This window comes from Ursus americanus, chromosome 4 (genome assembly GCF_024610735.1).
Source record: "Ursus americanus isolate L20-20 chromosome 4, mUrsAme1.1.p, whole genome shotgun sequence".
Taxonomy (NCBI): Eukaryota; Metazoa; Chordata; class Mammalia; order Carnivora; family Ursidae; genus Ursus; species Ursus americanus.
Window position 1 is genome coordinate 43,783,460 of NC_142130.1, and position 141,232 is coordinate 43,924,691.

Consider the following 141,232-nt stretch of genomic DNA (forward strand, 5'->3'; position numbering starts at 1 on the left):
TTTACTTCAATTATTTAATCTTCCATTTAGGAGTTATGTTATCTAATTTTGAAATTTTACATTTTTTAAAAAAACATTCTCCAAACTAGATATTACTATAATGGTTTATAAAAGTTTGTTCATGTATTTAACAATTTTGTTTGTTCAGCATTTCTTTCTAAAACTTAGACCTTCTTTTTTTTTTTTTTTTTTAAAGATTTTATTTATTTATTCGACAGAGAGAGAGACAGCCAGCGAGAGAGGGAACACAAGCAGGGGGAGTGGGAGAGGAAGAAGCAGGCTCATAGCGGAGGAGCCTGATGTGGGGCTCGATCCCAGAACGCCGGATCACGCCCTGAGCCGAAGGCAGACGCTCAACCGCTGTGCCACCCAGGCGCCCCTAGACCTTCTTTTTGATACCACTTTCCTTCTTCTCTTCCTTAATTTAAAGTTTTTTCCATTGTCTATGTAGTGAGGTCTGTATTTGTTGGTAATAAGCTGTCAGTTTTTGTTTGTCTAGGGAAGAGGTCTTTATTTTCTCCTCATTTGTAAAAAATATGTTTTTTTGGATAAGTAAATCTAAACAGTTATTTTCCTTCAGCACTTTGAGGACATTCGATGGATTTTGGCCTTCATCACTGTCGTTAAGAATTCCGCTGTCAGTACAAGTGTTATTCTCTGGTAAGTAATCTGTCCTTTCTTCCTGATGGCTTTATGGATCATCCCTTTGTCATCAGTGTTTTGTAGTTTCACTGTTGAGCATCTAAATATGGATTTCATTTTGGGTAGTATTTCATTTTATTTTTATTTCATGGCTTAAGATTTGCTGTGTATCCAAAATTTGAGGATTCTGTTTTAATTTAATACTGCAAAAATTTCAGTTATTATTTCTTTTAAGAGTAGATTTCATCATTTTATCTATTCTATTCTCGCAGAACTATAATGAAGACATCTCTATCTTCCATGACTCAACATATATTTCAGTGTTTTATATCTTTGTCTCTCTGTGTGGTATTTTCTGTGATTTTTTATTTTCACTTAGAGACCACAAGTTTTTCCTCACTTGTGTCTAATCTGTTTGGTCTGTTCATGGCATTTTAACTTTTAACAGTATTAAATTTCATTCTGTAAGCTCTATTCAGTTCCTTTAAATATCTTTTTTGGTTCGAATATCATTTTGAATTTTTATAAACATATAAAAATAATTGTTCTATAAATATGTTAAAATAATTATTCTATAAATATGTCAACTATATATTCTATAAACTTATTTGATTGTTATAACACATATCTTTTTGTAGATCTCTTTACTTTCTTTTTTATGTCATTTCCCACTGTGGATATTTGCCTTGATGTTCTTTTTGTTGTAATTTTGGATTGTGAACTCATATTTAAGTAATCTGTGTCTTTGGGTATCATGTAGAATCTGGATTCTTGAGGGAGGGGTTTCTTCCAAAGATTTGCTGTTCCTAAGATTGCTACTAAGATAAAGGACACTATATTTTAATTTCTGAGATTAGAGTTTCTTAGATAACACAAGCAATATAAATTCAACCCCTAGACCCATGTGAGGGCAGTGTGTTAACCCATTCATGGTGGAAAACTTTCCATTGTTCTTATTAAATAAGAAATAAGGGTATGATAAGTAATTTCCTCTTCTTTGTTTTCAGATAATAATTTATTTAAACTTTATCCTGGCTTTATTCATTGGAGGGGAATCTCAGTTTCTACTTCCTGCTTTGCCAGTGTCCAATATTCTTTTGTTCCCTAAATGGCTCTTAAAACCCCAGCATCTAGGTTCCTAACACCACTCCTAATAGTTTTTGGTTATCCCAATCTTTTCAGGTCATATCTGCAGACTTTCACTTTTGATTCCAGCAGTTCACCTTGATTACTTGTGAGCTCAGTTAAGCATTAAAAATTTATTCATGTTTCAGCCCTAATTTATGGTGTTTTGAACTATAGATTTTTCTCAGAGTACATAATGAACAATATTTCCAGAACTAGAAGTTCTACATAGAGCAAAAATGAGATCCTACAGTAGATCCATTTCCTACATTAGATCTAATTTTTCAGCAATCAGTTATTAGTAATATGAAGATATGTAAAAGTATAAAACGCTTTGGCAATGATAAGTATATAGTCAAATTCAGACTACTCTAACACTGGTGTGTAAATCACTTATTTGTAGTATAAAGATGAACAGAAGAAAGCATTAAAAATAACTATAGCGGGGCGCCTGGGTGGCACAGCGGTTAAGCGTCTGCCTTCGGCTCAGGGTGTGATCCTGGCGTTATGGGATCGAGCCCCACATCAGGCTCCTCTGCTATGAGCCTGCTTCTTCCTCTCCCACTCCCCCTGCTTGTGTTCCCTCTCTCGCTGGCTGTCTCTATCTCTGTCAAATAAATAAATAAAATCTTTAAAAAAAAAATAAAAAAAAATAAAAATAACTATAGCTTTGACAATATGTTAATGGATATTGCAATATAAAAAGATGTAAATTGTGACAAAAACAAAAAAGGGGAGCAGTAAAAGGGTAGAGTTTTAATGTAAATGAGGTTAAGTTGTCATCAGCTTAAAATAGATTGCTATTTATATCACATCTTCTTTATCCATTCCTCTGTCAATGGACATCTGGGCTTTTTCCATATATTGGCTCCTGTAGACATTGCTGCTATAAACATTGGAGTGCATGTGCCCCTTTTTGTGTCTTTTGGATAAATACTTAATAGTGAAATTGCTGGGTTGTAGGGTAGTTCCATTTTTAACTTTTTGAGGAAACTCCACACTGTTTTCCAGAGTGGCTGTACAGTTTCCATTCCCACCAACAGTGTAAGAGAGTTCCCCTTTCTCCTCATCCTCACCAACATCTGTTGTTTCCTTACTTGTTAATTTTAGCCGTTCTGATTGGTGTGAGATGCCATTTGTAGTGACATGGATGGAACTAGAGGGTATTATACTAAGTGAAATAAGTTAGTCACAGAAAGACAAATACCGTATGATTTCATTCATATGTGGAATTTAAGAAGCAAGACAGGTGAACACAGGGGAAGGGAAGGAAAATTAAATAAGACGAAAACAGAGAGAGGCGAAACATAAGAGACTCTTAACTATAGGAAACAAACTGAGGGTTGCTGAAGGGGAGGTGGGGGGATGGGATAATTGAGGGATGGGTATTAAGGAGGGCACTTGATGTAATGAGCACTGGGTGTTATATACAACTGATGAATCACTAAATTGTACCTTTGAAACTAATAATACACTATGTGTTAACTAAATTGACTTTAAATTAAAAAATCTAAAAAAAGGAGACTGCTATAACTATGTGTTATATAAACCTAGTGGTAACCACAAAGGAAAAACCTCTAGTACATATAGAGAAAGTTCACAAAGTATACCATTATGGAAAGTCATCAAATCACAAAGCAAAACTGCAAGAGAAGAAGAAAGATATGAAGGATCTACAAAACAGCTAGAAAACAATAGAAGTACAGTATTAAGTCCTAACTTTTCAATAATTATTTTAAATATAAATGAATCAAGTTCTCCAAACTAAAGATAGAGAGTGGTTGAATGGATAAAAAAACAAAATCTAACTCTCTGCTGCCTACGAGACTCACTTCAGTTTTCAGGATACACATAGATGTGATGAGATGGGAAAAGGTATTCTACACAAATGGAAACCAAAGGAGGGCAAGGGTAACTATGCTTATATCAAACAAAATAGATTTTAAGTCAACCCTTGTCAAGAGCCAAAGGTGGTCATTATATCATGATAAAGGGGTCAGTTCCTCCAGAGAATATAACATTTGTAAATATATATGCCCCCAGTATTGGAAAATCTAAATATATTTAGTCAATAGTAACAGATCTGAAATACAGCAATACAATCATTGTAAGGGACTTTAATACCCTACTTCAGAAATTAAAAAGAAACACTGAATTGTACTAAGGACTGAATGGACCTTACAGAATATACAGAACACTTCATTCAGCAACAGCAGAATACACATTCTTTTCAACTGCACATAGAATATTATCCAGGATAGATCACAAGTTAAAAACAAGTCTTATCAAATTTAAGAGGTTCGTTTATATCAACTATCTTATACCAACTATATTTCCAAACACAGTGATATAAAACTAGAAATTGATAACAAGAGTAAAATTGAAAACTCACAAATATCTGGAAATTAAACACTCCAGAACCACTAACGGGTAAAAGAAGAAATCAAAAGGGAAATCAAAAAGTATCTGAAAGCAAGTGAGAATGGAAACACAACACACCAAAACTCATAAGGTGCAACAAAATAAGTTCCAAGAAGGGAGAGAAAATCAAGAACCATCATATTCTCTGGTGAAAACCTGCAAGCATTCCCCCTAAGATCATGAACAAGACAGGATGTCCACTTTTGCTACTTCTATTCAAAATCGTATCAGAAGTTCTAGCCAGAGCAATTACACAAGGAAAAGAAATGAGAGGTATCCAAATTGCAGAGGAAGACCTAGTACTATCTCTTCACATATGACATGATCTTATATAGAAAATCCTAAGCATACAATCAACTCCCACCCCCAATATAATTAGGGTTAATAAACAAATAGCAAAGTTCTAGGATACAAAATCAAAATCAACATGCAGAAATTAGCAATGAATAACCTGAAAGGGAAATGAAGAAAGCTGTTACATTTACAATAACATCAAAAAGAATAAGATACTGAGGAATAAATTTAACCAAGGAGTAACAAAACATGCACTGAAAACTGTAAAACATTGCTAAAAGAATAAAAAAATATAAATAAATGGAAAGATATCCTATATTCATGAATTAAAGACAGTATTGATAAAATGGCAATATTCCTCAGAGAGATCTCCATATTCAATACAATCCCTATCAAAATCCCAATGGCTTTTTTTGGGGGACCAAAATAGAAAGTCCTCAAATTCATGTGGAATTTTAAGACACCCTGAATAATCAAAACAACATTGAAAAATAAAGATAAAGTTGGAGAACTAACATTTCTAGTTTTAAAACTTCTTACAAAGCTGTAACAACCAAACATATTGGTACTGGCCAAAGCATAGGTATGCAGACCAGTGCAAAAGAATTTGGGGTCCACAAATAAAACCACACATTTATGGCTCATTAATTTTCAGCAAAAGTGCCAAGACCATTCACTGGGGGTAAGAATTGTCTCTTCAACAAGGGAACAAACTAGATCATCACCTGCCAAAGAAGGTGGGTCTTTATCTGACACCATATTCAAAAACTAACCCCAAATAGATCAAAGTCTTAAGTATGATTGGTAAAATGTTCAAACTCTTAGAAATGTCTTCACTGCCATTAGGTTTGGCAATGATTTTTACATATGGCATCAAGAACACAAGCACCAAAGAAAACCTGGAAAAATTAGAGTTCATCAAAATTAACAAATTTTATGTACAAAGTTTTGTGTATCATAGCACATTACCAAGAGTGAAAAACAGCCCATAGAATGTGAAAAAAATAATCACAAATGATATATCTGATAAGATTCAAGTATCTAAAATATATTAAAAAAAATTTACTACCCAAAATCCAACAACCCAATTAAAAATTGGATGATGGGGCCCCTGGGTGGCACAGCGGTTAAGCGTCTGCCTTCGGCTCAGGGCGTGATCCCGGCGTTATGGGATCGAGTCCCACATGGGGCTCCTCCGCTATGAGCCTGCTTCTTCCTCTCCCACTCCCCCTGCTTGTGTTCCCTCTCTCGCTGGCTGTCTCTATCTCTGTCAAATAAATAAATAAAATCTTTAAAAAAAAAAAATTGGATGAAAGACTTGAACAGGCATTTTCACAAGGAAGATTTACAAATACACATGATAAGATGGTCAATGTTATTTGTTATTAGAAAAATGCAAATCAAAACTACGAGATACCACTTCACACTAACTAGGGTGGCTTATAATAATGAAAATAACACTGTGGGCAAGGATGTGGAGGAGTTGGAACTTTCATGTATTGCTAGTAGAAATGTACAATGGCGTAGTCGTGATGAACAACAATTTGGCAAGTGCATAGTAAATTAAATGTAAAATTACACATAGGTCAGCAATTTCACTTGTAGGTACGTAGCCAAGAGAACTGAAAACAGGTGTTCAAACAAACACTTGTATACTAATGTTCATAGCAGCACTATTCACAATGGCTAAAGTAGGAAACAATGCAAAAGCTCACGAGTTGCTGGATGTACACACAAAGGTGGCATATCCATACAATGGACTATTATTGAGCCATGAAAAGAAAAGAAGTACTGATACATGCCACACCGTGGATAAACCTTTACAACACTATGGTACATGAACAAAGCTAGACACAAAGTACCACGTACGGTATGATTCCTTTTATCTGAAGTATCTAGAATAGGCATATACATACAGACAGAAAGCAGATTAGTGATTGCCAGTGGCTATGGGTTGAGTACTTATAGGTACTGAGTTTCCTTTTAGGATGAAAGTCCCCTGGAACTTGGTAGTGGTGATGGCTTCTTTACATTGTTTTTACTGGCACAGTTTTGAAGGCTAGAAGTCCAAGATCATGGGGTCAGCAGGGTTGGTTCTTTCTGAGATCTATTTGATGGAGTTTTTTTAAATGCTGTTTTTATTTAGTTTCAAGGCTTTGGCTAGAAACCAGTTAGTTCCCCTTCTTAAGCACTTGATTAAGCCCACCTCTCAACTACTTCCCTGTTAGGATTCCCACTCTGGGCCACCATGCACCTGCCCTAATTACCCCAGGACCAACACCAGACAACTAGGGACAGCCCCTGTGCCCTGGAGCCCATGAAATTATTCAAATTAGCCAATTCAACAAGATAAAAATCTTTTGCACAGCAAAGGAAACAGTAGACAAAAACAAAAAACAATGTACAGAATAGGAGAAGATATTTGCAAATGTCTTATCAGATAAAGGGCTAGTATCCAAGGTCTATAAAGAACTTATCAAACTCAACACCCAAAAAACAAATAATTCAGTCAAGAAATGGGCAGAAGACATGAACAGATATTTCTCTAAGGAAGACATACAAATGGCCCAAGGACACATGAAAAAATGTTCAACATCACTTGTTATCAAGGAAATACAAATCAAAACCACAAAGAGATACCACCTCACACCAGTCAGGATAGCTAAAATTAGCAAGTCAGGAAATGACAAATGTTGGCCAGGATGTGGCGAAAGGGGAACCCTCTTAGAGTGTTGGAGGGAATGCAAGCTGGTGCAGCCACTGTGGAAAACAGTATGGAGTCTTCTCAAAAAGTTGAAAATAGAGCTACCCCATGACGCAGCAACTGCACTACTAGGGATTTACCCAAAGATACAAATAGTGAACTGAAGGGGCACCTGCACCCCAATGTTTATAGCAGCAATGCCACAATAGCTAAAATATGGAAAGAGCCCTGATGTCCATTGAGAGATGAATGGATAAAGAAAGTGTGGTGTATATATACAATGGAATATTACTCACTCCTCAAAGAAAATGAAATCTGGAACTAGGGGATATTATGCTAAGTGAAATAAGTCAATCGGAGAAAGAAAAATTATCACATGATTTCACTCATATGTGGAATTTAAGAAACAAAACAGATGAACATAGGGAAAGAGAGAAAAAAATAAAATAAGATGAAATCAGAGAGGGAGACAAACCATAATGACTCTTAATCATAAGACACAAACTGAGGGTTGCTGGAGGGGAGGTGGGTGGGGTTGGGATAACTGGGTATGAGCATTAAGGAGGGCACTTGATGTAATGAGCACTGGGTGTTCTATGCAATGGATGAGTAACTGAACTCTACCTTTGAAACTAATGATATACTCTATGTTAATTAATTGAATTTAGATATAATAAAAATTTTTAAAAAGGAGCAAATTTGCCAATGCATGGGAACTCGGGAAATCTAGTGAACTCTGCTCTACCTGCCATACATAAACTTCTCGCTACAGTTCTCACGTTACCCTGAACCCAGTTCATCCTCTGTGTGGCCCTGTGCGGCAGCCTTCTTTCATATGGAATTGTCACAGAGAGTCTGCCTTTCATCTATTCTGAGTGTTATTTGTTGTGTCTCACCACCAAAAAAATCTTTCAATCTTATAAAACGTTCGGCACTGTGAGCAAGAAAGCATGGCCATGACCGCTCACTCTTGCATTGCTTCTTGGGGGTCTGCTCTTGGCTTACTGATCTACTCCAAAGCACCAGGAGAAGAGCTTGGGAAGGAACTGTTGTTGCCTGTTGGGAACCATGAGCTTTAACCTTGCAGCTTGCTGCTGTGTCTGCTGGTGGTTTCCATGTCTCTCCTTACCCAAATGTCCTCGGCGTTGGAAGATTGAGAAAAAATAAACAACAGTCCTAAATGGCTGACCTCCACTGGCTAAATACTAGCCCAAGTGGGAGTCACCTTAGGGCAATGGGAGCGATAGGCCACTTGAGCCACACTTCCCAGGGTCCAGCCTTAAGTTGTGTTTTCAGTCTTTTGTAGACTGCATATTTGTGTCCCCCTCATCCAAATGTATATATTGAAACCAATTTCTCCAAAAGACGGTAATTGGAGGTGTGGCCTTTGGGAGCTGATTAGGTCATAATGACAGAGCCTTCATGCATGGGATGAATGCCCTTAAATAAGAAACCCCAGAGAGCTAGCTGGTCTCTTCTACCTGTGAGGGTGCAATGCAAAACTGGTCTATGAACTAGAAACCGGGTCTTCGGCAGGTACCAAATGTGCTGGTACCTTGTTCTTAGCTTTCCCAGCATACAGAACTATGAGAAATAAATTTCTTTTGTTTATATGTCACCCAGTCTAAGGGGTTTTGTAGTACTAGCTGAACAGACTAAAATAGTAGGCATACGCACTTTGACACAATAAGTAATAAAAAATGAATTTAATGAATAAGTCAATTAATTAATTAATTAATTGTGTCATCAATTAAATTTGGCAAAATGGGACCTGGTGACTTTCAATTAAAATAGTTAATATGGCTCAGTGTAAGTTAAACACTCCTGATAGATTGAAACATTCTTTTTTTTTTTTTTAAAGATTTTATTTATTTATTTAACACAGATAGAGACAGCCAGCGAGAGAGGGAACACAAGCAGGGGGAGTGGGAGAGGAAGAAGCAGGCTCGTAGCAGAGGAGCCTGATGCGGGGCTCGATCCCATAACACCGGGATCACGCCCTGAGCCGAAGGCAGATGCTTAACCGCTGTGCCACCCAGGCGCCCCTAGATTGAAACATTCTATAAGACCTAATTAATAAATAGGTGATTATCCCCACTGCTTCTCCATTGGACAGCTCAATTTGCCTGTTCTTAAACCTGGAAAGACTGAATGGTGCTTCATGGTAGATTATTGCAACCTTAATGCCATTGCTGCATCCATTAAAGCCCACATGCCCAAGAGCCAACATTATTACAATTAGTAATATCATCTAATATGTTTCATGCCCTGCTTATCTCAACAGCCTCCCAGTTTGCCTTCATCTCCAAAGGGACACAGTACCCCTTTACTGGGCTGCCCATGGAATACCGCAGCAGCCCTGCCATCACACACAGGCTTTGCAGGAAGGATTTTTTTTTTAAAGATTTATTTATTAATTTGAGAGAGAGACAGAGTGCAGGAGCAGATGGAGAGGGAGAAGCAGGCTCCCCACTGATCAAGGAGCCCGACATGGGGCTCTACCCCAGGATCTGGGCATCACGACCTGAGCCAAAGGCAGATGCCCAACTAACTGGGCCACCCAGGCGCCCCTGCCGGCAGGATTTTAAGTGCACCCACCTTTCCCCGTGAACACAGGTAGGGCACTACATTAATAACATTCTCATCCAAGGAATTTTGTTTAACATACTTATTAAATGCAGAAGTAGACCAAAAGATATGTACAAAACAGACATGCTCATAGAAGCTTTATTTGTGTTATTCTTGAACTGAAAAATCCAAGTCCACGGCAAAATGGATTAATAAATTATGGCATGGTCAGACCAGAAAACAACTACACAGTGTTACGAAAACGAACTATGTAAACAGTTTCATGTATATGGAGTTCAAAAACTGGCAAACTGGTGATAGACGGCAGAGTAGTGTTTCTCTCCGCAGAAGGGCTATTGATGGAGAACGAGCAAGAAGGAAACTTTTGATTAGTGGAAATGGCCTTACCTTGGTTTTGGAGGTGATTATCTGGATTCATACATACGTAAAAATTCCTCAAGCTGTACACTAAAGATTTGTCCATTTTGCCATATGTAATTTATGTTCCCAAAATGCTTTCTAAATAAATTGCTATATAATTCATTTTGTCACTTCAGCACTATGGGAGAACCAATGAATCATATGTATGAGCTTTTTTGGTTTATCGCTCAACAAAACTCAGTGACATTTCCTGTCCTTGGCTACTCGGTGGCTAACCACTCCAAATGCATACTCTGGGGAGGACTTCAGCTTTGAGGGTACTGATCTCCGTCAATGTCCTGGTGTCTGGTAAGTCTGATGCTGTGACATTTTCAGCAAGACGTAAAGCTGTATTTCAATAGTGCCAAGGTTGTACTTTAGCCACTCATCAAATGTTTTCTAATCTGTTCTAGTGATACATTCGTATATTACCCAGCAAACCTTCATATTTACCTTATGTCAATGGTGCACTGACTAGTTGTCTAGCTGAGTCCAGGGTAATACTGGGGTCTCTGGTATGGAGTGAAACGGAACTTGTGTGACTAGACAAAGCGCAGTGTTTCCTCCAGTTTCTTGGTTTGTATTTTTATTGTCTCCTTGAATTCTTATTTTTTGGACCTTATATTTATTGATGTAAAATTGTTTTTTTCTTCTTTGCCATTTCTAATATTTCTAGCACACAGGCTAAAAAAGAAACCCTAAGTTTCTATTTGGGGTTGTTAAATTTTAAAATAGAGGCAAAAAATGAACCAGTAAAAATTGTTTCAGGAAATGAGGCTAAGAGAACATAAGAATATATAAATGATAAACAATTATTCTAAGTCAAGGATTTCATGCTCACATCAGAACACTTCATACAAATCAATCTTAACCCAAAGCGTGAACAGGTAGAACAAATGAGTGGAGTGACTAAAATTAGAGCAGCCTTAGGCAGGAGAAAGCAAACCTAAATCCATTCTGTGTTTCCTTGCAATCATCCTGAAGAAGTTCCAAAACATTCTGAGAAACACCGGCTTCCACATTTTCATATTATGTGTAGTGAAGGGAGAAGAGAACCAGTTCTTAGGAGAAAGAAAGCTGGGAATCTAGGGTGAGGAAAAGGTGGAAGAAATTGGGAGGGAGGGGGGAACATTTGGGGAGAACTCAAAAGACAGTGAATAGTAATAGATTTGACTCATGAAAAGTACTAGAGAAACATTTAGATGTGGCAGGAAACAGATGGCAACAAAAAGATGTACTTGAAAAGAGTGTAATTAAAACCGGTTAATGTAATTGACTCCATTTCCTGTTTTAAGGAGGAAACCATAAGATTGCATAGTATATTTGATAAAATTAAACATCCATTTAATATAAAAAGTGTGTTTTTTTTTAAATTATTTTAAGACCCCTTTTTAGGGCAGTTTTATGTTTACAGCAAACTTGAGAGGGAAGTACAGAGATTTCCCAAATCCCTCTTAACCCCACCTGTGCACAGCCTGTGTGTCATTATCAGCATCCCCTCCAGACTGTTCCATTTGTTGCAAGTGATGAACCTGCACTGACACATAATTACCACCCAAGTGCATGGTTTACACAGGGTTCAATCTTGGTGTTGCGCATTCTATTGGTTTGAAGGAAAGTATAATGACGTATACCCACCACTACAGTATCCCAGAGCATAGTTCAGTGCCCTCGAAGTCCTCCGTGTTCTGTGCATTCTCCCTGCCTCTAACTCATGACAACCATTTATCTTTTTGTGTCTCCACAGTTTCTGCCTTTTGCAGAATATCACAGTTGGAATTGCACAATATGTAGCCTTTCGAAGGTTTTTTTCACTTTGTAATGTGTATTTCAGTTTCCTCTTTGTCTTTTCATGGCTTGATAGCTCATTCTTTTTAGCTCTGAATAATATTCCATTGTCTGGATGTACCTCAATCTGGCCATTCACCTACTCGAAGGCATCTTGATTGCTTCCAAGTGTTGGCAATTATGAATAAAGTTGTTACAAACACCTGGGTGCAAGTTTTCATGTAGAAAGAAGCTTTCAACCCCAAGCAGTGCTAGTGATAGATCATACTGTAAGACTATGTTTAGTATATTAAGAAACTGCCAGCCTGTCTTACAAAGTTGCTGTAGCGTTTTGCATTCCCACTGCTAATCACTGAGTCCATGTTGCTTCACATCCTTGCCAGTGTTTGATGTTATTAGTGGTCTAGATTTTGGCCATTCCTTGTATTATTGCTGTCACTCATTTCAATTGTATATAAATATACTTCATCCAATTAAACATATATCAATATTTTTCTATTTTGTATATATATTTTATAATATACTCATGTTAAATATTTATAGAATATATAAAATATGTAAATGCATATTGAAAATACATCATTGCTATTATTATTTTGAAGACACTTATCTGTCTTCCTCTCCCACTCCCCCTGCTGTGTTCCCTCTCTCGCTGGCTGTCTCTCTGTCACATAAATAAATAAAATCTTTAAAAAAAAAAAAAAGAATAAGAAAAAGAAAGAAAGTAAGAAGAAAAATAAAAGCTTTTATTTTATCTGCACTTATTCATTCTGTAATGCTCTTCCTTCCTTTATGTAGATCTGAGTTTCTGACTGACATTATTTCTTTCCCTGAAGAAGTGTTCACATTTCTTTCAAGGCAGGTCCACTGGGACCAACTGACCTCAATTTCTGTTTGTTTGAGGAAGACTTTCATTTCTCCATCCCCCTGGAAGGGGAAGGTAATTTTAACAGTACAGAATTCTAGTGTGGTGGGGTCTTTTTCTATTAACACTTCAGATATTTTACTTCATTCTCTTTTTTTCTTGCCTGATTTCCTAGGAGAAGTTGGATATAATTTTCATCTTTTTTTCCTATAAGATGTTTTGTTTTTCTGGCTTTTTTCAGAATTTCTTCTTTATCTTTGATTTTCCGTAGTTTCAACTAATATGATAGGTCTAAGTTTTTTTGGCATTTATTCTGCTTGGTGTTCTCCAAGCTTTCTAGAGCTTTGGTTTGGTATCTGAGAGTGACTTGGGGGAAATTCACAGTTATTGATTCAGATATTTCTTCTGTTCCTTTCTCTCTTTCTTTTCTTTCTGATTTGTCCATTACATGTATTTTCATGTTTTCCTAGTTGTCTGATAGTCCTTGGATATGCTGGTTTTTTTTTTTTTTCTTAAGTGTTTGTTCTCTTTGCTTTTCATTTTTGGAGGTTTCTATTGATATATTCTCTAGCTTAGAGATTCTTTCCCCAGCCATATCCCATCTATTAATAAGCTCATCAAAGACATTCTTCATCTTTGCTCATGTATTTTGAAGCTCTTATTAGGCATATGGGCATATCTTGCTTTATTGTGTTTCACTCTATTGCACTTTACAGATATTGTGGTTTATGGTAAGCGACGGTCTGTGGCAACCTTCCGTGGAGTAAGACTATCAGAACCATTTTTTCAACAGCATTTGCTCACTTTGCAGCTCTGTGCTACAGTTTGGTAATTCTTGCAATATTTGAAACTTTGTAATTATATTATATTTGTTGTGGTGATCTGTGATCAGTGATCTTTGATGTTACTATTGTAATTGTTTCACAGTGTCACTCACCATGCCCATAGAAGATGGTGACTTAAGTCTGTGTGTGTTCTGGTTCTTCCAGTGACTGGCTATTCCCCCACCTCTCTCTCCCTGTCCCCTGGCATCCCTCTTCCCTGGGACGCAACAATTTTGAAATTAGGCCAATTAACAACATAGAAGTACAAGATGAAGCAGCAAATGCCAATGTAGAAGTTATAGCAAGTTATTCAGAAGATCTAGCTAATTCATGAAGGCAACTGCACTAAACAACAGATTTTTTGTGGAGATGAAACAGCTTTATACTGGAAGAAGATGTCATCTAGGACTTTCTGAAATTCTCCCTTTCTCATATCCTGTATGTTTGTGTTTTTCTAGTTTTCCAGGTTGAGTAAGCAGACAATGAGTAAATTGAGTTCTGTTGTGTTCTTCTAATCTGGCTAGGTTTTTTGGGAGGACAGGTGATATATGTATTTTTTAAATTGTCCATTTCCTTAAACATCCACAACACATTTAATTTATACCTTATATTTAATAATTCCAAATTCTGAAGTTCTGAATCTTATTCTTTAGGAATAAGAGAGGGCATCCAGTAAAATGTGCATTATGCAGGGGCATCTGGGTGGCACAGTCAGTTAAGCGTCCGACTCTTGGCTTTGGCTCAGGTTGTGATCTCCCTCTGGTGGATAGAGCCCCATATTGGGATCTGTACTCAGTATGGAGTCTGCTTAGATTCTTTCTCCCTCCTCCTCTGCTCCCCCTCCCCCACTAAGTAAATAAAATCTTTTTAAAAATGCATTATCTGATTTTATGGTTTTTTCCCTTATTTTGTAATTTTGGAATGTAAGCTTATAATTGTGCTGGTTTGAGTCTGAGAACTGGTTTGAGTATAAAAACCTGGATCATCATTTTCCATTATGGCAACTAACCTGAGTCTTCTCACTGCTATGGACTGAATGTGTCCTCCAAAATTCATATGTTGGAACCTAATCTCTAAGGTGATGGTATCTGGAGAGGGAAACTTTGGGAAGTAATTAGGTCATGCTGGTGGAGCTTTCAGATTAGTACCCTTATATGAAGAGACCCAGGAGATCTTGCTTTCTCTCTTTTTCACTCCCTCTGGCCCTCCCATGTGAGAATACAGTGAGAAGGCTGCTCACTGTCTATAAGCCAGGAAGTGGGCTATTACCGGACACCATATCTACCACTGCTTTCATCTTAGACTTCCTAGTCTCTAGAACTGTGAGAAAAAATGTTTGTCATCTAAGCCACTCTATGGTGTTTTTGCTGCAGCAGGCAAAACTGACTAAGACACCCACTTACCCTTGATTTGGTTATATAGGGCAAACTATACCCATAAATGGCAGGATTTCAGAATTCTATCTGTTTTTGTGGAATTGAGAGAAGACACATAATCCTAAGACTTCCACCCTGAAGGACCCAGGGGAATGGAGAAGGTGTGCATCTTTAAGAAAGGTCTGAGAGACCCCCCCGCCCCCCAAATCTCTAGCTGGGTTGACAGGTGAAGGTCTTTTTCTGAAGCAGCCAGTCAGTAAAGACTGGGGAAATGACAGATTCTACAAATGTGAAGACACTAGCAATGCAGAGCTTCCAAAAGATCAAGGAAACATGACACCATTTAAGGAACAAAATAAAGCTGCAGTGCCAGATCTCAAAGAAATGAAGATCTGCATGTCTGACAAAGAATTACAAAATAGATATTTAAAGAAGCTCAGTGAGCTATAAGAAAAAACAGACAATTGAATAAAATCTAGAAAATAATACATGAACAAAAGGAGAGTTCAAGGAAGAGATAGAAATCATGACAAGGGCCCTTTCCTCCGCTTCCGTGACCCTGGCCGTCAGAGCCTCTAGTTTTGCCTGCATTTGGCTCATAGAATTTTTAATTTCTGTCAAATTCGCTCTCATTTCCGCCCTTAGGGATTGTATATTCTCAGTAATATTTTCCTGAATACTTTTTTCAAGTCTACTCATTATCTTGACCATTGTTACTCTGAATTCCATTTCTGATAATTTGGTTACATCCATATCCGTTACTTCTGTGGCAGAGGCCACTGACTCACTGTCTTTTCTTTGCTGGGGGGGGCTTCTCCTTCTTGTCATTCTGATGAAGAGAGGTTGCGGGGTTTCCAGAATATATCCATATATACAATGGAATATTACTCAGCAATCAGAAAGAATGAGTTCTCAACATTTGCTACAACATGGACGGCACTGGAGGAGATAATGCTTAGTGAAATAAGTCAAGCAGAGAAAGACAACTATCATATGATTTCTCTCATCTATGGAACATAAGAACTAGAATGATCAGTAGGGGAAGAAAGGGATAAAGAAAGGGGGGGTAATCAGAAGGGGGAATGAAACATGAGAGACTGTGGACTATGAGAAACAAACTGAGGGCTACAGAGGGGAGGGGGGTGGGGGAATGGGATAGACCGGTGATGGGTAGTGAGGAGGGCACTTATTGCATGGTGCACTGGGTGTTATACACAACTAATGAATCATCGAGCCTTACATCGAAAACCGGGGATGTACTGTATGGTGACTAACATAATATAATAAAAAATCATTATTAATAAAAAAAAAAAAAAAGAAATCATGACAAGGAACCAAACACAAATTCTGGGGCCCAATAATGCAATGACTGCACTGAAAAATTCAATCGAGAGCTTCAACAACAGATTCATCAAGTAGAAGAGAGAATTAGTGAACATAAAGACATAATTTGAGGGCGCCTGGGTGGCTCAGTTGGTTGGCATCTGCCTTCAGCTCAGGTCATGATTCTGGTCCTGGGATTGAGTCCTGCATTGAGTTCCCTGCTCCACAGGAGGCCTGCTTCTTCCATTGCCTCTGCCTCTCTCTCCCTCTCTTTCTCTCATGAATAAATAAATTCTTAAAAAAAGACATAATTTGAAATCATCCAGTAAAAGATGAAAAGCAAACAAACTAAAAGAACAAAAGTGAGTGAAGAAAAGTTTGTGGGTCTTATGAAATAACAACAAACAAAATAAAAAACCATTATGGGGGCCGCAGATAAGCATGAAAGAGAAAGGAGCAGAAAGGTAATTTAAAGTAGTAATGAGAGACAACTTCCCTGTGGGGAATGAACATCCAGATACATGAAGCCCAAAGAACTCGACTGACCATAAAGAAATCTTTACAGAGGGGCACCTGGGTGGCTCAGTCAGTATCTGCCTTTGGTTCAGGTCATGATCCCATGGTCCTGAGATCGAGCTCCACATCTGGCTCTCTGCTCAGCAGGGAGCCTGCTTCTCCTTCTCCCTCTGCTACTCCCCCTGCTTGTGCTCACTCGCTCTCTGTCTCTCAAATAAATAAATAAATAAATAAATAAATAAATAAATCTTACATTACCCCTTTAAAAAAAATCTTCACTGAGACACATTATACTCAAATGGAAAAGAGAGACTTTTGAAAGCAGGCGGGGAAGGGTGACTGGTCACATATAAAGGAGCCCTATAAAACAAGCACATTTCTCAGCAGAGACTTTGCAGACCAGGAGAGTGGGATGGTAAATTCAGAGTGCTGAAAAAAAATCCTGTCATGGAAGAATACTTGGCAAACCAGACACAAAGGTGAGATGAAGACTTTCCTAGAGAAAACAAAGCAGATGGACTTTGTCAGTACTAGACCTGCTTAAAATTAATTCTAAAGGGACCTCTTCGGATTGTTGTGAGAGGATGCTAATCAGCATAGTGAAGACATATGGACAATAAACACACTGATAAAGGCAAATATATAATTGAATTCAGAATAGTCTAATACTGTAATGCTGGTATGTAAATCACTTTCAACTCTAGTACAAATGCTAGAAAGAAAAGTATTAAAAATAATGAGAGCTGTAATACTCTGTTAGTGAATACACAAATTAAAATATGTAAATCATGACATTAATAAAAAATGGGAAAGGAGAAGTAAAAGTATTGAGCATTATATGCCATGCACTAAGTTATAATCTGCTTAAAATAACTCTAAGGTAGGTTTTTAAAAAATTATTTATTTTAGAGAGAGAGAGAGAACATGAGCTGGGGGAGAGGCAGAGGAAGAAGGAGAGAATCTCAAACAGACTCCCCACTTATTGTGGAGCTGGACGCAGGGCTCAATCTCAGGATCCCAAGATCACGACCTGAACTGAATCTAGATGTGGACGCTTGACTGACTGAACCACTCAGGTGACCTAACTCTAAGGTGTCCTGTGTAAGCCTCATAGTAACCACAAAGAAAAACATCTGGTAAATACGCAGAAGATATAGGAAAACGAATCAAAGCATACCACTACAAAAAAATCATCAAATCACAAAGGAACAAGGAGAGACAAAGAAAGGAATAAAGGTACTTCAAATAAAGAAAACAAACACAGAAAACAATGAACAAAATGGCGATAGTAAGTACACGTCTATCAGTTATCTTAATATAAATGGACTAAATTCTCCAAATGCACTGTGTCTGAACAGATGAAATGACAAGATTCGACAATACGCTCCCTATAAGAGACTGACTTTAGCTTTAGGGATACACATAGGCTGAAAGTGAAGGGATGGAAAAAGGTGTTCAATGCAAGTGAAAACCAAAAAAAGGTGGGATAGCTATACTTACATTAGCGAAAAGAGACTTTAAGTAAAAAACTGTAACTTGGGGCGCCTGGGTAGCGCAGTCGTTAAGCGTCTGCCTTCGGCTCAGGGCGTGATCCTGGCGTTCCGGGATCTAGTCCCACATCGGGCTTCTCCGCTGGGAGCCTGCTTCTTCCTCTCCCACTCCCCTGCTTGTGTTCCCTCTCTCGCTGGCTGTCTCTCTGTCACATAAATAAATAAAATCTTAAAAAAAAAACCTGTAACTAACGGCAAAGAATGTCACTATCTAATGGTAAAGGAGTCAATTCATCAAGTGGATATAACACTTGCAAATACTTATGCACCAAATATGCAGAGCAGATATTAACAGAACTGAAGGAGAAATAGAAAACAACACAGCAGTTGTAGGGAACTTTAATACTCCACATTGAAAATGGGTAGAGCATTCTGACATAAAATCAGTAAGGAAACAGTACACTTGAACAACACTGTAGACCAAATGGCCTAACAGACAGGTACAGAATATCTCTTCCATCAACAGCAGAACGCATTCTACTCAAGCACACACAGAATATTCCATAGGATAAATCATAATTTCAAAAAAAAAATGCTTTCACAAAATTACTTCAATGCAGAATTTCTTCAAAACCTGGATTTGAAGTGCATTAGGACTACTTGGATTGTCAGAAATTCTGCAGAACCCGTGAAGGAATGCATGTGCATCTCAGGAACTAGGAAATGAGAAATTTCAGCTAGATGAGGAGTATCTTTCTATATCTCTCTGCTTCTGCTTCGTTCTTCCCAAGATGCGTCTATTTTTTTTTTAAAGATTTTATTTATTTATTCAACAGAGATAGAGACAGCCAGCGAGAGAGGGAACACAAGCAGGGGGAGTGGGAGAGGAAGAAGCAGGCTCACAGCGGAAGAGCCTGATGTGGGGCTCGATCCCACAACACTGGGATCACGCCCCGAGCTGAAGGCAGACACTTAACCGCTGTGCCACCCAGGCGCCCCCCAAGATGCATCTATTAATCAGTTCCTTACAGAAACAGAATAACAGAGAGAGAGAGAGGAAGAGAGAGAGAGAGAAAGAGAGAAAGAAGGAGGAAGGAGGAATTGAGGGAGAGAGAGAGATTTATTTTTAACAATTGGCCAACATGATTGCAGAGCCTTGGCAAGTCCAGAATATGCAGGGTGGGCCAGAGCTAGAGACACGGGAAAGCATTGCAGTTTGAGTCTGAAGGCAGTCTGCTATAGAACTTACTTTCCCAGCAGGTAACTCTTTTTTTTTTTCCCCCACTAGAGACCTTCAACAAGGAGAAGGACAAGGAGTAGGACAAGGACAAGGCCCACCCAATTATGGAGGGGAATTTAGTTTACTGAAAGTCTACTCATTTAAATGTTAATCTTAACTAAAAAAACAAAAACAAAAACAAAAACCTTTACAAAATCATCTGGAATACTGTTTGACTGAATTTCTAGGAAACATGTCCAAGCCAGGTTGACACATAAAATTATCAGTCACAGTAGGAAAAATGGGGGAAAAGAGGGACGAAATATACTTCTCAATTTGGTTCCAAATTCTCCTGAAAGTAAATCATTTGTGTAGCTGGGTGAGGCCCACCACTGGATTAAACAACTTTAATCCTGGGGGGCGGGGGCTGTGGAGAAAGCACTACTCAGCCCAGCTCATGGGAGGTACCCATGATGGACCAGTCCACGGTGGCTGGGAAAGAGGTGGAAGTGGGGTTACCTTGGACCAAATGGTTGTCAATTACAACAAGGTGTCTCATAAATGGGAGATCTTGATTAAGAGCTCAGAATGTAATTTTCAAGTGTTAACATGTATTTCCCCTTGATGGAATAACTTCTAATTTCTGTTTTGCAAAGGTTTTTGTGGACTTTAGTTACAATTCAGATTTTCTATCATGGTGTCTGTTGGATTTGTGGATATGTAGTGGCTTATACTCCATTTAGGCACCTAAAACTGACTTCTTTTACTCTTCTCTGAATATTTTCTAGCTTTACCATATAGTTCACCTGTGGAAGGAAATCAGAGCAGGCTCATACCTCCTGCAGAAGGTAATATGCTTTTTAATGTTTTCTAGAGGCCAGTAGGAAAGGGAGGAAGTGTGGAACTGCCTTAGAAACAGAGCTGAGGGTCTGGTCAGGGGCCAGCCTTGAGGGCAGGTGCAGAGTGTGGTGATCTGAATGCTGTGGTGTGAGGGACCCTGAATGACCCCGGCGCTTCTCCCCCAAGGCAGTTCAATTCCACGTGGAGATTATGGAGCTCTCTCTAGCAGGCTCTGTGCCAGGCTTTGTGGGGACACAGATGAGCGAGGCGAGCTAGACTGCCAGAGCGCCCTCAGGGGCTCAGTTTTGTGGGAGAACCCAGAAATAAGCACGGACCCCACCTACACTAGAGGAGATGAGCCCTCGCATGGAGCATGCCGGGAACGTGGAGGACGGAGAGTGGGCACCAAGGCTCTGGGGAGGCTTCGCGGGGACGCGGCATGTGAATGGCTCTTCAGGGAAGAGGAGCATTTTCATGGACAGAGCGCTGGGCAGGCACCCAGGCTGCAAGAACCGTGCCGGGAGCGCCGAGATAGGCGGTCGTGCCTGCTGGTTCCTTTCTGAAATGTGGGCGCGACAGGGGGTGGTAAGGTTGCCAAGGGGAGTCCATTTGAAAAGGGAGCTTTGGAAGCCAGGACGAAGACATGTCCGCGTTGTCTTCGGGCAGTGAGCGATCTCTGAAGGGGGTCGGAGTGGAGGGGATCACCCCTGTGTGCCAGGCATGCACCCGGCTGCAAGGTAAGGCAGGAACTGAGGAGAGGAGGGTTTTGAGACGGAGCCAGACGGCAGGAGGCTTGTGTAGTAACCCAGGCGTGGTGATGGGTCTCCAACTAGGGTATGGCAGTGAGAGCAGAAGGAAAAGGGGTTTGTCTGTGTGCGCGAGGCTGCAGGAGACCGGAGGGGAGCCAGAGACAGGTGCAGCCGCGCTGGGACGTGACTGCTGGTTCTGGAGCAAACACGGGAATCTACCCGCGCTCCCTCTGTGAAGCAGGAGGGGACATCACCGCAGCTGATCACAGGGGCGCGTGGAGATTGTATGTGGTGGACGGGCGCCAACCCACTGAGGGCTGGGGAGTGACTGGCCGTTGGTAAACGATCGCCACAGGCGTGGGGAGAGAGAGAAGAGGATTAGGGAAGGGTGAGTAACAGTCTTCACATAAGAGGTGTCATCACAGGTGAAGGGGCATCGCTGGAGGGTCAGAGAGCCCAGAGAGGTGAAAGAGCAGAGTCCGCCCTTGGGGCTCGGGAGCCTCCCCTTTGCAGCTACTTCTCTGGAGTCTGTGCCCCTGATACAATGCGTATTTAATTGATCAGCTCATGGGTTCCTTTAAAATAATAGAGTCAGGTCTTGAGAATAAGTATTAGGCAAAATATTAAAGCCTTGGACGGTTCACAAGCTGAGGTACCAACAGAGAGCACACCCCGTGCTCCTCGCCAGCCCCCCCTCTGTCTGGGTTCATCTCAGCACCCCGCCCTTGGGCACCTGTATGCTCGCCCACACCCACCTCCAGCCGTTCTCCGAGCCCCTGTGCTGCCTCAGGCCGCTAAGCGTTGGCCCAGTCGCAGGTTCCCTGTGAGCAAGGTGGGGAGCCACCTGCAGTGGGGGAAGGAGCATGGCTGTAACTGGCCCTCAGAGCTGCTCTAACATCTCCCCCTCCTTGCTTCCTGTAGTTGTGGGATCTTGATTTGGCTGTGACGTGCAAGGGCTTGAGTCCATCCCAGAAGAGGCAAATGAACCAAAAGAGGAGAGGAGAGGAGAGATCTCACATACAGAGTTTTATCACTCAGGAGCTTCACCGGCATAACAACCTAGCCCCACAGCTGGTTCTGCTCAGGTTAAAGTGATGAGCTCCCTGCCACTCACCTGGCTTACAGGTACTGGAGGCCTCTCATTCTCTCTCAGCAGACCTCTCCCAGCCTTGGGTGAATAATATAGGAATGGGCGAGCTGGGGCTTCTCTATTGCTGAGTACTTGTAGGTTCCAGGGATTTTTACTTTAAAAGATGGACAAAAGGAATGAACCTCTTCTGATACTCATATTTACGTAGAACTTACAAAAAAATCTGTGAGCAATGTTCACTGTGGGACTGTTTGGCAGTGTATGTGTGACTCAGTAGGAAGAAAGGAAGACCTGTTGACTTTACAGACTTTATGATTCTCCAAATAAAAAATAGCTAAGAAAGTCCAGTTTATTCAACCTGAATGCCATCTTAGGCTTTCTATTTATGTTTGTCTGAAGCGGCACCCTTCAGGATAGGCATTTCGTTCTGTTAATACTGATTTATTCTCTGTGATCAAAATTAGGAGGAGAAAACCACATCACCCATTTTTCCACTTCCTGTCCTGAGGAGTGAGAGTTACAAGATAAATCTCGTAGTTTCTATGTCCAAAAGATTAGATTTAAATGACTTTCTCCTTTAATTTATATTATGTTTTCTTGTTTGTTGTATACAAGACTTGTGATGCAATTTTAAACCCTTAAAATATTTCTCACACATATAATAAATATAGTTTATCTAATAACACAAGTATAGGAGAAAAATGGGTTCATCTTTGGATTAGGTTTAATGTGTTAAATACATTTTGTGCATGTTTAATTTTTTATGTAAGCCTAGTAGTTTTGGAATAAGATCACCGGCAAAGTCATGTTCTAGTACACCTTATGCAATATGTTGTGCCAAATTAACACATGACGTTCCTTATCAAGCTTTTCTTTCATCGTTCTCCTTGTGTGTGTGTCCAGATAACACTTCTCTGTCTGTACTTGTGGACACAAAGGTTGTGCTCGCTTGTCCTCCTGTCAGCTTGACAAATGTGCTGATAATAAGGTGGGACATAAACCTCAGAGGCAAGCCTTCCTGCACGAGAGCCTACAGGAGAGATAACAATGAGACCAGTGAAAGAAACTGTACCGATGAGAGAATCTCCTGGGAGTCCAGACCTGATCTGAATCCTGCCCTTCAGATTGGTCCCGTGGCCACGACCCATGAAGGATATTACAGGTGTGAAGTGGCCGCACAGGAAGGGAATTTCGGTCTTGGATATCACCTCCAAGTGTCAGGTAAGGAGCATCACATCCTGTGGTATGTCAGGGAAGCAGCTCCGGGACCGAACCAAATGTCTCCCCATATTCCATATCCTGTGGGTAAGACCAAAGCCTTTTCCTGTGCGTCTCTGCAGTGCCCCCTGAGGTGACCCTGTTTCGAGGCAGCAATGGAAGTATCGTGTGCAGGGCAGCTGCAGGGAAGCCAGCTGCCCAGATCTCCTGGACCCCACCGGGAGACTGTCACACTGTGGAACAACAGTTGGGCAATGGCGCCGTGACCGTCCAGAGCACATGCCAGTGGGAGGACGGCCAGGTGTCTAATGTGTCCTGCTCTGTCTCCCATGTGACTGGCAACAAGAGTTTGTCCTTAGAGCTGAAACCAGGTTAGTAATTCCAGTTTTTGCTTGCTATGTTCATTCTTTCAGAGAATTGAAGGAAGAATGAAAAAGGAGTGTGTGGAGATTTTCACTCAAGCATAATCTCCCCACCTTCTTTTTTATGTCCTTCTCCTCCATCGTTAATAGTTATGTCCAGAAGAATAACACCGAAATTTGTTTTCAGAAGCCATATTTTAGAGTGTCGTTTATTATTTAATAATCAAAATGAAAAATACTTTAATAATTTAATGTCCACTTGTATGCAAGTAGTCGTTGGCTCGAGTAATGTACTTTTAATTAATACTTATGGTTTTAGGAGAAGTATAAACATATTTTTAAACAAATGTTCATGTTTTTATAAGAAGGATCAATTTACTCACAAGTTTTCTTCACAAATTTTTAGTTTGGTAGGATTTTCTTCTCCAGGTTCTTCCTAGAATTTTAGATATATTATAGTAACCTCTATGATCGATTTAAACTTTACTCTTTAGTTTCCTTAAAAATATTTGTATTTATTGTTAATTATCACTAAGCTCACTGACAAAAATTTAAAACACTCTTTTTAAAATTTAAATTCAATTTATTAACATATAGTATATTATTAGTTTCAGAGGTAGAGTTCAGTGATTCATCAGTCTTTTAGAACACAAAGTACTCATTATATAACGTGCCCTCCTTAATGCCCATCACCCAGTTACGCCATCCCCCCACCCTCCTCTCCTCCAATAGCCCTCAGTTTGTTTCCTATGATTAAGGGTCCCTTATGGTAGAAAACCCTCTCTTAATCTTACTTTCCATATGGTCAAATTTGTTAAGTCAAATTTATTGGGTAATCAAAGAAGGAAAAGTTTTTTTTTTTTTCTTTTCTTGAAGTTTTACATACTCTTGTTCTAATCTGACCTGGGTAGTCACTAGACCTGCAGCACAGAGATTGTCCTGGACATTCTCTTTCCCACAGTCCTCTGCTTGATTCCATGTTTGTTTAATCTGAGTTCCTTCTACCTTCCAGACATTTGCTAGTTTTAACCTCTTTGCTTTATGTATGAGGCTTTTCTTAACTCTTTGGGAATCCTTAGCTATCCATTCATTTCAAAGTGAGCATTCAAGAATGAACTGATTGGATGCTATGTTTTCTGTGGGTGGGCCTGTCAACTAGTTAGCTTCAAGGAGGTAAATAAAGAAAAAATTTTTAAAGATGAATTCTTTAGTTATCTGAAGGACTGTTCTCTGAGACTGCTTACATTCTGCAGAAAATAACTCCGGTCTATTGTGTTAGAGGGATAACCCTGACTATTAGTGTTACGGGAGCAGGGAAGAAGAGGAGAGCACGTGTGTTTGTATGTGTGTGTGTGTGTGTGTGTGTGTGTGTGTAAGAGAGAGAGAGACTGTTCAGAACTCAGACTTTTCTTTAATAACTCTCTTCAGTCTGACACTTTCTCTCCACCCTCCATTATGTCTGGATCTTGACTCTGGAATCTCTCCAGTTTACCTTTTCTGGATCAACTTTCCTGTTTTCTGCTGTTTGAGGAAGATGCAGTGACCTGGCCGCGAAGGGTGGGAGTGGACTTGGCCGCCTACCTCTTCTTAATACAGACCTTCAAAGAAGCTTCCAACTTTAACTCACACTTCACCCCCCCACACTTGCCCCCTTTTCATATATTTAGCCCTTCCTATTCTAGAGTCTTCTTGGTATTCTGTGGGCGCTAGGATTCATATTATTCTACCCTAAATTATTTGCCTTCTTCTGTTCATTTTTCACCTAAAAACAAGTTGAAAAAAAAATTTTTTTAAAGATTTATTTATTTATTTATTAGACAGAGACAGCCAGCGAGAGAGGGAACACAAGCAGGGGGAGTGGGAGAGGAAGAAGCAGGCTCCCAGTGGAGGAGCCTGATGTGGGGCTCGATCCTGAAATGCCAGGATCACACCCTGAGCCGAAGGCAGACGCTCAACAACTGCGCCACCCAGGCGCCCCCAAGTTGAAAATTTTTATCTACTCATCTCATCCGTGTTCTTTGTCTTTGCAAGTCTATATAGAAAAATTTTTCCTACTGATAATTTAGGAAGGTTTAAGAAGGGAAAAGAGAAAAACCCATGTCTTTAAACCACCATTTTCTAATATCCATTTTTAAAGTGATTTTTTAAAAAAGATTTTAGTATTTACTGAGGAGAGTAATTGTGCCCTGGTTATGTTTGCAATCTGACCACCTGATATTAGAGTATGATGTCATGTTTATGGATGCTCAGACTTGAAGAGACTGTCTCATTCACCTCAGCCAGTGCTGGGTCTCCTCCCTATCTTCCTTGCAGGGCAGATCCTCAGCCTCTGTGGCTATACTTCCAATGAAAGAGAGCGCATTAGTTTGCAAGAGAGGGTTTCAAAATAATGTTGTTGGTTTTAAGTGTAAAAAAATCTTTCTTTTTCCAATAAAAGACAGAAAAATGCAATGTTTAAAAACAAACTGCTGAAGGAATGTGGAGGAACAGGATACCGGCCTGCTTAGCCTCCACTCACCTCCATCTGCAGCCCTCAGCCCCATTCAGAATATAGCAGGAGCAAGGTCTTAGAACCATTGCCTCTCAAAATGGACGAAAGACCTAAGTGTGAGACAGGAATCCATTAAAATCCTAGAGCAGAACACAGATAGGAAACTCTTCGACCTTGGCCACAGCAACTTCTTTCTGGACACGTCTCCAAGGTAAGGGAAACAAAAGCAGATTGAACTATTGGGACTTAATCAGGATAAAATGCTTTTGCACAGCAAAGGAAACAGTCAACAAAACTCGAAGACAACCTATGGAGTGGGAGAAGATATTTGCAAATGATTTATCAGATAAAGGACTGGTATACAAAATCTATAAAGAGCTTATGAATCTCAACACCCAAAAAACAAAAAATCCAGTCAAGAAATGGTTAGAAGACATGAACAAACATTTCCCCAAAAAAGACATACAAATGGCCAACAGACACATGAAAAAATGCTCAACATCACTCGGCATCAGGAAAAACAAATCAAAACTACGAGATACCACCTCATACCAGGTAGAATGGCTAAAATTAACAACACAGGGAACAACAGGTGTTGGTGAGGATGCAGAGAAAGGGGAACCCTCTTACCCTGTTGGTGGGAATGCAAACTGCTGCAGCCACTGTGGAAAACAGTTTGGAGTTTGCTCAAAAAGTTAAAAATACAGCTACTCTATGACCCAGCAATTGCATTACTAGGTATTTATCTAAGGATATAAGCATAGTGATTCAAAAGGACACCTGCATCCCAATGTTTATAGCAGCAATGTCCACAATAGCCAAACTATAGAGGGAGTCCAGATGTCCATTGACATATGAATGGATAAAGAAGCTGTGGTGTGTGTGTGTGTGTGTGTGTGTGTGTGTGTGTGTGTGTGTGTATTGGAATATTACTAAGCCGTCAAAAGAATGAAGTCTTGCCCCTTGCAATGATGTAGATGGAACTAACATAAACTTTGCTTATGCTAAGCGAAGAGTCAGTCAGAGAAAGACAAATACCACATGATTGCATTCACAGTTGGAATTTAAGAAACAAAACAGATGAACACAGGGGAAGGAAAGGAAAAATAAGAAGAAAACAGAGAGGGAGGCAAACCATAAAGACTCTTAATGCTAGGAAACAAACTGAGGGTTCCTGGAGGGGGGGTGGGTGGGCGTATAGGGTATTTGGGTGATGGGCATTAAGGAGAGTACATTCTGTAATGAGCCCTGGGTGTTCATTCAGCATTCATACAGCAACTGATGAATCATTAAATTCTACCCCTGAAACTAATAATATAGTATATGTTAACTAAACTGAATTTAAACAAACAAACAGCGCCTCTCAGGGCTGCAAATCCTTTGCTGACATCTCCTTTTGTCAGACTGACCTTTATATCTCTGCCAGAGTTAAATAACTGAACATTGCTGCCATGCATTCATGTCAGTTTCAAGGACCAGGAAGAAAGGTGACTTCAGGATTATGTTGTTCTTCTAGTTACCTCCTTTACTACTCCCCATTTATTTCTGAATACGGGAGATGAGAAACACCCTGCTATTACTGTAACTGAGAAATCTAGTCTGCACAGGTCTCCTACACAAATTCACCACTCATGAATCCTGAAAGCCACAAAATCTTGATTTAGGATGATGTCTTGTTAGAAACCCTCGAATCAGAATTTTAATAAGTCAATTTTATTATAACAATGATTTGAACTATTAATGAGTCAGAACTGTTTAAAATAAAATCACAGTAGTGAATTTCATGAACCGTGAGACATCCTTGAGCATATATTTTATTTTACAGTTATATACATATTTAATAGACATCCTTGAGCATATATTTTACTTTACAGTTATATATATATTTAACAGACTTGAGTTTTTAGAGCAGTTTTAGGTTCACAGCAAAATTGAGTGGAGAGTGCAGAGAGTTCCCATATTACCCCTGCCCCGACACATGCACAGTCTCCCCCTCTCTCTACCTCACCCATGCCACACTGGTACATTTGTGAGAATTGATGAACCTACATTAACACATTATCACTCAAAGTTTGTAGTTTACATTAGGGTTCACTCTAGGTGTACATTCTATGAGTTTTAGCAAATGTAGGGGTGCATATATCCACCACTGTAGTTTCATACAGAGTCGTTTCACTGTCCCAAAGGTCCTCTGTGCTCCACTTACGTCATCCCTCCGTCCACCCTAATCTCTAGCAACCCCTGATCTTTACACCGTCTCCATAGTTTTGCATAGAATGTCATATATTTGGAATCATACAGAATGTAGCATTGTCAGCTTGGTTTTTTTCACTGAATAATATGCATTTAAATTTCCTCCATGTCTTTTCATGGCTTGGTAGCTCATTTCTTTTTCGTGCTAAATAATATTCCATTGTCTGGATGCAGCACAGATAAACCATATATTTTTGTATCTATGTTTACAGGTGACCAATCACCACTAAACTTTATTATATGTATCATCTCCTCCATTTTGGTTATCTTGGTCATTGTGGGATCCATTTGGCTTTGGAAAATCAGTTGCTGCAGGTACTGAGTGATGCTTTTTCTCTTTCAGCTTTATTGGGCTAGAAGGGGTCAGGTATATGGAATTGACGGGGTAAAATTAATATGTTAACATTAACTCTCCCATGATCAAGAAGTGTGTCCTAAAGCTACTCTAATGTCCTAATGTCTAATGTCCTAAAGTCTACTCTAATGACAAGAGGGATTTTGCTCGGTTACTTAGGCATGCAAGCATAGTGAATTAAGCCATTTAGAACATCTTGGTAGAGTCAGTGTATGCTAATCTGTATTTGAGAAAATAATTACAATACTTCATTTTATGTACCAAAAAGGATGTGTCACATTTATTCCATATATCAGGCCTCTGTTGTATAATTCCACTTCCTTTTCCCAAATCCAGAATTATCTTGTTTAGGTGTATCAATTATAAGCAGCATTCTTATTTCTGGTAGCCCATCTCTGATTTCTTCTGACTCCTATAAAAAAATGAACCACATTTGTGAATAGTATGCTGTTTTCTTTTCCCATTTTTAATTAAATAATGATATTTTCTACATTCACTCAAGCTTATTTTTCTTTTTTGCAGAAAGTGCTAATTAAAAAAAACAGAAGCTACTTCAGTTGTTTTGGAGGTAAGATAACATTAAAAAAGCGTTTTTGCAAACTGTTAAGCCACAAAGTCAAAATATAGCAAAGTGTATGTAATTATAATTTGCATCAATATTAATATTTTAGTTAAAAAGCAAAAATTCTAATTTCATAATGCTAATACTCAAATGTACTTTTTTGTTAATTATCTACCTTATACTATTCATACACATTCCGAACAATATATTCATTTCAAGAACTGTATCTTACAAAACACATATCGTTTGGCAAATTTGAACTGTAATGCTTGGATAAGCTGAATTGGTCTTTTCTCCCTCATGAAACCATCTCCAATTCTTGACTTCTCTTTCTCTACACCATCATCATTACCTGAGCTTAAGTCCTCTCCTGCTCCATAATCTCATAACCAATAGCTTACCAAGTCTTTGACCCTCTCCTTTGAAATACCTCTCATGTTACTTCATTCTTCTCCATTCCAGCTGTCAAACTTTATCATCTCATGCTGGGACACAAATAATCAATAAATTTTTTCACAAAATAATAGAAAAAAGTCTTTCACTTACGTCCATGTAAGGCAAGATACACAAGTATAAGCACTCTTGGTAGATACTAAATCTGTGGGCACGTGTGAGAAAAACATAGGCGGTTAATGACTTCTTGCTGTTTTGAACTGATTTTGACTTTGAATTCTTTTTTAGGATGAAATGCAGCCCTATGCCAGCTACACAGAGAACAATCCCTCTATGATACTGTGAGCAAGATGAAGAGGTCTCAGGTGTTAAAAGTGAAGTTGAAGGGCTGTGTCTCGTCTCCATGCTTCATAAGTTACTGGAATCTAACAGCAGGACAAATGAATAAAGATACAGCACAGCTACTATTTTGATTTTCTTAGAGTTCTAGTAGGAAAACCTATTTTGAGATTAGCTTTTCAAAGATTCTGAGAAGACAGAGACTTTTTAAAGGGTTTGAATTCATATCCTTATACAACTGAAAATTTTTGGAATGTTAGCTAGTTATTGAAATATTGATGTCAGTACAAAGAAAGCAAATGCTCATGGTAAAATATTCAAATTGTTCAGTACAGTAGATAATGAAAACTGAGTTTCCTCAAGAAAGAACTCTGCAGAAGGAACAATCATCAACATATTTTATGTATTGTTCCAGAAAATTTTATGTCCATATATCTGTACACCCAAGATATGTGTGTACATTTCTAGGTATATTTACATATGTATATATATGTGTATCCATATGCTTGTCAGGACAAATAGGAACATACCATGATACTGTTCTGTACTTACATAAAGCTAATAATATGATAAGTCTTGGAGATCTTCTATATCAACACAAACAGAATTATTTCATTTATTTTAATGATTACGAAAAATTCCATTGTATGGTTATATAATTATTAGCTAACCATAGACCTATTGATGGACATTTAGATAATTTATTTGTTTGTTTTGCTCTTATAAACAATATCACATAGAATGTTTCTTGTGGATATATCTCTTTGTATTTGTTTGAATATATTTGTTAAAAAATTCCCCTGAGTGGAATTACCTGGTCAAAAGGGTTTGTGTATTTTTTTAACTGATATTTCAAATGTATCAATTTTCATTTCTTTTTTTTAAATAATAATTTTTTATTATGTTATGTTAGTCACCATACAGTACATCCTTTGTTTTTGATGTAGTGTTCCATGATTCATTAGTTGCGTATAACACCCAGTGCTCCATGCAATATGTGCCCTCCTTAATACCCATCATCAGCCTATCCCAATCCCCCACGCCCCTCCCCTCTGAGTCCCTCAGTTTGTTTCCCAGAGTCCATAGTCTCATGGTTCATTCCCTCTTCTCTTTACCCCCTTCATTCTTCCCTTCCTTCTCCTACCGATCTTCCTGCTGTTTCTTATGTTCCATAAAAGAGTGAAACCATATGATAATCGTCTTTCTCTGCTTGACTTATTTCACTTAACATAATCTCCTCCAGTCCCGTCCATGTTGCTGCACATGTTGGGTCATCATTCTTTCTGATGGCTGAGTAATATTCCATTGTATATATGGACCACATCTTCTTTTTTTTTTTTATGTAAAGTTTGATCATTCATTAGTTGCGTATAACAGCCAGTGCACCACGCAATACGTGCCCTCCTTACTACCCATCACCAGCCTATCCCATTCCCCTAGCCCCCCTCCACATCTTCTTAATCCAGTCATCTGTTGAGGGGCATCTCGGCTCCTTCCACAATTTAGTATTGTGGACAATGCTGCTATGAACATTGGGGTGCATATGGCCCTTCTCTTCACTACCTCTGTATCCTTGGGGGTAAATACGCAATAGTGCAATTGCTGGATCATAGGGTAGCTCAATTTTTAACTTTTTAAGGGACCTCCACACTGTTCTCCAAAGTGGCTGTACCAACTTGCATTCCCACCAGCAGTGTAAGAGGGATCCCCTTTCTCCACATCCTCTTCAACATTTGTTGCTTCTTGTCTTGTCAATTTTTGCCATTCTGACTGGCGTAAGGTGGAATCTCAGTGTGGTTTTGATTTGAATTTCCCTGATGGCTAATGATTTTGAACATTTTTTCATGTGTCTGTTAGCCATTTGTATGTCTTCATTGGAAAAGTGTCTGTTCATGTCTTCTTTTTTTAAACAATATTTTTTATTATATTATGTTAGTCACCATACAGTACATCCCTAGTTTTTGATGTAACGTTCCATGATTCATTACTTGCGCAAACACCCAGTGCACCATGCAATACATGCCCTCCTTAATACCCATCACCAGCCTATCCCATTCCCCCAACCCCCTCCCTTCTGAAGCCCTCAATTTGTTTCCCAGAGTCCATAGTCTGTCATGGTTCATTCCCCCTTCTCTTTATCCCCCCCTTTCTTCTTCCCTTTCTTCTCCTACTGATCTTCCTACTTCTTATGCTCCATAAATGAGTGAAACCATATGATAATTGTCTTTCTCTGCTTGACTTGTTTCACTTAGCATGTTCATATTGTCTGCCCATTTTTTGATTTGATTATTTGTTTCTCGTGTATTGAGTTTGAGAAGTTCTTTGTAGATCTTGGATACTAGTCTTTTATCTGTAGTGTCATTTGCAAATATCTTCTCCCATTCCGTGGGCTGCCTCTTAGTTTTTTTGACTGTTCCCTTAGCTGTGCAGAAACTTTTTATCTTGATGAAGTCCCCAAAGTTCATTTTTTTCTTTTGTTTCTCTTGCCTTTGGAGATGTGTCATGAAAAAAGTTGCTGTGGCCGATGTCAAAGAGGTTGCAGCCTATGTTCTCCTCTAGGATTTTGATGGACTCCTGTCTCACATCGAGGTCTTTCATCCATTTGGACATTGTGTATGGTGTATGGTGTGAGACAGTGGTCAAGTTTCATTCTTTTGCATATAGCTGTCCAATTTTCCCAGCACCATTTATTGAAGAGACTGTCTTTTTTCCACTGGATGTTTTTTCCTGCTTTGTCAAGGATTAGTAGCCCATACAGCCAAGGGTCCATTTCTGGGTTCTCTATTCTGTTCCATTGGTCTATGTGGCTATTTTTGTGCCAGTACCATGCTGTCTTTGTGATCGCAGCTTTGAGTATAGCTTGAAATCCAGCAATGTGATGCCCCCAGCTTTGTTTTTCCTTTCCAACAATTCCTTGGTGATTTGGGGCCTTTTCTGGTTCCACACAAATTTAAGGGCTGTTTGTTCCAGCTCTTTGAAAAATGTCATTGGTATTTTGATCAGGATGGCATTGAAAGTATAGATTGCTCTGGGTAGCATAGACATTTTAACTATGTTTATTCTTCCAATCCATGAGCATGGAATACTTTTCCATCTTTTTGTGTCTTCTTCAATATCTTTCAAGAATGATCTGTAGTTTCTAGAATATAGATCCTTTACCTCTCTGGTTAAGTTAATTCCAGGATAACGTATGATTTTTGGTGCTATTGTAAATGGAATTGATTCCCTAATTTCTCTTTCTTCAGTCTCATTGTTCATGTATAGAAATGCAACCGATTTCTGAGCACTGATTTTGTATCCCACCACATTACTGAATTGCTCTATAAGTTCCAGTATTTTGGGGGTGGAGTCTTTTGGGTTTTCCATATAGAGTATCATGTCATCTGTGAAGAGAGACAGTTTGACTTCTTCTTTGCCAATTTGAATACATTTTATCCCTTTTTGTTGTCTGATTGCTGTTGCAAGGACTTCTAGTACTATGTTGAATAATAATGGCGAGAGTGGGCATCCTTGTCATGTTCCTGATCTTAAGGGAAAGGTTTTCATCTTTTCCCCATTGAGAATGATATTTGCTGTAGGCTTTTCGTAGATGGTTTTTATGAAATTGAGGAATGTACCCTCTATCCCTACACTCTGAAGGGTTTTAATCAGGAAAGGATGCTGTGTTTTTTTCAAAAGCTTTTTCTGCATCAATTGAGAGGATCATAGGGTCTTGACTCTTTTCTTGTTGATATGATCTATCACACTGATCAATTTGCAAATGTTGAACCACCCTTGCATCCCAGGGATGAATGCCACTTGATCATGATGGATAATCCTTTTAATGTACTTTTGGATCCTATTAGCTAGGATCTTGTTGAGAATTTTGGCATCCATATTCATCAGGGATTTCGGCCTGTAATTCTCCTTTTTGATCGGGTCTTTGCCTGGTTTGGGGATCAAGGTAATACTGGCCTCATAGAATGAGTTTGGTACTTTTCCTTCTGTTTCTGTTTTTGGATGTTTGGTAGAATTCCCCAGGGAATCCATCAGGTCCTGGACTCTTGTTCTCTTGTTTTTGGGGAGATTTTTGATCACTGCTTCAATCTCTTTATAATTAATCGGTCTGTTTAAATAATCAATTTCTTCCTGTTTCAGTCTTGGTAGTTTATAGGTTCCCAGGAAGGCATCCATTTCTTCCACGTTGTTTAATTTATTGGCATAGAGCTGTTGATCAAAGTTTCTAATGATCCTTCCTATTTCATTGGTGTTGGTTGTGATCTCTCATCTTTCATACATAATTTTATTAATTTGGGTCCTTTCTCTATTCTTCTGAATAAGTCTGGCCAGTGGCTTACCAATCTTATTTATTCTTTCAAAGAACAAGCTTCTAGTTTTGTTGGTCTGCTCTACTGTGCTCCTCGTTTCTAATTCATTGATCTCTGCTCTAATCTTGATCAACTGCCTTCTCGTGTGGGTTAGGCCTGTTCTTCTGTTCCAGCTCCAGCTTCTTGAGGTGAGAATATAAAAAAATGCATTTTAGATTTTTCTATTCTTTTGAGTGAGGCTTGGATGGCTATGTATTTTCCCCTTAGGACTGCCTTTGCAGTGTCCCGTAGGTTTTAGACAAGTGTGTTTTCATTTTCATTGGTCTCCAAATATTGCTTAATCTCCTTCTTAATTCCCTGGTTTACCCAATCATTCTTGAGCAGGATGGTTCTTAGTTTCCAAGTGTTTGAGTTTCTTCCAAATTTTTCCTTGTGATTGAGCTCCAGTTTCAAAGCATTGTGGTCTGAGAATATGCAGGGAATAATCTCAGTCTTTTGTTATCAGTTGAGACCTGTTTTGTGACCCAGTATATGGTCTATTCTGGAGAAAGTTCCATGTGCATTTGAAAAGAATGAGTATTCTGTTGTTCTGGGGTGTAGTGTTCTGTATATATCTATGAGGTCCATCTGGTCCAGTATGTCATTCAAAGCTCTTGTTTCTTTGTTGATTTTCTGCTTAGATGATCTGTCTATTGCTGAGAGTGGAGTATTGAGGTCCCCTACTATTAACATATTATTATCTATATGTCTCTTTATTCTGATTAAGAGTTGGCTTATGTAGCTGGCTGCTCCCCTGTTGGGGGCATAGATATTTATAATTGTCATATCCACTTGTTGGATACACCCCTTAAGAATAATGTAGTGTCCTTATGTATCTCTACCTACAGTCTTTAGCTTAAAATCTAATCTGTCTGATATAAGAATTGCTACCCCAGCTTTCTTTTGAGGTCCATTGGCATGAAAAATGCCATCCCTTCACTTTCAGTCTGGATGTATCTTTAGGTTCAAAATGAGTCTCTTGTAGACAGCAAATGGATGGGTCATGTCTTTTTTATCCAATTTGCAACCCTGTGGCATTTATGGGAGCATTTAGGCCATTCATATTGAGAGTGATTACTGAGAGATATGATTTTAATGATGTCATGTTGCCTGTGAAGTCTTTGTTTCTATAGATTATAAATTTCTGTTCTGTATCACTCTTAGGGTTTTTTTTTTTACTTTTATAGAACCCCCCCTTAATATTTCTTGTAGGGCTGGCTTGGTGGTCACATATTCTTTCAGTTTCTGCTGGTCTTGGAAGGTCCTTCTCTTTCTATCAATTCTGAATGACAGCCTTGCTGGATAAAAGATCCTTGTCTGCATGTTCTTCTCAGTTAGAGCTCTTAAAATACCTTGCCAACTTTTTCTGGCTTGCCAGGATTCTGTAGACTGGTCTGACGTTATTCTGATTTTCCTCCCTCTGTACGTGAGGATTCTTTACCCCCTGGCTGCTTTCAAGACTATATCCTTGGATCTAATATTTGTGAATTGCACTATGATGTGACGTGGTGTAGGTCTGTTCTCATTGATCTTGGGAGGGGTCCTCTCTGCCTCTTGGACACAAATGCTTGTTTCCTTTGCCAGATTTGGGAAGTTCTCAGCTACAATTTGTTCAAATATCTCTTCTAGACCTCTCTCTTTCTCCACCCCCTCGGGGATGCCGATGATTCTGACATCGGAACATTTCATTGAGTCAGCATTCTCCCGGACATTGGACCATTTCATTGAGTCAGTAATCTCCCGTAATCTACATTCTTGAGATTGGGTTGTTTCGAGCCAAGTTTTTGTTTTTTCCTTCACTTCTACCACCACATCTTCCAATTCACTAATTTGTTCTTCTGCCTCATTTACCCTGGCCATCAGAGCATCTAGTTTAGACTGCATTTGATTCATAGCATTTTTAATTTCTGACAGATTCACTCTCATTTATACCCTTAGAGATTCTATATTCTCGTTAATATTTTTGTTAATATTTTTTTCAGGCCTACATATCATTTTGACCATTGTTACTCTGAACTCCATTCCTGACAATTTGGTTATATCCATATCCACCAGTTCTGTGGCAGAGGCCACAGACTCTGTATCTTTTCTTTGTTGGGGGGGATTTCTCCTCCTTGTCATTCTGATAAGGAGAGGTTGCGGGGATGTACAGAGCCCAAATTATTGACCAGGACCCAGGCCGTGCGCACTTGTTTTATAGGGACCTTAGGGATGTGGGCTTCTTGGTTTTTCAGCCTGCCTTCTGGGGGAGGGGCCTGCCGCGGATACTCAGGCAACCCTGTTTGGGTAGAGTCTCCGTGTCCCCTGTGAGGGAGGATGAGGATGGGCACAATGTGAGCTGGTATTTCCGGGTTTTTGTTCTCTGGTGGCTTTCCCTGGTGGTTTTCTGTGGCTCTTCTGAGAGTCCGAGCCATAGTGGCTGTATCCTAGCCTCTGTCTCAGAACAGAGAGATTGCAGTCCGCTCTCCACTGAGCTCTCCTGGCCACTTTAACTCTGTTTCCGTAGGTGCTGCTAAAAACCCTGCAGCATCCTGGGTTGTGCGCCCCACCACCACTCTCCCAGCCCTCACTTCCAGCGCCTGCACGTCTCTGTCCTTTATGCTTCTAACACCACCAGCCGCCCACGGTTCCCGAGCACGCTCCTGAGCTCCCGGTTTCATTCTAGTTCAACTGTGCGCTCCGGAGCTCTGGTTTTTAGTCTAGTCGCGAACGCTCCCGAGCTCCCGGTTTCAGTCTGGTTCCAGTGAGTGCTCCGGAGCTCCGGTTTTCAGTCTAGTGGCGCACGTTCCCGGGCTAATGGTCTCAGTCTAGTTTGAGTGTGTGCTCTGGAGCTCCAGTTTTCAGTCTGGTCACATGCACATTCCTGGGCTCATGGTCTCAGTCTACTCTCTCGCAGGTGCCGGTCCGCGAGCCCGCCCGCTCCCCAGTGCAGGTGGCTACTGCTTCCTGGCGCCCAAGCACGGCGGCTCCCTCCCCCTTCCATTTATCTTCCGATATCTGTGAGCGGATTCACGGCTCCCTGCTTCATACCTCAATACTCAGCGCTGGAGTTGTTCATTTGTAGAGATCCAGATGTATCTTCCTACGTCTTGGGCTGACTTCGTGGGAGTTCAGGGTGGTCTGGTAGATATCCAGCTCGACTCAGGGGACCAGCTGAAAAAGGTCCCCTACTCCTCTGCCATTTTTTCCAACCGGAAATCCAATTTTCATTTCTGTCAACTGTGTTTGAATGTGCCTTTCCATATACTGCTATTTTATTTTCTGCAATTTGCCACTTCTTGTTTTTAGTCAGCCAATTAACTAATGTGACATAAGATTATAATAAGAATTACACTATTTAATAAAACCAGATTTATGATTTTCTGCCATGTTTATGAGAAAGAGCAGGGATAAGAGAGGGAATATGTGAGGAATTAGCTTTCTGAACTCATTATATCTCTATTGAGGTATTGATAGCTACTGCCTAACAGTTTTTGCAGATGTAATCAATTGAAATTGTATATTTTTATGATGTACATTTTTATGAGGAATTTAACAAATAACAGATGTTCATTGACTATTTAAGCAGATGAATATGCATTATGAAGAACTTGGGTATCCATAAAATATGTTCTATGAATAAGAGAATAGGGAAGGGATGCCATGACCTTCCCCCAATTTTTCTGTGGAATACGGTATTAAGAATGTGTGTATTAATTATTTTAATCTTATGAAAAATATATTTTATTTATAAAAATTTATGAAAAAAAGTCTGCTTCTCCATAGCAGGAAAAACATTAAAAAGTTTCTTCATGGTAGAAATTAAAAGAAAATCCATTCATTCTTTAATTCTACCATGCGAAACAGTTAAGACAGCTCTTTTGTCACTGTTTTTCCCTCTCCAGATATTTTTGGCTACACTAGGCTTTACCATTAAAAAGATTCTTAGTTTCTTTTGTAGGTAAAATAATCTTTTTTTTTTTTTTTTAAAGATTTTATTTATTTATTTGACAGAGATAGAGACAGCCAGTGAGAGAGGGAACACAAGCAGGGGGAGTGGGAGAGGAAGAAGCAGGCTCACAGCTGAGGAGCCTGATGTGGGGCTCGATCCCGGAACTCCAGGATCACGCCCTGAGCTGAAGGCAGACGCTTTTAACCGCTGTGCCACCCAGGCGCCCCATGTAGGTAAAATAATCTAATCACATTTAGCACATGATTTTGACCAAACCATTTTGACATCATATGGCTACACCCCCAAAACAGTCCATTAAGTTTCCCCATATAAATATTACCAAGCAGTGTGAACAATAGACATCAAACTTTGTCCTTGACCTTTCCTTTGTTCCTCATCCATCCCTGGGTGGGATGAGGCTCACAGTTAACTGGGTTCAAAAATATCTGTTTACAATGAATCATGGAACACTACATCAAAAACTAATGATGTACTGTATGGTGACTAACATAACATAATAAAAATGTTTTAAAAATATCTGCTTAAATATTACTGAAAAACAAGCAAAATTGTGTTTACATCATAATTTGATAATTTACGTCAAAACAGCCATGTAAATGACACCTTAAAGACTTCAAAATAGTTTATAAATGTCAAATGATGATGTACAGGAAATAAATGTATTAAAATCTTCCACTGTAGGGGTGCTAAATGCGGTCAAACATGAAAATCATATGGGGAAATAAAAAATTGTATAGATTACCCAAATCCATTTTTGATCTGTTGAATCAGAAAAAATCTAGAAACTAAAACAGGTGTGTCAGGTCCTCCAGGAAGCAGAGGCTGAGATGGAGTTAGGAGCAGTAAGGTTTATTTGGGAGAGAGGGGTTATACGTGTGAAAGATTAAAGGGGCAGGAAGTAGGATAGGGAAGGGAAAGCCTTTAGACCATGACACTGATCTGAATGATACCTGTGTAAGGAAAGGGGAGGAAGCAGGATACAAGAGTCTCAGATCCAGACATAGAACTGTCAAAGTCTTGGCCAACCCAATGAGAAACCCTGGAGCAAAGATGGCTTCTAAGGGGACTCTTTCATGAGCAGAAGTGACAAAACCCTAATACCCGTTTGTGCTTAGTCATTGTCTGGGAAGAGTATGGTCTCAACTTAAAAGCTGAACTGGATCCTGAAGGCCTTAACAAATGGAGGCCATCAGGTGATTGCCCTCCTTGCATGTGAATGGTAAGTTCTCTATTGATGGGACATCTGAACCCCTTACCTCCTTGGCTGCCCAGTCCATCCTTTCACTGGTTAGTATTTGCCTGGTATGTCGTCATCTGTCTGTCTTCAATTCTCTGTGACATTTTATTTCAGGTACACCTTTTACAAAGGAACTATAGCTTTTTAATAGACAAGATATAGTGGATTATTAACTCTTTGAGAATTTTAACTTTTAATAGAAGAATTGAAACCATCCACATTTGTTGTGGTTACTTACAAATTTGGTCATATTTTTACAATCTTAATTTATATATCTTGTTTTCTATGTTTACTCTCCATGCTCTGTTTTACCTTTTTATTTTACTCTGCTTTGCTAGATTGGGTAATATTTTTCCTCTTTTCTTTCTCTTACCTCTTCTAGTTTAAAAGATATCCATTGTAATATACATGTATTAGTGGTTATGCTTTATTTCAGAAGACCTAAAAACAGCTTTGATTTGTTATTATTTCCTCAAAAAAATTTTTCAGTCTCCTTTTCTTTCTTCTGTCCTTTGGTTACTCCAAATTTATATATGTAATCAGGCTTCTCCAAATATATATATGTAATCATTCCTCTTGAAATTGGCCCATAGCTCACTGATACTCCGTTCATATTAACGTAATCTTTATTCTCCATTTATTTTTGAATAATTTCCATTATTGAGGTCAATATTTTTTTTTGCAATGTGTAATCTGCTGTTAATTCTATTCAGTGTACTTTTCACCTCACATATTTTAGTATTCATCTTTAGAAATCTGATTTCAATCTAGTTAATGCCCTCCATATGTTGAATTAACCTTTGGAATATATGGATGATAGTAATATTATAATGATTTTTAGTGTCCTTGTCCTCTGTACCTTTCATCTGTGTCAGTTTTGAGTTGGTTTAATTGAATGCCTTTTTCCCTCATTGTGGATTGCATTTTCCTGTTTCTTTGAATGCCTTATAATTAAAAATTTTTTAATCATTCATAATGTGAAATTGACCATTTTAACCATTTTTAAATGTACACAGTTCAGTGGTACATTCCTACTGTTGTGTGTATAGGATTTAGGTAAGTCTTTTATTATATATCATATATCTGGGTTAAGAAATTGTAACAATTTTAATATTTATTTTTATGTTTACATATTTGATATGATAATATTTAAATATTAATGTACTATAATTTCTATTTCTCCTGATTTTTCTTATTTGTTTAAAAGATTTTATTTATTTATTTGACAGAGACAGCCAGCAACAGAGGGAACACAGGCAGGGGGAGTGAGAGAGGAAGAAGCAGGCTTCCAGCAGATGAACCTGATGTGGGGCTCGATCCCCGGACTTTGGGATCACGCCCTGAGCCGAAGGCAGACACCCAATGACTGAGCCACCCAGGCACCCCTCTCCTGATTTTTCTGTGGTTATCTGTTTTCCCCTTCCTTTTAGACTTAGCTTGAAAAGTTCTATTTTTATTGTACTCAAAATCACACACTCCATTTCTATTCTTTTGAGATTTCCCTTCAATATTTATGCTTGAAATTTAGAGTTAATCAATATTATTTTACCTAAAGAGTTAAAATATCTTAGTATTTTTTAACTCATATTACTTCATCTTCCACCAGTGTTGAGACTTTATGATTTTTAAAAAAACCATTCTCCAAACTAGATATTACTATAATGGTTTATAAGAGTTTATCCCTACATTTATCAATTTTGTTTGTTCAGTATTTCTTCCTGAAACTTAGACCTTCCTCTTGAGATCAGTTTCCTTCTTCCCTTCCTCATTTTTAAGTTTTCTTCAAGAGTTTATGTAGTGAGGTCTATATTTGTTGGTAATAAGCTCTCAGTTTTTGTTTGTCTAGAAGAAAGGTCTTTAGTTTTTCCTCATTTGTAAAAAGTGTTTTTCTGGATAAGTAAATCTAAACAGTTATTTTCCTTCAGCACTTTGAAGATATTCCATGGATTTTGGCCTTCATCACTGTTGTTAAGAATTCTATTGTCAGTACAAGTGTTATTCCCTGGTAAGTAATCTGCCTTTTCTTCCTGATTGCTTTTAAGATCATCCCTTTGTCATCAGTGTTTTGTAATTTCACTGTTGTACATCTAAATATGGATTTCTTTTTATTATTCTGGCTTAGGATTGCCTGTGTATCCTGAATTTGAAAATTCTGTCTTTTTAAAATTAATTCAATACTGGAAAACTCTTATTATCTATTTTGACATTCGGTTTCATTATTTTTTTTCCTAAGATTTTATTTATTTATTTGTCAGAGAGAGAGAGAGAGAGAGCACAAGCAGGGGCAGCGGCAGGCAGAGCAGGCATAGGGAGAAGCAGGCTCCCTGCTGACCAATGAGGTTGATGTGGGATTTGATCCCAGGGCCCTAGGTTTCATTATTTGTATCTGTTCTCTTCTTTTGGAATCTAATGAAGTCTTCTCTATCTTCCATCAAGCAACATGTTTCATATTTTCTATATCTTTTTCTAGCTGTGTAGTATTTTCTGTGATTTTTTTCAGATTTCTCTCACAGACCACAAATTTTTCCTCATTTCTCTCTAATCTACTGTTTGGGCTGTTCTTGGTATGTCAACTTTTAACAACATTAAATTTCATTCTTTAAATTCTATTCAGTTCCTTTAAATCTCTTTTTTGGTTTGAGTATCATTCTGAATTTTTATAAACATGTTAAAATAATCATTTTATAAGTATTTTAAATATATATTCTATAAATCTATTTGAAGGTTACAATACTTATATCTTTTTGTAGATTTGTTTACTTTATTTTTATTTGTCATCTCCTGCTATGAATATTTGCCTTGATGTTCTTTTTGTTGTAAGTTTGGATTGTGTACTCATATTTCACTAATCTATATCTGTGGGTATCATGTTGAACCTGGAATCTTGGGGCAGGGATTTCTTCCAAAGAGGATTTTCTGTTCTTGGGATTGCTACTAAGATGGCGATAGTGTATTTTGATTTCTGAGGTTAGAGTTGCTTAGATATAACCAATATAAATTCAACCCTTAGACCCATGAGAGGGCAGAGTGGTAACACATTCAAGGTGGAAAACTTTCCATTGTTCTTATAAAAATAAGAAATAAGGATATGACAAGTAATTTCCTCTTCTTTCTTTTCAAATAATAACTTACTTAAACCATATCCTGGTCTTTATTTAGGGGAGCAGAATCTCAGTTTCTACTTTCTGCTTTGCCTAGGTCCAATATTCTTCTGTTCCCTAAATGTGTCTTAAAATCCTAGTGTCTATGTTCCTAATACCACTCTTGATAGTTTTTGGGTTAAGTCAATCTTTCCACTCCATGTTTGCTGCTTTTCACTTTTGATTCCAGAAGTTCTCCCTAATTACTTGTGAGCTTAGTTAAGCATTAAAAATTTATACAAACTTAAGGCCTCATTTTTGGTTTTTTGAACTATAGATTTCTTTCAGAGTACATAATGAATAATATTTCCAGAAATAGAAGTCCTAAACAGAACTAAAATCAGATCCTATATTAGATCTAAATTTTGGCAATCAGTTGTTAGTAATATGAAGATATGTAAAAAGTATAAAACACACTGACAATGATAAGTATATAGTCAAATTCAGACAACTCTAACACTGTAATGCTGATGTGTAAATCACATAATTCTAGTACAAAGATGAACAGACAGAAGCATTAAAAATAAGTACAGCTATGGCAATATGTTAATGGATACACAATATAAAAAGATGTAAATTGTGGCATCAAAAACATAAAATGAGGAACAATAAAAGAGTAGAGTTTTTATGTAAGTGTAGTTAAGCTGTCAGCAACTTCAAATAGACTGCTATAACTATAAGATGTTTTGTATAAACCTCATGGTAACCACAAAGGAAGAACCTCTAGTAGATTCATGAAACATAAAGAGAAAGTAACCAAAGCATACCAATACGGAAAATTGTCAAATCACAAAGCAATACTGCAAGAGACAAAGAAAAGTACGAGGAATCTACAAAAGAGCTAGAAAACAATAAAAGTACAGTACTGAGTCCTGATTTTTCAGTAATTACTTTAAATGTAAATGGACCAAGTTCTGTAATCTAAAGACAGAGAATGGCCAAATGGATAAAAAACAAAGATCCACTCTATGCTGCCTATGAGACTCACTTCAGCTTTCAGGACACACATAGGCTGAATGCAATGAGATGGGAAAAGATAATTCCACACAAATGGAAACCAAAGGAGAGCAGGGGTAATTATGCTTATATCAAACACAGATTTCAAATCAGAACCTTAACAAGAGACAAAGAAAGTCATTATATCACGATAAAGGGATAGGTTCCTCAAGAGGATATGACAATTTTTATTTAAAGAATTTAACTTACTTATTTGAGAGAAAGAGCATGAGAGATAGCACAAGGGAGATAGAGCATGAGAGAGGGGAGGGGCAGAGGGAGAGGGAGAAGCAGATTCCCTTGAGCAGGGACCCAGATGTGAGGCTTGATCCCAGGACCCTGAGCTCATGATCAGAACCAAAGGCAGATGCTTAACTGACTGAGCCACCCAGGCACACCAAAGTTATGACAATCGTAAATATATATGCCCCCAATATTGGAAGCCTAACTATATTAAGCCAATACTAACAGATCTGAAATACAGCAATAAAATCAATGTAAGAGACTTCAATACCTCACTTAGGAAATTAAAAGGAAAATTGAACCTGAATTATACCATAGACTAAATGGGCCTTATAGACATATACAGAACATTTCATCCAGCGGCAGCAGAATACACATTCTTTTCAAGTGTACACAGAATATTATCCAGGATGGATAACAAAGTTAAGGCAAAAACAAGTCTTATCAAATTTAAGAAGTTTGATTATACCAACTATCTTTTCCAAACCAGTGGTATGAAACTAGAAATTGATAACAAGTGGAAAATTGGAAAACTCACAAATACCTGGAAATTAAACACTCCCGAACCACTAACGGGTAAAAGAAGAAATCAAAAGGGAAATAAAAAAATATCTGGAAGCAAGGGAGAACGGAAGCACAATACACCAAAACTCATAAGGTGAAACAAAATAAGTTCCAAGAAAGAAGAGAGAAAATCAAGAACCATCATATTCACTGGTGAAAACCTGAAAGCTTTCCCCCTAAGATCATGAACAAGACAGGATGCCCACTTTTGCTACTTCTATTTAACATCGTATCAGAAGTTCTAGCCAGAGCAATTACACAAGGAAAAGAAATGAAAGGTATCCAAATTGCAGAGGAAGACCTAGTACTATCTCTTCACATACGACATGATCTTATATATAGAAAATCTTAAGCATACTACCAACCTCCACCCCCAATACAATTAGGGCTAATAAACAAATTCAGCGAAGTTCCAGGATGCAAAATCAAAATCAGCATGGAGAAATTTGTTGTATTTCTCTACATTAGCAATGAATAACCTGGAAAGGAAATTAAGGAAACTATTTCATTTACAATAGCATCAAAAAGAAAAAGATACTGAAGAGTAAATTTAACCAAGGAGTGGCAAGACTTATACACTGAAAACTGTAAAATGTGGCTAACAGAAAGTAAAAAATATATATAAATAAATGGAAAGACATCTTATATTCATGGATTAGAGACAATATTGATAAAATAGCAATACTCCTCAAAGAGATCTATATATTCAATGCAATTATTATCAAAATCAGAAATGGCCTTTTTTGGCAGAAACAGAAAGTCATCTAATTCATATGGAATTTCAAGAGACCCCAAATAAGAGAAATAATGTTGAAATATAAGAATAAGTTTGGAGAACTGACATTCCCAATTTTAAAACTTCTACAAAGCTATAATAATCGAAACAGTTTGGTACTGACCAAAACATAGACATGCAGACCAATGGGAAAGAATTTAGAGTCCACAAATAAAACTGTACTTTCCTGGCTCATTAATTTTCAGCAAAAGTGCCAAGACCATTCCCTGGGGGTGAGAGTTGTCTCTTCAACAAGTGAACAAACTAGATCATCACCTACAAAAGAATGAAGGTGGGTCTTTATCTGACACCATATTCAAAAACTAACCCCAAGTAGGTCGAAGTCCAAATATGATTGCTAAAATGACCAAACTCATGGAAGAGAAAGGTCTTCACTACTTTTAGATTTGGCAATCATTTTTAGGTGTGGCATTGAGGGGACAAACATCCAAGGAAAACAGAGAAATTAGAGTTCATCGATATTAACAACTTTAATGTACAAAGTTTTGTGTATCAAAGTAGACTATCAAGAGTGGAAAACAACCCATAAAATGTGGAAATATAATTACTAATGATCTATTTAATAAGATTCAAATATCCAGAATATACACAATTTTTTTACTACTCAAAAATCAAACAACCAAATTAAAAAATGAATGAAAGACTTAAAAAGGCACTTTCCCAAGGAAGATTAACAATTAGCCAATAAACACATGATAAGATGGTCAATGTTATTTGTATTAGGAAAATGCAATGAAACTACAATGAGATACCACTTCACACCCACTGGGGTGGCTAATAATAATGAAAATAACAAGTGTGGGCAAGGATGTGGAGGAATTGGAACTCTCATATATTGCTAGTAGAAATGTACAATGGTGTAGCCATGACGAGCAACAATTTGTTGAATACATAATAAGTTAAATGTAGAATTACACATGGTTCAGCAATTCCACTTATAGGTACATAGCCAAGAGAATTGAAAACATGTGTTCAAGCAAAAACTTGTACTTAATGCACCGTTCACAATAGCCAAAGTAGGAACCAATCTAAAAACTCATCACTTGTTGGATGTACACACCAAGTGGTATATCCATACAATGGACTATTATTGAGCCATGAAAAGAAATGAAGTACTGATACATGCCACACCGTGGATAAACCTTTACAACACTATGGTACATGAATGAAGCTGGATACAACATGCTACATATTAGGATTCCATTTATCTGAAATATCTAGAATGGGCAAATCCATAGAGACAGAAAGAAGATTAGTGATTGCCAGGGACTCTGGCGTTAGTACTGACGACTACAGAGTTTCCTTTAGGGTGATGGAAATCCTCTGCAATTTGGTAGTGGTGGTGGTTTATTTTACCCTGTGAATGTACTAAGTGCTACTGAATTGTTCACTCTGAAATGCGAAAACAGGTGAAATTTAAGTTAGGCATATTTGCCACAACAAAAAAAGTGCATTTTAGTTACTTGTTAACAACTGAGGGAAAATTGTTTAGTCAATTTTACATATAAGAGAATGGAATCTTTTTAAAATTTTCCCGTTTAAATTAATTTTTTTATTTTGAGATAATTGCAGATTCACAAGCAGTTGTAAGAAAAAATTTAGAGATCCTATGTGCCTTTAACCCAGTTTTCTCCAATAGTAACATTTTGCAAAACTATAATTTTTACAACTAGGTATTTACAACAGTAACAACTAGGATATTGATATTGATCAAGACACAAAACTGTTCTCTCATGTCATCTTCAAATAGGAGCAGTTTTCTTTCTTTCTTTCTCATCTGTGTTCCCTTTCCTGCCTTATTGCCCTGGCTAGAACTTACAACACTGTGCTGAATAAGAGATCTGAGCAGAGGCATCCTTGCCTCATTCACTCTTGGAGGTGGAAAACATTCGGTCTTCCATAATTATTTATAATGTGAGCTGTAGGTTTTTGTAGATGCTCCTTATCAAAATGGGGAAGCTTCCTTTATTGCTATTTTTTTAGAGTTTTTTTTCACAAATTTGTATTATGCCAATAGATATGTTGAAGCCCTATCCCCAATGTGACTGTATTAGAAAGTAGGGCCTTTAAAGAAGTCATAAGGATGGGGCCCTAACCTAATATACCTGTTATTCTTTATTTTTTTAAAAGATTTTATTTATTTGCTTTACAGAGAGAGAGTGAGAGAGAGAGCAGAAGTGGGGGGAAGGGGCAGAGAGAGAGGGATAAGCAGGGATAAGCAGAAAACCCACTGAGCAGAGAGCCCGATGTGGGGCTCTATCAGGACTCTGGGATCTGCATGAAGGCAGAGGCTTAACTGACTGAGCCACCCCGGTGTCCTTGTAACTGTTATTCTTAAAGGAATAAACTATTATTCTTAAAGGAATAAACTGTTATTCTTGAGGAAGAAAAGAGATGAGAGGCATCTCTCACACATACACAGAAAGTCATCTGAAAACATGATGAGAAGGTAGATTTCTGTTAGTCAGGAAGAGAAGCCTTATCAGATCCCTGCTGGTTCTTTGATCTTAGACATCTATCCTCCAGAGTTCTGAGATAATAAATTCCTCTGAAGTCACTAGGTTGTGATATTTTGCCTAGTAGCCCTACTGGACAAAGACAATTGGTTGTTGAATGTTGTCAAGAACTTTTCTGTTATTGATAAATACACTTTAGTTACCTGTACTAAAACAAAACAAAACAAAACAAAAAACAAAACAAAGAACGAAAAACAAACCAAAACCAAAACCCCCCCCCCAAAAAACCCCTTTCAGGAAACTTAAAAGAGAATGGAATTTTCTTTTTTTCCTTCCTCCTCTTCTTCTTCCTCCTCCTCCTCCTCCTTCTTCTTCTGCCTTTTTTTTTTTTTTTTTTTTTTTTTTTTTTTTGCTATGTTGCTGCCAAAGTCATGTATCAACTCATTTAAGTTCTACTGCAAAACTTGATTAAATAATTTCAGGCAAATTCAAAATTTATGTATCTTTTGATGGCTGTATTATAAACTGCATCTCTACCATTTAAAATTGTATATTGAAGAATAGTTCAGAATAATTTTTTGGCAATGTTTTCTAGTTCTGAGAAAGGTTTAAGTATATTTGTTCCTTTAAGAAATAATTTTATCAGAAAACTTTAGAGCACCATAATGACCATAAAAACAAATAATGCTCTAGAATGATGGTGTCCAATATGTTAGTTGGCAACTACAAGGACTGTTAACCACTTGAATTGTGGCTAATCTCAGCTGCGATGCAAGATGTAGCAAGTTGTCTTGGGAGATGTTGAGGATGTGTGTAACTGACTAGGCAATGGTAGGAATGAAAATGGCACTATTAATTTGGAAGTGTATTAGTTTTCTAGGGCTGCCTTAACAAAGTACCACAAACTTAGTGGCTGGAAAACAGAAAATACTGTGTCATGGTTCTGAAAGGTAGACGTCCAAGATCATGGCCTCAGCAGGGTCGGTTCTTTCTGAGAAATATTTGATACAGTTTTTTGTAAAGCTGTTTTTCTTTGGTTTGAGGTCCTGGCTAGAGGCCAGTCAGTTCTTCTTCTTGAACACTTGATTACATCCAGCTCTCAACCACTTCCTTATTAAGGCTCCCATTCTGGGACACCATGCACCAGCCCTGATTGCCCCAGGACCCAACACCAGACAACTAGGGACCACCCTTGTGCTCTGATCCCATTAAATTATTCAAATTTGCCAATGCATGGGAACTCGGGAAATCTAGTGAACTCTGCTCTACCTGCTGTACATAAACTTCTCGCCACAGTTCTCACGTTACCCTGAACCCAGTTCATCCTCTGTGTGGCCCTGTATGGCAGCCTTCTTTCATATGGAATTGTCACAGAGAGTCTGCCTTTCATCTATTCTGAGTGTTATTTGTTGTGTCTCACCATCAAAAAAAATCTTTCAATCTTATAAAACGTTTGGCACTGTGAGCAAGAAAGCATGGCCACGACCGCTCACTCTTGCATTGCTTCTTGGGGGTCTGCTCTTGGCTTACTGATTTACTCCAAAGCACCAGGAGAAGAGCTTGGGAAGGAACTGTTGCCTGTTGGGAAGCATGAGCTTTAACCTTGCAGCTTGCTGCTGTGTCTGCTGGTGGTTTCCATGTCTCTCCTTACCCAAATGTCCTCGGTGTTGGAAGATTAAGAAAAAACAAACAACAGTCCTAAATGGTTGACCTCCACTGGCTAAATACTAGCCCAAGTGGGAGTCACCTTAGGGCAATGGGAGCGATAGGCCACTTGAGCCACACTTCCCAGGGTCCAGCCTTAAGTTGCATTTTCAGTCTTTTGTAGACTGCATATTTGTGTCCCCCTCATCCAAATGTATATATTGAAACCAATTTCTCCAAAAGACGGTAATTGGAGGTGTGGCCTCTGGGAGCTGATTAGGTCATAATGACAGAGCCTTCATGCATGGGATGAATGCCCTTAAATAAGAAGCCCCAGAGAGCTAGCTGGTCTCTTCTACCTGTGAGGATGCAATGCAAAACTGGTCTATGAACTAGAAACTGGGTCTTTGGCAGGTACCAAATGTGCTGGTGCTTTGCTCTTAGACTTCCCAGCCTCTAAAACTGTGAGAAATACATTTCTGTCATTAATAAGTCATTCAGTCTATGGTGTTTTGTGGTAGTAACCTGAACAAACTAAAATAATAGACATATACGTTGTAACACAATTAATATTAAATTAAAAATAAATTTCAACTGATGAATGGATAAAGAAGTGACACACACACACACAATGGAATATTACTCAGCTATCAAAAAGAATTAAGTCTTGCCATTTGCAATGACATGGTTGGACCTAGAGGGTATTATGCTAAGCAAAATAAGTCAGAGAAAGACAAATATCATATGATTTCACTCATACGTGGAATTTAAAAAACAAAAGATGAACATAAGGGAAAGGAAGGAAAAATAGGATGAAAACAGACAGGCAGATAAATCGTAAGCAACTCTTAACCATAGGAAGTAAACTGAGGGTTGCTGGAGGGAAGTTAGGTGGGGGTTGGGGTAACTCAGTGATGTGCATTAAGGAAGGCACTTGATGTAAGGAGCACTGGGTGTTATATGCAACTGATGAATCACTAAATTCTACCTCTGAAATTAATAATACACTATATGTTAATTAAACTGAATTTAAATTTAAAAATAAATAAAAATTAAAAATATTAAAATTGAAACAATAATTAAATACATAAATTAGTTATGTCATATTTAAATTTGACAAAATGGGACCTGGTGACCTTCAGTTAGAATAGTTAATATGGCGCAATATAAATTAAAACAGGTCCCTGAACGATTGAAACACTCTGTAAGACCTAATCAATTAAATAGGTGATTATCTCCACTGCTTCTCCATTGGACAGCTCAATTTTGCCTGTTCTTAAACCTGGAAAGACTGAATGGTGCTTCATGGTAGATTATTGCAACCTTAAAGTCATTGCTGCATCCATTAAAGCCCACATGCCCAAGAGCCAACATTATTACAATTAGTAACATCATCTAATATGTTTCATGCCCTGCTTATCTCAACAGCCTCCCAGTTTGCCTTCATCTCCAAAGGGACACAGTACACCTTTACCGGGCTGCCCATGGAATACCGCAGCAGCCCTGCCATCACACACAGGCTTTGCAGGAAGGATTTTAAGTGCATCCACTTTTCCCCGTGAACACAAGTAGGGCATTACATTAATAACATTTTCATCCAAGGAATTTTGTTTAACAGAAATATCAAGGACATATAAGTCTAACATCTTTCAATCCCCTTTGGGTTCTAGAGGCAATATATTACTCATTTACTAATTTTACTTAATCTTCTTGATGCTGCTACCTACACATGAGCTCGTGTTAAATGACACCCATCCCCAACAAAAGGCTCTACAATGTATCCAATTAAAATCAATAGGCCTTCCTACTAGTGCTCACAAAAGCTCATTCACTGTACCAGCATTAGCAAAATCCTCTCATACCTTCTGGGATCTCTGGACTGGCTATAATGGCCATAAATAGCCCATGAGTCTCTGATACAAAAACCTGCCCCTCATTGTTTGCTTAGTCCATAATCTTAATATACTCTTTGTTCTTTGCCAAAACGTACATCCCTACACTCCCATGTCTAAAGGGAAATCCTGGTAGAGGATACTACCATCTGTGCCATTCTAAAAAGTAATGGATATTGTTACTCTCTGCAGGAGACAACTGCCTTATATAGGTCCACACCCAGCCCCCTGGGGAGCGGACCTCCCAATCCCGAGCCATCTCCTGCTTCACACTTCCAGTTTGCCACCACAACCTCCCACCCTGCATCTCTGACCACGACCAGTATACCTTGCCCTTCCCCTTGGTTACAAATGTTACTAATCATTACCTCTTCCTTACTGAACTATATAGTTCATACCAATGTAACTGCTGGAACTGCCACCTTGAACCAAGGAACACACCAAGATATTATTGTCATAAAAAAATACAACTCATACTTGTAACATACTTTACAACTCAACCAGGGTATTGTTACAGATCCTGGAAATTCCGGATCTGTGGTCTAGGCATTAGCCGTATAATGGTGAACTTGACTATGGACTGGCCTACAAAGATTCTCCTTGTTTTCCCCTCATAATAAAATGATTTTTATGCTGTTTAGGGTAATGTATGTATTCAAATACCCCATATAATGAAGCTCAAAGCTGATGAGAAAATCAATTTTAATATAGTTTTTTGCTTTTACAAAATGCTGGCTAGACCCATTTTTGAGGCCCTTACTAGACTTTGAGGTCAGTTCCCCTTCTTGAGACCTGATTAAATCCACACCCCACCTACTTTGCTTACCTGGGTTTTTACACTCTACGCCCCTGGGCCAAGTACCAGACAACTAAGAATAAACCCATACACAACTATGCATAGGAGTTGGGAAATTATTCAAATTAGCTTGTCTGGGACAGGCTAAACCTAAATTCACCCTACTTGCCATACATACCCTGCATTCTACAGTTCCAGCTTGGTGTTATCCTGTCTACGAGGGTAAGCTCTGTGTGGCCCTATTCGGCAGCCTGCTCTCTTTTGGAGCTATAAGTAACAAAGTCCTGTTTTCATCTATTCAAACGTCCTGTGTTGTGTCCCACCATCGAAAGAGTCTTGGAATCTCCTAAATCAGGAAGGAAGAATCTGTTCCTTGTTTCTTTCCCAGCTTCTGGTGGTTTGCTGGAAATCTTTGTAGTTCACTGGATTGCAGAGGGTCTGCCTTGCTCTCTGCCCTCAACTTTGTATGGCATTCTCCCCGTGTATGTATCTGTGTCCGATTCCCTCTTTTTATAATGACACCAGTCATTGGAGGAGGGCGCACCCTACTCTAGTGTGACCTCACTGTAACTAATTGTATCTGCAATGACCCTGTTCCAAAGAAGGTAACATTCTGAGGTACTGAGGGTTAGAACTTCAACATATGAATTTTGAAAGGACACACATCAATTCATAACAGGAAGTATTTATCAAAGTCACACATTATGCCTGTCATGTGATCCATTGGGTTTATTCGTTGGTATATACGCCAGAAAACAAATGCAGAAGTGGACCAAAAGATATGTACGAAACAAAAATGTTCATAGAAGATTTATTAGTGTTAGTCCTGAACTGGAAAATCCAAGTACAGAGCAAAATGGTTGAAAAAACTATGGCATGGTCAGATTGGAAAACCACTACATAGTATTACAAAAATGAACTATGTAAACAATTTCATGTATATGGAGTTTGAAAACTGGCAAATTGGTGATAGACATCAGAGTAGTGTTTCTGTCTGGAGAAGGGCTATTGACAGAGAAGGAGAATGAAGGAAACTTCTTGAATAGTGGAAATGGTCTTACCTAGGTTTTGAAGGTCATTGTATGAGTTCACACACATACATTTATCAATCTGTACACTAATGATTTGTGCGTTTTGCCATATGTAATTGATGCTTCCCCAAAATGCTGCTAGATTTCTAAATAAATTGCTATGTGATTTATTTTGTCACTTCAGTACTGTGGGAGAACCAGTGATCTTAAGTATTGGGTTTTTTGCTTTATTGCTGAACAAAACTCAGTGACATTTCCTGTCCTTGGCTACTCGGTGGCTAACCACTCCAAATGCATACTCTGGGGAGGACTTCAGCTTTGAGTCTACTGATCTCTGTCTATATCCTGGTGTCTGGTGAGTCTGATGCTTTGACATTTTTAGCAAAATGTAAAGCAGTATTTCAATAGTGCCAAGGTTCTTCTTTAGCCACTCGTAAAATGTTTTCTAATTTGTTCTAGTAGCAGTGATACATTTGTATATTATCCAACAAACCTTCATATTTACCTTAGGTCAATGGTGCACTGACTAGTTGTCTAGCTGAGTCCAGGGTAATACTGGGGGCCCCGGTATGGAGTGAAACTGAACTTGTGTGACTAGACAAAATGCAGTGTTTCCTCCAGTTTTTTGGTTTGTATTTTTATTGTCTCCTTCAATTCTTATTTTTTGGACCTTATGTTTATTGATATGTAATTGTTTTTTTTCTTCTTTGATATTTCTTTTTTTTAATAATAATTTTTATTATGTTATGTTAGTCACCATACAGTATATCCTTAGTTTTTGATGTAATGTTCCATGATTCATAGTTTGCGTATAACACCCAGCGCTCCATGCAATACATGCCCTCCTTAATAGCCATCAGCAGTCTATACCAATCCCCCACCCCTCTCCCCTCTGAAGCTGATATTTCTAATATTTCTAGCACACAGACTAAGAAAGAAACCCTGTTTCTATTTGGGGTTGTTAAGTTTTAAAATAGAGGCAAAAAATGAATGGGTAAAAATTGTTTCAGGAAATGAGGCTAAGAGAACATAAGAATATATAAATGATAAACAATTATTCTAAGTCAAGGATTTCATGCTCACATCAGAACACTTCATACAAATCAATCTTAACCCAAAGCGTGAACAGGTAGAACAAATGAGTGGAGTGACTAAAATTAGAGCAGCCTTAGGCAGGAGAAAGCAAACCTAAATCCATTCTGTGTTTCCTTGCAATCATCCTGAAGAAGTTCCAAAACATTCTGAGAAACACCGGCTTCCACATTTTCATATTATGTGTAGTGAAGGGAGAAGAGAACCAGTTCTTAGGAGAAAGAAAGCTGGGAATCTAGGGTGAGGAAAAGGTGGAAGAAATTGGGAGGGAGGGGGGAACATTTGGGGAGAACTCAAAAGACAGTGAATAGTAATAGATTTGACTCATGAAAAGTACTAGAGAAACATTTAGATGTGGCAGGAAACAGATGGCAACAAAAAGATGTACTTGAAAAGAGTGTAATTAAAACCGGTTAATGTAATTGACTCCATTTCCTGTTTTAAGGAGGAAACCATAAGATTGCATAGTATATTTGATAAAATTAAACATCCATTTAATATAAAAAGCATGGGTTTTTTATTATTTTAAGACCCCTTTTTAGGGCAGTTTTATGTTTACAGCAAACTTGAGAGGGAAGTACAGAGATTTCCCAAATCCCTCTTAACCCCACCTGTGCACAGCCTGTGTGTCATTATCAGCATCCCCTCCAGACTGTTCCATTTGTTGCAAGTGATGAACCTGCACTGACACATAATTACCACCCAAGTGCATGGTTTACACAGGGTTCAATCTTGGTGTTGCGCATTCTATTGCTTTGAAGGAAAGTATAATGACGTATACCCACCACTACAGTATCCCAGAGCATAGTTCAGTGCCCTCGAAGTCCTCCGTGTTCCGTGCATTCTCCCTCCCTCTAACTCATGACAACCATTTATCTTTTTGTGTCTCCACAGTTTCTGCCTTTTGCAGAATATCACAGTTGGAATTGCACAATATGTAGGCTTTCGAAGGTTTTTTTCACTTTGTAATGTGTATTTCAGTTTCCTCTTTGTCTTTTCATGGCTTGATAGCTCATTCTTTTTAGCTCTGAATAATATTCCATTGTCTGGATGTACCTCAATCTGGCCATTCACCTACTCGAGGGCATCTTGATTGCTTCCAAGTGTTGGCAATTATGAATAAAGTTGTTACAAACACCTGGGTGCAAGTTTTCATGTAGAAAGAAGCTTTCAACCCCAAGCAGTGCTAGTGATAGATCATACTGTAAGACTATGTTTAGTATATTAAGAAACTGCCAGCCTGTCTTACAAAGTTGCTGTAGCGTTTTGCATTCCCACTGCTAATCACTGAGTCCATGTTGCTTCACATCCTAGCCAGTATTTGGTGTTACTAGTGACCATTAATAGATTTTGGCCATCGTTGTACTATTGCTGTCATTCATTTCAATTGCATATAAATATACTCTAATTAAACATATATAAATATTTTTCTCTATTGTATATGTTTTATAATATATTTATGTTAAACATTTATATAATATATAAAACATAATATATATCTAAATAATATATCATTTTATTATTTTGAACAAAATGTTATCTGTTATATCAATTAAGAATAAGAAAAATAAAAGCTTTTTTTCCCTTCACTTATTCATTCTTTAAACTCTTTCTTCCTTCATGTAGATCTGAGTTTCCCACTTATGTTATGATGAACTCTTAACACTTCTTGCAAGGCATGTCCACTGGAATCAACTGACTCAATTTTTGTTTGTTTGAGAATATCTTTTATTTCTCTTTCACTTTTAAAGGGTAATTTTTTTGTTGTTGTTGTAGGATACAGAATTCTAGGTTGGTGGTTTTTTTTCTCTTAACATTTAAAACATTTTACTTCAATTTCTTTTTCTTGCCTGGCTTCCTAGGAGAAATTGGATATAATTCTCATCTTTGTTCCTCTGTAAGATTTTGTTTTTCTGTCTTTTTTTTCAGAATTTTTTCTTTATCTTTGATTTTCCGTACTTTGAATATAATATACCAGGCCTTGTTTTTTGTTTTGTTTTGTATGTTTTTTTTTTTTAAAGATTTTATTTATTTATTCGACAGAGATAGAGACAGCCAGCGAGAGAGGGAACACAAGCAGGGGGAGTGGAAGAGGAAGAAGCAGGCTCATAGCAGAGGAGCCTGATGTGGGGCTCGATCCCATAACGCCAGGATCACGCCCTGAGCCGAAGGCAGACGCTTAACCGCTGTGCCACCCAGGCGCCCCTGTTTTGTATGTTTTTGAGGTTTTATTGTTGTTGATTTTTTTTTGCATTTTGCCTGCTTGGTGTTCTCCAAGTTTCCTAGAACTTTGGTTTGGTATCTGAGAGTAACTTGGAAAATTTTCAGTTATTCTTTCAAAGATTTCTTGTGTTCCTTTCTTTCCTTCTTCTCGTTCTGATTTTTCCATTACAAGTGTTTACATGTTTTCGTGTTGGAAATCCTGTTCTTTTTTTTTTTTTAATTGTTTGTTCTCTTTGCTTTTCAGTTTTGGAGGTTTCTATTGATATATTCTGTAGCTTAGAGATTCTGTCTTCATCCATATCCCATCTATTAATAAGCTCATGAAAGACATTCTTCATTTCTGTTACAGTGTTTTTGATTTTATTTTGTCAACTTTGCCTCATGTATTTTGAAGCTCTTATTAGGTATATGGACATATCTTGTTTTACTGTGTTTCACTTTACTACACTTTACAGATACTGTGCTTTTGACAAATTAAAGGTCTATGGAAACCTTGCATGGAGTAAGACCATTAGCACCATTTTTCCGACAGCATTTGCTCACTTTGCATCTCTGTGTCTCCTTTTGGTAATTCTTGCAATATTTGAAACTTTGTTATTACTTTATATTTATTGTGGTGATCTGCGGTCAGTGATCTTTGATGTTACTATTGTAATTGTTTTGTGGTATCACTAACCATGCCCATAGAAGATGGTGAATCAAGTGACACGTACGTGTGTGTGTTCTACCTCTACCATCACGTGGCCATTCCCCATGTCTCTCTCCCTCTCCCCAAGCCTCTTTCTTGCCTGAGACACAACAATATTGAAATTAGGGCAATTAATAATCTCACGATGACGTCTAAATGTTCGTGTAGAAGGAGGAGTAACATATTTCTCACTTGAAATTAGAAAGGTTTAAGCTTAGTGAGGAAGGCGCGTTGAACACTGAGATAGAGCAAAAGCTAGTCCTCTTGTGCCAAGCAGTAGCCAAGTTGTGAACATGAAGGAAAAATTCTTGAAGAAAATTAGAAGTGCTACTCTAATGAGCACACAAATGATAAGAAAGGAAAACAGCTTTATTGCTAACATGGACAAAGCTTGAGTGATCTGGACAAAATATCAAACCAGCTACATTCCCTTAAACCAAAGCCTAATCCAGAACAAGGCCTTACTCTTCAATTCTATGGATGTTAAGAGAGAAGAGGAAGTTGCAGAAGAAAAGCCTGAAGCTAGAAGAGGTTGGTTCATGAGGTTTAAGGCAAGAAGCCATCTCCAAAACATAAAAGTGCCAGGTGAAGCAGCAGGTGCAGATGTAGAAGCTACAGCAAGTTCTCCAGAAGATGATTCATGAAGGTGCTACAATAAACAATAGATTTTTAATGGAGATGAAACCATCTGATATTGGAAGATGCCATAAAGTACTTTCTAAATTTCTATTGCCTTTCTCCTTTCATGTACATTTGTGTAGTTCTCTATCATTTTCCAGGTTGGGTAAGTAGAGAATCAATGAGTAAATTGAACTCTGTTGTATTCTCCTAATCCGTATAGCTTTTTGAGCGGGGGAGGCTGGGGAGAGCATATATTTCTCCTCCTCCTCCTCCTCCTCCTCCTCCTCCTCCTCCTCCTCCTCCTCCTCCTTCTTCTTCTTCTTCTTCTTCTTCTTCTTCTTCTTCTTCCTCTTCTTCTTTTAAATTCTGCTTTTATTTCTTTAAACATCCTCCATACATTTATTTTATACCCTACATTCAATAATTCCAAACTCTGAAATTCTGAATCTTTATTCTTCTGTTAAGGAATAAAAGACGGCAGCCAATAAAAAGTACATTATCTCATTTTGTGGTTGCATTTTCCCCCTGTGTTTTGTAATTTTGGAATACGAACTCATAATTATGTGGCTTTGAGCCTGAAAACTGGTTTGAGTATAGAAACCTGGTGAAGGATCATTATTTTCCATTATGGCAACTAACCGGAGTCTTTACTGACTGCTATGGACTGATTGTATCCTCCAAAATTCATATGTTGGAATCTAATCTCCAAAGTGATCATAGTTGGAGATGGAGAGGAGGCGATGGGAGGGAATTTTGTCATGAGGATGGAGCTCTTATAAGAGGAGACACAAGAGAGCCTGCTTTCTCTTTTTCTCTCCTTCTCTGTCCCTCCCATGTGAGAATACAGTGAGAAGGCAGCTGTCTACAAGCCAGGAAGTGGGCTTTCACTGGACAGCATATCTGCTGGTGCTTTGATATTAGACTTCCCAGCCACTAGAGCTGTGAGAAAAAAACAATTTGTTATCTAAGCCACTCTACGGTACTTTTGTTGCAACAGGCACAACTGACTAAGACACTCGCTTATCCTTGATTTAGTTATATATAACCACACCCTCTTTGGCTGCCTTTTTATCTCACCCCTAAGAACACTGAGGTTTACTTAGCTTTTGCCAGAATCTTTCAGATAAAAGTCTCTTGGTTGCCATTCTGGCTTTGCTAGTGTTTATGATTATCTACTTTGCCCATGACAGTTAAGCGCTGTCACTTTGTCTTGGTACTACAGAACTGTATCACCCTTTCCGTGGCCAGCACCACTATACCCCAGATGATGTGCACCTCCTTAGACAGTGTGCCTGGATAACAGCAGTAACTTTATTTTGCTGAATTGGAAGATGGCACAAAACCCTGAACACGTCAGGGCACTTCCCTAATGTAAATGGCAGACTTTCAGAATTTTGTCTGGTTTGTAGGTTTGAGAGAAAACACACAGTCCTAAGACTTCCACCCCAAGAAGGAGTCAGGGGAATGGAGAAGGAATGTATCTTTAGGAAAGGTCTGAGATACCTCCCAGAATCTCTAGCTGGGCTGACAGGTAAAGATATTTTCCTGAAGCCAGTCAGTAAAGACTGGGGGAAGTGGTAGCTTCTTCAAATGTGAAGGCACTAGCAATGCAAAATTCCAAAAAATTAAGGAAGCATGACACCATCAAAGGAACAAAATAAAGCTCCAGTGGCTAATCTTAAAGAAATGGAGATCTGCATGCCTGACAAAGAAATCAAAAATAGTCTACATAAGGAAGCTCAGTGAGCTACAAGAAAACACAGATAGACAAGTAAAAAAAATCTGGAAAACAATACATAAAAAAAAGGAAGCTTCAAGAAAAGATAGAAGTCATGAAAAGAAACAAACACAAATTCTGGGGCTGAATAATGCAATGACTGAACTGAAAAATTCAACAGAGAGATTCAAGCGGAAGAATTAATTAGTGAACACAAAGACATAATTTGGAATTATCTAGAGAGAGATAAAAAGCAAGAAAAAAAAATGAGTGAGTGATGAAAGTCTATGAGTCTTGTAAAACACCAGAAAACAAAATAATATAAGCATTATGGGAGCCCCAGACAGACACAAAAGATAAAGGAGCAGGAAACTGATTTAAAGTAATTGTGAGAGACAACTTCCTAAAACTTTGAGGGCAGTGAGTGAGGGGAATGGATGTCAAAATCTAGAAGCCCAAATAATTCGACTGACCATGAAAAAATCTTAAGTGAGACACATTATAATCAAATGGAAAAGAGAGACTTTTGAAAGCAGCAGGAGAAAGGTGACTCATCACATATAAAGGAGCCCCATAAAACTAGCATATTTCACAGCAGAGACCTTGCAGACCAGAAGAGTGGGATGATATATTCAAAGTGCTGGAAGAAAAAGCCTACCATGGAAGAATACTTTACTTGATAAACCAGAAATAAAGGTGAGATAATCACTTTCCTTAAAAAAACAAAAGCTGATGAAATTTGTCAGTATAGACCTGCTTACAAGAAATTCTAAAGGGAGCTCTTCAAATTTAATGGCAGAATGCTAATCAGCAACATGAAGACATATGAAAAATAAAACATACTGGTAAAGGCAAATATATAATTAAATTCAGAACAGCCTAATACTGTAATGGTGTTGTGTAAATCACTTTTAACTCCAGAACAATTGCTAAAAAGAAGAGTACGAAAAATAATTATAGCTATAATAATCTGTTAGTGAACAAATTAAAAATATGTAAATTTGACATCAATAAAGTAAAATGGGGGAGGAGATGTAAAAGTATGAGTATTGAGTATTGTATGCAATGCACTAAGTTGTAACCAGCTTAAAATAACTAGAAGGTGGGATGCCTGGGTGACACAGCGGTTAAGCGTCTGTCTTCGGCTCAGGGTGTGATCCTGGCGTTCTGGGATCGAGCCCCACATCAGGCTCCTCTGCTAGGAGCCTGCTTCTTCCTCTCCCACTCCCCCTGCTTGTGTTCCCTCTCTCGCTGGCTGTCTCTCTCTGTCAAATAAATAAATAAAATCTTTTAAAAAAAATAACTAGAAGGTATTTTATGTAAGCCTCCTAGTAACCACAAAGAAAAACATCTGATAAATACACAAAAGATATAGAAAAAGGAATGAGAGCATACCACTACAAAAAAATCATCAAATCACAAAGGAACAGCGAGACAGGAAGAAAGGAACTTCAAATAGTCAGAAAACAATGAGCAAAATGACAACAAAATGGCAATAGTAAGTAATTACCTATTAGTTATCCTAATATAAATGGACTAAATTCTCCGATCAAAAGGTACATAGTGTCTGAATGGATGAAGTAATAAGATTCAACAATATGCTACCTACAGGAGACTGACTTTACCTTCAAGGATACATACAGGTTTCAGGTGAAGGGATGGATAAAGATGTTCTATGCCAATGAAAACCAGAAAAAGTAGGGATAGCTATGCTTATATTAGAGAAAATAGGCTTTAAGTAAATATCTTTAACTAAATTAGACAAAGAATGTCACTGTCTAATGGTGAAGGAGTCAATTCATCAAGAGGATATAACACTTGCAAATATTTACGCATCCAACATCGGAGCACCTAAATATGCAGAGTAGATATTAATGGAAGTGAAGGAGAAGTAGAAAACAACACAGCAGTTGTAGGGAACTGTCATACCCCACCCTGAAAAATGGGTAGAGCGTTCTGACATAAAATCAATAAGGAAACAGTGCACTTGAACAACACTGTAGACCAAATGGCCTAACAGACATGTGCAGAACATTCCTTCCAACAAAACACGTTCTTCTCAAGCACACAGAGAATATTCCATAGGATAATTCATAATTTTTTAAAAATGCTAGTTTTACAAAAATTACCTCAATACAGAATTTCTTCAGAAACTGGATTTGAAGTAAATTAGGATTCCTTTGTCAGAAACTCTGCAGAACCCAAGGGAAGGAATGCATGTGCCTCTCAGGAACTATGGTGTTAGAAACTTGAACTAGGTGAGGAGTATAATTCTCTCTCTTTCTCCCTCTGCTTCTGCCTCATTCTTTCCAAGATGGGTGCATTAGTCAGCGTTCCTCAGAGAAACAGGGAGAGAGAGAGAGTAGGGAGGAGAAAGGGGGTGGGAGAGAGAGAGATTTAAAGAATTGGCTTACGTGTTTGCAGAGGCTTGGCGAGTCCAGATTCTGCAGGGTGGGCAAGCCCTAGAGACCCAGAGAAGAATAGCAGTTTGCTGAAGATAGTTTGCTATAGAACTCACTTTCCCAGGTCACTCTTTTTCAATCAAGGCCTTCAAATGATTTGACAAGGCCCAACCACAGATGGAGGGTAATTTACTTTACTGAAGGTCTACTCATTTAAATGTTAATCTTTTCTAAAAAAAATATCTGTACAGAAATATCTGCAGTAATATTTAACTGAATACCTGGGAATGATGTCCAAGTCAAGTTGATACATAAAATTAGCAGTCACAGTAGGAAAAATGGGGGAAAAGAGGGACGAAATATACTTCTCAATTTGGTTCCGAATTCTCATGAAAGTAAATCATTTGTGTAGCTGGGTGAGGCCCACCACTGGATTAAACAACTTTAATCCTGGGGGTGTCATCTGGAGAAAGCACTACTCAGCCCAGCTCATGGGAGGTACCCATGATGGACCAGTCCACGGTGGCTGGGAAAGAGGTGGAAGTAGGGTTACCTTGGACCAAATGGTTGTCAATTACAGCAAGGTGTCTCATAAATGGGAGATCTTGATTAAGAGCTCAGAATGTAATTTTCAAGTGTTAACGTGTATTTCCCCTTGATGGAATAACTTCTAATTTCTGTTTTGCAAAGGTTTTTGTGGACTTTAGTTACAATTCAGATTTTCTATCATGGTGTCTGTTGGATTTGTGGATACATAGTGGTTTATACTCCATTTAGGCACCTAAAATTGACTTCTTTTACTCTTCTCTGAATATTTTCTAGCTTCACCATATGGTTCACCTGTGGAAGGAAAGCAGAGCAGGCTCATACCTCCTGCAGATGGTAATATGCTTTTTAACGTTTTCTAGAGGCCAGTAGGAAAGGGAGGAAGTGTGGAACTGCCTTAGAAACAGAGCTGAGGGTCTGGTCAGGGGCCAGCCTTGAGGGCAGGTGCAGAGTGTGGTGATCTGAATGCTATGGTGTGAGGGACCCTGAATGACCCCGGCGCTTCTCCCCCAAGGCAGTTCAATTCCACGTGGAGATTATGGAGCTCTCTCTAGCAGGCTCTGTGCCAGGCTTTGTGGGGACACAGATGAGCGAGGCGAGCTAGACTGCCAGAGCGCCCTCAGGGGCTCAGTTTTGTGGGAGAACCCAGAAATAAGCACGGACCCCACCTAAACTAGAGGAGATGAGCCCTCGCATGGAGCGTGCCGGGAACGTGGAGGACGGAGAGTGGGCACCAAGGCTCTGGGGAGGCTTCGCGGGGACGCGGCATGTGAATGGCTCTTCAGGGAAGAGGAGCATTTTCATGGACAGAGCGCTGGGCAGGCACCCAGGCTGCAAGAACCGTGCCGGGAGCGCCGAGATAGGCGGTCGTGCCTGCTGGTTCCTTTCTGAAATGTGGGCGCGACAGGGGGTGGTAAGGTTGCCAAGGGGAGTCCATTTGAAAAGGGAGCTTTGGAAGCCAGGACGAAGACATGTCCGCGTTGTCTTCGGGCAGTGAGCGATCTCTGAAGGGGGTCGGAGTGGAGGGGATCACCCCTGTGTGCCAGGCATGCACCCGGCTGCAAGGTAAGGCAGGAACTGAGGAGAGGAGGGTTTTGAGACGGAGCCAGACGGCAGGAGGCTTGTGTAGTAACCCAGGCGTGGTGATGGGTCTCCAACTAGGGTATGGCAGTGAGAGCAGAAGGAAAAGGGGTTTGTCTGTGTGCGCGAGGCTGCAGGAGACCGGAGGGGAGCCAGAGACAGGTGCAGCCGCGCTGGGACGTGACTGCTGGTTCTGGAGCAAACACGGGAATCTACCCGCGCTCCCTCTGTGAAGCAGGAGGGGACATCACCGCAGCTGATCACAGGGGCGCGTGGAGATTGTATGTGGTGGACGGGCGCCAACCCACTGAGGGCTGGGGAGTGACTGGCCGTTGGTAAACGATCGCCACAGGCGTGGGAAGAGAGAGAAGAGGATTAGGGAAGGGTGAGTAACAGTCTTCACATAAGAGGTGTCATCACAGGTGAAGGGGCATCGCTGGAGGGTCAGAGAGCCGAGCGAGGTGAAAGAGCAGAGTCCGCCCTTGGGGCTCGGGAGCCTCCCCTTTGCAGCTACTTCTCTGGAGTCTGTGCCCCTGATACAATGCGTATTTAATTGATCAGCTCATGGGTTCCTTTAAAATAATAGAGTCAGGTCTTGAGAATAAGTATTAGGCAAAATATTAAAGCCTCCGACGGTTCACAAGCTTCGGTACCAACAGAGAGCACACCCCGTGCTCCTCGCCAGCCCCCCCTCTGTCTGGGTTCATCTTCAGCACCCCGCCCTTGGGCACCTGTATGCTCGCCCACACCCACCTCCAGCCGTTCTCCTAGCCCCTGTGCTGCTGCAGGCCGCTAAGCGTTGGCCCAGTCGCAGGTTCCCTGTGAGCAAGGTGGGGAGCCACCTGCAGTGGGGGAAGGAGCATGGGTGTAACTGGCCCTCAGAGCTGCTCTAACATCTCCCCCTCCTTGCTTCCTGTAGTTGTGGGATCTTGATTTGGCTGTGACGTGCAAGGGCTTGAGTCCATCCCAGAAGAGGCAAATGAACCAAAAGAGGAGAGGGGAGGAGAGATCTCACATACAGAGTTTTATCACTCAGGAGCTTCACCGGCATAACAACCTAGCCCCACAGCTGGTTCTGCTCACGTTAAAGTGATGAGCTCCCTGCCACTCACCTGGCTTACAGGTATGTGGTAGCTGAGGACCCTAATCCTCTCTCAGCAGCCCCTCCCAGGCATGGATGCATTACGTGTGTTTATGGGAGAGCTGGGGCTTCTGTATTGGACAGTAATTGTGGGTTGCAGGGCTTACGTTTTATACTAAAGATGGGCAAAAGCAGTGAACTTCCTCATTTAATCCTCATAATTAGGTGAAAGTACAGAAACAAAATCTGTGAGCAGTTCTCAGTGGGACTGTTTGGCAATGTACGTTTGACTCAGTAGGAAAGAAGGAAGGAAGGGAGAAGGAAGGGAGGGAGGGAGGGAGGAAGGAAGGAAAGAAGAAAGGAAGGAAGATCTGTTGATTTTACAGACTTTATGTTTCTCCAAATAAAAAATAGCTAAGAAAGTCCAGTTTATTCAACCTGAATGCCATCTTAGGCTTTCTATTTATGTTTGTCCGAAGCGGCACCTTTCAGGATAGGCATTTCGTTCTGATAATACTGATTTATTCTCTCTGATCCAAAATTAGGAGGAGAAAACCACATCACCCATTTTTCCACTTCCTGTCCTGAGGAGCGAGAGTTACAAGATAAATCTAGTAGTTTCTATGACCAAAAGATTAGATTTAGATGACTTTGTCCTTTATATTCTGTTTTCTTGTTTGTTTTATACAAAACTTGTGAAGCAATTTTAAACCTTTAAAATATTTTCATACATATAATGACTATAGTTTATCTAGTAACACAGAATATAGGAGACAGATGTTTTCATCTTTAGATTAGGTTTTCAGGTTATATGCATTTGTTCATGTTTAATTTTTCAGTAAGCCTAATATTTTTGGAATAAGATCACCAGCAAAGTCATGTTCTAGTACACCTTATGCAATATGTTGTGGAAAAATTAACACATGACATTCCTTATCAAGCTTTTCTTTCATCGTTCTCCTTGTGTGTGTGTCCAGATAACACTTCTCTGTCTGTACTTGTGGACACAAAGGTTGTGCTCGCTTGTCCTCCTGTCAGCTTGGAAAATGTGCTGATAATAAGGTGGGACATAAACCTCAGAGGCAAGCCTTCCTGCGCGAGAGCCTACAGGAGAGATAACAATGAGACCAGTGAAAGAAACTGTACTGATGAGAGAATCTCCTGGGAGTCCAGACCTGATCTGAATCCTGCCCTTCAGATTGGTCCCGTGGCCACGACCCATGAAGGATATTACAGGTGTGAAGTGGCCACACAGGAAGGGAATTTCGGTCTTGGATATCACCTCCAAGTGTCAGGTAAGGAGCATCACATCCTGTGGTATGTCAGGGAAGCAGATCTGGGACTGAACCAAATGTCTCCCTATATTCCATATCCTGTGGGTAAGACCAAAGCCTTTTCCTGTGCGTCTCTGCAGTGCCCCCTGAGGTGACCCTGTTTCGAGGCAGCAATGGAAGTATCGTGTGCAGGGCAGCTGCAGGGAAGCCAGCTGCCCAGATCTCCTGGACCCCACCGGGAGACTGTCACACTGTGGAACAACAGTTGGGCAATGGCGCCGTGACCGTCCAGAGCACATGCCAGTGGGAGGACGGCCAGGTGTCTAATGTGTCCTGCTCTGTCTCCCATGTGACTGGCAACAAGAGTTTGTCCTTAGACTTGAATCAAGGTAATTACCTGTTTCTGTTTTTGTTTTTTGAGTACTGAACTTGATGCTCAACATTTTATTCCGTAGATTATGAGTAACCAAGAACAAAGTAAGGAAGCTTGTGCTACCAATTTGAAAACATTCTCTAAAACTTAGCTGGGTAATACTTTAATATGCTAGGGAATTAATTCCTATTCCTTTATCAAATAGAAGGAATAAACTTAATAACTTCTTACCAGTACATTCTCTAAATATCTTGTATTCTGGAAGACACAAAAATTTTGTTAACTTTTACACCTTGAGATTAATAGTCATATAAAATAACAATACTTTTATATAATAGAACAAAGCTGATTCAGTAGATAGACAAGAGCAATAATTATGTAGCAGTCACCTCTTTTTGTTACTCTGAGTAAGAGACAAGTTTCCTTCCTCTCTCCCTTATCATCTGAAACCTATATATCAATTCATTTGCCAAAGATTTATTGAATGTTATAATGTGTTTGTTGCTGTCATGTAAAGATGAAAAGACAAGGTCCATGTCTTCATATCATTGCAGGCAGTATAACCTGGTGGTTAGAAGCAAAGTCTTTGGAATAATATGGCTTCTCCTTCACCAGCTGTGTGACTTGGAACAATATTTAATTTCTCTGTCTCATGGCTTTTTTAAAAAATTGAGATATAATTGACATATAATACTAAATTAGTTTCAGGTGTACAATATAATGATTTGATATTTGTATATATTGCAAAAGGATCACTACAATTAGTTTAATGTCTCATGGCTTCTTCATTTGTTAATGGGATGTTAGAACCCACCCCACAGACGTTATCATGATAATTAAAAGAATAACATATTTACTTAGCCTAGTGGCCATCACATAGTTGGTATTCAATAAACTTTAGCTACTATATTTACTATACTAACAAATGTTACCTTTTATATTAATAAATATTAGCTATTATGTTGATCATATTAATACATATTAGCTATTACATTCATTATTACATTATTAAGATCATCATATCCTATTAATTATTCTTCATAACATCTCTTACAGTAAGTTTTTTTTGCAACAGCTTTATTGAAATCTGATTTATATGCCATACAATTCACCCATTTAAAGTGTAGCCCTTAGTGGTCTTTGGGACATTCAGAGTTGTGCAACCATCACCACAATCAATTTTAGAACATATTCAGCACTCCACAAAGAGACCTCTATCCTTTAGTTATCACTCTCTAATCCCAGAATTCCTCCAGCTTTAGGTCGCCACTAATCTACTTTCTGTATATAGATTTTCCTACTTTGGACATTTCACATAAATGGAACCGTATAATATGTGCCTTTTGTTACTCCCTTCTTTCACTTGGGGTAATAACTTCAAGCATCATCCATGCTGTAGCATGTACTAATACATTCACTTCTAGGCGTTATTTTCCATTATCAATCTCCCACCAACTCTAGGCTCTTATTTTATACTTCTTGTCTTTAGACATATGCATTTATCTGCAGTCCCACTTGACTTTCCCTTGCATAGACCAAATATTCAACCTATACTCTATACTTGTTTTTCCCTTCCCATGTCCCGAGGCTTTGCTTCAGTAACTACCCTTGCTCTCTCCACGTCTTTTTTATTCCACAAATCCTTCCCCTAAGGCCGATTATATGAACACGACTCTTCCTTCTGAGCATAAAAGTAGAGGCTATGACTTCTTTAAACTCTTAGCCCTTGCCTTTCACTCATCCAAGATTTTTTAAAAAGAAGAATCTATATTCATTGTCTCTTCGATGTCACCTCATCTACTCCTTAACTCTCTTGCATCTTTCCGCACAGGAAGCGTTCTAATGAAAAGCTGAAGATCTCTCAAATGCCAAACAAAATACAAAATTTTAATTTGTAGTTACTAATTATCTTCTTTGTGGTATTTGGTACGGTTTTTCCTCTTTTCTCACCTATTTTCCTCCCATAATCATTTAGTTCTCTTCTCAACCTTCAGTAAACTTAGTCTTCTTAATAGTTTTCCGTCTATTCATTCCATGAAGGAAGGCATTTCTCTGAGTTTCATAATTGACTGTTTTCTTTTCACCTTGACCCCTATTCCTTGAAGGATCTCATCCATACATATGGCTCCAACCACCGCCTAATGCTTGACCCTCAAATCTGTATTTTTAGCCCAGATTTCTCTCCTTGGCTATGCCATGATCAAAACCAATTTCCAACTGAATGGCTTCACATGCACATGAATCATCAAGGGCACCTCAACTTGCATATTCCTAAAAAGGAATTCCTCTTCTCTACCCCTTCAAATCTCCATACTTATATTTTGTCTTGATAAATGACTCAAGCCAGAAAATTAAAGCTATCCTACAATATCACTCTTTCTTATTTCCCATATTCAAAATCAGTCACTATGTTCTGTTGATTTTATCTTAATTTTTTCCCTTAAATCTAGACCTTTATCTTTCCTTTGCATTAGTTGAGCACATGGTCATCTCTCACCAGAATTATTGCAACTTTCTTGTAACAGGTCTTCTGGCTCCTAACTTCCTTCCTTCCAATTTATCACCTACACTGTTACCGTAGTGACTTTTCTAAAATGAAAAATACACCCCTCCCTACTTACATGCCCCCAGTCACTTCTCTGTGTCCCTTGGAGATCTAAACCCCTTTAATCTGCCACTCTCCTTAGTCTCATGTCTTGCTGATCTTTAGCCTGTACCCCATGCATGTGGGCCTCTTTGGGCTCCTCAAAAGTGTTATTCTTTCTTATTCTTCTGTACATGCAATTGTACATTGTACATGCAATTTCCACCTCTCTACAATTTACTTCTTTCCTCATACTCTCTTATTCCATTTGCTCAATTCCTATTGAATTTTTTAAAAAGATTTATTTATTTATTTGAGATAGAGAGAGAGCTAGAACGAGTAAGGTTGGGGGGGAAGGCAGAGGGAGAGAGAGAATCCCTGCTGAGCACAGAGCCTGCTGCAGGGCTAGATCTCATGACCCTGAGATCAGAACCTGAGCTGAAATCAAGAGTTGCACGCTTAACTGACAGCCACCCATGCATCCCTCCTATTGAAGTTTTAAGGCTTAGAAACTGGGATAATTTTCTTTCACCCTGCAGTTTGGTTAGCTGTTCCTACTCTGTGCTCATGTAATGCCTCACGTATGCCTCTGAGTTCTTTATAGTCCTGTAATTGACTGTAACTTCTCTGACTCCCAGTGCGAGGTAAACTCCTTGAGAGTAAGAACCATAGTCCTCATTTGTATATGCAGGGCCTGACACAGTGCCTGACATACACAAAAAGCTACAGAACTAGGTTCAGATCATCAGATCATCACAGACTTCATCTCTATGTACCCCACTCTATGCTTTATCACATTTGATTTAAGTTAATGGGTTCTTCAAATTTTTGTTCAAATTGTTTCTTTCCCTTGGGAAGTTCTTCCTTCTTTTCTTAACCTACTTAATCCTGTTATTGGCAAGGCTCAATTCAAATCCCACTTCACCCTAACCTCCCAGTTGGAGTTGATTCAGTTTTCTTATTCCTGAGATGATTTACAATCTGTAATGCTCACTAGCACTGATTGCTCTCTTATAAGCGATCTTTTCATTTGTATGGATCTGATGTCTCCAATTGGATTGTGAGTCTTTTGAGCTCAGGCTGAGACCATGTCTTCTTCTTCCCTGACAGTGCATACGAAGGAGGTCGTCTGACATTCTTCTAGTTTAGTATTTGAGCTGTTTATTGAACAGGATGACATGACTTTTGGGGCCAAAAGTCAGAATAGTACTTAAAGTTTACTCTTGGTTGCCATTTTCATAGCAGAAATAAACTTCGGAATGATAGTCTTACTTAGTCTCATTTTATCTTTTCAACAATTCTTGGGGCCATTTTACAGATGAATAAATGAAAGTAAGACGACATAAAATACCCTACTAAAGGGGTGACAACAACTCAGTGACAAAATTACTTCACTATGTGGAAAATATCAGATGGTGCTCAAAATATGAATAATACCCTAGAACACTAACATTTGCACAGGAAGTTAGACAGCCTATTTCCTTTTTTTTTTCTTATAAAACTGGGAAGTGTTAGCAATGTTTACTTTGCATTTATTCATTTAGAAAATATTGAAAATCTACCATGTTATAAACGCACAGTTCCTAAACTCTGTCATGAAAGAATATCTTAACAGCATTTGAATTGCAGTCTAGAAGGTGTTTTGATTATGATAGTCTGTGAACTTTTAAGAATATTTTAAAGGCCTCTTTTAAACAACTGACCTACTTTGCTCATTAGAAGAATCCTTGAAATGGCTCTTTACCTCTGCCTGTGTTGCCTGTATTTAAAGGTGTCATAACTCTGGAATTTCCAGCATCAGCTTTACTGATCATTCTCTATGTGAAATTCTCTCTATTCTGGGTTATCCTGGTCATCGTGGGATGCAGCTACTTCCAGAGAATAAATGATTGCAGGTAGGAAATGAAGTCTAAAAAATATATAGACTCATTAGAAAGAAAACATCACTGTAAGGCTCTAAGTTTACAATGTCCTGGGAACAGCTTGATGCATTTTTTGGCACATTGTTTGTTCCCCTAGCCCTCGCTTTGATGTATAAGCTTTGTTAACACCTGGGAGCCCGGGAAGAGATGCCTTCAGCACTGGGGGCAAAAGCTTCTGTTTCATACAGTACTTTCCTGAGAGATAGCTTGTCCTGAGCCACCCTTCAAGAATTCTGTGGGGGAAATGAAGTTCAACTGGTGCTTCTTACGTGTATACTCCCTAGTGTCTATGCCTTGGAAGGTTTATATTCATTGCACTAATTATATATTTTATGGTTTTTTTTATAGACCATGAATATTGAAAAATCTGGAAGTCAATTTAGATTTGATGAAACATCATGAAGATCAGCCTTTGGGTTCAGCATCTAACTCAGCTGCTCCTATTACTATTTGATACCTTTGTGTTTATGTGAATCACTGTGATAGCTGGCAAATCCTGTTTCAAACTCTTAGCATATGTGTATTTATACACATGCCAAAGCTTGCTGCCTGCCATCATAAATGCCTGGGATGACTCATCTACTTTCCCCTTTGCCTTACTGAGTTCAGATTTGCAAACAAGAAGTAGCCCTGCTTCTCAGCCTAAAGAGGAAGATGGCTCAGCAAATGGCAAATTACAATGCTTTGCAGTTTTTCTACACCCTTTTGGGTTCTTTGGATAGTGCTTTCATACTTGCTTCTTATTTCCTCTGCCCTTTAAAGATGCTAAGTAATGTTGCAATGTCAGAAGTCACTGCAAACACTGCCTTCCGGTTGACCTGTAGCCAACCTCCCATCCCTTTCTTGCTTGCTAGAAATTAATACACGTTTGGCTTGATCATTGAATAAATGGCTAGAAGTCATTTTTAGCAGTACCTTAATTTTTGAAGAAATTATAAGCTGATCCCAAATAAGGAGCTCTTAGAGTTCCTGTGCTGAATGTCACCTCAACTTTTAGAGCTCTACTGTCTCAATTCTCTCTTGTCTGTACTCCAGGTTGGAATGGATTAATGGTGATGAAAACCCAACATCTTCTAGGGCCACTGTAAACTGGAACCCTGTCTTCATTGGTACATATGGTAATCCTGTAGGAAAAAGTATCCTTCAATTTAAAGGAAAAATTTCTTCTGTAAGATGGCAGGTGATTCAGGCTATTATTTTTAGCAAGGCTCAAAGGAAGAAAATGAATGCATACCACTATCCCGAAGACAATATATAAGTAGGATAGTCTAATTGTTGAAACAAACAACCTCCCAATCTCAGTGTATTCAGACCACAAAAGTTTAATTCTTGCTCACTTCATATCCCAGGGCAGGTTGGTAGATCTAGGACAGGGAACAAGAGCGGTTCTACTCCAAGGTAGCACTTTATCCTATAACTCTGCCCTTCTCAGAGCATTCTCCATTCAGCTGGTAAATGGGAAAGAAAGAGAGAGAGAGAGAGAGAGAGAGAGAGAGAGAGAGAAAATGAGGGATTTTATGTAGGAGGTTTTTATGAACCAGGCCTGGAGTAGTAACATGACATCTGCTCATGTTCTATTGGCTATATTTGTCACATGGCCACACTGACTTCTGTGGAAGTTGGGGAATGTAGTGTAGTGGCCTCAGCAGAAATAGAGTCAGGGTTTGGGTACAGATAGCTAGTTTCTGCCTATAGTAAAGGACAGGACAAGTGCTAAGATTAATACCTATTTTATTAGTAACTGAACATGAGCCAAGAAATAAACTAGTAAATAATTTCATATATAACTTACATTAACTCTTTTCTCTCTTTGTTTCTTTATTATAACTCCCTCATGTTTAAAACAGGACATAGAATGGAAAAAGTACCGTAGTTCTGTCACAGGCTCAAAAACACTGTGACACTGATTGCTAGTTGCCTGAGCCAATGCTCATCTTCCCCTTTCTCTTTGTGGTAGAAGATTGTATTCACGACTCCAGATCTTTCTCCCTCCCTCTGTCTATGTAATTTGTCAGTGATTTTTGAGTTGGAAACATAAAGCAAGTGCATGTTTCTCTAACTCATGTAATTTGCTCTAGCCAATCAAACGAGGCAGAAATGGTAGTGTACCAGTTTTGAGCTCACATCTCAAGAAGTCCTGTGTGTTTCTGTTGCCTGTCCATGAGAACATGCCTGGGCTAGTCTGCTGGAGGTTGAGAGCAGAGCTGGGTCATCCTAGTCCCATTCATCACCTCACTGTTGAGGCCAGCCTAGATAATGCAACAGTTAGTAACTCCTAGACAAGGAAGAAGCTCAATCAAGGTTGGAAGAGCTGCCTACCTGACCCTCAGATGATCCTAGACATTTGAGCAATTGTTGCTACAAAGGTTTTGTAATTATTACACAGCATTATTATGGTATTATATCTCTGATACAGTGCTTAATAACATGACTCCCATTTTATTTTGTATGGAGACACACTTAACTAAAAGACATTTCTCAGTTTCCCTTGCAACAAAGTGTGACTACGTGTTAAAATTTTTGCAAATAAGGTGTAAGCATATATCTTGTGTGATATTTTCAGGATATCTCTTTAAAGACAAAGAAGAGATCCTCTTTTGTTTTTCTTCCTTATCTCCTGGACTGCAATACTGGTGTAATGACTGGAGGTCTAGCAGCCAACTTGGGCCATGGATGACATTGAGGATGGAAGTCACTCACTAAGATGACGGAAAAGAAAGACAGAGGATCCTGGGCCCTAATGACCATGGAGTTGCCATACTAAACCCTAGAATACCTATTGTAAAATTCTTTCGTGTGAGAGAAAATATACTATTGTGTTCATGCCACTGTTATTTTGAGTTTTACTCCATACGCAGTTGAACTTAATCCTAGTTAACACAAGTACCTATTTTGCCAGTTTCAAGGTTTGCTGTTAATCTTGCAACACAAGTTATACTCTATTCATGTGCATTTTTCATGTTCTGTTTTCATTCTTCCCATGGAGATTATGAAACAGGTGTAACTTCGGAAGATATTAACCATATGTATAAGAACCAACTCTATGATAGTTCCAGAAGAATTCCTGGTTATGTAAAGCTGAAGGATACTCTGGCCTTGTGATAGGAAAGGGCTTGGGAATCTGGAGATGTGCAAAGATCATCTAATAGTCAGCCAATCCCTACACATGTGAGGACATGTCTGCATTACAGGCTTGGGAAGATAAAGACACTGTTGTAGGCTCTTAGAGAGGATCTGATCAGGAGAAACAGAGGAACTGAAATCTGTGGGGCTTTATTGTGTTAATCCTTTTTTCTGCCATCATTGACATAAAAGGACTCCATTATTCCTGGAAGAGATTTATCTGAATTCATGCTTCTTCACTGCCATGATTTTCTATGTGATGTCAGATTGGAAGAATAAAAAGCTATAGCTACTGTCTCTCAATCTCTTAGCCTTGCATAAAGATAAAAAAACATTTTTTCCCTAAATACATATATGCATACATATATACATGTACAACAAATTAATTGTGGTCCTAAATTGAGGAAAATGGGGAGCAACCTTTAGCAAAACATAGATAGCCACTAGATGGTGCTTCAACTTAATTCTTTTAACATTTGAAGCAAGCTAAAATCTAGCCTCAGGTAGTAATCCTGCATTTTTTTTCCTTTAATTTTCCCATTCAACTGCCTCTACATTTATTAATTCTTTAGGTTTTCTTGGGTAATTTTAGGACAATTACAGAAGGAAGAAAACAATTGTTAAAATTAAAAAGAAAAAATGTCTGGTTCCTAAACTTGAATTGCACTACTCCTGCCACTTAATTTTGGTAGAAACATTTAGTTTATCAAACAAGATAAGGATGGATATTAATAGTCTAGTTTCAGGGAAAGAGGAAATATGAGAATCTCTTGGTGGTTAAACCAAGATCAGTATTCACTTATTTCTTAAACGGAGTGTCGAGATCTTCGATCACTAAAGAGCAAATAGCTGCTTGTTAGTGTTACCAGCAGCAGATGGTTTGAGCTACAAATAAAACTCACTGGCCTTCTCTATTGTTGGGTCCAACCCCATTTCTCTTGGCCCATGACTTTTAGAGGCCTATGTGGTATTTTAAAGCTGGAAGGAAGCTACAGATAAGTAGGCCAACTTCCTTGTTTTACAAAAAAGGAAACTAAGACACTCAGAGTTAAGTGTTACTAAGAAGCCAGCTGGAGTGTGGACCTGCCTTGTTTACTGATGAGAGCACTCACAAAGTGGACCTTACAGTTTGTTTTGTTTGGAGAGAGAGTTGGGGTTCAAGAGGGAATTTATGGGAGTCTTCAAAAAGATGACAAAATGAAAAAGTGAAATAACACATGAAATATTTGTGAGATTAATTACTATCTTCAGGGAAGGACTAGATATTATTATTAAAAATTGAGTGTCACCACATGTTAAGGATATCACATTTAAGCTTTTTTTTTTTTTTAAGATTTATTTATTTATTTGAGGGGGGGAGGGGCAAAGAGAGAGGAAGAGAATCTCCAGCAGACTCATGGCCAAGCATGAAGCCTGACACAGGGCTCGATTTCATGACCGAGTCATGAGCTGAAGGCTCATGAGCTGAAATCAAGTGTTGGACACTTAACCAAATGAGCCACCCAGGTGCCCCCACATTTAAGCTTTGAGAATTCAAATGCAATGGAGAGATTTTAAAAATTGCTTCTTTAAATCTTACTTCAGTCCTTTCTACAATTTGGAAGCAGGAGGAGATGGAAGAGGACATTTTGTCTGGTAGGGAAATACACCAACTGTTTAGAGAGGAAAGGTAAAGCTCAGGTCATAGAATGCATTGGGAATACCAAAATAAAGGGAACTAAAATGGTCAGCATAATTTTTTTTTAAAGTGTTATCTCTGGACTCCAATGATGGGAATTTGGGGACCCTTGAGGAATCGGGTAGAAGAAGTAGACTAGGCCTTAGCTACAAAAAGAAAGTTGGGTGGTTGTCAATTCTCCATGACGGGATAGCTAAAGAATTCTCGAATTAAGGATGCCTTTCTGTTAGCATTTCGTTAAAGTCTGTTATATACAACAGCCTTCATGTGATTGATGGTGATTTAGAAATGAAGGAAGAAGGAACCCTACCCACATCCTGGGGAAAACAGTACACAGAAGGCAGCAGTTGGCAGCTCGGGTATAAGAAACCAAGGGTGACCAAGAAACTCGTCTGGGATTTGAAGTTTATAGTAAGAGATAACAAGAAGCCAGCAAAGAAAGGCAGACCATGAAAACCCAGTACTGATGCTGTAATGGAGGTAGGTACACAGTGCCAGAGCGATCAAAGGCAGGAACACGCAATTCTGGGTGAATGTGTGGGTTGAAGGTCAGGAAAAGCTTTGGATGAACTAGGAAGCTTTCAGCTGCAATAAACAGAAAGTAGGGTTCTGATTTAACAACAAAAACATTTATTATCTTACATAAGAAGGCATCCAGAAGGGGCGCCTTGATGGCTCAGTTGGTTAAGCATCTGCCTTCGGCTCAGGTTCTAATCTCAGGGTCCTGGCATTGAGTCCCGTCTCGGGCTCCCTACTCAGCAGGCAGTCCGCTTCTTCTCCTCCCTCTGCTCCTTCCCCTCGCTCATGCTCTCTCTCTCTCTCTTGCTCTTTCTTTCTCAAATAAATAAAAACTTAAAAGAAAAAAAAGAAGGCATCCAGAAGTAGAACCAACTTTAAGTCTGGTTGTTTCAATGGCTCTACAACATCTTGAAGGGCCTGGATTTCATCCTCATCTTTGCTCTGCCATTTTCAGTGTTCGCTTCATTCTCAGGCTGGAAGTGAGAAGGCGTTGGCCATCCCAAGGCCATACGGCATGTTCGGAGGAAGAGGGTTGACCATGTATTTCTCAAATCCCATCTTACTTGTGAGGACTGACAGCCCCACATTCGTTTCTTCTCTTGCCTAATTGGCCAAGGCCACGGGACAATTCTTTATCTAATCTCTGGCAGAGACCAAGATGTTCTTTGTGTTGATTAGGACTTCTGTGGAGCTGGGCTAAAGTCAGCACCTTTCACCAGGCACCTATCCTCGTGGGAGAAGAATGAAGAGAGACCTGAATAAAAACTGGAGCTTCAGTGAGGAGAATGCCTGAGAACGCTTAGTGAAGAAGATGGTAACAGTCGAGCTGAGTTCTAAAAGACGCACAGGAATGCTGCAGGTGCGCCAGGGCAGGGAATAAAGGGGAGAGGCAGCATGGGTAAAGACAGGGGACTGTAACAGAGCATGTCTCTTTCCAGGCAATGGAGAAACTATATCGTCCCACACAAGTCCTGCATTTCAGGAAGTCATCTGGGGACACAAGACTGCTATTCTATTGAGAATGCCAGAAGAGTTTTGCAGATCGAGCAAATCTTGACGAATTTATAACATTTTCTGAACAGAATGTCCAAATCTTCTGACTGATTCACCCAACACTGACTTTAAGATCAAATAAGGAGCCAAGAACATTGGCTTACACACAGTGGACAACCAAAGAAAGGCAGGGGAGCTCGACCTAGAGAGGCAGTGGGTTGGCGGGATGATGTCACTCATCTCCGAAGGGCGGGACTCAGTTTCTGAGTAGGGTAAAGCTGGCAGAGTTGAGATGCTTTGCTTTATCCTGGTTTCCTCTAATGAAATACGAAAATAATTCTTGCTCTTAACCCAGCTGAAGAGAAAGTTTTGAGGATAATCTTTACAAACTAATAAATGTCCTTGGGGAAAATGCTATAGAAACACAAAGTCTTGTTATTTGTCCCTGCTTTCAAATGTCTTTTATGCACACAAAGAAAAGTAAATTTAAAAAAAAAGGTAATGTGTTCTGCCCTAAAACATCTCTCCTACCTAAAACACAGAGACCCCCCACACAGACAACCACAGACATAGATTTCCGTTTCCAGCTGCGCTGTCTACCTTGACGTTCCCACACATTGAGGAGAGAGCCCTGCAGAGGTACGACAATCACAAGAGAGGGAAGAAGTGATCATCTCTGCACAGGTAGGAGGAGGCCATGTGACTGATCAAGGCAATTTAAAAATTAACAAGAGAGAGAGAGAAAAAACATACACATGCTCAAAATCAGAAAAAAAAAAAAAACAAATTTAAACAAGATACACTACAACAAAAAGATTTGTGAAGTCCCATGAAATGTTAAGACTTTTTGGAGAAATGAATCACTTTCCAAATTGCTGTCATGATTTGCTGTTAATAAGAATGTGCTCCTCTTGGGAAAGTGAAGTTGTTTATGAGATTGATTATTTACTCTTGTGCCTTAACACGAAAATGCTTGAGTACATCACATCCTGTTAGTTTCTCTTTTATCTCATTACCTTTATGAAACTCACTGTCTTTATGAAAAGAGAGAGCAGCAGAGAGCAGGGTGGTTTGTGCTAACATATGAGTTTTACTGTGTTTCTTCTACTGAGCAGCTTTCTGGGGTTCCATGGGGGCCACAGAACCCAGAGAGAAAGCAGTTCTCCTCCTTTGTGGGTACTATGAAAACAGGTCACGCTAGTGGAAAGATGCTTTTTCATACTGTTAGCGACCCTTGAAATGAAAACAAGCAGCTCTGTGCACCCAGCTGATGTTCTGTAGGAGATGAGGCCAGGCCAGGTTATGTATTTTGTGTCTGACTACAATAGTGTACAGTTTATTTACAATTTATACACACCCAATTTAAGGCTTTTAGCCTGAGGACACCGTCTATGACATAACACCTTTCAAAAAAACCTCCCCTACAGATATTCCTATATTCCACATAATGGAAAATCACAACACAACACCATTTACAAGACATTGAAAACCAAGGAGTGGCCCAAGATGTCTGCTCCAAGAAACTACAGTAACTGTCTTGGGACTAGAAAGAAAGATTAAACAATTCGCATTCCAACAAGAAGCATCTGTCTTTTGTCATTCTCCCCAAAGCAACATAAAATGTGCAGAGAAAGGCAGCCATTTCAGCGAGGGCAAAGGAGGTCGGCTGTTTGTAACATTTTCCACCATTCCCTTGCAACTAAAACCCAAATCCCATTACTTTCCAACTGCCTATCGAAGGAGGGTGTTTGCTGATGCAGCCCAAGAAGGCCTAATCACTATCCGTGGCAGCCTCTGTGTCCTGGAGGATGATTAAATGGCAGAGCCTAGGGAGGAGCTGGATGTGAAACCTTATCCCTATGCCAAACTCCTCTCGGGTATTTCAAATTTTTATTTCTTTTTCTTTTTACTTTTTTTCAGATTCCTATCCAAAACATGCTTTCTTTGGCAGCTTCCCCAGAGGACTGTGAAGTCATAGTGCATAAGCTATCCAACTCCTACCTCTGCAGGATGGTAAAACAGACTCAAGACTTGCCAACCGCAGCTGTTCTCAGGCGAGGGCTCTCTCTGGCCGGCGGAAGTCAGCAGATGCAGCACAGGCAGTGCGCATGCGCGCACTGAGGGCCGCAGGGCGTCCATCTTCAGGCTGTTGTCAAGCTTGCGGGAGAGGCCATGTATGGGCTCCCAGTCACTCCAAATCTTTACTTAACATCTCATAGTCAACAATGTTCTTCTTTTCGTTAATGACTACCTTTCAGGGAGACTATGAATTGTAGAAGTTATCACTTATTCCTTTTTTATAGATAGAAGATTAAGATAGTTCCACCCGACCTTTTCAGTCTGGTCTTCCACTGACTGGACTCCTCTTATTCCTACCTAGACAGCCACTATCCAGCTTTCCCAGAAATTTCTCTCAACCCTTCCTGGCTGCGTTTTCTGCCTGGCTTGTGCTGTTCCCCCTGCGATGAAGACTTTTACCTGTCCCTGCCTTTCAAAAGACCACCGTCTCTTCAATGCTACTGCATCGGCGAAAATTTTCCATGTGCCATGGTCTGAGATAATGTCCCACTGTAGTACTTCTTTTTATAGTGCTTTGTGGATTATTAAGACCCTTGGTTTTATAGATATTTGTGTACACGTGCCCAACACTGGATTGTGAGGTACGTAAGGGCAGATGTCAGGTCTCAACTATTATTATATTTTCCAAAGGGCCTAGCAGCGTCTTATATGTAGTGAGTACTCGATAAATGTATGGTGAATTTGAATTTTAAAATTCAAAATAATAAAGACTGATGAAGGTATGATTATTAAAGGGATGAATAAAATGAGAGAAAGTATTTACAACATATGGAAGACAATCTTTATTAGCTTGAGTACATTAGCTCCAACAAATCAAAAGGGAAAGACAAAAAAATCCCATTGAAATATGGGCAAAGGATATGTATAGCTATTTTTACAAGATAGGAAATATAAATGTCTAATAAACATAATGCACCATATTCAACCTAAGTAGTAAAGGGAAGTGCCAATTACAAAAAAAATCCAAGATGCCATTTTTTGGATGCATCAGATTGGTAAAATCAATAATTTTGATAGTGGTAACTAAGAGTTATGGGGAACAAACAGTTTCTGATGGGAGTAAAAATCACTGTAGCCATTTCAGAGAGCAGTTTGCAGGGATGACTCAATATTTCTGTTTTTCAGGATCTACGCAAAGTACTATTCTTCATGTGCACAAGGAGGTAATATTACAGCATGGTTTGTAATGGGAAACCAATCTTGCTGTCCTTCTGCAGGGATGTCATGCTAGCCTGTGTAGGAGCTACAAAGAATGAGGTTGCCCCTGCAAAGGGGCCCTCTCTGACTCTGAAACACCACCTTTGTCTCTGCCCTTTTATGCCACTTTCTTTCTCCTCGTATCCATCACTTGGTGTTATATTACTCATGCACATGCATATTCGACTATTATCCTTCTTCTTCTCTAACATGTAAACTGACAAGAATAGATTCTTGGTCTACTTTTCCAGTGCTATACATGCAGCCTCTGGTACATAATAGGGACTCGATAAGTAGTTATTAATGACGAATGTGGGGTTATATGTAGCAGCATGGAAATACCTTCAAGGCATACTGAACGAGAAAAAGTAAGTCACGGAATAATACATCTAGGTTGATATAATTTATGTATAGTAAGTATAAAGCCAGCGTTTTTTCAGTGTCTTTTTAATAATTCCAGGCTCTCTGTATCCCCTTTCATTTCAAGCTTGGCCACCTTAGGCTCAGCACCTTAGCAGAAGTTAAGAATGTCACATACATGCTTCTTCCTAACTCTGGTTGTCAATAGTGTAAACTCTCTTAGGGAAACAGAGAGAATTCTGAATCTTTTTCCTCCATCCTCCCCAGAATCTAAACAACAGAGACAACCAACCTTGAGCTGACTGGAGAAGGGAAAATGGGGTAAGTGATGAGCCCCCTCCCACCTCCTTTGGGGGGCTCTCTCACCCAGGCAGAGCTCAGAAGGTGAAAGGCAGAGGGAGTTTTGGTGGAAGAGAACTTGGATGGGGGTGCCTGGGTGGCTCAGTCATTAAGCGTCTGCCTTCGGCTCAGGGCATGATCCTGGGGTCCTGGGATCGAGCCCCATATCAGGCTCCCTGCTTCCCTGGGAGCCTGCTTCTTCCTCTCCCACTCCCCCTGCTTGTGTTCCCTCTCTTGCTGGCTGTCTCTCTGTCAAATAAATAAATAAAATCTAAAAAAAAAAAAAAAAGAAAAAAAAAAAAGAGAGAACCTGGATGGCTTTGCAGGGATTCTCTTGTTTTAACAGGCAGTAGACTGATTCCTACTCTTCCAATCTTGACGTGGCAAAGGCAGGCTCCAGTTCTAAGGAGCCAGGCAGAGGGAAACAAGGGTTTTCTCCACAAATGCCTGTGAGACAGATGACTTAGAGGACCAGATGCTTCCCTAATTGCTACCAAATGTACCTTATTTTTATTCTATTTTATTTTAATTAACCTTTTTATTTGAGTATAATTGACACATGATATTACATTAGTTTCAGGTGCACAACGTAGTGATTCAACAAGTGCAAACATTATGCTATGCTTGCCACAAGTGTAGCTACCATCTGTCACCATACAACACCATTACAAGAGCATTGACTATGTTCCTTGTGCTGTGCCTTTCATCCCTGTGACTTATTCATTCCATAACTGGAAGCCTGTAATTCTCACCGCCCTTCACCCTTTTTGCCCATCCCCCCACACCTCTCCTGTCTGACAACCCTCAGTGTGTTCTCTGCATTTACAGGTCTGATTCTGCTTTTCGTTTGTTTAATCTTTTTTTTTTTTTTTTAGATTCTATGTAAGAGTGAAATCATGTGGTATTTGTCTTTCTCAGTCTGACTCATTTCACTTAGTGTAATACCCTCTAGGTCCACCCATGTTGTCACAAGTGGAATACTTGTGTACTATGGGTGGCAATGTAAATTGGTAAGTCAACTGTGGAAAACAGTATGGTGGTTTCTCAAAAAATTAAAGATCGGATTACTGTATGATGTAATAATTCCACTACTGGGTATTTACCTAAAGAAAACAAAAACATGAATTCAAAAGGATATGTGCACCCTTATGTTTATATGTTTATTACATTATTTACAATAGCCAAGATATGGAGACAATCTTAAGAGTCCACTGATAGATGAGGGATAAGGAAGATGTGTTATTTATATGTATATTTGGACTATTATATGGAATATATATGGAATATTGTAGAATATAGATATAAAGGAATATTATAATAATATTATATATAATGGAATATTATAATATGTTATAATATTATAATGGAATATAATATATAATGGAATATTATAATATTATAATTATATGGGAAGAGAGGAGGGAACGGGCCGTAGCAGAAGAGAAGAGGGAAGGGGCTGATGGACTAGGAGCAATGTTTTTTATGCTACTAAAATAAGTACTCTAAATATTAATGATTTTCCTTGCAACTCAGAGTAGAGGCTGAGCTTTACACCTGTATCTATATAATCCAGTAGGTACATAGAAAAACATCTGGAAGTTTGCAGGCATGTGCTGGGGACTTGAACTGTGGTCAGTAGTGAAGAGAGGCTTTGGTTTGATCTGTAATGTTTGGATTTTGTACCAAGAATGTGTTCATGTAGTCAGTGTAATTAAAAATAAAAATTTCCAAAAGACAAAAGATAAAAAGACAACCCAATATACTTTCTTGCCAAAAGGTGGGGTAAGAGTTGTCAGATTTGCTAAGACCATGTAGAGGGATTGAGTTTAGAGCTGACAGGCTTCTTTTTTTTTTTTTTTTTTAAGATTTTATTTATTTATTTATTTGACAGAGAGACAGCCAGCAAGAGAGGGAACACAGCAGGGGAGTGGGAGAGGAAGAAGCAGGCTCCCAGCAGAGGAGCCTGATGTGGGGCTCGATCCCAGAACGCCCTGAGCTGAAGGCAGACGCTTAAGGACTGCGCCACCCAGGCGCTCCCCCCTCCCCACTGCGCTACCCAGGCGCCCCCAGAGCTGACAGGCTTCTAAGGGGAAACCCGATAAGGCTGGGGTAGAGCTGTCTAAATTTAACCTATAGAAAGCTGTGATTCTGCATTTTTACTGATTCTTCATGTAGGTAATTCCTCTGGCCTTCCTACAGATTTGTCTACCAGCCTAAAAAGGCCAGAATTTATGAGAATTTATAACTCAAGAATTAATCAAAGGCTTATGAGGAGAAAGATGAAACATTAAATCTAAGTTCTGTCATGGATATGGCTTTTTAATTACTTGGGAAAACAATATAACATTCTGATATTTATGACTGTCTCATACTTTTTAGCTGGCTTCAATTATGTTAAGTTGTGTGTAACTTAAATTTCATTTTCTACGTGTCCTTGCTTTAACTAGTATGGCTTCAGTATTAATCTTGTTTTTCATTTCTTGATGCCTTCTGTTTCTTGAAGTTAATGAACAGTTTGAAATAATTTTTAGTCAGTTAATAAACATGTAATTATAAAACTACTGAGGTAGAAAAACTTGGACTTTGAGAAGCATTTCATTCATAAATCATCAGTGTTTGAGGGTCTCAAACTCTGGGTGTACTGATGCTTACCTATAATGATTTATCTTAAAGATACTGTGTCACCTTAACCTTTTTCTTTCCGTATCATGATTCAGCTTTCTGCCAGTTAGGTTGTGCCTTTGAAGACTGATTCAAGAGGCCAAAGTAATCCTCTCTCTCAGGCAGTTCCTATTGACCTTTTGATGGATCTGATACCCTTGTGATTCCCATTGGACCTACCATGGTGCAGTATGCATGCCGCAGCATGATGATTTAGGCACAAAAAATGATTTACGCACAAAAGAAAATTAGTAATACTGGGTAGCTCATAGAATCTCTGTAGCTGGAAAACCAGCGCTGGGAAATGGGCAGGAACGAACCAGTCTAATGAGGAGGAACGCTGCTGTCATAACTGCTGGGCCACAATGGATGCCATAGCTTACAATACCTCCACTGCCGTGAGCAAGTGTGAATGACAAATGATGCCTGGGCACTTGTCCAACAACTTCCAGACAGAACGGCAAAGTAACTATTCTGCATTTTCTGGGTCTAGAGTGGAAGGAAATGCTCTACATCTCACCAAGACTCAGAAGGTGGAAAATTCACAAACACAGGAAGGGAGTTCAAAGGCCAAGGAATTGCAAAAACTCCTAAATGTCTATCCAAGGGATAAAAGTGGAGCCTTTTTTCGTTTCCTGACACTGAAAGATTTATAAACACTGGATCTCTAAATATTGGGTATTAAATGCCTAACTGAGTTTATTGGTTTTCTATTGCTACATAACAAATTACACCAAAACTTAGCAGTTTAAAGCCAAAAGAAGTCTTTATTCTTTCACAGAAAGAATGGGCCAGGAATTCAGAGGCGTCTTAGCGGGGCAGTTCCAGCTTGGGATCGCTCATGGGGTTTCAGTCAAGGTATGAGCTAGGACCGCAGTCTTCCGAAGGCTTGAGTGGGGCTGGAGGATCCACTTCCAAGGGGTTACTTACAGGCTGACAGTTAATACCAACAGTTGGCAGGAGACCTCTGTTTCTCCCCATATAAACCTCTCTCCAGGGTATGAGTGCTTTCACGACACAGAAGCTGTTAGTAAGCCAAGAAAGAGCAAAGCAGAAGTTGCACTGTTTTCTCGGGTATTTCTGCACAGTATTCTACTACTACTACTACTACTACTACTACTACTACTACTACTACTACAGGTTAGTACCATTCAATATAGGAAAAAACTACACTGGGGGCATGAACACCAGGAGGAGAGGATCACTGGAGGCTGGACATCACACTAAACACAATAGAAATTTGAGAACTATCTAGTTAATTTCATAATCAAAGTGGAAAATCAAATAGATTTGCTATCCATTTGACTCTGAGATATGTAGACACAAACTTGGAATGAGGTTATCATAATTATTTGACTTGAAGGCCAAAAACTTTCCTGAATCTATTAAATTATGATGATTACACAAAAGCCAGAAATTAAAAGTGTTTCGCAAAATAGATTCAAGAATTTTTTTTCAATTGAAGCCAGTTTGGAATTTCTTCATCAAAAGATACTTCCCGTTACTCTTCCAAAGCTGTCATAATAAAATAAGAAATTAGAAAATTAAGGGGATTTGTTCTTCTTGGTGCATTGTTTGGCTGGAGTGCTACCTTATTGGAAAGTTCTTAAATTGTTTAAAATAGTAGATTCTCTTTATCTAGAATTATGAGCAGTCATGCAGTGTTGGACATGAATGGTAAGAGATAAAGACCATTATTTTCCATGTTAGGACATGTCTAAACCTTTCTCTTGTTTAACTCTCACAAGCTTGACTTACTCTTTTCTTATCCCATTGCTCCCACAAGATCAGTTGAGAAATGGAGAAAATTTAATAAGTTTTTTCTTCTTTGGCCCTAAGTGAAATTATTTGTATATATGCCCCTTTGGGTTTAAATAAATATTGCTGACCTTAAGATGGAATGAAAGAAGGAGAGAAAGAGGGAAAGAAAGAAAGAAAGAAAGAAAGAAAGAAAGAAAGAGAGTGAGTGAGGGAAAAGGAGGGAAAGGAATGGAGGGAGAGGGAGGGAGAGGGAGGGAGAAGGAGGGAGAGGGAGGGAGGAGGGAGGGAGGAAATCTTCCTAATCACCAGCTTCTCAAAGGTAGAGAGAATGGGTTGTCATCCTCAGGAGGTGAGTGAATTTATAATCTAATCCTGAAAGGGCTGGGGAATTAATTGAGCTCAAGGGTATGTCAATCACTTTAGCACTGCAAATGGGCTAAAAATTGGAAGCGTCCCTCAGCTGAAAGAAGGACATAGGAGAAGGTCCTACAAAGTTTGATGGGGTGTACAGAATACAGGGAGACCCCCCCATCCCAGTAAAAGAAGGAACATTTGGCTGGAATCTGTACCAGCCATGTGCTGGAGCCAGCTCTTACCGGCTTGTGGGATTGAATAACAAATGTTCAGGGAATTTGGGAACTGGTTGCTAAACTATTGGTAGCTCGAAGTAGGCCGCAGTGGGGATACTTACACCATGCTGCAACTCAGGGCTCCCTCTGCACTCCCCTGCACCTCGTGAAAGAGCCAGTTGTTATCGGCTGAATTATCTCTCCTCAAAATTCATATCTTGACACCTTAACCCCTACAACCTCAGAAAATGTTTATACTGGGGATAAGGCCTTTAAAGAGGCAGGTAAGTTAAAACGAGGCCATTATGGTGGGCTCTAATCCAATTTGAATGGTGTCTTTATAAGAAGAGGGAATTGGATACACAAGGAGACACCAGGGAAGATGTATGCACAGAGGAAAGGCCATACATATGAGGACACAGTGAGGAAGTGGACATTTGCAAGACAGGGAGAGAGGTCTAGAAGAAGTCAAATCTGCCGATCTTGATCTTGGACCTCCAGCCTCCCAGAACTGTGAGCAAATAAATTTCTGTTGTTTAAACGACCCAGTCTGTAGTATTTTTGCTGTGGCAGCCCTAGCAAACTAATTCACCTGTTTCCTGGGACCTGTAGGAGGTTTACAATGGAGACCCCCCGAAAAGGTGGTACCATGGTTTAGTTTACAACAGTAGGTGATAATGGTAGTGATGGTGATTTAAAAAAAAAAAAAAAAAAAAAAGCTGAGCTTCATCTGGAAATAAAGCTGATTGGTCCAAGTGAAGGCAATGCTCACAGGACAGGGAGAACTGGTTCGGGGATGGATCTAGGATCTAGAACCACAGAAGCTTTTTTAAAAAGTAAAGGTGACTGCAGATCAGTGTGAGATGGTCTACAGTCTAGAGGAAGAATTTAAGGTTTCATTAGGAAAAGGAGACAGAAGCCAACAGTTATAAAGGTACCAGCTTTACGTGCTGTAATCATTTCATCAATCTGCCCAGGAAGGCAGTTATTAATGGTTTTATCTATTTTACAGTGAAGAACATTGAGGCTCCAATTAGTAAGTGGTGGAGAGCCAAAGTTCTAACCCGGGGTTGTCCCACAATACTGTTACCTCCTAGACCTTCCTCAAGCAAATTGTGAACAGGAAAAGGAAGAAATATAATGGTTTAAGGACCAGAAATCTCCAGAAAGAGCAGGAAGGTATCTCCAAGTTAGTGAAGAAAGACATGAAGTTTAAGGGAGGAATATCTGAGCAGACAAACCTTCCTCACCAAAAGGCAATAGGCTGACCTGTGAAATGGGTTTTGTATCTAAGTTTCTGCCGTAGAGTCAGGAAACTATGTGCATGAGTAGGAGAATTACATTCTTGTAGAGGCCAAAGGAACATTTTTATAAATTGGAGCCATCATTCTCAGTTGACAGATCTATACCCCTTACTGAAGGGCCAAGGGTAATAGGTAAGGATTCCTCTTTGGCTTGGAACTGACCTAAAGGGGGACCGTGAATCCCTCTTCAACTTAACTTTACTCTGATTACCTTTTTTGAAGCTTTTTTGAACTGGTATTCACTGCGCATGAAGAAGGGCACTGAAGAATGAGACTATTTGCTCTCCAAAAAGATTATATGCTCCTGGAGGACAGGAAGTTGGTCTTCTTCTTTGGTATGTTTCTTGACAGCATGGCACATTGGAGGAACAAAAATTACTTTTCAATCAATGTGTTGAACAGACATCTAAAGTCTCTGCTAAAAACAAAATTGGCCTCAGGTTCTGCCGCTCTACCTCTCCGGTCTCACGGCACAAACATATGTTTTAGATCTTAAGCTATTCAAGACATGTGTTCTGACTTATTATTTATAACAAGATGAAATGGAAAATGCAACCAAAAAGGTTAAAGAATTTGCCTGAGGACTACAAATGGAGCATGTGCAGGCTGTAAGATGGAGATATGGGGACCCGGCAATAAGCAGGAATTATTCATTCAAGCTATTTGGCTCATGACCCTCTAGTGGACTTTTCCCTTCCTGCCATGTCACTTACCCTGCAGAGCGTCAGAGACCTTTGGTCCAAACTTGGTTAAGACCTCAAGCACTGTAGTTTTGTTTTGTTTTGTTTTGTTTTGTTTTGTTTTGTTTTGTTTTCATCCTGGCTCAAAATACAGAAGATATTGAGGTAAGGGCAGCTTTTTTTGTCACTCCTCTCCACCCAGCACTACTGAGGTGAAATTGACAAATAAAACTGTAACACACTTGAAGTGAACAATGTGATGATTTGATAGACATATACATTATGAAAGGATCCCCCCAAGCTAATTTACACATATATCACCTCACATATTAAGTTTGTGTGTGTGCAGTGTGAGAACAAGAACATTTACATTCTACTCTCTCAGCAAATTTCAATTATGTGATGCAGTGTTATCTGTAACTATAGTTACCATGTTATACATTAGATCCTCAGACCTTGTAATTGAAATTTGTATCCAGTTACCTACTTCTCTATATTTCCTCCACTACCCAGCCTCCGGCAACCACTTTTTTACTATTTCTATGAGTTCAACTTTTCTTCCCTTCTCTTCTCTTCTCTTTCTTTTCCTTCCTTCCTCCCTTCCTCCCTCTCTTCGGTCCTCAATCCCTCCCTCCTTCTCTCTCTTTTTTTTTCTTTTCTTTTTTTCTTTCCTCTTTTCTTTTCTCTTCTTTTCTCCTTTTCTCTTCTCTCTTTTCTTTCTTTTCTTTTCTTTTCTTTCTTCTCTTCCTTCTTTTCTTTCTTTCCTTCCTTCTTACCTTCCTTTTTCCCCCCCTCCCCCCCTTTTCTTTCTAGATTCCACATATAAGTGATGGCTCATTTCATTTAGCAGAATGTCCTCCAGTTTCATCCATGTTGTCACAAACAATAAGAATTATTCTTTTTTTAGGATTTATTTATTTATTTATTTATTTATTTATTTATTTATTTATTCATTTATTCATTTTAGAGAGAAAAAGAGAGAGAGAGCATGAGTGGAGGGAGGGGCAAAGGGAGAGGGAGGAAATCTCAAGCAGACTCCCTGCTGAGATTGGACCCTGACACAGGGCTCAGTCTCATGACCCTAAGATCATGACTTGAGCCGAAATCAAGAGTTGGCGGCTTAGCCAGCTGGGCCACCCAGGTGCACCAAGAATTCTTCTCTTTAAAGGCTGAATCGTACTCCATTGCATGTATATACCACATTTTCTTGATCCATTCACCCCTGATGGGACACTTAGTTTATTTCCATACATTGAATAATGAATAATTGTTGTGTACATACTTTGAATTGTGAATAATGCTGCAATGAACATGGGAATACATTATGTCTTAGATAATGATTTTGTCTCCTTTTTGTATATCCAGAAGTAGAATTGCTGGGTCGTACGGTAGTTTTTTTTTTTAATTTCTTGAGGAATCTCCATACTGTTTTCCATAGTGACTAACAGTTTATATTCCCAATGACAGTGTACAAGGGTTCCGTTTTCTCTATATCCTTGCCAGCATTGTTATCTTTCTCTTGTCTTTTTGATAATAACCATCTTAATAGGTGAGAGCCGTTATCTCATTGCTTTGATTTCCCTTTCCCTGATGATTTGTGATGTTTAGCACATTTTCAGGTATCTATTGGCCGTTTGTGCGTCTTCTTTGGAAAAAGGTGTATTCAGATCCTTTGCCCATTTTTAATTGGGTTATGTTTTTGCTATTGAGTGGTATGACTTCCTTGTGGATTTTGGATATTAATCCCTTATTGGGTATGTGGTTTGCAATATTTTCTTCCATCTCAAATGTTGCTTTTTAATTTTATTTATGGTTCATTTTGCTGAGCAGAAGCTTCTTAGTTTGATGTATTGCTACTTGTTTATTTTTGTTTTTGTTACTTTTGCTTTTGGTATCAAACCCAAAAAATCATTGCCAAGACAAATGTCAAGGAGCTTACCCTTTATGTTTTCTTCTAGGGATTTCACAGTTTCAGGCTTTATGTTCAAGTCTTTAATCCATTATGAGTACATTTTTCTGTACAGTGTAAAGTTGGGGTCCATTTTCATTCTTTTGCATGTGGCTATCCATTTTTCCCAACACCAGTTACTGAAAAGACTATCCTTTCCTCTATGTATATTCTTGGCTCCTTTGTCATAAATTAATTGGCCCTGGGCTTATTTCTGAGCTCTCTATTCTGTTTCATTGAGTGACTTGTCTGTTTTTATGCAAATACCTTAGTGTTTTAATCGTTATAGCTTTGTAATATAGTTTGAAATCAAGAATTCTGATGCATCCAGCTTTGTCTTTCTTAATATAGCTTTAGTTATTTTGTGGCTCCATATAAATTTTAGGATTGGTTTTTTTTCTATTTTTGTGAAAAATACCACTGGAATTTTGACAGGGATTGCATTGGATCTGTAGGTTGCTTTGCGTGGCATGGACATTTTAACAATATTAACTCCATGAGCATGGAATATTTTGCCATTTATTTGTGTCCTTCTCAGTTTCTTTCATCAGTGTCATCATTTTCAATGTATATTGAAATCTTTCACCTCCTTGACAGTATTTCTAAGTATTTTTTTCTTTTGGATGCTACTGTAAATGGGATTGTTTTCTTAATTTCTCTTTCTGATAATTCATTGTTAGTGTATAGAAATGCAACTGATTTAGTATACTGATTTTGCATACTGCAACTTTACTGAATTCATTTATTCTCACAGTTTTTAGGTGGAATCTTTAGGGTTTTCTATATATAATGTCGTCTGAAAACAGAGACAATTTTACTTCTTCCTCTCTAATTTGGATGCCTTTTGTTTTTATTTCTTGCACAGTTGTGCTGGCTAGAACTTCCAATACTATGTTGAATAAAATGGCAAGAGTAAGCATCCTTCTCTTGTTCTTGATCTTAGAAATCAGCTTTTCACCATTAAGTATGATGGCTGTGGTCTTGTTATATATGGCCTTTATTTTGTTATGTTCCCTCTATATGCATTTCTTTGAGAGTTTTTATTATGAAAGGGTGTCAAATTTTGTCAAACGCTTTTTCTGTACCAAATGAGATGATCATGTAATTTTTATTTGTTAACATGGTGTAGGACATTGATTGATTTGCAAATGTTGACCCATCCTTGCATCCTTGAAATCAACTTAGCTGGTCATGATGTATGATTTTTTTGAAATACTGTTGAATTCTTGCTAGTATTTTGTTGAGAATTTTCACATCTATGTTCATCAGGGTTATTGGCTATAATTTTCATTTCTTATAGTGTCTTTGTCTGGCTTTGGCATCAGAGTAATGCTGGCCTCATAAAATGAGTTTGAAAGTGTTCTCTCCTCTCTAATTATTTGGAAAATTTTGAGAAGGATTGGTATTAATTGTTATTTAAATGGTTAGTAAAATTCACCAGTGAAGCCCTTTGACCCTGGGCTTTATTGTGAGGTTTTTAATTACTGATTCAATCTCCTTACTATTAATTGGTCTGTTCAGTTTATCTATTTGTTCATAATTCAGTCTTGGTAGATTGTGTGTGTCTAGGAATTTATCCTATTGTAGGTTGTCCAATATGTTGGCATAAATTGTTCATTGTATTCTCTCGTGATCCTTTGTATTTCAGTGGTTTCAGTTGTAATGTCTCCTCTTTCACTTATAATTTTATTTACTCAAGTCTTCTTTCTTTTTTTCTTGGTAGGTCTAGCTAAAGGTTTATCTATCTTGATTATCTTTTAAAAAAACAGCTCTTAGTTTTATTATTCTTTTCTATTGTCTTTTGGGTCTCTATATCATTAATTTATGCTCTGATCTTTGTAGTTTTTCATCCTTCTACTAACACTGGACTTCATTTGTTCTTTTTCCAGTTCTTTGATGTGTAAAGTTAAGCTGTTTGAGAGCTCTCTTTTTCCTTATGGTAGGCATTTATCACTATAAGCTTCCCTCTTACAACCACTTTTGCTGAATCTCATGTTTTGGTATGCTGTGTTTCAGTTTTCATTTTTCTCAAGATATTTTTTTTTATTTTGAATTTTATTTTGATTTTATCTTTGACTCATTGGTTATTCAGGAGCATGTTGTTTAATTTCCATATACTTGTGAATTTCCTATTGTTTTTTATTTGATTTCCAGTTTCATACCACTATCAGAAAAGATACTTGATATGATTTCAATGCTCTTAAATTTATTAAGATTTGGTTTGTAGCTTAATATGTGGAAAGCACCCCATGTGGGCTTGGGAAGAATGTATATTCTGCTTCTATTGGATAGAATGTTCTATAAATGTCTGTTAGGTCCATCTGATCTAATGTGTAGTTTAGGTCCAACTTCTTGTTGACTTTCTGTCTGGATAATCTATCTGATGTTGAAGGTGGGTTATTGAAGTCCTCTAGTATTACTGTATTGCTGTCTATTTAAGGGCAGTCTTAAATACCTGGTTTTCCAAGAGTAGTTACAAAAATTTTGAAGTTTGTGACACAGGTCAATCTATTCTTGCCCTTTGTCCAGGCAAACAAAAGTGCTATCAGGTAAAACCAGAGAGCTGTTGAAATCCAGTTTCCTGTGTTTCTAAGCTGAGAGTACTGAAAACCAGGGTGTGAAAGATCCTAATCAAGGGAAGAGCTTGAATCACCTTTTGTTCCAGGGGAGTCCTCACGAAACTTACGACTGTTCATTCCAAACATGTTTGCCCATCTTTGCTTAGAGATGCAACGCTATTCATGAAATACTTGAGACACTCAGTAGGTAGACAGCAGATAAACAGAACATATTGTTGTAACTGACGATGTTCCTGTTCTCTTTGTCTTTTTCACAGAGCCACTGTGAACATGTCTGACTATTGAGCTTTAATTTTCATGTGTTCAGTTTCAACTTTAACAATTTTATTTCCCTTTATTTTGTGAGTTAAGAGAATGGAAACAAAATTAACAGTCTGGCAATGAGTTCTCAATTCTTTTCCCCTTCCAGGTGATTGGTAGGGCTGAAACATTAGAGTTTGCTTTTGAAATGCTGCCACTATATAAATCTAAATGGTTTAGTGGAAAGAATCCCAACTGAGAGGCTGTAGACCTGTGTTCTAGTATCAGGTCATAGGTATTTAGCTTTTAGTTTGCTCTTCTGTAAAACAAGGGGTTTAAATATATGATTCCACTTCCCCTCTACCAGCCTGGGTTTCTCTGGCACCTGGATATAATTGCAGAACTTTAGAAGGAAAGTCACTGGACCCCAAAATCTGGGGTTTCGATCTGACTTTCTACACTTTGTGGTTTTATTTCCTCATCTCTAAGAAATAAAGAGTAACAGTTATCAGCTGGTCACAGGTGCAAGTCATGATTAGCTATCACCTTGCGTAAGAAGTTTGCAAGTAAAAATGTCTGTGGAAAAGAAACCCCTCCCCTGAAGGTTTAAAACATATTAAAAAGCTAGATTCAACACATGTGCCATCTCTCTAGGAAAATGAAAATAGGTTAAAAGAATAAAGTACAGAAAAAGCTTATGTGTGCCTTGGCAGTAGTTTATTTAAGAGAAAGTACAAACAACCCACACATTCATTAAAAATGCTCAATATTACTACTAACCAAAGAAATACAAATAAAGACAATGAGATACCATTTTCCTGCCATTAAGCAAGATGTCAAAATATTTTTATCAAATGTTGGTGAAAGTACAGGGAAGTGGTTACCATGAAACACTGCTGGTCAGAGTATAAACTGGCATAAACATCTTGAAAGATAAGTTGATAGTGTTATAATTTTAAATGTATATATCCTATGATCAGAAATTACTTTTTTATATTTACTCACATGCCTAAGAATCGGTCACATATATTTATTGCAGTTATATCTATAAGAGCAAAACGTTTGAAATGACTCCTTTGTAAGTCAATAGCTAAATGTTTAAACAAGTGATAACACATTCATACCACAGAGTACTATGTAACAGTTAAAAAGAATGAGGTGGTTATCTGCATACTGACACGGAACTATCTATAATACACATTGTAGAGTAAAAAGCTAGTTATAGGACAGTTTATATTATTTACGTACAAATACACACTAATAAAACTATATGTTTCTATAAATATGTTACATATTAAAGAAAAGGTAGAGAAAAGACTTTAAAGGGATACACAGGGGCACCTAGGTGGCTCAGTCAGTTAAGTGTCTGACTCTTGATCTCAGCTCAGATCTTTATCTCAGGGTCACGAGTTCAAGCCCTGTGTTGGGCTCCGCAGAAGATACATAATGAGGGGCACCTGGGTGACTCAGTCAGTTAAGCATCCAACTCTTGATTTCAGCTCATGTCCTGAATCAGGACTGAGAGATCAAGCCCTGTGTCAGGCTCCATGCTGGATGTGGAGCCTGCTTAAGATTCTCTTTCTTTCTCTCTCTCTTTCCCTCTGCCTCTCCAACCCCTCTCATGATCTCTCTCTCTCTCTAATAAATAAATAAATAATAAATAAAAGATATACAATGAACTGATGGTAGTAGTTACATTTGAGAAGGGAAGTGGTGATGAAAGAGACTTAAACTTTAAAGGATTTACATTTTTTTAAGTAAGAATACATTCATGTATTGTTTAGAAATTTAAGAGTTTTTTTTTTCTCCCCACAATGAAAGAAGATAAATTAACTTAAGTATTTTTCTCTTCAACTAAATTAAATCAAACTCAAGTTATTATCCTGTGGGCAATGTTATGCATACCCTATTTTCTAGAATACCAGCCAATTCACTGGGTCTGAATCCTTGATGAACTCAACCTGCATTAGCCTTATTCTTTGATTTATCCAACAATGCAGCCAATTGGCTGTAAAATTTGATTTGTAGAGTGCTCAGAAATGAATATTCATACTCTTAGTAAAGGTAGTTCTGAGATTGAAATTATCATGAAATTACTCCATCTTACTGAATTTGAAAGTATAAGGTCACAGAAGGCGCTGGCGTTTCGTTTCTCCAGAGATGGGTAATTATCTTAATCCCTGCTGTTACTAGTGTTCTGTTGTGCAGTTGCTATTTGTCTTTGCATATAAAGTGCTCCCTCAGAAAAAAACTCTTAAATTCCAGAACTCAACTAAAATTCTATCACTGGATTTTTTTTTTTTTTTTGAAAGCTGTTCATTCCATTAGAAGATAGTAATTTGAGAAAACACAAATACACACCTAACAATGGTTGTTACTTTAGGAACAGAAGGGAATGAAGAATCTGAAGTTTGGGGATACAGAGAGACAAAATTTGCCCCCTCAGTAATCCTAGAAACTACAGAGAGGAGCTATTATTATTATTATTATTATTATTATTATTATTATGCCCCATTTTGCACATTAAAAAAATAAGACTCAAGGAGGCGCCTGGGTGGCTCAGTCTAGCCTCTGACTCCTGATTTCAGCTCAGGTCATGATCTTGAGGTTGGGAGACTGAACCCTGCATTGGGTTTCACACTGGGCATGGAGTCTGCTTAAAATTCTCTCTCTCCCTCTCCTTCTGCCCTGCCAAAAAAGAAAAAAAAGGGGAGGGGGGTGCCTGGGTGGCTCAGTTGGTTAAGTGTCTGACTCTTGGTTTCTGCTCAGGTCATGATGTCAGGGTCATGGGATCAAGCCCCATGTTGGGCTCCATGCTTGGTGCGGTCGGCTTGAGATTCTCTCTCTCCCTCTGCCCCTCCCCCACTCACTCACGACTGTTCTCTTGCTCTCTCTCTAAAATAAATAAGTCTTTAAAAAAAAGTAAGACTCAGAAAAGTTGAGCGATTTGCCCAAAGCCACACAGCGAGTAGTAAGTACAGTTTTTTTTTTTCTTGACTCAAAGTTTAACACTTTTTCCACTCCATTATCATCCTTACCTTCTTGAAACAGGTTCTCGAAATTTGAAGACACATATTCAAATTGATCTGCTGAGTCAACTAATATTTCACCTAACATTTGTTGGATGCTTGCTGTGGATCCATCTCTGTTCCAGATTCTTTCATAATAATCACTTAAATCTTACCGGAACTCTGTGAGATACATATTATTATCCCTGCTTTACAAATGAAGAAATGGCAGCCTAGAAATTAAACAGTTTACTCATGCCACATCACTAGGAAATAGTAGAATAAAATTTTAAATGCGTAATTTCTGGCTCAAGCAAGTACTTTTCTCATTAGCATTAGGATTTTAATATTCGCAAGAAAGAGCTCTCATCAGCAGACATGAACCTTGAACAGAGTTTGCCCCTAAATAGACACATGCTTTTCAGTCCAGTTAACTACTTTTGTTGTGGGACACTTGTCAAGCAAATCAGTGTGGGTTAGAATGTTTTTATACATGGCTGGGAACCATCTGGTGATATTAGCAAAACAAGCTATTTCTAAATAATGTCATGTGTGAGCCAACAAGAGATCCATTCTTTCACTCCTTCTCAAGGGGCCTCCCAGCCTCCTCGGTAGGAATGAGTGTTAGGGCTCCCCTTACACTGACCCAGAGTAATTTGTTTTAATAATGTCTGAGCTCTCTGAGGTAATGGTCTCATGATCTCAACTGGTGCTTTTAAGGAAGAAAGAAATGTGAATAAATGGAACATTTTAATTTTAAGTTCAAAAATACCTAGAAAACGAACTATCCAAACAATGAATTAGGATGCATGTTACCATACACCTCAGGAAAGTGATTTGAATGAAAATACTTACTTACATGGCAAATTTCAAAATGGCAGACATCTGGGAGAAACTGAGAGCAAGCAAGAGAATGAGAACAGATTTTCCCAGCTTGGCAATTTGTGTAAATCATGACGACATTATTTATGTGTGTTTATTGCACAATGGGCACTTTGCATGTAGTAATTAATTCCATCCTTATAAAAGTTCAGTGAAGTAGCTTATTAGCTCCATTTTACGGGTGAGGAAACCCAGGCCAGAAAGTGGCAAGGGCAGAATTCAAACCCAAATCTAGCTCTGTTTTGAAAGTCCGTGTCCCTGCTCCGCTGGCTCCAGGCAGAGGGCAACAGCATGGAATCCATACTGAGTGAATTTTTGAGTGTTGTTGAATAGGGCCCCAGATTGTAAATTTGGGCAGCTTCACATTTTTCAACAATGGAATCTTCTGAGCAGTCTTCATTATTTCATCTGAAATGTATGTTCTTGGAAACTCAGTCCCAGCCATGATCAATAGAAGGCAATGTGTTCCAAAGGTGATGAGCAAGCCTTTGCTTTGCTCACGTGGAAGGGAATGCTGATCGGTGAGGAGCTTTTAGAAGTATTAAATGTTTCAAAAAACCAGAAGATGTAAACAGTATAAGAGAAACATCTCAGCCACCTCCCAGCTTAAGAAATAACACCTGACAAACCCACTTAAAGCCCACTATATACCCCACCCTGATTTCATTTCCTTCCCTCCCCTTCAGAGATAACCACAGTCCTGAATTTAGGGTGTATCATTGTCATGACATTCTCTATAGCTTTCACATATATTTGTATCCTTATAAAATATATTATTTAATTTTACGTATTTTTAGTTTTATGTAAATGGACTCATATTTATGTCTTCTCATGAAATTTCTATTTTACTTTCCACTATGTCCACAATATTCATTCATGTTAATGTGTTTAGCTCTAGTTCATTCATTTTCACTGCTAAATAGTATTCCATCATATGAATATATCACAGTTATTTAGACACTCTGCAACTGATATATTTCCCCACGTTTTGACTATGACAAATTATGCTGCTAAGTCTTCCATGTGTCTCATTACGTGTATGTTAAGAGTTCTTCTGGGGATAATCTTCAAAATGAAATTGTTAGGCTATAGGTTTATGTATTTAATTTTAGTAAAATACAGCCAATTGTTCTAACATGTTGTGCCAATTTACACACGAAGGGTTTTATTTTTCTAAATTATCTCAATGCTTGCCATTGTTGCTTTTTACCTTCTGCTAATCTGAATGTTTGAAGAAATATCTCATGATTTTAAAATGCATATCTTTGATTATTAGTGAGGTTGAATGACTTTTCATATGTTCATAAGCCATTTGTTTTTCTGCTTGTTCATATTTATGTCTATATTTCTATTGCATTATTGTTTTTCCCTGTTGATTTATAGGTATTTTCTGTATATTATGGATATACATTATTTTTGTCTATGTATGCATTGCAGATAATTTCTCCTATCTGTGATTTATCTACTTGACCTTAGCATTGGTAATACCAAGCAGACAAAACCATTCACAATTTCACAACTTTTGGTACTACCATTTCTACTTTCCAAGAACATTCAGATGAGCTCTCTATGAAGACTACTGTGATTTAAAGCCATTAATGTCACTGGTACTTGTAGCAAAATTTACTATATTGACCTTCCTTTTAGACACATTTAAACTTCCATGTAATTTTCCTTTAGGACAAAATAATCTTTATGTGATTAGCTCAGAAATTTTTACATGTGAATAATTTTGATCTAATTTTATGTGGCTGGGTTGTTCTTTTTAATGCCCCAGAAGATGAAAAGAGTAGTGTTTCCTGAAAGGCAATTAACTTTAGTATCTTTTCTTCCTCCAGTAGACCCAGCTGAAAGTTGGAAGAATACAGACTATGCTTATGGAAAGGAGCTCCCTTCAAAGTGAACATCAAGATTACAAATGTCCTTTAATTTGGAAGGATGGCTGCTCACAGATTGGTTCTTGGTTATCTCATACCTACACCTACCTCTTCCATGTGGGTATTATTTCCCTTTTTTAATAATAATATTTTTTATTATATTATGTTAGTCACCATACAGTACATCCCCAGTTCTTGATGCAATGTTCCATGATTCATTAGTTGTGTATAACACCCAGTGCACCATGCAATATGTGCCCTCCTTATTACCCATCATCAGCCTATCCCATTCCCCCACCCCCCTCCCTTCTGAAGCCCTCGGTTTGTTTCTCAGAGTCCATAGTCTCTCATGCTTCATTCCCCCTTCTGATTACCCCCCTTTCTTTATCCCTTTCTTCTCCTACCGATCTTCCTACTTCTTATGTTCCATAGATGAGAGAAACCATATGATAATTGTCTTTCTCTGCTTGACTTATTTCACTTAGCATTATCTCCTCCAGTGCCATCCATGTTGCAGCAAATGTTGAGAAATCGTTCTTTTTGATAGCTGAGTAATATTCCATTGTATATATGGACCACATCTTCTTAATCCAGTCATCTGTTGAAGGGCATCTCGGCTCCTTCCACGATTTAGCTATTGTGGACAATGCCGCTATGAACATTGGGGTGCATATGGCCCTTCTCTTTACTATGTCTGTATCTTTGGGGTAAATGGAAAAATATTCCATGCTCATGGATTGGAAGAATTAACATAGTTAAAATGTCCATGCTACCCAGAGCAATCTACACTTTCAATGCTATCCCCATCAAAATACCAATGACATTTTTCAAAGAACTGGAACGTTCCCTTATGTCAAGTTGGGAGGCAATGTGCTTAGTGGTTAAGACTTTGAGGTCAGGAAGCCTTGAGTTGAGATAAGGAAATTTCATCACTTTCTACAGCACTTTTGTAAGAAAATTATTTAAAATCTCTGAACCCCAGTTTCTGTGTCTGAAAGTGTGACAAATGCTGCCTTTGTCCTGAGCCTTCTTGGAGATTAAATGAGATCATGTCAGTATCATACTTGTATGTAGTAAACATTCAATTAATCTTTACTAACTAATGTTCAATTAGTCACTATTACATGGTCCTAATGAAGCCCTCATTTAATGGAAAAAAGTGCTTTAAAAATGTCATAATTTCTTAAAGGAAATATACCTCCCCCCCCCTTTAGACGGTACTTTGAGGACTAAGAATCTTTCTGGAAAAGGTACAATTCTATGTAGGGAACTGAACATTAGCTCCTCCTTTCTCAACTCCCCAAGTGCAACTATTGGTCTTAACTGAACAAACCAAGAACGAGGTTTATTAGGCTGGGCCTTGAAGATCAATAGAACCTGAAAATATAACCTTTTCGTACTGAAATGATAGAAAGCTAACCATGTTGCCCCTGGCAGAACATTTTGTTTGGCCACAATGTTTTTCAAAACTACGGAACACTCTAGTTGTTCTGTTGTATACAGTGTGCTTATTCTTTGGCTTTTTCCAGCTCTCTTTAGAGCTTATTTGTCTACCCCCTGGATACTTCTAATACACACACACACACACACACACACACACACACACACATACACACGCAATATACACACTAATGCTTAAATTAAGCTAACTGTTCATAAACAGAAAGCAACTTTTTGTAAAGTAATTGACAGAACTGTTTAGACTTCTCTTGCCAATTGTGATCTACTCGTTCTCTGCCAGAGACAGACAATTTACTTAGAATTTCGTAAATACTTGTCTGGTTTTCCTAACAGGGATTCAACCTCTCTTAATGTTAGGAAGTTTCAGTCTTCTTCAAGCATCTATCTTAAAAGAACAAATAAACCTAAAAATGTTTTGGTGAAATATTCACCCAAAAAGATCACAAATGAGTAGAGACAACCAGAAATCTTAGCCGCAGTCCTGGAGTATATTATTTACTAGATGTGGGACCTGAAATGAGTCATTTGATCCCTCTGAGCCTCAGTTTACCTGATCTGTAAAGCGAGGCTGCTAAAAGAAATAAGAAACTTGGGAGTAAGGGCTTGGGCTGATGGTTGCTTAATCAAAGCAAAAGGCAAAAAAAAAAAAATGTCCTATGAAAAATATAACCTGTGATTTTCTAGAATACCTCTCTTAGTTTGGATATGAAGATCTATATCCCTTTAGACTTCTAAGTTTGCCATTCTCGGAAGAGTAACACGGGGTTTCAGTAGAGCTTCTCCGAAGTCACGTGTCAGGTTTAACAGTCTCATGGGCACCAGGGGCGGTGGATCGAGGTGTCTGCTGCTGATGATCCGGGGCCCCTCCCTCAGAAAAGAGGGACAGAGCAGCAGCTCCTTGACCTCGTTTTCCCTTCTCTGTGCTGCCTGTAAACAAGCGGTGTGAGGGAAGTATGAGGTCTGCTCGGTGCCAGGGTCCTATTGCTTCGTCCTGACACAGAAAGCTATTTTCAAAGGGAGTTGCTTGTGGCCGGAGTCAGGTAGGGCAGAGCCTGCCTTTTGGCTAACTAAGCCAGAACTGTTGCTGACATTCTCGTGGAGGGCAGGGGCTGGGGCAGGACTGTGTCCTTGCAGGCATGTCTCCTCTCCCAAGGGGCAACCCCAAGAACGATATCCCTAAACTCAGGCTTTTCTTAAAAGCATTGTGCTTTGAACTTTAGTGGACCCCGTCTGGAAGGGGACCACTGCCCAGCCCTGAGGAGTACTAGAGGACCCATGTAAAAGGTACCCTTCCATTGAGTAAAAATATTACTGTTTTCTGCTACTGTCTTGTTAAATACATGTTGGAGTGTTTTGTTGAAACATCAATTTGTGTTTTCTTTTTGCAGTATGTTTTCCTCTCCCTCTCCAGAAGGTAGCTTTACTCTCTGAGCCCCTCCCTGGCCTCCAGGGGAGGTTTGTGTTATGGGTTCAGGAAGGAAAAATGACACAAAGACAATAGTAGAAGAGCTTCCTGGCTTTTATGTCCCCAGAGACCAATCCTTGAGAGGATTGTGCTAGGGAGATGGGAGAGAAGTGAATTTCCTTTGGGAAAACAGACTTCACAAGATTGGAGGGAATGAAACTCTCCATGGAGAATCGTGCCCCGCGAAAGAGACTCAGGCTGGAGGCAGGATGCAGGAATGCCGCACCTGAGGAGGCTGGACCCTAGTACAGGGCTTCTGTCTCCACTACAATATCCATACACGGTGGCGGGAACTATGGGATCACTAGACTGCAGAGAGCAACGGAACCTGAACAGTGTGTATCAGAAGGTTAGGAGGGACAGAAGGCTCATACTTTTCCCTCTATTTTGAGGAACAACATCAAGCCCCTAGATTATAATTGGAGCCTAAGAAGGAAAAGACTTCTCTCCACCAATAAAAATAATGACAGAAGTAGAATTTTCTACAATTTCAGGAGGGAAGAGACTCAAACTAGGATTTAATTTGAAGAAAGTAAAGAAATGGTACCCTTTCTTCATGCCCAACTTTGTGGGGCAAAGTTCACATAGGCTAAAAATGCAAATGACTCAGGGAAATAAATTACATAAAATGCACTCATTGTCAGTTATTAATTATCAGTGCAGATTTGTTTATCAGAATAGAACACGTTAGAACTTGTTCTCAAAAAATGGGACAGATGAGAGGAAAATTTTTAAAGGGTTGAAACTGATAGCAAGAGACAAAGCTCACTGCCAGCCCTTGGTAGAAACATTGGGCCATTTTTATGGGACTCTCGTAAATGACCCTTTCTGTATATCCACAGCTCAACTTTTCCCACAAGTTTCTTCTTCAAAACTAAACAGCTGTTAACATTGGGGAAAAAACAAAGCAAAACAAACACTGAACAATGCTCCGAAATTCCTTTGTGTACCTGTCCTTTTTCCCAATCTTTAGGGAACAAGAGTATGTGTAAAACTCTTCCTTTAAAATGGGACTTCCGGGGCACCTGGGTGGCTCAGTAGGTTAACCGTCTGCCTTTGGCTCAGGTCATGATTCCAGGGTCCCTGGGGATCCTGGGATCAAACACCCTGTGGGTCTCCCTGCTCAGCGGGGAGTCTGCTTCTCCCCCTGCCCCTTCCCCTGCTCCTACTAACACTGTCTCTCTCTCAAATAAATAAATAAAATCTTCAAAAAAATTAAATAATATGGGCTTTCCATGACCGGGTATTAGCTAGGGTAAATTATTTCTTGGCAGTTTTCTTTCCCTTTTCAAAAAATAATTTTTCCCTGCTACATCCTTACCAATATGTGGGTACCCTAGCTATCAGCTGGTGCTATATGGACTCTATTTTTCATCCTCTTGCTAACCTGAACTTCTCTTTATTTCTCTAAACCACTAGCAACAAGAGAATTATTGAGCAATATATTATTTACAAAAGTTCTGGTAAGGTTGAAAGGGGATAAAGCTTTCCTTATACATTCAATAGCAAACTCCTTAACACATTGTTAAATATCTCTGTCCCCCAAAGTTTTCATTTTGGTTACTCAGCAAGTGGGGTGTTCTTTTCATTTTCCCAAACACGGTCCAGTTTCCTCTATTTTGCTGAGCAATTCAGTTCTTTTCCTAAACTTGAAATCTCTTCTCAGCTAGGTGCTTAAGAAAGCAAAAACATCTACTCCTTCTATCGCCCCCATAGAAGGAAGTTTAGCAACTATTTATTACTACTTGAACATGAACTTATATGTCTCCCTCTGCCCTACTCTCATCTCATTCCCACAATTCAGTGATCAAAGTGCATTTTCCCAAATATATAGAGCAATCTCTTTTAGAGGAGTTGGGATAAATAGAGTTTTCTCTACCTGATTACATATTATGACTGCTTGTCAGGGCCATTAGCTGTTAGAAAATTCTAGGAACAGAAGGGCGTTGGAAAGTTCAGGGTTAATGTGTCAAAACGGTGCTCCTTTCTTGAAGGTGGCCAGAAACTTCTGATTTTCTTACATTCTAGAATAGTCTGAGTAGTAGAAAGTAAAGTAATTCTGAAATGATTCTGTTCTGGCTGCTATTGTTGCACAATAAATTACCCCCAAAATTCAGTAGCTTAAAGCAGCAGTTTGATTTTGCTCTTTTTTTTTTTTTTTTTTTTTGAGTCAGGAACTTGGGAAGAGGTTGGCTAGGTGGTTCTGGTTTGGGGTCTCTCAAGCAGTTGGAATCAGATATCATTGGCTGTTATCATCTGAAGGCTAGACGGGCCTGGATGTTCAAGATGACTCACTCTTAGGGTTGGCAGTTGGTATCGACTGTTTGCTGGGAGTGTCACTGGACCTGTTGGGCGCAGCACCTACCTGTGGCTTTTCCACGTGGTTTGGCTTCCTGACGGCATGGTGAACTCGTGGTAGTTAGACTTCTTCCATGATAGCTCCAGGCTCCAAGTCTAAGTATTCTAATGAACAAGACAAAGCTACATTACCTTTTATGACCCATCTTGGAACTCACACAGCATCACTTCTACCATACTTTACTAGTAGAAACAGCCACAAGCCCTGCCCAGATTCACACCAAGAGGAATTAGACTCCCTTCTTGATGGGGGAGTGGCAAGGTCATACACTAGAAGAGCAGGAAGAATGAGGGATACTGTTGCAGCCATTTTTGAAAGTGCAATCTCTCTGATGACATGGGGGTCACAGCCAGAGGCTCACCTATCCTTCTTTTATAGCCACAATGTGAGTGGACAAAAATGCAACGTGGAATTGGGTTATCAATGTCCTTTCAGAAGAGCCAATTCCGCAACCCTCTTCCATTGCCACCATCTTGTACCAAATCACTCATCACTGCACTGTCAGAAATGCACCTGAAGAGATGTGGCTTGAGTTTCATCTGTCAGTAGAAAGATAGTATAGACATCTGAGGATATACAATAGATTTCTTCCTTGCAATTTAAGTTCATAATTTTATATATAAATGGGAATTATTTTGTTTTAGTTAAAATGATTGATTGGATCTAGTCCTGTGTGGGCATGGACCTTGTACTCCACCAGTTTGTCCTACCTACAACCAAGGCAGTATTAGATCTTTAGTCTATGGAAATCTACACAATACAGCCATCTCACCCTATCTATAATATTTTTCTCAAGCTACCTGTCACCAAGCCCACAAAATACCATATGCTCGGATTCGGCTAAACTAATTGTATATCAGAAGACTAGTTTAGGGCTCCTGGGTGGCTCAATTGGTTAAGTGTCTGCCTTCAGCTCAGGTCATGATCCTGGAGCCCTAGGATTGAGTCCCATGTTGGGCTCCCTGCTCAGTGGGGAGTCTGTTTCTCCATCTGACCCTCCCCCCTCTTGTGATTTCTCTCACACTCTCTTTCTCAAATAAATAAATAAAATCTTTTTTAAAAAGAAAGGTTTAGACTTGGTTTTACAAAGCTTTCTACCCAGCTTGTCCATGATACAAAGGAATATACACTGTCCTTAATAGTTTATCCATTGAAAAACTCTCTAGGCATCACTAATTATCAAGTTGACTCCATGGTTAGGATACAGAACATGGCAAAATATGTGTGTGTGTGCATGCTTTGAGTGTGTAATGCCTTTTTTCCAGTGGAGAAATTTTAGAATTTCTTTTTCTATCATATACAGATTTCTGAATTATGGAGGTCAACGCTGTTTAGTATTTGGACATTATTTTTTCCTAAATGAAAATATAACTCCAAATCACACTGAGCAGTCTGTTTATATTTCTGCATAACTGAAGAGTTCAACTTTATTTAATGGGATCTTTGAGCTCAGCATAGTGGGAAAAACAGGATACTCTCTCTGGCAAAGCTATGTGGCAGTTTTGCAAAATAAGCTCCGGATAAGGCTATAATCCCTTTGTTGGCTTAACCGTGATTAGATTTGAGACTCTGGAAAAGTCCACAAAGGACTTTCATGTAACATGGGTAATAAATTTATTACTCACATATTCAGAAGGGCACCAGAGGGAGAGATGTTAAGGCCTTTGTTCAATGCATGATTTCAGCAAATCTTTAAAGTCAAATTGGATGTACCTCTAATTCTGAGAATTCTGACGACCTTGTGCTATTCCTAGTCCTCTGAGGGACAAATACGTGTGGTTGGCACAGCAATAAGGGAAGAGGTAGGATATCTTCCAGCCCAACCTGACTTATGGGGCAAAGATGTACTCTCATGATTTAGTTCTGAGTTTAAGTTCAGTTGGACTGAAAATCATATCCAGGAAGCAAATAGCAGATTAGAGGGATTCATCCTTGGCCCCTAATCCCACGTATTGGTGGTCAGTAGGAGGATAGAGAAGTTCTGATCAGTCTTTGTAGTTTTGACTCAGATCTGTGAGGTTTTGTATTGTTGGGAAGTGTGGCATGGGCATGTGCTAAGGTAGGCTTCCATCCTTGAGCTGTAGTCATCATTTAAAGAAGTGATTGGTAGGGCCACAGACAGCCTCACATGGCCAAGACCATATTCACTGGCACTCCGTCAAATTCTGCTTCCCCATCCTCCAGAATCTTCTGGTGTGCAGGCAGGACCTCAGGTGTGGCATTCCACAGCAGTGGGTCTCGGTCTTGTCTACAATGAGAAAAGCCGATGAACGAGAAAATGATGAACAAGAAAATTCCGATGCCTAGGCTTACCTAACTCTATTAAATCAGAAATTCTGAGGACCAGGGCTCAGGCATTAGTAGTTTTTAAAGCCGTCAAGGGGTTGCAATATGAAACTCAAGTTGAGAACACTGTTTTCAAGTTCTACATTCAATGTTGGAGAATCAACACTCTCGATCTCCTAACCTGCATCATGTGGACTTTTTTGGAAGGCCCAGTAAGGTCTGGGGTAATGTGCTATATACATAGGAGTTTGGGAACTTAGGATAGGACTGGCCTTCACTATAAATTCAATACAGCTGGAATCAGCTGAACCCACAAACTCCATCAATAGCTATCAGTTCACAGACATTAAAAAAATTACAAAAAAAGCCAGGCTCCATAGAGCCGAGTGTTACCATTTTTCTCCTCCCTTTCCATGGTGGTGTTCTACATCCTTCCATTCACTGTCCAGCCGCAGATTGCTGTCTGGCTATGCTCTTATTTTTAACTAAGAAAAATAAATGTGTGGACTGTGCTGACTATTCTTTGCCCCTCTGATAAGGCAGTCAGCAGCTGTGATCACGAAGATGTGGAACGTGAATCTGTTCCAATAGTCAATCGAGGACAATCATGCTTTGAGCTGTAAAGAGGCCACCAGGTGAGGGTGATAAAGTCCATTGTATTTTCTTTTTGAAACTGGATGAAGGGATGTGAGGAAAGGGAACAAGGATGCTGTAGGAAGTCATATACACAGTGTTGTTGCTACTTATCTCCTAAATCGAAGATAACAAGCTTGGAAAACAAGGGCCTTTGGAGTTAGAAGCTCTTTGGTGTCCTCTCAGACTAGTTCCTTGAGGCTGGCCCCTGATAAACTCAATAATGGGCCGAACTCCAGTCTTCGAGTGCCTTTGCAGTAGGTCCTGGAACACATCTGTTATCTTCCCATCTATTTAACCCAGGAAATCATCTTTTTCACTTACAGAGGGAGAAATAGTAAACCACTCAACATCCAAAAAGTTTATATGCCACACATGCTGAAAACCCTACGCTAAGCAAGCTAGGCAGGAGTTTCAAGTGAAGTAATTGCTAGGATTCTAAAGCCTCAGAAGCCTGGAGAAGGCATTCTACTCCGTTTTTAACTCTCCCAATGAGAGTGCTAAAAGCACAAAACTGTGATCCTGTTCTTGGAAAACTTACACACATTGCTGTTTTTGTATATGGTCGAGGCCTATGTGGGGTGTGACGTCCGTTTGGGGAAACAATTTCTTGAGTTGTGCTTAGCTTTACAATTGTTTGTTCAAATTTATTTTTTGTGTGTTTAGGAAAAGTTTCTTATGTGCAATGATTGCAATCACTTGATGAAAATGGATTGGTATATGTATCACAAGTATGAATTTTACAAAGGAGGACAATATGTACTTATTAAGAAAAAAGACAGAAAGCATTTTTGTTTGGAATTTCTTAGGGAAGATTATTAAAGCAAGCAGAGTTCGAGATTTTTCTTAGTCTTTTGTTCCTGTCACATCTGCTAGTCAATCTGATAAGCTGTAAGATAGTGAACTAAATAGCTACAAGATTTGGAAGTTCCAATCCTGGCTCTGTCATTTAACTGGCCAGGTGACTTTGCATAGGTTATTCAGCTTTTCCACATCCCAATCGGCACATCTGTAAGTGGGATTTAAAGTAGTACTTACCTGGTAGGGTGGATGTGAAGATTAAGCCAGATCATGAAAGTTAGGTTAGTATTGTTGAAATAGTTTAAGGATCTCAACTTCAGTTTAATGCAGAAACTACTTTTTACTTTTAGAAAGAATTTTGATCTTGATTATAAAGACCATTGTGGTGTTAACTGAGCTTGGATTTTTCTTGAACATAATACATTAAAACTGACGACAGTTTTTGAAAATTAGAATTTACCTTTTATTTCTTTGTGAGCACTAATAAAAATATAGCACATCTTCCTTAAGAAAAATTGAGTCTTATCAACTGTAATATAATCCAACTAAAGATTTTTTAAAATCTTGCTTTAAAAAATCTTAGAATCCTGGGGTATTAATGCTAAATGGAAACTTCAAAGCATTTCTTTTATTCACGTGTAGCTGCAGAGTCTGACACGTTTAAGCCTTCAAAAGGAAGGCGACCCATGAAGACATGATCTCTCTTGCCACCACCCTCAATCTCTGTCTCTCTCTCTCTGTGTGTCTCTGTCTGTCTCTCCTCTGACAATTCCACTCTTCCAAAATAAGAGATTCTGTCTTCCTCCTCCCTACCACTTTTTGCATCCCGCATGCTCTCGGTGCCTCCGTCTGGGCTGGTTGGTGATGGGGACTCTTCAGCTAGGTGTTGCTGACTATGGTTGGGGGAAGGTTTGGATTCCAGGCAGTGAAAGAAAGCAAAAGTGGGGGCTCCATTTGATTTTGGTCCACCTATCATCTAGAGTTCTGGTTTATTTTCTTGCTGATTTGCCCTGGAAGCAAACATACCTTGTCAGGATGAACTTTCGTTTTAGGAGAAGACAACAAACATAATCTAATATCATAGGATGAAAATATTCCTTTTGATATCAAGGCTTTGACTCTGCCTTTTGTGAAAACATTACTTTAATAACTTTAATAACATGATCTTCTGGCTGTAAGGGGCCCTTTTTGCCATTCTGGAGAGTCAGAAATAATGCTAGGAGGTCAGAGAGTAGGGATTTTTCTGCTGTGTTACCTGCCATATCATTTGCAAATAGCATAGGGCTGAGCACAAAAAGAGCTCAATATATATTGGTTGAAATAATGAATTTTTTTATGGTCCAAACTTCCTATCCTGCCTGACACCCATTAGAGGAAGGGACTTCTAAATTCATCCTGTAATACATATGCACACACACACATCCATGTACATGCTCGCATACATACATGCACACACACAGAGCACAGAGCACAGTTTGGATCTTTCTTTGCAGGGGTAGTGGGCCAGAGGTTCTCAGGTCCAGGCTGCTTTTGGTTCCGCGGACCATTGTTTGGGGGCAGAACAGCACCTCATTTGCTTTGTGGCTGAAGGCGACTGGGGAGGTTATATATGTATATATGTAATAATCTTGGTAGAGAGGGTGAATCAGGTAGAGCCACTAGGATAGAGTGAGTTAGAGATCAAACAAGAAAGAATGTTCCAAATATACTATGGGAAAGTCAAATTTTGGAATAATTCTCAGATTCCTGGTAGGGAGCAACCATGACTTTTACAAGGTGACTGTGACCTCAGTGTGGGTGAAGAGAGAGCAAAGGCAATGATCTGGTACGGTTAGATACATTAAAAAGGAGGGTGCTTTTCACTAAAATATACACATTGGCAAGGTAAAGGAGCTTTAATTATTTCTTAAGATTTGAATCAATTAAGAAAGTGATTTTTCTGTATCACTCAGGATCCAGTCAGGAAAACCCAGTCCATGCCAGGTAATCCAGTATTAATAATTTATATGAGTGGGTACAAGAGATGTGATACACACACACACACACACACACATGCACACTGGAATATTACTCAGCCATAAAAATGTATGAAATCTAGCCATTTGCAACAACATGGATGGACCTAAAGGGTATTATCCTAAGTGAAATAAGTCAGAGAAAAGCAACTACTGTACGATTTCACTTACAAGTGTGAAATCTAAAACAACAACAACAAAGCCAAAAAAAAACCCAAATGAACAAACAAAACAAAATAGAAACAGACTCATAAATACAAAGATCAAACTGGTGGTCTCCAGAGGGATGGAGGGTGGGAGGATGGATGAAATTGGTGAATAAGATTAAGAGATACAAACTTCCAGTCATAAGATAAATAAGTCATGGGGATGTAATATACAACATGGGGAATATAGTCAATAATATTATAATAAGTTTGCATGGTGACAGATGGTAATTACACTTAGCATAGTGAACATTTCATAACGCATATGTAAGTGACAAATCACTGTGTTGTATACTTGAAACTAATATGATATTATATGTCAATTATACTTCAATAAAAAAGGTAATACAATCATAATAATTTAATACAGAGAGCTAGTTACAAAGGGGCTGGAAAAGCTAAGAAACCAAATAAGGTGTTTCAAAGAGTAAAACTCAAAGATTGGTAAAAGTGGGAAGACACCACCACTCACAGGGATGCAGGGACAAAAGAAGGAGCAGATGCTTATTAAAACTTAGAGGTCATTGCCAACCGGAGCTGGATTTACAAGATGGCTGCTGGAGGGAAGGCGGGACCACGGAAGAGGAATGATCATCAGGAGTTAAGATGATGGAGGAGATACAGCCAATGCTGGAGATACAGTGCAAAGCAGAGGAACAGGAGGAGAAATTCTCTGGCTTCTCCTTTCTTCTAATTTTCCCATCCCCTGCTAGTCTGCCAATGGACTGTATCTAGTTTAACATCAGCTGGCAAGAGAGTTTGGAAATGCCACTCACAGGGAAGGATGTAAAATAAATTTGAGAATAAAAGGTAAGTGACTAGTACAGTGGATTGAATAAAGACAACTTATTTTTTCTATTTAGTAAGAGGTCCTGAGATAGATACTTATTAGTGTTGATTCAGTGTCCATGAGGTAAAAGCAGATGAATCTGAAATTCTCCTGACCTTCCCTTAGTCACTTGAGATGGCTGGTGCAGCTCCATTTCTTATGTCCTATGTGCAAGACAGGAAGGAGAGGGAAAGGCCATGCAATCATTGATGTCTCTATTTATCAGAAAAATTAATTTTCATTTTCTAGAATATGCCTGGTTGACCTCCACTTGAGTTCTCGCTGATCAGACTGAAAGGCTGAGAAACTGAGAGAAGAGTGGTCATAATTGGCTTAGACCAACTGTGGTTCCCCCTGAGGTTGTGCAGAATGTCAGTATAAACAAAGCAAGATCTCAGATGGCAATTAAGAGTGGAGAATGGAAAGTGGGTGGGTGGCTAACAGGGTCTGCCAGAGTCAAAGACTTGACTTGACTTCCAGTTGTTACTGACTTGCTTCTGGCTTTTAAGCTTCAGAACCGAGGGTGGGGGGTGGGAGGGTGGAGTCTAAGATGGCAGAGGACTAGGAGACCTGAATTTCATCTGGTCCCAGGAATTCAGCTAGATAGCTATCAAATCATTCTGAACACCTGTGAACTCAACCAGGGATTGAAGAAAAGAACAGCTGCAACTCTACGAATAGAAAAGTGGCCTCCTTCTGCAAGGTAGGAGGTGCGGAGAAGTGAATCTGGGGCGATATCCGGGAAGATAGACCACGGTGGGGAGGGGGCCTCCATCAGCGGGCTGCTGGGAGGTGATACAGCACAGAGCACAAAATCAGAACTTCTAGAAGTTGGGTCTAGTGAGGGACATCACTCAGGGGTCTCAGCGGGGACAGAACCCGAACTGGGACAGTGTGGTCTCAGGACCGTTGGGGTCACAGGAAGACCGGGGGTGCCTGACTGTGGCAGAGCGCCCAGGCACCAGAGCGGAGAAGCCAGCTGCAAAGAGAACCCAGGAGTGGGCTCTCAGCTTGGGGCTGCCATATACCGTGAACCATGGCATGGTCAGCCAACTGCTCACCGCCAAGCAGGGGCCCAGCAAGCAGTAGAACCCACAAGACACCCCTTCCTCTCCCGGGAGGAGTGGGGTGGGAGCACACTGCTGGAGTCTGCAGGTTTTGGAGACTCAAAATGGGGTCCTGTACTTGAGATAGAAACACTTGGTCACAAGCTAGGTGAGCACTGAATGCGGCTGGAGAACAATGACTGAATGGTTTTCCCTGAGGGTGCACTGAGGAGTAGGGGGCTGAGGTCTCCGCTCCAGGGCTGGCGATCGGGAGGCCACTGTTTTCATTCTCATTCTCTAAAGCGGCATGGAAAGCCTTCAGGGAACAAAAGCCACAGAGAGCAACCTGGAGCAGATTATTTAGCCAGGCCCCTAGCAAGGGTGGTACACTCCTGCCCGGAGCAAATACACTTGAGACTCAATGCAACAGGCCCCTCCCCCAGAAGATGAGCAAGAATATCCAGCCAAGACCAAGTTTACCAATCAATGAGAACTGCAAAACTCCAGCGCTAGCAGAATACAGCACGTAGAATTCATGGTTTTTTCCCCATGATTCTTTAGTCTTTCAACTTTAATTAAAAAAATTTTTTTTCTTTCTTTTTTCAACCAACTTATTATTTTATCAAATCCTTTTTAAAATCTTTTTTAATTTTCGTTTTTACAGTTACACTCTGTCCTTTTATTGTATTTAATCTTATTTTTGTATATATGTAAGTTTTCCTTTCTTTGCAATTTTGTAATGCAGTTTCTTCTAACAGACCAAACTACACCCAAAATCTAGTATATGGCTCTGTTCTATTCACCTGTCTGATCATATTCTCTTTTTTGTTGTTTTTTTCTTCTTTTTTTTTCTTTTTCATCTTCCTCTTTTTTTGTTGTTGTTAAAGACTTTTAATCTTTTTTTAAAAAAGATTTTATGCATTTATTTGACAGAGAGAGAGACAGCCAGCGAGAGAGGGAACACAAGCAGGGGGAGTGGGAGAGGAAGAAGCAGGCTCCCAGCAGAGTAGGGAGCCCGATGCGGGGCTCGATCTCAGAACCCTGGGATCATGCCCTGAGCTGAAGGCAGATGCTTAACAACTGAGCCACCCAGGCGCCCCAAGACTTTTTTATCTTTATATCTTTCACCTTTACAGTTACATTCTATCCTTTCAATATATTTAATTTTATTTTTGTATATATAAGTTTTTCTTTCTTTACAATTTTGACATGTAGTTTCTTCTAGCAAACTGACCAAAATACACTCAGGAGATAGCGTATTGCTCTGTTCTGTTCACCTACTATTTATATCCCTTCCTTTTTTCTATCCTTATTGTTTTTTCGCTTTTGTTTTTTTCTTGTCTTTTAATTTCCATTTTTACAGTTACGTTCCATTCTCTCATTATTTTTTTTTATAAATTTTTCTTTCTTTACAATTTTGGGGTCTAGTTTTCTAAAAAACAGACCAAAATACACACAGAATCCAGTGTATTGCTCTATTCTGCTCACCTGTCTGATTATATTCTTTTTTTTTTCTTTCCCAGTTTCATGTCTCGTCTGATTTGATTAGTGTATATTTCCCTGGGGTCATTGTTACCATTTTAGTATTTTGTTCTCTCATTCATCTATTATTCTCTGGACAGAATGACAAGATGGAAAAACTCATCTCAAAAAACAGAACAAGAGACAGTACTGACTTCCAGGGACCTAATCAATATGGACATAAGTAAGATGTCAGAACTAGAGTTTGGAATAATGATTATAAAGATACTAGGTGGGCTTGAAAAAAGCATAAAAGACACTAGAGAATCACTTTCTAATCAAGTCTAACCCAATCTAACCAAGTCAAAATCAAAAAGGCTGTTAATGATATGCATAAAAAATGGAGGCTCTAACTGCAGGATAAATGAGACAGAAGAGAGAATTGGTGATACAGAAGACCAGATGGTGGAGAATAAAGAAGCTGAGAAAAAGAGAGATAAACAACTACTGGATCACAAGGGGAGAATTCGAGAGATAAGTAATACCATAAAGCAAAACAATATTAGAATAATTGGGATCCCAGAAGAAGAGGAAAGAGAGAGGGGGGCAGAAGGTATATTGAGACAAATTATAGAAGAGAACTTCCCTAATCTGGGGAAGGGAACAGGCATCAATATCCAGGGGGCACAGAGAACCCCCCTCAAAATCAATGAAAACAAGTCAACACCCGACATATGATGACGTAACTTACAAATCGCAGAGACAAAGAGAAAATCCTGAAAGCAGCTCGGGACAAGAGGTTGGTAACCTACAGGCATAAAAACATTAGACTGGCAGCAGACCTATCCACAGAGACCTGGCAGGCCAGAAAGGAATGGCATGATATATTCAGGGTGCTAAATTAGAAAAATACCCAGCCAAGAATACTTTATCTAGCTAGAACATCTTTCAAAATAGAAGGAGTGATAAAAAGATTCCAGGACAAACAGAAACTTAAAGAATTGTGATCCTCAAACGAGCCCTATAAGAAATATTAAAAGGAATCCTCTAAGTGAAGAGAGAGCCCAAAAGTAACATAAACCAGAAAGGAACAGAGACAATATAAATTAACAGTCACGTTACAGATAATACAATGGAACTAAATTCATATCTTTCAATAGTTACTCTGAATATAAATGAACTAAATGCCCCAATCAAAAGACACAGGGTATCAGATTGGATAAAAAAGCAAACCCCATTGATATGCTGTCTGCCAGAGACCCATTTTAGACCCAAAGACCTCTCCAGATTTAAAGTGAGAGGGTGGAAAACCATTTATCATGTTAATGGACATCAAAAGGAAGCTGGGGTGGCAATCCTTATATTAGACAAATTAGACTTTAAATCAAAGCCTGTAATAAGAGATGAGGAAGGATACTATGTCATGATTAAAGGGTCTTTCCAACAAGAAGATCTAACAATTGTAAATATTTATGCTCCCAACATGGGAGCAGCCAAATACACAAGCCAGTTAATAACAAAATCAAAGAAACACATCAATAATAATAGGGAACTTTAATGCCCCCCTCACTAAAATGGGCAGATCATTTAAGCAGAAGATCAACAAGGAAATAAGAGCTTTGAATGACACACTGGACCCGATGGACTTCACAGATATATTCAGAACATTCCATCCTAAAGCAACAGAACACACATTCTTCTCTAGTGCACACGGAACATTCTCCAGAATAAATCACATACCGGGTCACAAATCAGGTCTCAACTGGTAGCGAAAGATTGAGATAATTCCCTGCATATTTTCAGACCACAATGCTTTGAAACTGGAACTCAGTCACAAGAAGTTTGGAAAGAACTCAAATACATGGAGGCTAAAGAGCATCCTACTAACGAATGAATGAGTCAACCAGGAAATTAAAGAAGGATTTAAAAAATTCATGGAAAATGAAAATGAAAACACAACTGTTCAAAATCTTTGGGATGCAGCAAAGGTGGTCCTAAGAGGGAAGTAAAAACCAAAACAAGCCTTTCTCAAGAAACAAGAAAGCTCTCAAATACACAACCTAACCTTACACCTAAAGGAGCTGGAGAAAGAACAGCAAATAAATTCTAAACCCAGCAGGAGAAGAGAAATAATAAAGATTAGAGCAGAAAATGACAGAACCCAAAAAAACAGTAGAACAAATCAACAAAATCAGGAGCTGGTTCTTTGAAAGAATTAATAAGATTGATAAACCCCTGGCCAGACTTATCAAAGAGGAAAGAGAAAGGCCCCAAATAAATAAAATCATGAATGAAAGAAGAGAGATCACAACCAACACTGAAGAAATACAAACAACTGTAAGAACATTTTGTGAGCAACTATATGCCATCAAATTAGGCAATCTGGAAGAAATGGATGCATTTCTAGAGACATGTAAACTACCAAAACTAAAACAGGAAGCAATAGAAAACCTGAACAGATTAATAACCAGCAAGGAAATTGAAGCAGTAAGAAAAAAATCTCCCAAACAAACAAAAGCCCAGGGCTGGATAGCTTCCCAGGGGAATTCTACCAAACATTTAAAGAAGAATTAATACCTATGCTTCTGGAGCTGTTTCAAAAAAATAGAAATGAAAAGAAAACTTCCAAACTCTTTCTATGAGGCCAGCATTACCTTGATCCCCAAACCAGACAAAGACCCCACCAAAAAGGAGAATTACAGACAGATATCCCTGATGAGCATGGGATGGAATAATTCTCACCAACATACTAGCCAATAGGATCCAACAGTACATTAATCCCACCACTACAAGTGGGATTTATTCCTTGGCTGCAAGGTTGGCTCAACATCCACAAATCAATCAATGTGATACACCACATAAATAAAAGAGAGGACAAGAACCATATGATCCTCTCAATAAATGTATTTGACAACGTACAACATCCTTTCTTGATTAAAACACTTCAGAGTGTAGGGATAGAGGGAACATACCTCAATATCATAAAAGCCATCTATGAAAAGCTCACAGCAAATATCATTCTCAATGGGGAAAAACTGAGAGCTTTTCCTTCAAGGTCAGGAACATGGCATAGATGTCCACTCTCGTCACTGATGTTCAACATAGTACTAGAAGGCCTAGCCTCAGCAACCAGGTAACAAAAAGAAATAAAAGACATCTGAATTAGCAAAGAAGAAGTCAAACTCTCACTCTTTGCAGATGACATGATACTCTATGTGGAAAACCCAAAAGACTCCACCCCAAAACTGCTAGAACTCATACAGGAATTCAGTAAAGTGGCAGGATATAAAATCAATGCACAGAAATCAGTTGCATCTCTATACACTAACAATGAGACAGAAGAAAGAGAAATCAAGGAGTTGCTCCCATTTACAAGTGCACCCAAAACCATAAAATACCTAGGAATAAATCTTACCAAAGAGGCAAAGGATCTGTACTCAGAAAACTATAGAACACTCATGAAAGAAATTGAAGAAGACACAAAGAAATGGAAAAATATTCCCTGCTCATGGATCGGAAGAGCAAATATTGTTAAAATGTCTGTGCTTACCTAGAACAATCTACACGTTCAAAGCAATCCCTATCAAAATACCATCAACATTTTTCACAGAGCTGGAACAAATAATCCTAAAATTTGTATGGAACCAGAAAAGACCCTGACTAGTCAAAGGAATGTTAAAAAAGAAAACCAAAACTGGTGGCATCACAATTCCAGACTTTAAGCTCTATTACAAAACTGTAATCAAGACAGTATGGTACTGGTACAAAAACATACATAGATCAATGGAACAGAATAGAAAACCCAGAAATGGACCCTCAATTCTTGCTAGACAAGTATCCAAAGGCAAGGGAAACAAAAGCAAAAATGAACTATTGGGACTTCATCAAGATAAAAAGCTTTTGCAAAGGATAAAAAGCAAAGGAAACAGTCGACAAAAGGAAAAGGCAACTGACAGAACAGGAGAAGATATTTGCAAATGACATCAGATAAAGGGCTAGTATCCAAAATCTGTAAAGAACTTATCGAACTCAACACCAAAGAACAAATAATCCAATAAGGAAATGAGCAGAAGACATGGACAGAAGACCTACAAATGGCCAACAGACACATGAAAAGATGCTAAACATCACTCAGCATCAGGGAAATATAAATCAAAATCACAATGTGATACGACCTCAGACCAGTCAGAATTGCTAAAATTAACAAGTCAGGAAAGACAGATGTTGGTGAGGATGTGGAGAAAGGGGAACCCTCCTACACTGTTGGTGGGAATGCAAGCTGGTGCAGCCACTCTGGAAAACAGTATGACGGTTCCTCAAAAAATTGAAAATAGAGCTACCCTACAACCCAGCAATTGCACTACTGGGTATTTACCCTAAAATATAAACACAGTGATCTGAAGGGGCACCACAACCTCAATGTTTATGGCAGCAATGTCCACAATGGCCAAACTATGGAAAGAGCTGAGATGTCCATTGACAGAAGAATGGATAAAGAAGATGTGATATATATATATATATATATATATATATATATATATATATATATATATATATATATATATAAAATGGAATATTATATTATGCAGCTATCAAAGAAATGAAATTTTGTCATTTGCAATGACGTGGATGGAACTAGACAGTATTATGCTAAGCGAAATAAGTCAATCAGAGAAAGGCAATTATCATATGATCTCACTGATATGTGAGTGGAATTTAAGAAACGAAACGGAGGATCATAAGGGAAGAGAGGAAAACATAAAACAAGATGAAACTAGAGAGAGAGAAAAACCATAAGAGACTCTTAATCATAGGAAACAAACTGAGGGTTACTGAGGGGAGGAGGGTGGGGAGATGGAGTAACTGGGTGATGGACATTAAGGAGGGCATGTGATGTAATGAGCACTGGGTTTTATATAAGACTGATGAATCACAGGCCTGTACCTCTGAAACCAATAATACGTTATATATTAATTAATTGAATTTAAAAAGAGTAAAAAACAATACTATACATTACATAGTTCTAGAAAATAAAAATAAATAAAAAGTAAATAAACCTTCAGAGCAGCTTGTAATCTTGGGGCTCACTAAATGTGAACCCTTGGTTCATCCCTGTTGGATATTTCACTACTTGCTCATAAGTTAGTTTGAATCACTCTTCCCCTTAACACACTGACCTTCCCTACTTGGTCTGTCATCTGGTTCTGTTTACATAGGACCCACTGAATAAACATCCAGCACATATTTTTCAGCATCTATCCTGTACCAGGCACTGTTCTAAGATGTTGAGATACCTCAGTGAACAAAACTGGCAACGAACATTGTTAACCCTCATAGAGCTTACGTTCTGCTGAGAAAAGACAGACAATAAAAAGTAAACAGTCACTAGAAGGAGATAAGTGCTATGGGAAAAAGCAAACAGCGTAAAGTGAAGGGATTGGAAGTTTCAGGGCAGAAGTATTTGCAATTTTAAGTAGGATGTCCTGGGGTAGGACTCTTTCATGCTGTACCCACATCTCAATTTCCTAGCATGGTTCTATTTCTTCTTGAAAAAATCAGGCTGGCCTTTGTCATTCTGTGGGACCCTCATACTTCCCCTGGATCTAGGTAAAAGCCATTAGAGTGTTTGCTTCAGAGTTTCTCTATCTTTAAAAGTAATAATTCTCTGTTCTTTGAAGCTAGAATTTGTGCTATTTTGTTCCCGATTGCGGAAGAGAGCGTATTAAAAACTAAATCATTCAAGATTTGAAAAAATAAATCTGCTTCCGCCAGCAGCTTTAGGGTTTGATTAGTTTCTATTAACATGTACTTTATTGAAACATTTCTGAATTAGTTTTTAAAAATAGATATGCCAGTGTGAAATAGAGATGCACCTTAAGAATTTCCAACCACTGACTCCACACTAATTTTATGCTTAACCACATAATTTTTCTGATTCAGAATTTTGATCTTTATATTTTTTAAGATTTTATTTATTTATTTGAGAGAGACAGAGAAAGCTCACAGAAGGAGAGTGAGAGGGAGAAGCAGACTTCCCACTGAGCAGAGAGCCAGATGTGGGACTCGATCCCAGGACCCTGAGATCATGACCTGAGCAGAAGGCAGATGCTTAATCTCCTGAGCCACCCAGGTGCCCTAGAATTTTGATCTTTAGAGTGCAGATGTTTTCCCAGGAAGGTGGTATAGAGATGATCACTCAGTCGCGAGACTGAGTTTTATATGGCTATCCATCCCTTACCTGTTCTATTCCACTTCCTTTCATCAACTCATACTGAGCCAGCTCTCACCTGGCATCCTATTCCTATCCTACCTAGGAATCACACAGTTGGGTCCAGAGCTAGGTTCCTAGATCTGCCCTACCTATTCTACCCTGAATATGTGACCAGCTGCCTGCCCCGCTGGAGCAGGGTAGCCCAGGTTTGCAGGAATGCCTTTTTCTCTTAGAACATCAAGGGCAATTTTCATACAAATCCAATGCCATAGTGTTATCCCAATTGGCTTTGTGCTCTATTTGCCAAACGCAGTCTCATTTCTAAATACACTCTTTCCCAGGACTTCTTCTAGGAATATGCCTCCTTCTATAACCCTAATAGTAAATTAGGAAAACTTGTATGTTTTTAGTCATCTGCAATTTGTGTTAGAGGTAAAAACCAAAGTAATTCAAGTTACTATTCTATTATTCTGGTGCTGGGTAATTTTTAAACAATTGGACTGCCCCCTGAGTCTTCAATCATCTATGTGCTGATGATAGAAAAGGCCTTTGCTATTTCAATAGGTCATAGGGAAGACAGTTGAGGAATTCACTGGCAAGCTTTGGGTGTTGCTTTTTACAGTATTTAATTGTGAAACGTAGATGATTCATTGTCAGATTATTGCTACAAGACTGAAATAATCTCAAAGAATTTTTATATAAGATGTCAAATGGGGTTGTAAACAACAGACTTCTAAGAGAAAGATACACATAAATCAACAGAGAGTTGGTATGTGGTGCCATGCAGGGGGCGGGGGGAGTCCTGGTATAGCATTAATCCCTATTGGAATGTACTGAATTTGTGGAATGCGGAACATTTTTGTTGGAGTCTGAGTATTCGTTCTCAATATACCACCACCACCTGTCTGAGACTAGAGTTTGCTTCAGTATTTACTGTGAGACTATAATATTATCAATGCAACGAACCATCATATGGATTTATAGCAGAGAAAAGCTATTAGCCAGCCAATGAGAAGGTTGAACACCTGAACAAATGTTTATTGACAAAACTACTGCGTGTCAAATACTTTGCCAGGTGCCAGGGATATAGATATGAATAAACACACTTCCTATTTTGGGGGGAGATTTGCAGTCCAGGCCAGAAATTACATGCAGAGGACACGTGTTCCACTGCTCCTTCGTGTAGCATCTGAAGCAGATATGACACTCTTTTCCTTCCAAGCCTAGCTGCTCAGCGGACACACTCTTCCACACAGCCCTCCAGGAAACCATCACCAAATTACTGGTGTTTGCATGTGAGATGATATCAATACTATTTCATTACTAATAAGAGCTAATAATCATGAGGACTGACTCGATAGCCAGGGCTCTATGCCATGTCCATGTATTACCTTATGGTATTTCCGCAACAGTTCCAATAGGTAGCTATTATTATTATTATTATTATTCCCATTTTACAGATAAGAAAATTGAGGCTTAGAGAGACTAATTTGCCACATTGACATGGCTGGTAAACATCAAAGTCACCATCTGAACCCAGGCAGTCAGAATCAAATGTTCACACTATCCAATACTGCCTGTTATATTCCATCTCTGATTAAGTCCATCAACTGTTTTAATATTAAATCCTCTTATATTTTTCTCTTCTTGAAACAGAAGAAACTCTCTCTGTTCTATGTAGCTTTTTAGATTTTCTTTTTCAAATCTAGAAGTCCGTTAGATATTCTTTTTTTAAAGATTTATTTATTTTAGAGAGAAAGAGAGAGAGAGCATGAGCGGGAGGGGTAGAGAGAGAAAGAATCCCAAGCAGATTCCACGCTGAGTGTGGAGCCTGATGTGGGGCTCAACCTCATGACCCTGAGATCATGACCTGAGCCAAAACCAAGAGTCTGGTGCTTGACTGACCCAGGTGCCCCTGTTAGATATTCTTTTTATTCGCACATGCAAGAATTGCCAAGCAAACATTAAGTTCCAAACCCTGGGCTAGATGTTGATAAACAGCAGTGAATAAGGTGAAGGAGTTTCCCACCATGTGGACCAGATATTCTGTACCTGCCTGAATGAACATCCTGTTCTTTCACTCTAGAACTCTGTCCTGGACACTTTATTCTGTGAAATTTAGGAGCAGGTGTGTCCCAGGAACACTGGTTGCTGGGGACTTGCTGCAGCAGGACCCAGGTATGTGCCCACCACTCATTGTGCCAGATGCCATGTCCCACATCCTCAAAGAGAAGCTGGCTTTAGCCATCATGATTGTGGATCAGGTTGTTATTTGGGATATCACAAATACTGGGTATTGGAACTTTAAGACAAGAACAAGTCCTTAGAAGGAGACACCTGCAAGTTCTAGAGTCCGAAGCTAGGAGATTCAGGCCACAACTAATATCGTAGACCCAAACTGATTCTACAGTCCATGAGGTCACTGTGAACCTCAGTGAAACAGAAAGGAAGTTTTCTAGGCAGGTAGGCAGATAGTGAGTGGGGCATCGGATACAATAACTGAACCATGTGACAAGGGGTTCTTAAGTAAGCAACTCCTGCCTCTTAGGGAAGCCGTTATAGATTTTGTCTTCTGGAGAACAAGGGAAAAATCTGGTTACCTTTTGTGGTTCAGCTCCCTGGGAGCATGTGTATTATGAAATTTGGGAAAGACCAACCAAAAGCATTGAATATGTACGTAAAACATTTTTTATGTAAAAAAAAAAAGCATGAATATGTACGTAAGTTCTTATGTTCCTAGATTCATATGTATGAAATAGGAGGTACTAAAGACAGCTGTCTCAGAAGACTAAAAGTGACCAGCAGGCTTAAAAACCAGTAAAAACAGCTTCTCCTGAGACGAGCTTAATAGTTTCCTGACATTCTAAATGCGAATGGCCTAGAAGTAAGTAAAGTATTCTTCTGATGCCTAACAAATAAGAGTAGAATCAGATTAAAGGTCTCATGTAGGTGAAAAGCCAGCCCATAGATTGTGAAGACGGAGACAAGTCCAGGTAATGTAAAACACTGCTGTGCACTCTTTGTGAGGAAGGTGTTTTGGGGTCACTGATGCTTCCGTTAGTCAATGTGGTGAACATGGCTCCTGGGCCAGGCAGGCAAGGAATGATGCATTGGAGGGTGTAGAATGCCTTGGATGGGGATAAGAGACTCATTGGAACCATTCAATGTTTACACCCACATAACAGTTGAGTTCTGTTTTTATTAACTCTCTTTCAAAATCCATCCCGTCTATTGTAGTCCTGGGAACCCCAAGGTGAGAACAGAACCTTCAGAAAGACCAATCAGCTGTGTGGTTAGTGTTCATTATAAACCACACTCCTCACCACCACGGTACCGCCCAGGGACAAAGTGGGCTCCAAAGTGTGAAGCAGCATTTGTGGACTGAGATTGAATGGTTATCAGGCTACAGGGGAGAGGAAGGAAGGTCACTGTAACAATGGATTGTTTTCTATCTTGAGGTGTATCAGAGAAGCCAAGGTTCTCTGGAGATGAAATTTCCCTTGAGCAGCTGTAGTACTTCCAAGTTAACAGTAAAGGCAGTGATCATCAGCCACGGTGCGGTGGTGCTATGACAAAGACATACGGAGCAAAGGGAAATGGGTTATGATCCTGGGTTCCTCACCTAGGGAGCTAGATTAGCGGAGGGGACATGTAGAGCCCAGTGGCTCAGGGCAGCGTGGCATGGGGGTGGTCAGAGGGAGAACTGAAAGTATCTGTATCAGTGAAACAGGACATCAGCCAATAGATGTGAGGAGAATCAGGCTACTAGTGCTTTTCATCTCTGTGTACCTGCCACCCACTGGGAGTCAGGGTTCTAGGTCTCAGCTTTGGTTACTAGGCTTTAGGCGTGAATCCTGCTAAGCAATCAAGAAGAAGAGATGTTCTACGTACCTATCACAGCCCCACCTAATGGAAGCATCCAGAGCTGGTACCCACAGGAAATACAGAGGTGGGGTTCCCACCTGCAATTACGGGGAACAGGGTCAGAGTAAGCATGGCTGAATCTGGAGAACGTGAATAATTGTTATTGTACCTTGGAACCTAGAAAATGCAGTTAATCTTTTAAGGCTCTTTCCTCTGTAGTACTTGCTCATGACAGCTGCTAAGCTCAGATTCTTTTAAAAAAGAGAAGTTATATTAAGCATCTACCACAAATCAGACACTGAGCTAGGTTCTAACACCTGTGTTCCCTCATTTACCCCTAACAGCTCCGGGAAGCTGGTACTTTGCAAATGGGAGCATGGGTCTCACAGAAGTCAGGTAGCGGGAGTTCGTAGAGCTGGTAAGTGCGTGGCCTAGAAAGTGAACTCTAACCTTCTGATGCTACCTCAGTACCTATGTAGGTGTTGGTAAAAAAATGACACAAACTAGTGTGAAAAATTGGCTTGTTTTATTGGAAAGTACATGACCCAAGAAGATGCTTTTTGCAGATTCTATATATAATTTCCTCTGACGCTCCCTGGTTGACTGCCCTGGGATAAGACTGACTAGACATGTGTAGGGCATATATAGGAGAAGTCAAGCAAGAGCAAGTCAGGACCTCTGTACAGGAGGAACTTACATTTCGGGCAGGCCACTGAGGCAGGCTTGGTATAGTGAGACAGAGATCTGGATTCAGTTAGAGCCAAATCGTTAACTTGTTTTATAAATTTATAAAGCTATAAAACTTCGTAAGTTTTACAATGGCCGAGTCCTCAATTTGGACGATAAATGCATGTGGTCACCCTACTTGGAAGGCCAGTCGTTATCTGGCTCTTAACAACTAGAGTCTCGTCTTTCGCCCTTCCTCCATGGTCCTCTGTGGCGTCAGCCCTATTGAATCATGTTCAGATCCTGAAACCTGTTCTGCTTTCTTTAATCTCTAGGCCATTGAACTTACTGTTCCTTCGCCTAACATCACTGCCCCACCCACACCCGTGGCCCTCTTCTTTGCTGGGCACAGGTCTACTTGTCTTTGCATGAGGGTTCAGTTATCACTTCCTCTAGGAAGTCTTTCCTGCCCCACCCTCCCTCCTGCAGCTGGGGTTAGCTGCCCTCCTACATGTTTCTATTTCTCCATCCCAGTACTTATCACAGCTTACTGCAACTTCCTGTCTACTGGACTCTGTCTCTCACTAGCCTGTAGTCACCATGAAGCTAGGCCAGTAACTTATTTGTAACTGTATTTCCAATGAAGGCCAGAGTGCCTGATTCAAAGCAGGGGTTCTGTAAACGTTTTTGAGCTAAGGCTGGGGTCCAGTTTTCAGAATTGAAGGTCAAAGTCAGGGAGAGTTTAGAGGCCCCAGTAATTGGGGCCAGAACCCAGATGATGGCAGGGCAGGACTGGCTTAAATTTCTCCTTTTAGGACAGGGCAAACCTTTGCATGGGGATTGAGGGACCTCACTTGGGGGGCCATAGAAGCTGGGACCCAGAAGGGCCGATTCCAGAAAACAGAGACACTAACCAATAACAATCTGACACCAAATTAGAAAGACAAAATCTCAGAAGATGTATCTCCTCCCTTGGCTGCAGTGGGGTCCAGCGTCAGCCCTGATCTCTGCGTATGGAAGTGGGGGGTGGGGTAGAGACAGAACATGTTGTAAGGGAGAAAACTCGGATACGGGGAAACTAACAGAACATCCCTCTCTGGCCTCTAGGTCCAGTTCTCAAGACATGACCTCTTTTATTCTTTGCTATTTTATGCATCCCACCCTCTCCCAACCTTGGACATCTGGTCCCTGCCCTTGCCTCCTGTGCCGGAACCCCACCCCCAATATCAGCTCCCAACCTGGCTCTTCCAACAGATGCTTCCTGTTTAATTCATCCTTGCCCTTGCAACACTGGTCCTTGCCTTTTGAGGGTTCATTGTAAGCATCTTCATTCCTCAGGCTGATCCATTTCCTAACAGTGGACCCCGCAGGGTCTTGGCCTCTCTTCCTCTTGAACCAGCTGATGACCTGGCCTTCAGGTCCCCCCCACCCCTCATTCCGGCATGCCTCCTGCTAGCTTTTCAGCTGGGGCTAGACCAAACTTCACTTGGCATTTTTATATCATAGTCCAGTATTTTTTTTTTTTTATTTTAACCAGTATGTGCCTTATAGTATCGAGAGATGATGTGGAAAGGGGAGGGTCGTCTCAGCCTGAGTGAGATCTGGAGCACAGAAGAGCTGTGCCGTGCAGTGACGAGCCACTCGTGCAACAAGAGTTACTGAGAACCTACTGGATGCCGGCTATCGATCCATACAAAAACATTACTTAGAGGAAAGAGTCATAAGAAAGGTAGGAACAATATTTAAAAATTAGTTACCTATTCCTATGGCAATTGAAATACTACTGTGCCTTCTCCGGCACCCACAAACGTGCTTCTACGTCTGAACACGCCAGCAGACGCCGCGGGGACCCGCGTGCGAGCGTCCAGCCAAAGGGCATCGCTGACCGTCACTTCACGAGGCAGGGAGCGGCCGGCCTTTCACCTGGAGCAGAGCCTCCTTCTCTGCCTCTCTTGTCCCTGAGGGCTGCACACCTGCACACACCCAAGTGCTAATTTTACTTTCTAACAGATTCAGTGAAATTGGAGGCTTGTGGTCTCTTTTCAGAGGGAGAAAGGAACCCTGGGTAAGAAATAGCTCACCAGTGGGGGAGGCAATGGGTGAATTACCTGCTTTCTGCTTTTGAAGTTTAATGAACTCTCATTAGACACGGAGGGAACAAAATTTACCGACTGGCCTCTTATAAAAAGGGGTATTTGGGGAGTTACTGGATTCCAGACGTAGATCTGGGATTGCTGGCAGCGAGCTATTGAACGTATACTGTTCAGCATCTTTATGATGATGGGGGTGTCAGGCTGGATCTACGTGACACCCTTAAATGGGCCTCAGGATCTCCTCTGGAGCTGTACTCACTACCCTGTGAAGCCGGAGACACCTCTCCTAAATTTATCAAACCTACCACACTTTGCCTGCCAAGCCTCCAAGCCCCTCAGGGACTCCTGCTCAGATGCTTACACCTTCTAGCTCTGACAGGCACTGAGCCAGAGGCAATAGAGGCCACGTGATAGAGAGCCCAGGTTACACGTTGATAGGGCACCACCTTCCAGAGAAAATACGGGCCTAATTAAAAGCCTGAATTAAGTAGTGACATTTCCTGTATTATCCAGGCTATAGAGAGATCTTTGACTATAGGAGAACTTTCTGGACAAGGGGATCTTCCAACTCCATCAGGTTGCATTGATAACCTCCAGCAGCTCCAGGGCCCAGGGCCACGGCAGGCCTACACTTCTCCCAGTGGTTCTCCACCTTTTGTCCTGTGCTGAAAACATCTGTCCCTCAGCCGCAGTGCCTCCCAGAGGCAGGGACTCTTACTGGGGTTAGGGAGAGGGAGGTACATGCTCTCCTGGGGTGTGCAGGCCAGAATCCCATAGGGAAGCACTTTGAACACCCCCCTCCAGGGGGATTCTGATGTCCCCCACGGTTGTGGGCCCACTATTTGATGATCACTGTAGGACTTGGTGTGGACTAGCAGAGCCTCTTAAATCAGCCACGTGTCTTAGAGCTGTTTCTCCACCCAACTTGGACAGAAGTGTCCCAGACAGATGATGTCAGTGCAACCAGAGAGAAGACTTGTTAAAATCTGTGCTCTCACTGGCTGGGAAAACTTTTCCCGGAACCTCAGGAACTGATGGTGGGAATAGACTGGGGCAGTCATTCCGGACAGCCATTTGGCAGTGCTTAGTGAAAGTAAGTGCACACCCCATGACCCAGCCATCCGTCTCTGGAGTCTACGCCCCAGAGCAACTCGGGCCCGGGTCCAAGAAGAGACGTGTAGGAGGGTGTTCCGTGCAGTGCTGGGTGCAGGAATAATAATCATGATGGTGCTGATAATGACGGGGAACACTTGCTGGGGGCTTGTGTGCGCCCAGCACGTCACAGTTTCTCAGCACTCTGCATGGGGCAGCTACTACGACTCTCTCTGTTTTACAAACGGGAAGCTGAAATATGGGAGGTTGAGTGAATGGGCTCAGTTCACACTGTTGGGGAATGGGAATGATGCCAGCCAGTCTGGCTCCCAAGCACCCCTAATCATGGTGTTTTACGATCTGCCTCTGTGTCGTTACTGATGAATGAATAAGTGAATGTGGGATACTGTTCATCGCACACGTGGAAATCTTAAAAATATAGAGCCGAGTGAGAAAAAGAAGTGAAAAAAAGAATGAGTTCCCTATCCACTACTTGCTCTCTCCCGTTCTCCATGTATGTTGATACACACATATGTACATACGTATTTAAAATGCATACAAAGACAACATAACATCATAAAATTTCAAGTGTATAAATACACACACACATCCAAGCCCATATTAGTGAGTGTCTGGGGTGAGGGCAAGCGGAGGAAACGTGTAAGATAAAACCAAACAAACCAAGGAAAGGCCTTGCCTGGATGGATGGTAATGATTGGGGGCTATGAGTCGAGGAGGTGCTTAACTCTGCTCTCTTCTCCTGGCGTTCCTATGCCCCCCTCCCCCATAATTCCCTTCATGCAACTAGATGCAAAGCTCCTTCCCACCTTTAGGGAGGGTCAAGGGAGACAAGATCACGCTCCTTCTCTTCCTCAGGGCTCCCTCCAGCATGTAGCAGAGCTCTGCAATGTGGGTGCGTTCTAGCTGCTGTTTTACTTCACCTAAAAATCTAAGTCTGCTTCCTTCCATTTTACAGATGCGAAGAAAAGCAGTTCAGAGAGGTAGTGACCTTGCAACTATCAGCAGAACTGTCACGCGACCCAAGTCCCTAGTGTGGAGGCGTGGTCCTGCGGTTTATAACTCACCCGCTGGTTTCCTCTGTAGAAATAACCACTGTTTCAGTGAATCAGAGGAATTTCCCTGGCATTGTTGGATGAAGGCCTCAAAGCAAGGTCTATACATTCAAGGATGATAATGAAATTATTTTTTAAAAATATTTTATTTATTTATTTGCGAGAGAGAGAGAGAGAGAGCACTGGCAGAGAGAGGGGCTGAGAGAGAAGCAGACGCCCGCTGAGCAGAGAGCCTGATGTGGGGTTTGATCCCAGGACCCCAGGATCATGACCTGAGCCAAAGGCAGATGTTTAACGACTGAGCCACCCAGATGCCCCGATAATAAAATTATTTTAAGTAAATTTTTCTTAGGGTAACATAGGAATAAGGTATTATTGCAAACCTTTTGAGAAAATTATTTATTTACATTTCACGTATCTCTGGAAGCAGCTGACCTAACATTGTTTAGGAACTGCGCACACGCCGCGGCACGCTTGTCTGTAAATGAACGTCTCAGGCCGCTCTTGCTGGAGCATCTAGAAATGTGAATTCCAGTGTTTCCAAGCGAGTTAACATGTGCATAGCTCACATTACCGCATATCATTATTTCCTATACAGATGGAGAATTAATTCATAGTTAATGTTGTAATCAGACAGGCTTCAGGGAATGATTCAACAGGCTGTTATTTGGCAAATGCACAATGACCATAAAGTGCAGTTACCTCATTCGTCCTGTTTAGAGAGTCACACTGGCACGGGAATTCAACTTCTTTCAACCCCCGAATGTTTTATTCTCACAACACTTATTTGTAAGTTGCCCACAGTCTATCTGACTTTGACAGAGGACACAGCTCTGATTGGGGGATCAGTTGGCTATGAAATTGACCGGACAAAGGTACGCGAGGACGTGCCTGTAGAATTGGGCAGCCCAAACTGTGGTTGCTGGTTAGAGCAGGGCCCTTCATCAATTATGTGAAGAGCCTGCGTCAGGGGCTTCAGCAAAGGGAGCCTGGGGTTTGGAGAGGAAGAGAGAAGAGGCAAGAAGGCAGAGTAGCAGCCCCTGAGTCGTGAAGTCAGAAGTGAGGAAGGACGGAGGTGGCAGAGCAACTTTCCCTGGGAGCCGCTGTCAGGATGCTCAGACTCGGGCAGTTCATGGACAGACGCCCCAGCTGTGAGCCTCTGCACAAATCATTCCACTCACCAGGATGGTCGTCCTCTTTCCTCTGCAGTGGTGAGGAAAGGTCTCCAGGTCTCCTCCTAGATCTGGGCTGTCCAGAACGGGGTTCCTAGCCACATGGGGACTTGAAATGCAGATGTACCATAAGTGTGGAATCCATGCAGGACTTCAAAGACTTAGTGTTAGAATAATGATCTCATCAAGAATTATTTTTATATTTATGACATGTGGAAATGATAATTTTTTGGACCTATCAACTTAAATAAAATATAATATTAAAATTAGTTCATCTCTTTCTTCTTTCTTTTTCATATGCGGCTACTAGAAACTTTAAAAACACCTATGTGGCTCCCCTTGCATGTCTGCTGACAGCTCTGCCTTAGATTTCATGGATACTTCAAGAGGCTGCACAGCATAGTGGCCAAGTTTTCAAGTTCTGGAGCCCGGCGGTTAGAGTTCAAGTGCTGGGTTCAGGCGTTGCCACTTCCTGGCAGGTGCCTGGGGCTGGGTACTTAATCACTCCATGCCTCCATTGTCTTCTCTCTCACAAGTGTACCTGCCTCTTGGGGAAGAGCAAGGCTCAGATGAGTCTCTGCTGCCTCCTTGAGGCCCTCCCCTGCACCCTGTTCTTCCTCCTAGCAGGACACAGGGCCCTGGCTGTCTGCTGGAGCTGAGCATACTTGGGCTCAATGTGTGTAAGTCATTTCATTAATTCACAGAGCTCCCTATGGAGTTGTGCCCGATTAACTCCTCATTGCAGTCCTGATCTTTCTGCCAATACCCAGGCGTGGTGGAGGGGACGATGGGTCCCTTCCCACAAGGGCTGCAGAGTTTCACGTCATCTGGCAAAGTCTGGACGCACAGGGCCGCATCTCACAGGTCACAGCGATGCAGTTTTCTTTTAGGGGTTACTTGGGGGGGGAAGGGGCAGGCAGGTTCTCCTTGGTTTATAAGTAAACTTATTTTGTATTGATCTACATATAATACATTTGGAAAAATACATAATACACAAGTGGACAAATCAGTGAGTTTGTAAAATTTTTACAACCTTCATAAAATCAAGAAATAGATCATGAAAATCTTTCCGGCAGCCGCCTTGTTGCTCCTCTCACTCGTCTCCCCTCCCCCAAAGATGACCACTGCCTTGCCGTTGGTCGTCATAGACCGCTTTGGCCATTTCAACTCTATGTACCTGAAATTGCACCCTGTGTTGGACTCCTCGCTCAGCACTATGTTTGTAAGTTTCGTCCATGTTGTTACGTTAGCAGTTCTCTGTTCGCTTTCAATGAGGAATAATATTCCATCTCTATAAATGTATCGCAATTGGCTTGTTCATTCTATTGTTAATGGGTATTCGGACTGTTTTAATTTGGGACTATTGTGAACAACGCCGTTCTGACTAACCCGCACACTAAGGAGTGGAATTTGGGATTCTAGGAAATGCACGTGCACAGCTGCGGTAGATACTTTTACCCATTTTCAAAGGGTTTAATACCAATTTCCAGTCCCAGCAGCAATGTACGAGAGTTCCACGTGTTCCATATCTTTGCCAATATCTTTTTCCCCCCATTTATAGGACAAGGAGTGGTTTTAATTTGCATTTCCCCGGTGACTGTGCTCCTTTTCATCTGCTTACTGGCCATTTGGATATCTTCCTTGCATAGTTCAAGTCTTTTGCCACTTGCCCCTCCCCCTTAAAATTTTATTAATTTGGATTATACTTGGGTTGCAAATATCTTTTCCCAGTCCATACCTTATCTTTCTGTGCTCTTAATGGTGTCTCCTTAGGAGCAGTTCTTAAATTTAATGAAGTCTAATTCATCTTTTCCTGTAAGAGTTAGCTGTTTTTGCGATCTGTTTAAGATACTTTGCCTACCTGATCCAGCCAGTTTAAAGTTAGGGAATGTCATTCCACAGTGCTGGAGCCTAAAAGCTAACAAGGACTTGCCATCTAACAATTCTGGAAACCATCTGACAAACCAAACCATCTGTGTTATCCTTCGACATGGCATAAGTTCTGTACCTTGATTCAATTTCTCCACTCCCCCAAATCTCACACCCAGATTCACATGCTGGCTCTGTGGGTTTTTTCCCAATTTGTCCTTCCATCCTCCAGGGCTACCTTTGTGTTCTATGTCAAACACTCAGGCGGCTCTCCTTTGTATTTAATAGTAACAAGAATTATTGCTAGTTACTGAGAGCTTACCATGTGCTAAGTCCCTGTGTTTTCTCATTTTATGTCATGAAAAATTCATCAGATACCTACTAACACGTGTTCAGATGAAGGAAAGTGAGGTTTAGGAAGGTCAAGGTCAAGGTCTCTAGCTAGAAAAGCTAGAAAGCTAGAAGCTACGGAGCCAAGCTTCAGGCTGAGGTCCACTTGATCACTGAGGTCCCTGAGCCTTCACATCATGCTGCCCCTCCCAGCCCTTAGATTAGATTTTCAGTCCTGATGAGGCCCCTCATCTTCGCTCGGAATAGAATGGCCATTTAGAATTATTTTTGACTGAGCAGTCAGCTTCTGAGCAGAAGTTCAGTAGCCTCCGGTCCAAGGGGAGCCCCTCCTTTTCACTCGGGCCAGAGGTGGAGCTGAGACGGCCCTGCTCGTTGCATGCTCCTCTTCCCTGTAACACACCCCGTGTTCCTCCCTCCTGCCCCCCCTCCTTCCACTAGTTAGGTCCACCACAGCTGCTTCCTGCCCAGCTCCAGCTGTCTGCATGCTGCAGGGCAGGGCGGGCAGCGAGCCAGTCCAGTGCGTGGCCCCAGGGGGGATGGGCAGAAGGGCTCCTCATGAGTCACACCTCATGGAAAATTGCAAACAGAGACTCGGCGAGAGCAGGGGGAGGCTCTCTGAGGTGACTTAGAGAGCCATCCTGGGGTATGTGGGGACATTCTTTTAAAATAATTCTTCATTATTGCTCCTACATGAAGAGAGGTGCAAAGTCCCCATCCCTGGCTTCCTGCAATCCGGTCTGGACCAAGGAACATGGCTACAGGCAGGAGGCTCCTGAGAAAACTGATCTAACATTTGTCCTGCGGGTCTTACTTTTACATACTTTTATGCCATGACCTCATCCAATCCCTAGAGGGTTCCTTGCGAGGTCAAGAAGGCAGATGCGGGGGGTGCATTTTATAGATGTACAAGCTGACCTTTGGGAGGCTGATAACTTGCCTAGATTAGTTCAAGTAAATGACATCCAGCCCAGGACTAGAACTCAGGTCTTCATATTTCTAGCCCAGTGTTTTCCCACTGGACCTTGCTACCTCTATAGCAGGGTGACTAAGATTTTTAAAAAAGATTTATTTATTTGTTTTAAAGAGAGAGAGAAAGTGAGAGAGAGAAAGACAGAGAGAGTCTTAAGCAGATTCCACACTGAGCATAGAGCCTGACACAGGACTTGATCCCACAACCCTGAAATCACGACCTGAGCCGAAACCAAGAGTAGGCCACTTAACCTACTGTGTGCAATCCAGACACCCCAAGGGTGACTAACATTTCAATCACTGCCTCCTGATAAGTCTTTAAGTGCCAGGCATTTTGCTGTATGTTAAGAGACATACAGAAATTAAGGTTCTCAGGGAATAGTCAAGATAGGAATAACCATTTTATTGAAACACGACATATATACAGGAAAGCACACAAATCACAAGTATTCAGCTTACTGGACCAACACGGAGTGAACACACGCATGAAATCACCACTTAGATCAAGAAATGGAACAAGACTGGCACCCCAGCAATCCCCTTCATGACCTTGGGTTAGGAGCACTAACGATTAAAAACCCTACAGGACAGACCAAAGTTAAGGGAAATAGTTGTAGAAATCAAATTTTCAGAGGCTAATAAATGAAGTCAAGATCACAGGTTGGTTTTCTCAGGAGCCTCCTGCCTGTAGCCGTGTGTGTCACAGGGCGGGGAGTGGGAGTCATGGCAGGACAGGAGCTCAAAGAGCAGGGAGGAGGCTGCCTCTCAGCCCCATAGGAGGAGGAAGAGGGCTGGGCAGGTCTGAGCATCCCACACCCCACACCTCACAGCCCACTGGGGGCTGGGAGCCTCCCCCCACCCCCCCACCCCCCGCAGCCGCAGCCGCACCTGAGGAGACCTGGGGAGCTGCTGAGTGCTTCTCAGTTCCCGCGGCCGGACCCTCTCAACCTCATTCTCACACTCTCTCTGTGAGGTTTACATTTTGGCAAGAAAGGTGAGAAAATGTCAGTTCCCCAGATGAAGGGAGGTAAAGAGACCTGTGGCTTTAGCTCAACTGCCTGGACTGCAGCTTTCGAAGGTTCTGCCTGAGATCAAACAGGATGAGCGAACCGCGTGCCTCTCCTTGTGCAATTCAGAGAGAACCCAGGGTGTGCGAGGGTTAGCTGGACACTTCCTCAGGAAAGACGCTTGCAGCATTTGTAGGGCACGTGATACAGGCGACTAAGAACGTAAAGCTTCAGGCTTTCTCATGTTTGAATCATGGCTGCTTATCATGTAACCTAGCACGGGGGCTCCGTCTATGCATGTAATCATTAATCTAAATATTCAAAAGCAGGGGCACCTGGCTGGCTGGGTCACTGGAGCACGTGGCTCTTGATCTCAGGGTTGTGGGTTGATCCCCATGTTGAGTGTAGAGGTTACTTAAAAAGAAATTCTTAAAAAAAATATTCCAAAGCTGAAACTCTAAAATAGGAAGCCATGTAAAAAACAAATGGGTCCGTCCCCCCTTCATGACACGCAATCCAGGAAGGAAACAGAAGTCTCTGGTTGTTCTTGAACTTCTTCCTGTGGACATCCTTCCGGACCGATGTTTTCCAAGAAGACTCCTTTGGATCAAGACAGGAGTCTATGGCATTTATGCCAGAGGCAACAATGACAGGGGTGGGACTTAGGAATTTAGGAGAGTGGTGTTAGGGATGTGCAGATGTGTATGTAGGGTATGGTATGGTGTGGTGTGTGTGAGTTTGACAGAACTGTAAAGGGGGGACTGGGTTGTTTCTGGTACCTGTCCTGGTGCCCACCTAACCCCATCACTGCCCTGCTTTTCCCAACCTGCCTCTTTCAAGCCTCTAGAATCACTTCCACTCTACCCTGGACCACGTTCTTATCACAGGGTTTTTTAAACATTTCTGATTGTGGCCATGGAAAAAATGTTTTGCCTTACACACACACACACACACACACACATTTTTTATAAAGTTCATGAAACATATACCATCTACTTAATACCTTGACTTTTCTGTTTTATTATGTTCTTTCATTTAAAAAAAATGCTGAACTCCGCCCACCAAATTAATTTTCACAACCTGTAGTTTTTCATAAAGTATTCCTTCATCTCATCCCAAGAAACATATTGATAAGTAAGGTCAATTTTTGTTTGGCTTTGGTTTTTGATAAGCATTAAGGTTTCACCACTGCATGAGCCTTTTGAATTTTGCCCATGAGCTCCAGAAGGCTCTCTCCGTAGCCTGGGTAAAGGAAAGAGGTTGTATGTAGACCCTCAATTTCTTCCTGCCCAGGAGAGTGGTGTCCAGGACTCTTGGGTGCTGCTTTGCAAGCAGTGTGAGGAGACTCGTGGAGCAGTGGGTGCTCTCCCGAAGCACACACGGAAGTCAGATGACACAGTACAATACGCATGAGAGGGAGTAGCTTTTCCAGTGTTTGAATTCTGCATTACTTTATCAGGTTAATATAATACGATGGTAAGTTCTTTGAAACACAGCATCAATATGGTTTATCACAGCCATTTTTATTTTCACCTTCATTTATTTTAAGAATGAAGAAGGACTTGCAGACTCAAGTTCATGGGTTGCCCATCCTCTTTCTAGGTGGACAGTGAGACATCATTGGTATGGCTGAGGCTGGTAGGTAGAGACTGAAGGTGTCGTGGATAGGGTTAAAGGAGGGATTCAAGGGAGGAAAGCAAGAGCTACAATGAGAGTCATGGCAAAAGCTAAAATAGGGACGTCTGGCTGGTTCAGTCAGAAGAGCATGTGACTCTTGATCTTGAGGTTGTGAGTTTGAGCCCCAAGTTTGGTGTAGAGATTACTTAAAAAAAAAAAAAAGAAAAAGAAAAGAAAAAAGCTAAAATAAGGTTGTAATGGGAGTGCCAAGTGAGAAAGCCAGGAATGCTGAGTTTCGCTCACAACAATGAAGAATAAACAAGTCCAAAGAAGAACATTAAAGATGGTTAAACACTGATCATAAAACACTGCCGTACATGATGAAGAAAGGGAAGTATTCCTCTCTAATGACTCTGGAATGTAAAAATACTCAGGCTTTTTATTTATTTATCTATTTATTTTAGTTCGACTTTCATTTATTAAGCATCTGCTCAAATTGCAGGAATTTGCACAAGGTCACACAACTTAGAACTGCAATTATATCCAGATCTTTCTGATCCCAAAGGCTGTGTCCTTTTCACAAATCCCACTGATGCCCCAAATGATTTCCAATCTAGTGGGAACCATAGGTAGGTTTTTTTCCTCCCTCATTTTTTGTATTTTTTCCATTTTTTTTCTGGTGATTATGAATTGGTTTTATCATAAAAAGCAAACTCAATAAACTCTATTTTTAAAAAAACAGTACTCACCAGGGAATTATTTCCAGTCTCAGATAGAAACAACATTCCAAATATCTCAAACTATTTTTGCCAGTGCTGGTTTATTCTACCTTTAAATATTTCTTCAGATTGGAATGCATTTCATATCTGAGAAGGGCCTTACTCTGATAAGCACCTGCATTCTGTTGTAGTGGAGCCATCTTTTTAGGCTCAGTTCTAGTTTCTTTTTTGTCCCTGGTAGGTAAAACACAGCTGAACTTTCTAGCTCTTTTCTTTTTTTCTTGAATTTACATAAATTTCCCAGTGAAAGAATGTGACCAGAGTGAAAGACTTAATTATTGAGGTTAGAGAGTGGTCACAGCAATGACTGAAGAGTTCTGATCTTTGAAATTTTATGTCCATAGAGAAGCTTTCTCTTTGTCTTAAAAAGGCACTATAATAAAGGAGACCTAAGTAAATTCAGGAAGAGAGAAAACAGAGAAGCCAGGCTTGACCTCAAAACTTACCTTCTTCAGGAAAAAAGAGAGAGAGGGGGAAGCAAACCATAAGAGACTCTTACAGACAGAGAACAAACTGAGGGTTGATGGAGGGGGTGGGTGGGAGATGTGCTAGATGGGTGATGGGCATTTAGGAGGGCACCCGTGATGAGCACCGGGTGTTGTATGTAAGTGATGAGTCACTGAATTCTACTTCTGAACTAATATTACACTACATGTTAACTAACTAGAATTTAAATAAAACTTTGAAAAACAAACACTTACCTTCTTTAACTTTTCTTTTTAACTGGCATCAGCTCCAGGCGATTCCTCTCATTACGATCATCTTCACATGTGAACTGAGCAACCATGACTTCATGCTCTTGGGATCCATAGGTTCTCCAAGAAGACACTGCGTGCCTGGACTCTTTAAATCTCGCACTCGGAGACAAACTCATTAAAGTGAACACACAGGAGGAACAAAAAAAGCAAATGTGCCTTAACCGAACATATGAGCATGATCATTTGGTCAAATAAAACCACTACCTTCTACCCCTCTCTAGTCCTCCTCCAATAGCGTTTGTACTTTATAGCTTGCTTTTTTTTTTTTTTTTCTGTATGTGCTAGTTTGGCCCTCGAGGCACAATAGGAAGAGAAGTAGTATAGCCTTTTTCCAATTTTTGCTGGATGATATTTGGCATCATGAAGTGATGGGCAAAGGAGAGTAGCCCTTGTGACCCGGGGCTTTCCTGGTTTTCCCACAGACAATAGAGACTGAAAGCAAAGGACCAGAGAGTCTAAGGAGCACAACTTTTGTGGACTGAGTAACCATATCTGAAGGAACATAGCACTTGGAAAGTGTGCCAAGAAAACACAGCATTTGGGAATACATATTGCCTATTTCATTAAATATCAAAGATACAAGGCTACATATACAAGAAATGCTGCTGTAGCTGCAGCTATGATGAAGGTGTCTAGCATGCATCCTAGAAGGGAAACGTGGTCGGGGACTGGGTGAATCTCCCATAGTCTTGTGACCTTGGGGATAAGCAATTCTAAGTAAAGAAATCTCCAGGTGACAACTTAGAAAATTTCTGCAGTATGACAGAAGGCCAAAGGAGAACCATAAGGGGGACTGGGAAGGGCATACAGAGACTTACTTTGGGGGGAAGAAATGCATTGCTGTAAAAGGACCAAAAGCCACAAGGCAGCTTCCCATCTATAAAGCCAGACTGGAGTTCCCACAGGGAACCATTCTTAAAGGCTATAATCATCTAGTGGGATTCATGGTCCTAGATGAAATGCAACCAACCAATTAAGCATGGATGTGGATCAGAAGAATTCTGGTCATGGCAATAGCAGGGAGAATCAATCAGGAAAGCATCTTTCTCTTGGGTCTGAAAATGCAATTTTAAGTTAGAATCTGAATCAAGTCCCTTGTTGAGGGTGCCTCCATCCTAATTCCTTTCTCTGAAACACCTGCCCTTGCCAGATGCTTTGGCAAGTAGGGCCTTTGATCAGGGCAGACATTTACCCAATTCAGAAAGTATTGTTTTACTCTCTCCCCGCCCACCACCAATTCTCTCTCTCTCTCTCTCCCCTTGGGAAGCCCAATCCAAGGTGTCTTGGGCTCTGATCTCAATTGTAATTCATGCCAACAAAATGGTGGTAAAATTCACTGCTCTGCTCAAGTCTTGCTTTTAAGTTTCACTCTCTTAGAATTATAGAGGGTTGAAGTTTTTCTAATGTTTCTTGCAAAATTGAAGAATATGCATACATAAAGGTATAGACTTATTTCTCCTCTTCTCTCCACACAAACACTATCTTTCAGAAGTTGTTGCATCAAGAAAAATCGAACAGCCTCTGCTTATAAGAATGGCACACTTTTGATGAGCTGAGGGTTCAGAATAATAGGAGGAATACATCAACTGCCATATCTGGAGAAATGGAACGGAATATGGGGTGGGATTAAAAGCAATTGGCACTTCTTAATTTTTAGACATAATTCATTCCTTGACCTTGATTCCTATAGATTCTGGTGGTTTAGGGTCTTGCTTAGTGAATTACTCCTGAAACCCATATTGACAGAATATGTTAGTGAAATGGGGCAGTCTCTTAACCAGGAAAAAGTGTGGAGCCTGAGGGGATCTGGTACTGGTTTCTAGGGACTCCTTTTTTAGCTTCATAGGAAAAAAGATTAGGAGTGGTAATTTTTTTATAGGGCTCATTTACTGAGGCCCATCTTTGGATTCTTCATTGCCTTTGGGAATTATTTACAATGTTGATTACTTGATATAGTGACAAGTTTTTGGTTTTTTGTTATTTTGTTTTCCGAGCCCCACATTTAATTTAGAGTGGCCACAGGAATCAAAGGGAGATGAAATTGGCCCAAGTTCTGATATACATCACATAAAATCTTTTCAAAAGGGTCAAATTTGACATGTCTTAAGTCTGCTACTCTCATCTCCGATATTAGAGTCCACACCAAGGGCAAAGGAAATAATGCCATTTCCTTTAACTATGAGTGGGATTTTAGGAGAGACTAATGTTGTTGTTGTTAACAATGCTCAAATATGCTAAGTACATCTCCCAAAGGATGGTGGCATCATGTCTGCTGCTGTACTTGAACCTCACCAGTGTCCTGGGTCAGTTACTCGTGCACCTGTTAATAGATTACAGTTATACACGTAGATGGTCAGCAGGATGCCATTTGTTTTTATATCTCCTGGCTCAATTCTTTTCACGTAGCAGAAACTCCTTAATTTTCTTACTTCAATTAGGATGGACTCCGGTATTCTACTTGGCTCCAACGTGTACCAAGCCCAAGATGACTCAAATAAATCTGAAGGAATAGGCCATGGGGTATCTTTAGGGTGTGAATCGTGGTCCCTCAAAATATTTCCGGTGCTCACCCCAGGCAGTACTCTACTGCAAAGTTCACTAAGTAAGGACTTCTTGCTTCAGAGTTCTGGTCCTGCTTCACCTTGGGCTAGATTCTCTTTCTTCCTGGACTTCAATTTCCTTGTTACAAAATGGAGGTGCTCTTTCTGTATCCCACATATTTTACAGAAACGTCTGGGGCAGGGTGGAGGGCCAGGAGTTGGTAGAAGGAGTGTATATGAGAGAAAATCACCCGAGTGGCACAATTTGAAGGTTGGCTAGTAAAGCAGTGAACAGTATAAGATGTTTAGATTATGTGGTAGCCTCCTGCCAGTGGGTTTGCGACTCCTATGTAATTTTGGGGAGGGGGGATCTTGGTCACTTATTTTCCAGACAGACCCAGACCAGAGCTGATATATTCCATTTATATGAGGAATTCACAGTCTTCAGCTGATGACACAGCTGTGTCAGCTAGAGTGCCTGCACCTGAGTCAATATAAATTATAACCAAGAATATTGTAAGCCAGAAAAATGGTCTACCCTGAAAGAACATCAGTCCCAAGAGACACCACCTGGGGCCTTGAGCTTTCGCATGGAAGGATAGAGCTCCCACCTGGGCCCCATGAACTGAGCCATCCTTGAAGTTCCACAGCTAGCTTGGACCCTAGCCCCCACGCTGAAGCGATAGGGATTCTGCACGGCCTCCCCTTAATCATCCTAAGGGTGGGGCACGGGAGCACCTGGGACAGGTGCAGGAGCCTGCCCTTGAGGGCCCACGGCAGAAGATGACTCTGAATTCTCCTGCGATCCCTGTTCTGGCTCTTGTCTGGGTGCCGGGGTGTTGTTCACATGAACTGAGCAGCACATCCTCGGTCAGAGTCTGTTCACAGAATTTAGGTTTCTGAAGGCTGCTTTCCACAGAGCACCCATGGCAAACAGACAGATGTCTGTGAAACGGGCAAAGCTTATCCCACCCAGCCCCTCCTAGCACAAGATCTAGCCTCTGATAGTCCACTTGGAATCTTGGTTCTGTCTTTACTCACTGTGGGATGTTACTTTTCTAAGTCTCAGTTTCCTCATTTGTAAAATCATAGCACCTAACACATAGGATTGTTGTAAACATTAAATCTAATGATAAAAATGAGTAACTTAGCACTGGAAGTAAAGGCGTAAAACGTAACCAACTCTTGAAGAAGTTAGCTTTTTTTTTTTTTTTTTTAAGACTGATTTCTGTGTCCTTTGTGCTTCCTTTTTGGTGTCTTCCTAATGGCTCATTGTCCTCAACCTTTCAACCCACACATTTCTGATATCCCCAAACTTATTTCCCCTAACACCATTGCGTGCCTTGGACAAAGAAATAAAATATGCTTCCTTTTTTTTTTTCTTCTTTATTTCCTCTGAAGAAGACATTGTCAAGGCCCTCCCTACATCTCTTTGGCCCTCACCCCCACTCTACATGCTGACAGCCTCTTACTGCAAGACCGTGCTCAGCCTGGCAGGACGGACAGACCAAGAATGTCAGTGAGTGAATGACCCTACGAACCCCTAGTCCTGGACCACTAACAGGAGACAGAGGATAATGCTAATGTCCAAATGTTCCAGTTAAAAAGCAGAGATGAACAGAATAGATTTTACAAAGCAAGACCTTACTAAATGTTTCCTACAAGAGATACATTTAAAATATAAAGACACAGGTTAAAAGCAAATAATTAGAAAAAAGATAAACCATGCAAACAATAAGCATACGAGGGCTAGAGTAACTATATTAGTGCCAGGTAATAAAATAGATTTCAAACCAAAGAATAGTACCAGTAATCAGTTACCAGGGACATTTAATAATAACTAAAAGGACCATTCCTCAGAAAGATATAACAGTCATAAGACTTAAAAT

At 39.8% G+C, this 141,232-nt stretch overlaps 2 protein-coding genes across 2 annotated transcripts; both read left to right on the forward strand.

The window, feature by feature from the left end:
- The first annotated feature begins 10,396 nt into the window (after positions 1 to 10,396).
- LOC123784295 (cell surface glycoprotein CD200 receptor 1-like) lies at positions 10,397 to 29,502 on the forward strand. The gene is made up of 6 exons (XM_045785626.2): positions 10,397 to 10,483; positions 20,364 to 20,423; positions 23,158 to 23,475; positions 23,595 to 23,843; positions 28,791 to 28,893; positions 29,456 to 29,502. The coding sequence occupies exons 1-6, from the start codon at positions 10,420 to 10,422 to the stop codon at positions 29,463 to 29,465; spliced, it is 804 nt and encodes a 267-aa protein (XP_045641582.2). The 5' UTR covers positions 10,397 to 10,419; the 3' UTR covers positions 29,466 to 29,502.
- A 12,138-nt stretch (positions 29,503 to 41,640) lies between these two features.
- On the forward strand, positions 41,641 to 74,285 carry LOC123784062 (cell surface glycoprotein CD200 receptor 2-like; the record flags this gene model as incomplete). The annotated part of the gene is made up of 6 exons (XM_045785184.2): positions 41,641 to 41,767; positions 62,886 to 62,945; positions 65,748 to 66,065; positions 66,185 to 66,433; positions 70,773 to 70,896; positions 71,272 to 74,285. Coding segments are annotated over 6 exons (885 nt in total), but the record flags the coding sequence as incomplete, so codon positions are not given.
- Between the last annotated feature and the right edge of the window lie 66,947 nt (positions 74,286 to 141,232).

Excerpts from the sequence above, each read along its gene's own strand:
- LOC123784295 (XM_045785626.2), top strand. The coding sequence starts at position 10,420 with ATGCATACTCTGGGGAGGACTTCAGCTTTGAGGGTACTGATCTCCGTC. Across the intron at positions 23,476-23,594 it reads ATATCACCTCCAAGTGTCAG|TGCCCCCTGAGGTGACCCTG; the intron begins GTAAGGAGCATC and ends GCGTCTCTGCAG. Across the intron at positions 23,844-28,790 it reads GTCCTTAGAGCTGAAACCAG|GTGACCAATCACCACTAAAC; the intron begins GTTAGTAATTCC and ends CTATGTTTACAG.